Source organism: Impatiens glandulifera, chromosome 4 (genome assembly GCF_907164915.1).
Source record: "Impatiens glandulifera chromosome 4, dImpGla2.1, whole genome shotgun sequence".
Classification (NCBI taxonomy): Eukaryota; Viridiplantae; Streptophyta; class Magnoliopsida; order Ericales; family Balsaminaceae; genus Impatiens; species Impatiens glandulifera.
Genome location: NC_061865.1, coordinates 59,199,150 through 59,326,062, shown reverse-complemented (window position 1 = coordinate 59,326,062; position 126,913 = coordinate 59,199,150). Strand labels below are relative to the sequence as shown.

General features: G+C 30.1%; 18 protein-coding genes, 1 long non-coding RNA gene and 1 pseudogene across 24 annotated transcripts; 12 read left to right on the top strand and 8 right to left on the bottom strand.

The window, feature by feature from the left end:
* Positions 1-696: 696 nt before the first annotated feature.
* On the bottom strand, positions 697-5,876 carry LOC124936214 (plasma membrane ATPase 3-like). The gene is made up of 20 exons (XM_047476696.1): positions 5,617-5,876; positions 5,376-5,495; positions 5,197-5,295; positions 4,978-5,115; positions 4,754-4,888; positions 4,496-4,675; positions 4,160-4,366; positions 3,957-4,076; positions 3,746-3,865; positions 3,544-3,666; positions 3,343-3,447; positions 3,111-3,255; positions 2,872-3,036; positions 2,545-2,783; positions 2,256-2,288; positions 2,087-2,168; positions 1,712-1,872; positions 1,235-1,603; positions 992-1,170; positions 697-908 (listed from the first exon to the last, which is right to left on the bottom strand). Exons 1-20 carry the CDS (start codon positions 5,674-5,676, stop codon positions 812-814), a joined length of 2,877 nt encoding a protein of 958 aa, XP_047332652.1. The 5' UTR covers positions 5,677-5,876; the 3' UTR covers positions 697-811.
* An 11,739-nt stretch (positions 5,877-17,615) lies between these two features.
* LOC124936113 (THO complex subunit 4D-like) lies at positions 17,616-22,069 on the bottom strand. The gene is made up of 7 exons (XM_047476575.1): positions 21,909-22,069; positions 20,709-20,945; positions 19,742-19,885; positions 19,578-19,646; positions 18,629-18,807; positions 18,069-18,125; positions 17,616-17,906 (listed from the first exon to the last, which is right to left on the bottom strand). Exons 2-7 carry the CDS (start codon positions 20,904-20,906, stop codon positions 17,741-17,743), a joined length of 813 nt encoding a protein of 270 aa, XP_047332531.1. The 5' UTR covers positions 20,907-20,945; positions 21,909-22,069; the 3' UTR covers positions 17,616-17,740.
* A 7,149-nt stretch (positions 22,070-29,218) lies between these two features.
* LOC124936475 lies at positions 29,219-37,130 on the top strand. Of its 2 annotated transcripts, none has more exons than XM_047476977.1 (17): positions 29,219-29,386; positions 29,463-32,150; positions 32,223-32,351; positions 32,429-32,620; positions 32,748-32,791; positions 32,909-33,158; positions 33,322-33,430; positions 33,548-33,607; positions 33,682-33,885; positions 34,453-34,566; positions 34,869-35,029; positions 35,124-35,339; positions 35,604-35,885; positions 36,005-36,152; positions 36,424-36,557; positions 36,646-36,732; positions 36,823-37,130. In XM_047476977.1, the coding sequence occupies exons 2-17, from the start codon at positions 29,478-29,480 to the stop codon at positions 36,907-36,909; spliced, it is 4,890 nt and encodes a 1,629-aa protein (XP_047332933.1). In that variant the 5' UTR covers positions 29,219-29,386; positions 29,463-29,477; the 3' UTR covers positions 36,910-37,130. The 2 variants fall into 2 exon arrangements, with proteins under 2 accessions (XP_047332933.1, XP_047332932.1); XM_047476976.1 differs by having other exon boundaries at positions 34,833-35,029.
* A 3,214-nt stretch (positions 37,131-40,344) lies between these two features.
* LOC124935763 (protein NUCLEAR FUSION DEFECTIVE 4-like) lies at positions 40,345-42,186 on the top strand. Its single transcript, XM_047476187.1, has 2 exons — positions 40,345-40,890; positions 40,964-42,186. Exons 1-2 carry the CDS (start codon positions 40,435-40,437, stop codon positions 42,071-42,073), a joined length of 1,566 nt encoding a protein of 521 aa, XP_047332143.1. The 5' UTR covers positions 40,345-40,434; the 3' UTR covers positions 42,074-42,186.
* A 764-nt stretch (positions 42,187-42,950) lies between these two features.
* LOC124935762 (pentatricopeptide repeat-containing protein At1g63080, mitochondrial-like) lies at positions 42,951-46,505 on the bottom strand. Its single transcript, XM_047476186.1, has one exon. The coding sequence runs from the start codon at positions 46,255-46,257 to the stop codon at positions 43,012-43,014; it is 3,246 nt and encodes a 1,081-aa protein (XP_047332142.1). The 5' UTR covers positions 46,258-46,505; the 3' UTR covers positions 42,951-43,011.
* Positions 46,506-50,924: 4,419 nt separating this feature from the next.
* On the top strand, positions 50,925-53,665 carry LOC124935894 (protein NUCLEAR FUSION DEFECTIVE 4-like). Its single transcript, XM_047476328.1, has 2 exons — positions 50,925-51,413; positions 52,471-53,665. Exons 1-2 carry the CDS (start codon positions 50,949-50,951, stop codon positions 53,563-53,565), a joined length of 1,560 nt encoding a protein of 519 aa, XP_047332284.1. The 5' UTR covers positions 50,925-50,948; the 3' UTR covers positions 53,566-53,665.
* A 2,103-nt stretch (positions 53,666-55,768) lies between these two features.
* On the top strand, positions 55,769-61,323 carry LOC124934138 (DDT domain-containing protein DDR4-like). The gene is made up of 12 exons (XM_047474618.1): positions 55,769-56,449; positions 56,526-56,636; positions 56,729-56,815; positions 56,909-56,946; positions 57,159-57,240; positions 57,987-58,093; positions 58,227-58,383; positions 58,651-58,743; positions 59,185-59,311; positions 59,390-59,432; positions 59,526-59,717; positions 60,354-61,323. Exons 1-12 carry the CDS (start codon positions 55,997-55,999, stop codon positions 61,072-61,074), a joined length of 2,211 nt encoding a protein of 736 aa, XP_047330574.1. The 5' UTR covers positions 55,769-55,996; the 3' UTR covers positions 61,075-61,323.
* An 88-nt stretch (positions 61,324-61,411) lies between these two features.
* LOC124935569 (probable myosin-binding protein 5) lies at positions 61,412-63,566 on the bottom strand. The gene is made up of 2 exons (XM_047475995.1): positions 62,789-63,566; positions 61,412-62,724 (listed from the first exon to the last, which is right to left on the bottom strand). Exons 1-2 carry the CDS (start codon positions 63,519-63,521, stop codon positions 61,802-61,804), a joined length of 1,656 nt encoding a protein of 551 aa, XP_047331951.1. The 5' UTR covers positions 63,522-63,566; the 3' UTR covers positions 61,412-61,801.
* A 1,410-nt stretch (positions 63,567-64,976) lies between these two features.
* On the top strand, positions 64,977-68,403 carry LOC124936313. Its single transcript, XM_047476801.1, has 5 exons — positions 64,977-65,073; positions 65,263-65,439; positions 66,739-66,822; positions 66,935-67,885; positions 68,153-68,403. Exons 1-5 carry the CDS (start codon positions 65,053-65,055, stop codon positions 68,186-68,188), a joined length of 1,269 nt encoding a protein of 422 aa, XP_047332757.1. The 5' UTR covers positions 64,977-65,052; the 3' UTR covers positions 68,189-68,403.
* Positions 68,404-69,199: 796 nt separating this feature from the next.
* Positions 69,200-70,893, top strand: LOC124936079. Its single transcript, XM_047476535.1, has 3 exons — positions 69,200-69,391; positions 69,562-69,628; positions 69,781-70,893. Exons 1-3 carry the CDS (start codon positions 69,314-69,316, stop codon positions 70,614-70,616), a joined length of 981 nt encoding a protein of 326 aa, XP_047332491.1. The 5' UTR covers positions 69,200-69,313; the 3' UTR covers positions 70,617-70,893.
* A 1,308-nt stretch (positions 70,894-72,201) lies between these two features.
* Positions 72,202-73,222, bottom strand: LOC124935897 (two-component response regulator ARR5-like). The gene is made up of 3 exons (XM_047476331.1): positions 72,971-73,222; positions 72,721-72,875; positions 72,202-72,626 (listed from the first exon to the last, which is right to left on the bottom strand). The coding sequence occupies exons 1-3, from the start codon at positions 73,125-73,127 to the stop codon at positions 72,267-72,269; spliced, it is 672 nt and encodes a 223-aa protein (XP_047332287.1). The 5' UTR covers positions 73,128-73,222; the 3' UTR covers positions 72,202-72,266.
* A 3,278-nt stretch (positions 73,223-76,500) lies between these two features.
* Positions 76,501-80,371, bottom strand: LOC124934386 (mannose-1-phosphate guanyltransferase alpha-like). Of its 3 annotated transcripts, XM_047474910.1 has the most exons (16): positions 80,308-80,371; positions 80,052-80,094; positions 79,869-79,978; positions 79,641-79,738; positions 79,456-79,556; positions 79,304-79,382; positions 79,151-79,211; positions 78,963-79,009; positions 78,766-78,858; positions 78,566-78,656; positions 78,253-78,301; positions 77,697-77,813; positions 77,311-77,461; positions 77,067-77,159; positions 76,915-76,983; positions 76,501-76,843 (listed from the first exon to the last, which is right to left on the bottom strand). In XM_047474910.1, the coding sequence occupies exons 3-16, from the start codon at positions 79,924-79,926 to the stop codon at positions 76,700-76,702; spliced, it is 1,251 nt and encodes a 416-aa protein (XP_047330866.1). In that variant the 5' UTR covers positions 79,927-79,978; positions 80,052-80,094; positions 80,308-80,371; the 3' UTR covers positions 76,501-76,699. The 3 variants fall into 3 exon arrangements, with proteins under 3 accessions (XP_047330866.1, XP_047330868.1, XP_047330867.1); XM_047474912.1 differs by lacking the exon at positions 80,052-80,094 and having other exon boundaries at positions 80,308-80,326; XM_047474911.1 differs by lacking the exon at positions 80,308-80,371 and having other exon boundaries at positions 80,048-80,301.
* A 2,558-nt stretch (positions 80,372-82,929) lies between these two features.
* Positions 82,930-86,218, top strand: LOC124933512 (calmodulin-binding protein 60 A-like). Of its 2 annotated transcripts, none has more exons than XM_047473927.1 (8): positions 82,930-83,075; positions 83,249-83,354; positions 83,602-83,674; positions 83,814-83,872; positions 83,954-84,429; positions 84,502-84,662; positions 84,748-84,945; positions 85,126-86,218. In XM_047473927.1, exons 2-8 carry the CDS (start codon positions 83,293-83,295, stop codon positions 85,876-85,878), a joined length of 1,782 nt encoding a protein of 593 aa, XP_047329883.1. In that variant the 5' UTR covers positions 82,930-83,075; positions 83,249-83,292; the 3' UTR covers positions 85,879-86,218. The 2 variants fall into 2 exon arrangements, with proteins under 2 accessions (XP_047329883.1, XP_047329882.1); XM_047473926.1 differs by having other exon boundaries at positions 82,931-83,075; positions 83,160-83,354.
* Positions 86,219-89,870: 3,652 nt separating this feature from the next.
* LOC124935796 (calmodulin-binding protein 60 A-like) lies at positions 89,871-92,668 on the top strand. Of its 2 annotated transcripts, XM_047476221.1 has the most exons (7): positions 89,871-90,018; positions 90,099-90,177; positions 90,316-90,359; positions 90,746-91,215; positions 91,423-91,583; positions 91,674-91,859; positions 91,997-92,668. In XM_047476221.1, exons 1-7 carry the CDS (start codon positions 89,909-89,911, stop codon positions 92,300-92,302), a joined length of 1,356 nt encoding a protein of 451 aa, XP_047332177.1. In that variant the 5' UTR covers positions 89,871-89,908; the 3' UTR covers positions 92,303-92,668. The 2 variants fall into 2 exon arrangements, with proteins under 2 accessions (XP_047332177.1, XP_047332178.1); XM_047476222.1 differs by lacking the exons at positions 89,871-90,018; positions 90,316-90,359.
* A 1,161-nt stretch (positions 92,669-93,829) lies between these two features.
* LOC124935841 lies at positions 93,830-96,619 on the top strand. Its single transcript, XR_007099077.1, has 4 exons — positions 93,830-94,172; positions 94,270-94,392; positions 94,498-95,363; positions 96,456-96,619. It is a non-coding gene; the product is annotated as an uncharacterized LOC124935841 (long non-coding RNA).
* LOC124935840 lies at positions 94,129-94,996 on the bottom strand. The gene is made up of 3 exons (XM_047476274.1): positions 94,735-94,996; positions 94,531-94,634; positions 94,129-94,438 (listed from the first exon to the last, which is right to left on the bottom strand). Exons 1-3 carry the CDS (start codon positions 94,994-94,996, stop codon positions 94,307-94,309), a joined length of 498 nt encoding a protein of 165 aa, XP_047332230.1. The 3' UTR covers positions 94,129-94,306.
* Positions 96,620-107,840: 11,221 nt separating the features above from the next.
* On the top strand, positions 107,841-111,884 carry LOC124933999 (annotated as a pseudogene).
* A 3,029-nt stretch (positions 111,885-114,913) lies between these two features.
* LOC124935567 (agamous-like MADS-box protein AGL62) lies at positions 114,914-115,273 on the top strand. Its single transcript, XM_047475994.1, has one exon. It carries the CDS (start codon positions 114,914-114,916, stop codon positions 115,271-115,273), a length of 360 nt encoding a protein of 119 aa, XP_047331950.1.
* An 8,091-nt stretch (positions 115,274-123,364) lies between these two features.
* LOC124935566 (agamous-like MADS-box protein AGL62) lies at positions 123,365-124,047 on the top strand. Its single transcript, XM_047475993.1, has one exon. The coding sequence runs from the start codon at positions 123,412-123,414 to the stop codon at positions 124,045-124,047; it is 636 nt and encodes a 211-aa protein (XP_047331949.1). The 5' UTR covers positions 123,365-123,411.
* Positions 124,048-125,653: 1,606 nt separating this feature from the next.
* On the bottom strand, positions 125,654-126,140 carry LOC124935565 (RING-H2 finger protein ATL39-like). The gene has a single exon (XM_047475992.1). The coding sequence runs from the start codon at positions 126,125-126,127 to the stop codon at positions 125,654-125,656; it is 474 nt and encodes a 157-aa protein (XP_047331948.1). The 5' UTR covers positions 126,128-126,140.
* Positions 126,141-126,913: the final 773 nt, after the last annotated feature.

The window sequence follows — 126,913 nt, the reverse complement described above, 5'->3', positions numbered from 1 at the left end:
GAGATGATAACCGAAATATGTAGTTTCTGACATATTAGCCGTATCAATTCAAATTTTTCAGCAACTACTCAAAGACTCGAGTATCACTCAATGAATCACAATAATACAACACAAAATACTCTAGATATTTGTCGCCCCTTGATAAAGCAAAAGTAAGTAAGTTATCGGATTTAACATTCTCGTGACACAAACAACGACTTTCGCTCTAGTGACCACATTTGCAAGTTTAATTACTTTTGCATTTAGATTGAGTGAAATTAAACTTAAAATTTAATGTTCAGCATAATTTTACAGATTATATATCACAAATCTGAAATTGACAATTAATTTACTAAATGCTTTTAGGCAAGCAAGAGAAATCCCAAGTTTATAGAATTATATAGATTTATAGCAGTTTTTACTGAAAATAGTCTGGATTATTATGATGTGGTTGATTTTATCTCATTCTCACTCACATTTCTGAATCAATAACTGCCCTAATTTGTCTATTTCTTTTGCAGGGTTTGTATGGTTGAAATTGTGAAATTAGTTGAAATGTCTATTCATCATACAAAAAGTTTAGAATAATTCAAACACAAATGAGGCCTAGTTTGATTCTAAAACTATAAAATGTATTCTTTCTAACTCTTAATAATAGTAATTTAGGAAACTGTTTTATTGAGTGAGACGAAAATGATACAACCTGGAAAGGAAAACGATAAAAGAAAACAAGCAGATATTGACATTTTAACCGTTTAACAAGATCTTTAAGTCTAGACAAGTGTTATAATTCACGACAAACTTAACACAAAAAAAACGTTTTCATCGGCTCTCAAACTGTGTATGACTGTTGGATCGTCTCGATGTCGAGACCCTTCAATCTCACCACAGATTCCACATGACCCTTTAGAGTTTTTAGTTCCCTCAATCTGCAAATAAAAACACATATTAATCACCCTACTTTTTTTTATGGAAATGTTTGCGATTTTCGCAAAGAAAATATCAAACAAACCTCGCGATTTCAGCTCTCCTCCTAGCTTCTTCAGCCAAATGGTTAAGCTCGGAGAAAGTTCCTTGATCAGTGAAGATTTTAGGGTCGGGCACTTCGAGCCCATGAAGGGTTCGTTGGGCGTGAGCCCATTGAAGCTCTCGCTGTTCCTTTCCGAAATCCTTTTGTCTAGTGAATGCAATCTGCAAAAACTCACTTACAATTAATCATCGATTCAAATTCAAATTTAAGTTCAAATTTTCTTACCCTTCTTTCAATAACAAGATCCCAAGCCTTTCCACTAAGAGTGTAACGGATCAAGAACTTAAGAATATCAAGTGGAATATAGAAAATGATGTTATAAAGCCAAATAACACCAGCCCAACCCCATCCGATTCCTTCTATAGCAGTAAACTCCCAATTGGCATAAACCGCGATTAAAGTCGCCACCAATTGAGCGATCGCAAAAGCAACCACAAGTAATAAACCGGGTCGTTCAACAAACGACCAGCTTCTAGACCGTGTGACAAATATGAGCGCTTGACTAATCGTGCTCACTTGAAGATACACCGCCGAAGCTAACTTTCGGTAATCGTCGTGAGCAGTTTTTTCGAGCGTAGGCACCCCAAATATCCGCTGCAAATATATTTCGTCACATTATTAAATCAATTCATATTCTTTTTTTTCTTCCCACTTGAACTACATAGTTTTTTAGTAAAAAAACAGATTTCACATTCGATTTACCGGGAAAAAATCTGTTTTGTAAGCTGCCCAAAAGAAGATAACCGTCATCATTGCCAAATAGCTACCAAGAACAACGCCGGTAGTGAAGATCTCAGCCAATTTCCAACTATCGGGAAGTGGAGACGGTTTCACCCTATCCTTCGAGATTGTCATAATGGTACCTAATGCAAAACCAGTTAAGATTATTAATCAAAAAACATTTATAAACAAATTTTGTATAACATAATCTAAAATTTGTCAAAAAGTCATTTTACTTTAACAAATTTTAAAAGTAATTGTGATGACAAAATAAAATTTTCCAAAAAAGTTCAATCTATACTTGGAGGGAAGGTATCGACTGAAATATTATATCTTGCAAAAAAAGGAAGAGCTAACCGTCATTAAGGATCGCGATAATAAGAACCATAAAAGGCGGAAAGTCGAACTTCCATATCAGTGCCAGCAGCATGAAGCCAAGCTGTTGTCAACGCAAACAAAACACGATAATTAGGAATTTAATATATAATCTCAACTTACAATAGAATAAACGGAATTACAAGCTTACCACAATACGGATAGTGATCGAAACAGCATATATCTGCAAAAAAACACATATCAGTTAATTTGGAAAATAAAGTGCTTGACAAATGTTACTAAGCTAGAATAATAAAGTATGAGCATAAAAAAGGACAAATTAGCCCTTAAAAGTTAATTAAATTACATCATTACGGGATAAAATAGTCTTTAACTACTTTTCAAAATTTAACATTTTATCAAATCAACTTGATTATTAACTTAAGATTTTTGGCTGTCTGAAAATGGTTTCTTTTTTAAACGAAAAGAGAAACACATACGGTGTAGTTCTTCATCCTTTGAAAAATCGCTCGACTGGTGAGAACAGCACTAATGATGACACTAAGACCCGGTTCAGTTAGAACAATATCAGAAGCACTTCGAGCTGCATCTGTTGCATCATCAACCGCAATACCAATATCAGCCTTCTTAAGAGCAGGAGCATCATTTACACCATCACCCGTCATTCCACATATATGTTTACTCGCTTGCAATCGCTTCACTATCTCATATTTATGCTCTGAAGTATTATTTAAATCACCACAATTAGTACTAAATATCTCAAAACAACACAAAAGATAGTTTATTTGCATGTGTTTAAGACATACCAGGAAAGACACCAGCAAATCCATCCGCTTTTTCTATAAGTTCATCAACCGGTAAAGAAGCTATCGATTCATCCTTATTTTGGCCAAGCAAAGCAGATGAAGGATACATGTTGATTCCCATTCCCAAACGACGCCCTGTTTCCTTCGCAATGGCAAGTTGATCACCTTGAAACAATATTTTACGAGTCAGAATTCAAATAATTTCGCTTTTTGCGTAAAAAATAATAATAATAAGTCACCTGTTATCATTTTCACATTTACTCCAAGATTCAAAGCCCGTCTTATGGTTTCTGCACTGTCATGTCTAGGCGGGTCAAACAGTGGCATCAAACCAACAAACTGCCATGGCCCTCCTCCGCTATCTTTCCTTCCCTCTGGAACTTCCTGCAGAAAAATAAACCATTTTTTTTATCATTATTAAAGATTCTATGTTATAAGTTCTTTAATTTCTTCAGTTTACAATTTAATTACCTGATAAGCAACAGCAAGTGATCGCAAACCTCGTTCAGCAAATTTATCGATAATAGTATGGACTCTTCGCTCTATTTCCGACTTATTATGGGCAAGATTTAAAATCTAACCAAATATTTATAACCAAAAAAACAACCTTATTCAGAACTATACATATAAAAAAAAAGAACACATTAGTATGGCTCGGTTCTCATTAATTACCTGTTCGGGTGCACCTTTGCTGACCCTATGCATTTTACCTTCACCATCGATATAAGTCAGCGCAGTTCTCTTATCAGTAGGATTGAATGGAAGGAAATGAACCTCTTGAATACCAGCCCTGGCCTAAAAACAAACCAAAAATGAAACATTTCTTCAATTAAGTATAAAAGAAAAGGAGTCAATGAAAATTCTATAAATAAACCTCTTTGGGATCAGCCAGCATTCCAACAATGGCACCATCGATCGCATCCTGGTTCTCTGTACGTGAAGCTCGAGCAGCCATCAATACTACATTTTCAGTATCTACTCCCTTCACAAAAACCTGTATTTGTTTTTCAGTTTTGTGTTAAAAGATGTTACAGAAGTGATGAAAGCTAGACAAATGTTTTTTTTTGTTTTTTAAGATTAATAACCTCAATAAGATTCTTGTCGACGGTTAGCTTATTCAGTGTCAAAGTACCCGTCTTGTCGCTACAAAGCACATCCATTCCTGCCATTTCTTCTATTGCAGTCATCCTTTTCGTAATAGCTCCCTTGAAATCAAATCAAATAAAATTAGAAACAAGCAAACTTTGCAGCTACCATTTAATTTCTTTGCAAACTCAAATGAGCGAACCTGTTGAGCTAAACGATGAGCACCAATGGCCATTGTAACTGATAGAACAGTTGGCATAGCAATTGGGATTCCACCAATAAGCAAAACGAGAAGATTGTCAATTCCAGGCCGATAATCCCTGTCTTGAATTGGGTACATCACGATTATCTCTACTAACATCCCAACCGCGATAGAACAAATACAGAAGTTCCCAATTGCAGTTAAGACCTATTATCAACAACAAAATCAATCAATCAATCAAAAAAAGAGTAAAAACAGGGGAAAACCAGAGTTTATTCCCTTCAATTCAAAGTGTTCTTAGTGGGATTTAACTATTATAAGTTCATTATTAATTACCTTTTGAAAATGGCCAACTTGATTAGTAGAATCCACAAGATGAGCAGCCTTTCCAAAGAAAGTATGAACTCCGGTTGCAATTACAATAGCTTCGAGTTCTCCCTGTTTGCATGTCGAACCGGAGTAAACACCATCTCCGGGGCCTTTAGTTACAGGCAAAGACTCCCCAGTTAAAGCAGACTGCAAAGAATCCATCCATATGTATGAACAAACAAACAAACGCATGATTTAAGAATGAAACTAATCAAAATCCCAAACCTGATCAATTTTCAAGGGATCTCCTTCAAGAAGACGGGAATCAGCAGGAACTATATCACCTAGCTTTATACTGATTATGTCCCCTGGTACTAAAACTGCAGCATCTTCCTCGTTCCAACGATTATTTCGAAGAACCTGCAACAAAAACCATCTTTAGAACAAAGAAACAAACAAAAAAATGTCTGATTTCTCAAACAAGAAGGCGCATGCAGACATATATAGACCTTGGCTTTCGGTGCGAGACGAGCCATAAGAGCAGCAGCAGCATTTCCGGCATTGTTTTCCTCAATGAAACTGATTGTGGAGTTAATCAAAAGCAAGGTTATAATACCCACAAAATCTTGCCAATCAGGTGGCTTTCCCTGAAGAAAAAAAAGAAGAACATTTTTACATTTACTTAGGTTTTACTTTTCTTCAACAGTTCAAAACAAAAAGATACTCACTCCTCCATTCGCTAAAGCAATAGCCATAATAGCTGCAGCTTCCATAACCCATGACAAAGGATTCCACATAAAACCCAGAAACTTCAAGAACTTACTTTCCTGAAAATGAAAAACCCACGATGTAAGTAAAAAGGAAAATCCACCAAATCCATCAAATTTATGACAAACATGTTACCTACCCTCTTCTCCTCAAGTTTATTGTAGCCAAAGAGTTCAAGCCTCTGTAGAGCTGCTTCAGAAGTAAGACCATCTCTGCTACATCTCAGATTCTCAAAAACCTCTTCAATGGGTATATTTTCCTGCAATCAAAATAGGAAAACCCATATCTCCAATAATTAATCTTTCTCCCTAAAACAGGGAAATTAAAAAAAAAAAAAAAAAAAAAAAAAAAAAAAAAAAAAAACAGGTTAGATTCATTACCAAATCTACAGCTTCCTTCAACACAGCTTCAAGAACTTCAGGCTTCTCTTGTTCACCCATATCTTTTCTTCTTTAAAGATAAAATCAAACTAGTTTTGTCTCTCTAGAGATGATAGAGGCCAGACACAACAGGACCCAGAGAATCAACTTGTGTACAAGGAAGGAAGGAAGGAAGGAGAAAGCAAAAGGATTTGTAGTACAAAAACAAAATGATATCTGCAAGAAGAAGAGAAGAGAAGAGAGGAAAGAGAAATGGTACACACAGTCTACAGTCCCCCACTACCAAGAGAAGAGATCGATGTGCTTGTTTGGTTTTAAATCTTTTTATTTATTTAGATAAACGTTATCAACTTTTCATTGGTATAAGTCATGAAAAGCACACCTTTCATTCATAATTAAATCAAATCAAATTAAAGATTTGTTTGATAGTTGTCATCAATTTAATTAAAACACTACCAGCTTGTTTGATGTTGATTATTCGAAGGCCGGTTTTTTTAGTTTTTGTAAGAAAAAAATAATAATAATAATAATAATAATTTGGGTTTTTAATTAATTTAATTATTTAAAAAAATATATAAATATTTTAATTAATAAAATAAGTATATTAACTGTTAAAATGGTTAAAATGACAGTAATATAATATAATTATAAATAACCGTAACTTCAAAACAAAATCTTAAGAGACACATCAAACTAGGTTTAACTAAGAAGGTTAGTTTCTAACTTAATACTTGTTTGATATATGGTTTTTTTATGGATTTTACCCATTTATTTATAAATTGTTTTTTTTATCATATCAATATCATTCTAACTATTAAATTACTTTAATTTTATTTAAAAAAAAAAATTTAAATACAAAAATATATTATAGTAATTTAACAAATTAAAAATTTAAATAACCTACTTTTTTATCAAATAACTTTTTTTTAACAAAATCTTAAAACAAAAACAATATGGAATAAGTCATCTTTATGGATTTTGTCAAGCATTTTTTCTTTTACATTAATGCAATATAATGTAATTTGTAAATTGTATCCTTCAAGTAACTTATAAATAAAATGATAAATTATTTCTCACAAAAAATTAAGATATGTCATTACTCATAATATAAATCAGTTAACTATAGTATCACTAAACTCACTTAAAATAAGATATATAAAAAAGAATAAAAGAAGTGATAACCAATAAATAAAATAACCCAAAAAAATACTCACCATAATAAAAACAAAAAGTACATTATTACTATTATTTTAATCATAAAATTATTTAATTAGTCAATTAAAATACTCTTACATTTATTTTTATTAAATTTAATTTTGGATATAAAAAATATTAAAAATTCATTATATACAACTTTCAAATAATTTTTTTATTAAATAACATTTTCTTTCTAAAAAAACAACTATTCAAATCCGAAAACCTTCCAAAATAAAAATATATATATTTAAAAATTAAATAAAAGTTATGTTCTTTAATATATTTCTAATTTTATAATAGAGAATTTATATGTAATATTCAAAGAATGAAGTAGTTAGGGGTTGATAATAGGATCATGACCAAACAAGAAGTAATTAAGATGTCATTTCAAAAGATACTTTTTATCCCATGGTATTTTGGCTCTATTTGAAAATGGAGGGACCAATATGTCATTCGTTTTGGCCACACATAAAAAGATATTAAAACCACATATCCAAAGTGAAAATTGATACATTTGTTAAAAATATGATTAATGTAAGCACACGTGTTATTACTAATAACATGCATAAAAAAATTATTATGATTAATACCTCATAAATAATTTATATATAAACACAATTTTTTAAATCAACGTGTCATTGCATCACTACGTCCCATCTAATTAGATTCGTGTAGTTAATTGGCGCTCACTTATAAAATTTGAAATAGTTAAATTTATAGAATAAAATTAAAAATATGATCGAATTTTAAACTATATTTATTTATATAAATATTATTATACGGGATATTTTTAAAAATTAATTTTAAATAATTTTTTCATATTAATTTTGTGTTATAATGAAAAAAAAAAGAATATCTTGATTATGATGATTATTTGAAAAACATAACAAACAATTATATAATATATATAAGATTATTTTAAATATTGAAATCAAATAGATTTAATGTTTTATAATCTAATCAAATGTGTGCAATAATTTACTTTCTTTCCCACAACATGATAAATGATTGCATGAGATATGCATTACTTTCCTTCCCATAGAATCATACTTTACAATTATTGAACAGTTTTAGAAAAAAAATACATATATAGTTTTTCTTTTCAATATTTAATTTAATGTACTATTTGTATAAAATTAATTTTAGTTCAAATATTTTTTTTTTATATTTAAACTTATTGTTTGTAATAAGAACTAGTATAATTTGGAGATGATAGGAAGAAATATATTCTCCTTACTAATATATATTAACATTATAGTTTATTTTAGTTAATTAAATATCTCATTATTATATTAGACTGTCCTATTTTATCAAAAAAATTGTTATATATTTTTGCGTTTTGGGGAAATGGTGAATGTTTTATTAAATTAAAAATAATAAGATTTATAACTTCAACTTTAAATGAATAATAAACATGTTTTTTTTTGTTATATAATTAATACTCATTGTTTTTTATAGGCATTATTTATAAATATAGTTTTATCATAAAATTGTTGAGTATAATGAGTATTATATATAATAAGTTATAAACTTTAAATGAAAAATAAACATGTTTGCCTTTTTTTTTGTTATACTCATTGTTTTTGGAAGACACTATATAATATTTAAATATAGTTTTTATTATAAAAATTGTTGTAATGTCTAAAAAAAATAATGAGTACTAAATATTATATAATAAAGAAAATATTATAAGGTGAAGAAATGAGCTCATATATAACTGTGAAAATGTGTTAGTTTTTTTTTTATTAAAAACAATAATAAATAAGTACAAATTATCGAATATTTATTAATTTTCATATAAAAAAGGACTAGTAGCTAATTACTTTAATTTTACTTTTGAAATAATAATTATATAAAAGGAATCATTTACTTTAGTTTCCAAAGTGACTTTTAAAAGTTTTACTTTGTTACAAAAACTTTCACTTATCATAATAAAGCACTTTTTGAACTACCTTTAAATTAATTTTTTATTTTATCTCATAAACATTAATTTCCATTATATATAACTTTGTAACTCACTTTTCAGTACATAATTAATCTATTATAAATAATGTTAATCATAAAATATAAATGCAAACAACAAATCAAATACATTTGAGTTTGTAATTAGAGAGTTTAAACATTTCATGAATTTGTATTGTTTAAGTTGTGTTAGTTAAAATACTTAGTCATTTGTAATGGCTATTTAATTAGAAAGAAATAAAATATAGATAGAATTATTTTAGTCGTAAATAACTTTTGGCTGTTTTCCTTGATGAGTACATGAGGTTACAATATATGATTAAATACATAATATAATGATCAATAAATAAACATACATTAATCAATGCGACCTTTGATATACCCAAGTAAAGTAACTACAGATAAATTAACTCTTGTGGTTAATTTCTGTTGTTGATACCGATGAAGAGTTTTGTTGTTTAACATCCTCCCGCAAGCGAAACGGTGTGGCACAGACTGTGAGCTTGTCACGAAAAAGTGAAAAGCATTTAGATGAAAGACCTTTAGTAAGGATATCTGCAATCTGATCACGAGTTGATATGTATTGAATGATAAGTGTCTTACGAGCAACACGTTCACGAACAAAATGAAAATCAATCTCAATGTGTTTGGTACGAGCATGAAAGACAGGGTTTGCAGAGAGAAATGCAGCACCAATGTTGTCACACCATAGAATAGGAGGACGATTCAAAGTGACGTGAAGTTCTCCTAGAAGAGATTGGAGCCAACAAAGTTCAGCAGTAGCATGAGCCAAGGCACGATATTCAGACTCTGTACTAGAACGAGCAACAACCTGTTGCTTTTTGGAATTCCAGGAAATGAGATTGTCTCCAAGAAATACACAATAGCCAGTGGTGGATCGACGATCATCAGGACATCCGGCCCAATCAGCATCAGAATATGCTGTAAGAGAAAGTTGTGACGATGACCGAATTTGTAATCCATGATACGGTGTATGCCGAAGATAACGTAATATTCGTTTTACAGCTGCCCAATGAGTAGTGGTGGGAGAATGCATAAACTGACACGCTCGATTAACTGCAAAGGCGAGCTCAGGACGTGTGAGAGTAAGATATTGAAGAGCGCCAACAATGCTTCGATAGAGAAGTGGGTCACTCAAGGGTTCACCATCATGTTTGGAAAGAGAAGACCCAGTGACAACAGGAGTGTGAAGTGGCATCCACCATATTAGCTCTCTTAAGGATTGTGAAAATATAATTAACTTGACTAAGAAACAAACCTGTAGGAGTTTGAGTAGCTTCAACTCCAAGAAAATAATGAATATCACCCATGTCTTTAATAGGAAATAGTTTACACAATTTAGATATCGTAGACATAAGATGGGGTGAAGAGTTTCCCGTAAATATAATATCATCCACATAAACTAGTAGATAAGCCAAAATATCGCCTTTGTGATAAATAAAAAGCGATGTATCGGATTTGGATTCAATAAAGCCAATGGATAATAAAGCCCTACATAACGTGGAGTGCCAAGTACGCGGGGCTTGCTTTAGTCCATAAATGGCCTTTTGTAGACGACATACATGATGTGGAAAATCAGGATGTATAAATCCAGGCGGTTGAGCCATATAAACTTCTTCAAGTAATGTGCCATGAAGAAAAGCATTACTCACATCAAGTTGGTGGATAGGCCACTGTCGTGTAACAGCGAGTGAGAGAATGGTTCGGATAGTAGTTGGTTTGACAACCGGACTAAAGGTTTCCTCATAATCAATTCCAGATTGTTGATGAAAACCTTTTGCAACAAGTCGTGCTTTGTGTCGTTCAATTGACCCATCAATTTTTCGTTTAAGTTTAAAAACCCATTTGCATCCAACCACATTGTGAGCCTGAGTTCGCGGAACAAGAGTCCATGTGTTGTTCTGTAGTAGATAATTATACTCAGATGTCATGGCAGCCCTCCAAGCAGGGTCTTTATTAGCCGATGAAACACATGTAGGTTCAACACTAGAGGCAAAGTTGATATTTAAGGAATGAATCCGGTTTTTAGCTCGAGTGACCATGGGATGAATGGAGCATGTAGGGGCACGAACAGGTGAAGTACGAGGAAGAGGATTTCTAGGAATAGGTGTGGATTCAACCAATGTGGGAGTAGATGAGTTAGAAAAAGATTGAGGTGGGGTAGTGATTGGATTAATTGGATTATTATGAGGGATAGATGTGGTAGGTGTGGTAGGTGTGGTAGGTGTGGTTGGTTGTGCAGTAATAACGGTTGAGGTTGTAGATGGAACAGAATATGTGAGGATAGATAACGATGGTTGTTGGGTTGTGTGAGTAGGTGCCGAAGGTGATATTGTAGAAAAGGGAAACATTTGTTCATTGAAGGTAACATGTCGAGAGATGTATATACGACCGGTTGGTAGGTGGAGACATTTATAGCCTTTGTGAACCGAGCTATACCCAAGAAAAATATATCGGGTGGACCGAAAATCCATCTTGTGTTGGTTGTAGGGTCTTATGAGAGGGTAACAAGCACACCCAAAAGTCTTCAAAAAAATATAGTCAGGCACACACCGAAATAATATTTCATATGAAGAGCGATGATCTAGAGAAGGTGATGGTTGTCGGTTGATAAGATATATTGCAGTGAGATACGCATCATCCCAATATTAAGGAGGTACTGATGCATGTGCCCTTAAGGTGAGGCTAATCTCAGTGATATGCCTTAATTTTCGTTCAGCAACTCCATTTTGTTCGCTCGTATATGGGCATGAGAGTCGGTGCTGTATACCATGAAGTTCTGTCAATGAGCCAAGATTACGATATTCTCCACCCCAATCAGTCTGAAGCATTTTTATACTTCGGTTGAATTGGTTTTCAACAAGTGCCTTAAATTTCACAAATATAGATAACACATCCGATTTCTTTTGAAGTGGGTATAACCACGTATACCGACTATAATCATCAAAAAAAATAACCATATAACGAAAACCATTTGTAGAGAAAACGGGAGCCGGTCCCCAAACATCAGAATGAATTAAATCAAGTGGAGCAAAAGTTTTTGATATAGAAATTGGAAAAGGTAATTTGTGAGCTTTTCAAATCTGGCATGCTTCACAAACATTAAAGTTCTTGTTTCCTAACATAGGTAACTGAAAATTAGAAATAACATAAGATGTGGTGGCAGCACAAGGGTGTCCAAAACGATGATGCCAAGTAGACGCTGAAGCTCGAGAGGTTGTAAGAGCATGTTTAGGGATTGTTGATGGAGAAATATAGTATAACCCGTCTTTAAGTCTGCCTCGAAGAACTTCCATCTTTGTAGAGCGATCCTTTACCAAACAGTAAGAAGGATGAAATTCAAAGAATACATTATTATCAGCGGTAAATCGAGCAACACTCATCAAATTCTTGACAATTTGTGGAACATGCAAAATATTTCGTAGATGTAGAGTTTGATTTCCACTATTAATAATAGAATTGCCAATGTGAGATATGGATAGAGGATTACCGTTACCAACTGAAATCCGTTCAGTACCTTGATATGCCGAGTGAGTTTGGAGATTTTCTAAGTCAGCCGTAATATGATCAGTAGCACCCGAGTCTGGATACCAAGCAGGATCTGAGATCACTGATGGGCTGGCCATCATAGCTGCAGGCGGACCCGAAGGTTGAAAGTTATGATCAAACCTACGCCGACAAGTATTGACAAGATGTCCAATACCATTACAAAGTTGACATTGTTGGTGAGAGCGACAATTATCCGATGAATGTCCAATTCGATCACAATTGGTACATTTTGGACGTTGATTACCACCATTATTATTTCTACGACGGTTCCCATTACGAGAAAATAAATTGTTTCCAAATTGAAGATTATTGGGCCCATAATTCGATCCAACTCGACTCGAATTATTATTCATGTTATTGTTGGACTTATATAAAGGTGTCCCGCTCCAGCATCCACCGGACTCGGACTCAGGTCCATTGACATAAGAATTTTTAGCCATATAATATTCAGAGGGTCCTGAATTTGATCCCCTTCCTCGCGGCGATGGATTCCCGCGAGAGTTTCTTCCACCTCCTCTATGTCGTCCGAAAGCAATATTGGCTGAGGCATTGTTGGCAACAGAATGTGCCAGTTCTAGCCGTTGTTCGTGGTTGAGCAGAAGTCCAGTGAGTTCCTCGACACTCACCGGTTCGAAACGGGTGGTTACAGCAACCACTAAGGCCTCGTATTCTGGTCCAAGGCCACTCAAGGTATGAGTGAACAAATCGAGTTCAGAAACTCTCTCACCAATTGCTGCAAGCGAATCTGCTATAGATTTTATAGATTGAAGGTATTCATTCATTGATTTATTACCTTTCTTCTGAGTCTGGAGTTGTAGTCGCAACTGAACCAAACGAGCTCTAGATTGTGTTGCGAACATTCTTTCAAGTGTAGCCCAAAGACGCGAAGAGGTCTCACATGCGTCGCCAACAACTTGAGCAAGACTGGAATCTGATAAGGTAGAGAGGAGCCAACTTATGATTCGTTGATCTTTCTCCTCCCAAGCTTCAAACTCAGGATTTGCGACGACGGTGGGTTTCTCTTCGTCATCGTCAACAACAGCTTCATCGTCCTGTACAGAAGTAATCGTTGCACAGGGGGCTGGGTGGGATTCAATAACAAATCGGAAAAGACGGTTGCCTTTAAGAACCGGTATAACTTGACTTTTCCAGATTACAAAGTTGTGCTGATCAAGTTTAACAGAGATCGATTGAAGAAAGTTAGGAAACAACTGATTTTTGTTTGAATCAGCCATAGGATCGAAAAAAAGAAAGGAGTAGTCCAAGAGATGCTCTGATACCAAGAAAGATTTAAAATATAGATAGAATTATTTTAGCCGTAAATAACTTTTGGCTGTTTTCCTTGATGAGTACATGAGGTTACAATATATGATTAAATACATAATATAATGATCAATAAATATACATACATTAATCAATGCGACCTTTGATATACCCAAGTAAAGTAACTACAGATAAATTAACTCTTGTGGTTAATTTCTGTTGTTGATACCGATGAAGAGTTTTGTTGTTTAACATAATTCATCTTAATTTTAAGATGCAAAATAAATTGAATTAAACTTATTAAATTATTTTCTTATTTTCTATATCTCAGATGATATATGAATAAAAAGTAAGTTGTATAGAATCAATTGTGAACAAGTTTTATAATATCATTATTAATAAATAATTATAATCTCATAACGCATAGTTTAAATGTTTAAGGGTGGTTTGCCTAGATTTTAAAGGTCATAAACCCGTTCGGCTTTTTAGAATTCCTGACGCGAGATAAAATTTTATTTCATATTTTCTAAAAAAATAATTTTATAAAATTATATAAATAATTTTTTTAATATTATATGTTGTGAAAATTTATACTATTATAAAGAAATAAATTTAAAAATCTTTAAAAAATATAAAAGTTAAATATATCAATTTTATTATATATTTAATTGTGTTTATTAGTGTTCGGTGTATAATAGGTATGAGATCGGGTCGGAGGACACAAATAACATTTTTGTCTATCCTTGATCAACTACCAGTCAAACTGGAAAAAATCGTCCATAATAATAATTATGGATTGAAAACCGCAAGACGAATTATAATTGTAATCCCTATTCATTGCCTAGGGGAGGGAGTTAACTTTCTATGGGCGACTCGGAGCGAATGTTTAAATGAATTGAATTTGGGAAGCCGACACTCGATGATCTAGCCATGCAGATGGGATATCCGTGATAGCATGTTCAGTGAGAGGTCTTTGGTCCTCGTGTCCCGGCCTTTTCTCAGATAAAGTTTCCCGCTCGAAGCCCGTCTTATTACCCACTTGTTAGATTCTCATTGTGAGTCATGCTAATTTTCAAAATTCAATTTTTTTAATAAATAAGCATAAAATGATAAGTTGAAACAAACTAAACCTAAGATTTAATTTATGAGAATTAGTGCCACAATTACTTTTATTATTATTCTAAAGGATTTGCTACTCATAAGGTGGCAATATGATTTTGTGAGCTGTCAATCCATGTTCTTTGTTGCCTGCCATGTGGCAATTTTGTATCTTAAAAATATTGTTGTTTGATTTCAATCAAACTTTTTATATTTTATTTGTTTAAATATGTAATACTTTTGTATTTTTATACTTCTATCTAAGTAATTAAAATAAATCATTGTTCTTTGTTGCCTGCCATGGGGCAATTTTGTATCTTAAAAATATTGTTGTTTAATTTCATCAATCAAACTTTATATTTTATTTTTAAAAATATGCAATACTGGTGTGTTTTTATAATATTACATAATTAAAATAACCATTGTTCTTTGTTTCCTGCCATCTGACAATTTTGTATCTTAATGTTGTTTGATTTTATCAATCAAACTTTATATATATATATATATATATATATATATATATATATATATATATATATATATATATATATATATACTTTTTAATATGTTATAATTTTGTCTCTTTATAATTTTATCTAAATAATTAAAATAAATACTTTTTATTATTTAAAAAAATTAGAACAACTCTGTAATATTTGAATTAGGGGATCTGAATTTGAATTTGTTAAATTATTATAATATTTTTTATATTTAAAAATTAAATTTTATAAAAATAAATAAGTATATTTTAGTTATTAAATTCCACTCTTTTAAAAAACATTAACCGATAAATCAAGTAATTAAATCATTAGAAAAATTAACCATATATGACTATATATATCAAAACAAGCTGTTTATTTTATAACTTAAAAATAAACTTGGTAACAAAAAATTATTTTATCAATTATAAAATGGGTTAACAATTAAATTTTAACTCAAGTTTTGTTCTTTTTACCTCTTAAACTTGGATTCTGTTAAACACTTAAATCCTTTTCATGTATATAATATTAACTTATGTTTTTTAATTAAAACAATAAAATGAAAACAAAATATTAAGTTTGACATTTATTTATAAATTAATATGCTAATGAGATGGCATGAACATCAATAATATATAATAATAATAATAAATAGTCCAAGTGTTTAATTTGTTATATACAAGCAATTACATTTTCTACTTCATTAGGTAATTGTTAGTTTCATTTGGTTTCTTCTCTAATTATGGGTGAGTAGGTGAAATTATTGTTAACCTAAGAACTTTAATTGCTTGAATTAAATTAAATTAAACAAATCAAATATAATATAGAATTAATTAGGCTAATTATTTTGTTTTTATTAATCATTTTTTATATATATTTATCTTAATAAAAATAGTTCAATTGTCAAAAAAAAATAAAAATTCAAGAAATCAAACATCTTATAGTTGAAATAAGAGTTATGCCAACTTTATAAATAAATAAAACATTTTTTTATATGTTTCTTTTACTATTTTTCATTATAATTGTTCAGTATAGTAATATTTTGGAATTTAATGATGATTATTATAAATGTTTTCATTTTAGAGAAACTAGTGATTATAGGTTAGGTTAACATCACATTTTCATGCCATTATCACCAACTATCCAACCATAAGTCATACTTTGTGCACTCTTACTTTAAAAATGGTTTAGGGTTTAGGAGTCCTACAACATTAATTACACTCAAATTCTACATATAAATTAAATTATAAAGTTTATATTCGAACCCATAATACTAAAAAAAATATGAATTTTTGCACTATATTATTACTTTTAAGTCTTTTACATATTTTGTTATCTTCGTAAAAGAGAAAAGATCCTTCACATGAGACATTTTAGAAATCAAATCATATATCAATATTTTTTATATATAAAACACATTCATTCAATGTGAAATTTGGAAATCAATAATAATTTTGTCTTTGAAATTAAAAATTGAATGAGAATCTTCCACGGTTGCTTATGGACAAGTTGGTTCACCCACGGGTAGCCAAAAAAAAACAAAGTTTAATCATCTCTTTTTCCGTGTTTGACTGCAAAAGAGTATCTTATATAAGATTACATTATTGACTATTGTCTATTCATATATATAAATAAATATATATTTATATAATTTATTTTTATTTTTTTAATTTTATTTTAGATAGTTAAACTATTTCTAACTCAAAAACTCGTCCCAAACTCAAATGCAGATTACAACAAACATTAAATTATCACTAACCAAAAGAATATTTTTGAAATCTTTTTTATACTAAGTTTTTAATTTTCTCAATACAAAATATATATTTATTAACTTTATACACTATTCATATATATATATATATATATTTATAATTTTTTTTAGATAGCCAAATTATTTTTAATTCAAAAACTCGTCTCAAACGCAGAAATCAAACATTAAATTATCTATAATCCACAATATATTTTCGAACTCAAACAAATATTCTCGGAATATTTTTTGTTTATTAAGTACTGATTTATTAATTTGAATGGTAAATTATTATTTTTTATTTAATTTGTGTTTTATGTTAATAAAATTATTTTTGTTATTTTTTTATTTTATTTTATCAATGTTAATTATTATAAATTTATGATAGATAAAAGAATATTAATAAAAAAGTATAGAATAAAAACAAGTTTTTAAATAAAAAACTAAATATATAAAATTAACATATAATATTAATAGTTACAACCAATTTATATATATATAATTTTTTTAAGTATTTTACCACAACTTATTTGATTAATGCTGAGATATATTTGATTGCTTATAAGCTGAATCAAACTAACCCCTATGTTTTCAATGACACAGTGACACACCAAACAATCAAAGTACAAATTTCAGTAAGAACATACCAACTAAAAAAAACGTGAATCATCAAAAGACAATAATAATCCCAAACTCCTTTGTTGATGTTTTTGTCTAAAGGAAGAACCCTAATAATAATAATAATAATAGTACCCCATTAGAAATTTCACAGCTAAGAAGGCTCCGGTAAATTTAAACTATCAATCTTTCATGTCTCCATTGCGCCCGAATGATAATTCTCCAGTTCCTTATCAAGTTCGGCCGCTGACTTCTTAATCGGTTTCTTCCTTCCACGACCTCGACTCCGACTGCCACCTCGGCTTCCGCCACTTAAACCACCACGGCCATTAGTCAAACCTCCTTGACTCCTCGGACTGTCAAAGAAAACAGCATCATGCAAAATTATTGACTGAGAATTCAAGGTTTTAAACTTTCAAGCAATGAGAAATTACTATTCAATATAATATTTCATTCCCATTGATTGGTAATAAAAAGAAAACCAAGACAACCGTGATGAACTGAAAAGCGAGACTAACCCAGATGCACGATTAACTGGTCCAGATCCTTTTCCTCTTCCACGTCCAGATCCTGGCCTGAAAAAAGGTATTTTGTTTAAAAAACAAGAGATGACGAAAGGGTACATACAAAAACATTTGCAAATTAAATTTATTTATGTTTCTGTATCAAGATCCAAACGGGAGCATATGTTTAAACATGATAGCAGCTTACAAATAAGAACAATAACAGTAGTTTAGTCTGTAGAAGAAAAGACAATGAAAAAGTTAAACATTTATAAAAAATCTAAACCAAATGATGCAAAAAATTACCCAATAATTTTGAAGATCAACAAGAAAACAATTTGTATATTATAAATCAACAAAAGTTGCCCTATAATCATGTGCCAATTGAAAATAGTCACTAAATTTGGCAATTTTCAAATAAGACAGTGATTGTGAACAAATCACTAGTTTTCAAATAGGGCTCATTATATGTCCAGGAATATCATGTGTCTGAGCAATACAATCTGGCAGTTAAGTATATGAAGAAGATGTAGGTAATGACGTAAAAACAAAGGGAGTTAAGAAGTGTTACATACATGGCAACAGTCCTCCTTCCATTAACTCTTTCAACATTAACACGAGCAGAAACAGGAATTTCAGAACTAAGTCCTATTATTTCAATCTTCATTGGCTTTCCATCCAGTTGAACATTGTTATAACGTTTAAGTGCTTGAATCGCATCGCTCCTACGAGCAAATACAACTTCAGATGATCCCTGTTCAAAAGAAAATTGTCAATATTTTCAACCTTTAACAATCGAAAAGTTAGATAAAGAGATCATTCAACCAGTTGCATTTAAATTGAAGTTTCATAGCACAACAAACTTTCAATACTGTTGAACCTCATCTATGATTAACTTATCAGAAAGCAGCTAATATTTAGAGCATTTAACACCTATCAGATTTGAAAATGCTTACAATTTTTTTTTACAGATAGAGCAATGAACTTGCCTTCCTTTTAGCCTATCAATTTCAAATAACCGATTATCCAGAATTAAATGAAGCCAATAAGCATACCACAAATACATGGGTATTTGAACCGGAGTATCGAGGCAAAAGCAGAATATTTGATGGAAGACCAGAAGAAGATGCCATTCATTTGATGAGAAATAAAAAGAAATATCGAAAATTTGAGTGGCTGAAACTGAAGCAGCTACATTCAAAGTAACAAGATGAAAAACAACGACTGGAATGGGAGAGTAAGAGAATCAAGAATCTATTCATCAATCACATAGTCATTCAAATCATCAGCCAAAATATTAAATACAATATATTTCTTTTTAAAATATAATTTTCAATTATATATTTATACTTCTAATGTCACTTTACACAAATAACCTCATTTTCAATAACACACATCAAAAATGGTTATTCTGAAATAACCCAAGATCACGCAAAACAAGACCTAACAGATTCAGTGATAAGTGAAATGTCTAATATATATATAATCATAAAATTTATTAGGATGAAAATCAAAAAGACTTACGCTGGAGCGGCCATTATTGTCATAATGAACTGCATATCTTGTAACTTCACCCATATCAGAGAAGAGCTCCTGAGTTTGAAACAAATATCCACTCAGCAAGATTGCACAAGAATAAGATGGTCATTAGTTTCTAGTGCAAACTAAGTTTAAAACTGATGTTGTACCTTTATGTCTTCATTGGTCACTCCAAAATCCAAGTTGGAAATGTATAACTTTGTTCCACTTTGAGAACTGGACATCCCTACAGCCCTAAGGCTATCTTCAACCAAATCACGATGCCATGGGAAAGTCCTTGGCCTGCGAAGAGACTGATAAAAGCATAATCTAATAAGTATTTCAGATTTTGGGAAAAAGGTAATTCAGGACAAGACCAAGAGGTGTACAACAAATTCACCGTTCTTCAAGGGTAAATCAGATCAGATATCATCAAGAAGTAATAATCCAAATGAAAACTGAATCGATTTCGCTTGGAATCAGAGAATATGAACCACAGGCAGAATAGAATGGCACTGATGAGAGCTCCAGATGTGAAGTTCAGCAGTGAAGCCCCATTGCAAATGCATGAATAATGGTTGAAAAATCACTCCACAAAAATGTCACTAAGAGCAGGAGGATCCCATCACAAACTCCCAGGTTTTATAAGCAGCAATCAAGGACTAAAATAATAGCTATTTAGTTCTTACAAATAAGAGAGAGGTGTTCGCTTTCAATCAGGAATATATTTTAGCAGGGTGTTGTACTGGTTCAAATCTCAATTCCATGACCTTGACTACAAAAGCCCCTTTTCAAAAGAAATATTATAATGCTAAAAACCACATCCGCAAAGGCTTGAATCGCAGCACAAACAACACTGTAAGTTGGCATGGATTTTATATCTGATCAAAACAATCTTCTCCTTTAACATGATAGATAATCACGTGCCCTCTATAATCGATCTAAACCATACAGAGACCCATGAATCTGTCCTACTCTTGCGGATGATCAATAGTGAGCTTCAGCAATAAGGTAATATCACAAAGCCTTATATGGACAAGATTCTAAATCAGAATAAGTGATCCACTTATTTTTCAATTTTAAATGAAATTGACATTCTCTAGCAAATGAACAAGAACACCCATGTTTTTAGCTTGCCTTGGCAATGGTAAAAGATGAAGGACGAGCATTCAGCCCAGGAGAGCCTCTGCTTCGTGGTGCATTGGTCATTCTTCCACTGCCAAATGACCGATTTTGTCCTCCTCTTGTGCCTCGACCACGCATCGGCCTCCCTTGTCCTCTACCTCTCTCATTATTACGCCTGTTCTTTATCATGTCATCAAGTGGGATGTCCATTGAAACCAACAACTACAGAAATCCTCTACAGAACACAACCTACAGAAGATGAAAAAACACATGAACATTAAGACAAGTGTATAATGTTTTGTATGTTCACAGCAGGAAATAGATCTAATCACTTCACTAAGTTGACTGAAAATCATAGCGTTGACAACTAAGTAAAAGAATTTGACATTAGCCATCAAAGAAGTTGTTACAGGTTAGGGTTTGATAAAGTACTGATTTATATGGTTTTATGGATTTAGGGCAGCGGAAGAAGGGTTTTCAAGAAGAAGAAGAGATCTGCCAATTGATTAACAGACAAGAATTCAAGGAAGAAGGGGGTAAAGGTACATATCAACCTTAAGTTTCTTCATGTCCATTGATCAAGAGGTTTGGGGATTTTATCTTACCCAAACCCTAACGGTTACATAACTTCCATAACTATCAACTACCCCACTACACATAACTGTCCATACAACATTACTAAGCCTATCATAAACACAACACACATAACTGTCCATACAACTATACTGAGATTGCTGAAATTACTAGCTGTAATTTTAGCTACTGTAACAGAAGTCAAATACCTTATTTCTTAATTCTTCACGTGTAGAGAAAGATAAGAATCTATCACCTAAAATCAATCAATCGCAGATAGAAGAATATAACAAGTTGAACAAAGCATTATGCAACACGTGGACATTAAGAACAACGACTTTATGTGATTAATGAGAATTAGGTCAAACAGATTGGAATTTCTAAACATGTAAACAAACTGCAAGTCAGGCTACAAGGCGAAGCAAGTACAGCGGTAACCAATTGCAGGAAAACACGAGGATACGAAAGAAGTAGGAATTATTTCTAGAGATCCGTACACCAAAGTAATTTCAGAAAGTTTCGGAAACTAATAGAATCATCAGATTGAATTTATCATTCTGAAATTTGTCTATAATTTGTCTATACAGCAGATGAAACATGAAACCCTAGGTATGAATCAATACTAGACTAGGAACTCACTTTGATCTGATAAAGAACGATTGTCGGCAACCAGATCTTCAAGATATCTATCTACTTGCTGCTGCTGCGACGATCGGAAGTTTTGAGCACGGCCGCCAGGAACTCGGACGGACGGAGATTGGCGGTTTAAACTCAAAATCGTGCTTACTGATTTCTCTCAAATTTTGTGGCCCTTTTCCTTGTCCAACCTTATCTTTTTATATACCCATGGCGCGGGCGGCCGGGTGGGCACGGCAATTTTTTTTTACCACTTTGTCCGTTTACACTTTACAATATATCTAATATATTCAAAATTTAGGCAAAATAAATTATATAAAATATTAAGGTCTATTTTTGTTAAAAAATAATAGTAAAAATATGGAAAATAATAGTTTTATTAAAAAAATTAAGTATAATGCAAAATTTTATAAAATATTGTTAATTTGTTATAATATAAAATATTTATAATGATAATAAAAATAAGTTAAGTTCTTAAAAAAAATCAAAAAAAATTATATAAAGTTATATAAATTCAAACTCTTATATATATAATATATAACCCATAGAACCCTTTTTTTCAAATTATGGGTTAGAAAAATGTATTTTTGGTATTTCAAAATTAAAATATAAAATTAATTATTTGTTGTGATCAAACTTAAATAATTTTAAATTTAAAATAATTTAATTATAATTTGATTAAGAAAAATATTTACTTTAAATTAATTAATTAAAAAAAATTATTTGTTTAATTATAATGTCGTTAATTAATTTTATTATTAAAATTAATAAAAATATTTGTATATGTATATAAGCATATTTTAACAAAGTTCAATGTTTGGTGATACTCGATAAATGACTTTACACTATATATTTTGTCCGTTAAAAACGGTTTCTATTTCATAAAATTTTGAATATTTATTTTAAAAATTTATTATTATTACGTTTTATTTAACTAATTATTTTTTAAATTCTAGACATGTGTTGATTTTTCTTACATTTAAATTTATAAAATAATATTTAATTGCTAATACCTTCGATCAATCGAGAATGGTAGAGGAAAGTATTTAAAAATATCTGTTTAGGGCGTTAAAATTTAAAAATAAATTCAAACATGCATTTGTTAAAATATTTTTTTATGAATTATTTAAAAAAAATATTTTTATATCCTTTTCTATTTTTTGAATTTTTAAAAAACAGTTAAAGACTTCTAATTGTTAAAAAAATAAAAATTGAAAGCCCTAAATAAACGGGCCCTTACGCATAAGGATGACAATGCAGCGGTTCGGGCCGGAGAATATTTATCATCCCCGTCCCGTTCGGTTTCGTTCGGATTCAAGAAATTCCCGCGGGGCATCATTAATAAAACATTTTAAAATAAAATGAAAAAATATATAATAAAATTATATAAGCAAACTTTTTAATATAATATATATTGTAATATATTAAAATTTTATATTATTATAAATAAATAAATTTACGACTCTTATAAAATATCATGAATAAATAAATATATTGGTGATTTAATATATTTAATTATGTTTATATTGTTCGGGACAGAATTAGGGTGAGATTGAGGCGAGTCGGGGCGGAGGACACAAATACCATCCCTGCCCCATCCCCGTTTGGCTTTGGGGGGAAATCGTCCCAAATTGGGCAATTTAGTTAGGTTTTCGCGGGGCGGTTTCAAATTGTCATTCTTACTTAGACAGGTGTCTAAGTCGCGAACTGGGTTGGATACGCGAGTTTAGGCTGAATTCAGACTTAGGTCAACGGACATGGGCACACGCGAAGGTCGATTCTCGGTCGCTCACAAGAATCCTCGGTCGGGAAGGGTGTTTGGCTAGTTTTCTCAATAAAAAACCAAGCTATGGCAAAATACTTGGTCAGAAGACAAACCTGGTTAGTTTTCTCGGTCGAAAATCAAGTAAGGCAAATTCATCGGTCGCGCGTGCAGATTCTCGATCGAACGTGGAGTGCCTCGGTCGGGATGGATATCTGGATGGTTTTTTCGGTCGAAAACCAAGGCAAGGCAGAAAATTATCGATCGTCCTCAACCTATAGTATTAGGGTCTTTGCAAGTTTTGGGGAATTTACTATAAGCCTTCATTCTTTGATACGAAGACATGAGAATCATTTTTAACATAATCCCGAAGCATCATTCAACCGGGAAGAGGTTCAACACAGTTTTAAACGTTTTTGTGTAAAAATGAGATTATGATTTTTGAGATATAATACACTATTATGAGATTACCAATAGCTTCCTTGTACTCATTACAACCATTATATGAATATTGACTATCGATTTTAACCAATTCAAGAATTAAATTTTCCATATTTTTGAGATTTTTGGTTTTTGAGTAACATACTTCAAACCGATTAGAAATTATTCAAAATTACTCCTAATATCTTTTAAAAGATGTTAGGAAGTTTTCTAATCGATGTTCTTGAGCGCTCAAGAATATAAACCCTGTTGAAAATTTTCAAAATTGAATTTGGGTGTTCTTGATTTACCTTGATTCGTTTGAATTAACTTCAACATAAAGCTTTAAATGATCTTATAATCGAATTCAGATCAAGAATTTGAGTAATTAAGTAGTATCAAATACTAGTCGAACTAGAATGTAAATTTTTTAAATTGAATTCATAAGTCAAATTGCAACATTATTGGAAGCTTATAGTGAGTTGGAGAACATTCCTAAACTCTTTGTAAAACTTCTTGATGATTCAGAACCGAGCGTTAGAGCTTTATACAAGATCTCCACATTTTCAAAAGATTAGAAAAAATTCTTTGATGAATTTTGTAAAAGTTGGATTTGAAGCTTGGATATGATCCTTGGATTTGTCTTGGGCAAGGAATCCTATTTATAGTCAGCCAAGGTCAGTTGGAGAAACAAGTGGATCGAATTTGAGACAAAATGTCGTTAATGGCTTTTGTTCTCATTTGATCGTTCTTATTCTTCCAGACCATGATTGAGCCTATGATCCTAGGTGAAATGATCACTAAGGTCATTTCAGTCTTTGAATTAAGTCATTTGGTGGAGTATCGACCGAGTTCCACACTTGAAAAATAAAAATCGACTGATGTTCATCCAGTTTATCACGAGGAAGAAGATAACTCGGGGTTGAAACAATGTCGTTTTAGGTCATAGCGCAAACACACGTCTGGGCATTGCGTTCTATCAGCGTTTGACGTTCCATTCGCGTTTGGGCTAACGGCGTTGGCCCAAGTGTTAGCTGAATAGATGCTACGCAGAAGTGACTAGCTTTCGTTGATGATGCTTGGACGCTCATCCGATGATCGCGTGGTTTGTTGCAACTATTCTTTTTAATTTCGGTTGCACTAGATCACGACCCCTTTACAGTCTTGAAGCTGGTTTGAAATTAATTTTTCTCTTCACTCTTTTACCTTTATTTTATCCTACAAAATATAAGTATTTATTTTGTTTATTTTATTTTATTTTATTTTTGTGCATTCGGGGACTTTTTAAAATACTTAATTTGGGATTAAAATCGATACATCATTTATTCCAAATTATTTATTTGAGCCCTCTAAAAATTAATTTTGGATAAAATGAGTACAACAAATCATAAATTATTTATTTTGGACATATCTTAGTTTAATTAATCGAGATTAATTTTCATAATAATTATCCTAATTAATTATTTTGCTCTTTGCCTTAATTTTAATTATTTTGATTTTTTTATTCAAAATTGATCAATTGGGGAGGTAGAATTTTAGTGCTTACAGTATACTTTCTTGAATTGAGTTTGAATAAAATAAACTGATTTTTGATAATGTGAGTTCGAGTCTGACATGATTTTTTAAAATATGGACACTATATTTTCCTATCCAAATTATAATTTTATTATGAGAATGATAGAACTTGAAAGTAGTGGATGTTGGTGTTGCCTTCGTATTGTTGGGTGTAATATTTTTAGAAGTCTTTCAAACATTTATTTTTGGTTATCAATCCTTTATGTTTTTGTGATTATCCTAACAAAGATTATTTTTTATCTAGAGTTGTTTGACTTTGTTTTTCTTATGGATCTTAACAAAGTATCCGTATATGTCAAAATGATTGTGCATGAATGATTACAGATATTGTCAAGAGCTTGACTTTTATCTTAATTTAATTTAACGTGAATAACAACATATTATTTACATTAAATATTTTTTAGATCTATCGACTCATAGTTTTTGGTTGATTGATCATATGCAGATGACCGTAATGAATACATAATATCATGTATAAGTGATTGAAACACTATCAAAATATATATATATATATTTAATTTTGTCACAAATGTTAACAAACTATTTATGCGAGTTACTAACAAGTAACGTAGGCTGATCATGTATGATCGATGTATTATCAACAAATAGGTTTGACTTGACGTAAATGTAAGTAACAAACTGTTCACGTGAGTTACTAATAAATAACGTTTATGACGATAATGTATAAAGGATTGAAATACTATCAACATATATGTTTAGTTTTGACGTGAATGTTAACAAATTATTCATGTGAGTTACTAACTAGTAACGTTTAAGGCGGACATAAAAATGGTACTCTATCAACAAATATATTTGATTTTTCCGTGTATGTTAATAAACTATTCACTTTAAGTTACTAGTAAATAAAGTTTAAGGGATATTATATAAATGATCGAAGTACTGTTAACATGTATTGTTAAATTTGACGTGCATTTATAATTTTATAGCTACACTTTTTAGCACGCGTTTTATATACATATGACTAATATGTTTCCATATTCATTTATATTCATATGAAAATCCAAAGAAAATGTATATTTATTATTTAACTATATCATTAAAAAAAAAAAACACATTAATTAAAATGAAATGTTATGTTAGGTATGGGCGGAGTCAGTAAGAACTGCTGAGTCCGGAGGGACTTATGTCCTTATTACTATTATATTATATAATATATAATTATATAAGTACTTACTTTATTAATTTTTATTAATTTCTACACAATAGCCCACCATACTTAATAAATATATTATAATTTATATATACTCTATCTATATATATATTTAGCTAAATATGTCTATAGATATATTTAGCTAAATATGTCCCAAATCTAGCTAATATATATTCTATAATATATTTATTATATTTAAACAATCTAAATCTAATTTATTAATTTTTAAATAAATAAATAAACAATTATACTAATATATTATATAATATATTTATTCATAATTAAAAAAAAATAATTTATAAATTTATAAATAAATAACCCACTGAATAATATATAATTTATCACTTCCAAATTAAAAAATATCTAACTTATTCCTTCCTAATTAAATTTAAACTATATATAATTTTTTCAGCTTAACTAAAAAAAATATATCCCTAACAATAATAGATACTTTAAAAATTTGAATTTTTTTCTCACTAGTTATTAAATCTCTATAATTTGCAAGCTATATTTCTTAAAGATTGCCCTTATGCGTATTAGTTGTATTGTTTTGCTCATCGACGTTGAAAAGGAGATCTTTATATGCCTTTTCTTTCGAATATGACGACTATTATCAATATTATTACATTTTCTTCAAAACGTAATACCGAGTTACATTCAACTCAAACTAATGAAATTACTCGTTCTATTGTTGATGGTGAACGTGAGGACGATAAACTAATGTCATGCTTTGTTTCGTTGTGTGCTTAACGATTCATATTTTTTAATATATCATGGACTATTAAAAAAAATTGTTATATATATCGGTTTTTGTAAAAATATTTTTAGCTCGGGTAGACTTAAAATCCTAGCTCCGCCCCTGATATTAGGTGTGCTAATTCAATATATTATTTGATCAATAAAACATGTTATAAAAATATTCATTCTCTAAAATTAAAAAGACTTGTAAAAAATTATATAAACGGTTTATTGCTGTAAATTTCTATAATTTTTTTTTTTGTTCAATTCGAAATATATATTTTTTTAAACTAAAGTGTAGTATTTATAATAAATAAGTAAAGAATTAATATATATATATATATATATATCATTTTATAATTTAATCAATTCAATAGTCTTTATAATCTTGTACATAATTTGGGATGTCTTAATAGATTGTCATACTCTATAGAAGTTTATTCATACATGATTCCATGTAATACCTTTAGCTTGTCAAGTAAAGAATTCACTTAAATAAATGGTCATGCAAGTGAGTCTATGCTTAATTCCCATGCCATGTTTGCTAAAAATCAAATAAATTTGACATATAATTTTGAAATATACTTCTTGAATGGGAGTGATGATTATGAGATAACTAGAATCTTTTTTTTATGCTCTTTAACCGTTTCAAGATATAAATCTAATCTAAAAAGTTATTTGATAGGCTCTTTAACGGTTTCAAGATATATATCTAATTTAAAAAGTTTTTTATATCGTCTTTAACGGTTTCAAGATATATATCTAATTTAAAAAGTTTTTTATATCGTCTTTAACGGTTTTAAGATATATATCTATTCTAAAAAGTTACATTGAAAAATCATATTTGCGAGATTACAAAATATTTAAAATTATTTTAATTTTTATATAATTAAATATTTGACAAAAATGCTAAATACATATTTTTGTAAGTATGAATCATAAACTAATTTTATTTTTTAAAAGATTATTTTTTATTCCACTAGTGTTATATTAATTTTTTTAATATATTATTTTGTCACAATTTTTCATCATAATCATAAAAAATTCTTAAAATAAAAGTAATTAACATTTTAACATTTAAAATGAAAATATGATTAAAAAAATAAGTTGTTTACCCAAATATTTTCCCTAATCTTTTGCAATGTGAAAAAATGACATGGCAAGAAGTTGTACTTTATGTCATTTTTCATAGAATATTGGATCATTTTGGTATATTCTTAGTTATTTTAACAGCAATTTAAGACTTGTTTGATTTTAGATAGATTTTCTTAATGTCATTGATAGTTTATATTTAGTTGATTTAATAATTTCCAATCAAATTCATTTTCCATATACTATTGTATAATTTCTTAAAAATACAAATATGTTTTGAAATAAATAATTAGGTTAATGAATTTCTTAATAAATTGTACAAACAATTTTGTTAATCCAATAATTAGCCACTATAATTAGAGATATCAATTTAATTTATATTTATATCATATATATTTAGACAATATATATTATAGATTATTTTTATTATATAAATAAAAATATTATTTTTGATGTTAATTAGAAAGGGGTAAATGGTAAATACACAACATTGTCATACCTAATTATAATATATATATTATTATTTTTATTTACTCTCTCTCTTTTGTGACAGTGAGTACATCCCAATCTCATACCTTACCTCTCTCCCGACTCAAGTTCGTACGTCGCCGGCGATCCATCATCTCCGGCAGCTACTCTTAATCGGCGGCGATCCATCATCTCCGGCAGCTACTCTTAATCGGATTCAAACTCTGCATTTCCCTATCGTATGCTTGAATCGAAGTAAGTTCTCTACTACATTCTTATATATATATATATACATGTATCAGATATGCATGCTGAAATTGTATAGCTGTAGAAATTAAATGCGCTGATGAGGAACAAGAAGCGAAACGTCGCTCCTCGTTGTAAAGCGACACCGTTGCTGGTGGTTCCGGGGAGTGGCGGTTCAGCCGATGATGGAGTTGTCAGTTCAACAGACGCGGAGCAGAATCTAAATCCGAATTCGTCAATTGAGCTCCGGAAGCCGCGGAACTGTAAGATCGAATCATCGTTGGCTGAATCGGAGGCTTCTTCTTACTCTGTAGCTAAGTTGGAATGTGAGAAAGCATTGACGGCACTCCGGCGTGGAAACTATACAAAAGCCCTAAGGATTTTGAAGGAATTGTGTCCTCGATATGAAAATACTTCTCATTCTGCTCTGATTTATCGTGTTCAAGGGACTGTTTGCGTTAAGGTAGCTTCGATTATTAATGATATAAACACAAAACAACGTCATTTGAAAAATGCAACAGAGTCTGCAAGGAAAGCAGTTGCATTATCGCCAAACTCTATTGAGTTTTCTCATTTTTACGCAAACTTGTTGTATGAGATTGCTAATGATGGGAAGGAGTACGAGGAAGTTGTGCAGGAGTGTGAAAGGGGATTGGCACTTGAGAATCCAATTGATCCAGCTAAAGAAAGTTTGCAGGATGAGAGCCAGCAGAAACAATCCACTTCTGATGCACGTATTACTCATGTGCAGAGTGAGCTTAGGTCACTTATTCAGAAATCTAACATAGCTTCGATATCGACTTGGATGAAGAACCTTGGGACTGGGGAAGATAAGTTCAGGTTGATTCCGATAAGAAGAGTATCAGAAGATCCAATGGAGGTGAGACTGGTGTCAGCCAGGCGACCCAATGAAATTAAGAAAGCGACAAAGACACCTGAAGAAAGAAGGAAGGAGATTGAAGTCCGCGTGGCAGCTGCAAGACTTCTTCAACAAAAGTCAGAGTCTCCTCAGTTGCAAAGTGATGATAGCAAGGGTATTGTTTCATCCTCCGTGTCCACTCAAAGGACAGGGGAGCGTCGCAGGTCTTCGATGGTAAGGAAAAATGCTTCTTCTGCTGAGAGAAAAGATTCGGTAAAGTCATACTGGAATTCCATGGGACTAGATTTAAAAAAAGATCTACTCGTAGTTAGGATCTCGGGTTTGAAGGCTTACTTCAGTGCATTTAAGGATACTTATGGGATTGATATCATATCTGAAGCTATTGCTTTTGCTGAAGCAAATAGGACATGGAAGTTTTGGATGTGCAGCCGTTGCAATGAAAAGTTCTCAGACCCCGAATCACATGCACAACATGTTGTGCAGGAACACTTGGGGAACCTTATGCCCAAGATGCAGTCAGTTATACCTGCTAATGTTGATAGTGAGTGGATTGAGATGCTCCTGAATTGTTCTTGGAAGCCATTAGACATTAATGCTGCAGCCAAGATGGTTGATAACTGTTCTACTGAGCTTGTAGATGAATCATTGCCGAAAATTGAGAATCTAGGGCATAAGGATAGCATGATCAGTAATGACTATGGATTAGACGATGCTTTAATATCGTCCCCTAGAATAGAAAAAAGTGGAGATAGTTGCAATGGTAAAATTGATGCTGACGATAAAATACATGGTAAGTTTCCAGGTCTTGTCTGGAGGGGAAGTCCTGGTAATAAGACTTTCAAAGCTTTCCCCCTTTCCCACAACTGGACATTATCTGATGATTCTGAAAGGGGAAAACTTCTTGAGAAAATTTTCTCTCTATTCCAGGTTCTTATTAAGCATAAATGCCTTGCTGGAAGTCATTTGACCAAGATAATACAATTTGCAGTAGATGAACTGCAGACTCTTGCATCAGGTTCTCTGCTCCTTGACTATGGCATTGATCAGACACCTAATTGCATGTGCTTTCTGGGAGCTTCTGAGCTTAAGAAAGTCTGTAAGTTCTTGCAAGATTTGTCTAATTCTTGTGGAGTAGGTAGGTATCCTGAAAATAATAACAATGTTGATGATTCAAGCAGCCACAATCAGGCTGCTGAAATCTTGGAAAAGGTGACTCTTAGTGAAGATGCGTCTTGTCTACATTTGAATGAGTACTTCTTGCCATGCAAACAGGCATCAGTTTCCAGCATTGATGATGCAGCTTCTCATGATAATAACTGGGACAATCTGGTCTTACTTGATGACGATGCTCTGCTATCATGGATATTCACAGGTCCTACAAGTAGTGAACAATTGGCTTCATGGACGCACATGAAGAAAGATAAAGTGCATCAAGGAATGGACATTCTCCAAACACTTGAAAAGGAATTTTACAACTTGCAAAGAATGTGTGAGACTAAGATTGAGCATTTGAGCTATGAAGAAGCATTGCAGGCTGTGGAGGATCATTGTCTTGAAGAAGGAAAGAGAAGGGAGCGTGTTAAAGAATTTGTGCAACAAAGCTATGAATATATCTTAAGGAAGCGTCGGGAGGAGCTTATGGAGTTTGACAATGATATGTATATGAGCACCACTAGATTTGAGGTAGAAGCTATATCAAACATTGTAAAAGAAGCAGAGACTCTAAATGGCAATCAGTTTGGATTTGAGGAGCCATATACTAGTGCAACTTCTCATCTATGTGATTTGGAATCTGGTGAAGATGATAATTGGAGAACAAAGGACTATTACCATCAAACAGACTCATGCATAGAAGTTGCAATCCAAAGGCAGAAAGATCAGGTGTCCACAGAGGTTGGTATATCTACTCTTAAATAATTATTTGATTAATTTATTCTGCAGTATCTAACTCATTGAGCCCTGCAGATTAACAAACTCGATTCCAGAATCTTGCGTTCTGTTAATGGGATGCAGCAGTTTGAGGTCAAGCTTGAGCCTGTATCTTCCCATGACTACCGATCAGTTCTAGTTCCTCTTGTGAAGTCATATCTAAGGGTATGTATAATAAAATAACATTCTTTTCATGTTGATACAAAATTTCCATATGCAATTTTTATTAAGTTTTTCTTCAGGCTTACTTGGAAGATATGGCCGAAAAATATGCTACTGAGAAGTCTGATGCTGCCAGAGAAGCATTTTTGGCAGAACTCGCGGAGGACTCAAAAAAGGGTTCTGAAGGAGGGGGTGACAATTCAAAGCACATACATGAAAAGATAAAGGATAAAAAGAGAAACAAGGAACATAGAAAAACCAAGGACATGAAGGTTGGAACTTTTGGTTTTAAGAGCAAGGACTTGTTGGCTTTTTCCTTTAATCTGTTTGGGTGTGTGTTGCTCTTTTCTGGTTTGCATGCAAATATGTTCACTGTCCAATGCTGTTTTTACTTTGCAGGTTGCAATTGTTAATGGGCCTATATTACTCCCTGATGATGAGATGTACGTCTTTCGCAACATGTTCAATTCACATGAAATTTCCCCTGGAGTTCTTTCTACCATAGTTGTGTAAATTTTGGCAGTTAGTTTCTAATGTGCTGAAAATGTATTTTGATACAGTGTTGAAGACAATGGTTTTGAACTGGAGATTAATAATGATCTTCTTAAAAAGGAAGAGGAGGACTTTAAGCGAAAAATCGAGCTTGAAGCTGAGGAACGGAAACTTGAGGAAACTCTGGAATATCAAAGAAGAATAGAAGACGAGGCTAAGCAAAAACACCTTGCTAAACAGCATATGAAATTAAAAACTGTTGTATCAGGACCACTCACTGGTGATGATCAATCCATGATTGATCCATTAAGTAAGCAGGTGAGTACATCAGACAATTTTTATGACCCTCTTGAATGATTTAAAAACATTAATTTGTGTTGCTATAGCGAGTCATGTGGATAAGCTTAGGAAAAACTAGATACTTGACACTTTGTCCATCACAATTCTTTTGGATGTTAAGAGAAACTCACGTGTGATCCAGGAAAATGGATTTCCAGATGATTTTGTTCATACCACTATCAATTCTGTTGATAAGACCATGCCAAGGATAGGTAATTCCCAAAGCAGCCTTCATATGAAGGACAATCAAGGTTAGCAACTAAGCTCTCCGGTTCTGAGATTTGATCAGGTTTTCCTACATTGCCCGGGAACTTTTGGCATTGTTCTCTTATTGCATTTGCTTTATGAAAGTCATGTGAACATTGCAGATAGGGCGGTGGAAGTGATTGATAACAATGGCAGTTTGCTTCATACAAATGCTAAGCAAGGTTAGAAATTATGAACTGAGGCCCATGTACTTGAATGATCTTTATTGTGTAACACTATTCCTCTTCTACTGCAGGCTTGCCTAATGGTGATGTTTTAGAAGCTGGTCTTTCACATTCTGATCATCCTATGAAAAGTGATCAGAGGATAGGAAGGAGAGGTAGGCGGCACAAGAGTTCTGCAAAGTTGGCAGACACAAAGTTCCAAGAATTGTCTTCTGACAAGGAAAACATTGAAGTTGGACTTGTTCGAACCATGGATAGTCAGCGTAGTGATGGAGGTAAGCTTTAGAGTCAATATGTTCCACTCATTTACATTCCCTTTGTGATTGTTAGGTGGTGTAGGTTTGAGATTGAGCTCAAAATTCAACACAAGATGCTTTCAATATTTAGATTCTTTTGGTGCAATAATTGTTTTCTAGCTTTTGAATTCTGTATGTTTGTGGACGAGAATTTAAATTGAATTCCTACAAGTTTATTTTGGATTATAGTTTTCTGTTTTTACTGTTTTTTGTCTGACTCTTAAAATGTGAGGTTCAATACAGAAGGTGGACATATTGTAGTATCATGGTTGGTGTGGAACAAATTAAAAAATAATTGTGGGAGAAGAGGGTTAGATGGTCTAATACTATCAGTGTGCTTTTGCAAGGAAAACTTTTATTTGAAGTGGATAATTGTTTGGCCGAGGATAATTAGTGATGTGTGCATGGGGTAAATAGCTAAAAAGGATTCATGTTGCCAAGTTCCAGTACCTGATTCTCATTTATATTATGTTTTGATCATAAGCTCAAATGGAACTGGTCTATGTACCCAGGAACTAATACTTCAGGACTACATTCTTAAAACAGATCTTCCTTCCATGGGAGACAATGCAAGAAAGACTTTGCGAGAGCTAAAAGCTGAGGAAGATGATGAAGAACGGTTCCAAGCTGACCTTAAAAGGGCTGTACGCCAAAGCCTTGGTAATTACCATGTTCTGTTTTTATTTCTAGTATTTACTTATTAGGTATCTGTAAGCAATTAATTCTGCACGCTTTTGTGCTTAAATCTTCTAAGTCGATGAAAATAACTTCTTGATTGCCAAAAGAACCGTGAAACAAATATTGTTGTACTGCTTGCTAAATTATTAGAAATTCATTTTCAAGATGTTTCCCATATATTTGGAAGTGAATTTCTTTTTTTTTTGCTAAATTACTTGGATCATTCATGTTTTCTCAATATCTCCTAGATGCATTTCATGCCAACCAGAAGTTTCCCTTGGCAGACAGTTCAAGAATGTTCCAGGACACACTGTCATCTAAGGTGGAGGTCACAGATGATTCATCTAAGAATGCCACAACTGGAGATGGTGAGATTGATGTTTTTGGTACAGGTCTGAAGAATGAAGTTGGGGAATATAACTGTTTCCTAAATGTCATCATACAGGTCTCCCCATTTAACAAACTTCCATTTTTTGTTTATCTGGACATGCTTTAAATCTCATTCTTAGCTAAGATCTTCATAACTTGTGCTATTTCAGTCGATGTGGCATCTAAGACTGTTTCGAGATGAATTTTTGAGGCGGTCTACATCAGGGCATATACATGTGGGAGATCCTTGTGTTACCTGTGCACTGTATGATATCTTCCTTGCTTTGAGTAGGGCATCCACAGAAATGAAAAGAGAAGCGATTGCCCCTACTTCTCTGAGGACTGCTCTGAGCAACCTTTATCCAGATAGTAATTTCTTTCAGGAGGTAAATTTCCTGATGTCTCATCTCTATTGTCATAATTATTGCGAAAACTTAGAGCCTATTTGGAAACTATTAATTTGTTTAACAATCACGATGTAACATTCTTTTGGATCACAATGAAATATTTTGTTGGTATACAATTTTTTTTTCTACATCACGATCAATCCTTTTTTAGATCATTGTTGTGATTTTTGGCAAACATAACAAATGTAAATTTTTACGAATCATGATCAACATACATACAAACATGTGCTTTCATCGTTACAGGCTCAGATGAACGATGCTTCTGAAGTCCTGGGAGTGATTTTTAATTGCCTTCATCAATCATTTAAGCCTGCTAATTCTCAAGGCAATTCCAATATGGAGTCAATGGAAAGAGATTGCAAAGGATCTTGGGATTGCACAAACTCTGGCTGTATGGCACATTCTCTTTTTGGGATGGACATCTTCGAAAGGATGAATTGCTACAATTGTGGTTTGGAGTCTCGACACATGAAGTATACATCTTTCTTCCATAATATAAATGCCAGTGCCCTTCGAACAATGAAGGCATGTATATACATATATATTAAGATGCAGTTTTGATTATTATATGCAATGCATCTTCTTATTTATCTTGCTCCAATTGGTAAAAGAAGTTTTAATAGTAGTTTCGAATTCTTCTTCAGGTGATGTCTGCTGAAAGCTCTTTCGATGAGCTTCTGAACTTGGTTGAGATGAATCACCAACTAGCTTGTGATCCAGATGTTGGTGGCTGTGGAAAGCTTAACCATATCCATCATATCCTCTCTTCTTCACCACATATTTTTATAACAGGTATCTCCTAATTTGCAACTTAATGATGTTTACTACTATTTGAAAAAAAAAATCCACTTGGAAACACCAGGATACAAAATTTCTGGATCTGGACAAGAAACTGTCTGGTTAAGTTTTTTGTTTACAATCTTTTTTGCCAATCCACGATTAAGTTCAGTTTCTAAATGTGATTCCATCTGAATCCACAATTAAGTTAAGTTTTCTAATGTGATTCCATCGGAATCCAAGATTAAGTTCAGTTTTTAAACGTGATCATTATTTTTCTCTACAGTTTTAGGATGGCAGAATACATGTGAGAGCATTGAGGACATTACAGCAACTTTGTCTTCCCTAGCAACCGAAATTGACATAGGTATTCCTTACCGTGGTCTTGATCCAAAGAACAAGCATCGATTGGTCTCAGTGGTAAGTAAAATCAAACCCCACTGTAAACTATGTTAATTTGTTACTACAACATTCTTATTTATTACTCACACTATAAAATCATTCTTAGGTTTGCTATTATGGGCAACATTACCATTGCTTTGCGTACAGTCATGATCATGAACAATGGGTGATGTATGATGATAAAACTGTCAAGGTAAACAAATGAAATTCCCGTTTTTTCTTTTTTAGTCATTCCTTTGATGGGTAGAGTCGAATAATCATTTTTATTAATGTATGGTTACAGGTAATTGGCGGTTGGGGTGATGTTTTGATTATGTGTGAGAGAGGACATTTGCAACCGCAGGTTCTTTTCTTTGAAGCTGTAAACTAGTTCTTTCAATCGGTAATTACATTGTTTGTTGGTTCCAAAAACCTCTGGAGATCACATACATATTTTATACCTAGCCAGCCCACATCTGTCTCATATATAAATGGGGGTATTTTTTTTCGTTTTTTTTTTTGTTAAAAGGAAGTTTTGGTAGAGGAACAGAATATGAACAAAGACTACAGAGAAAGAAGTTGTTTAATGGAGCAACTGAACTCATAATTTCAGTTGGAACTTTTTTTAATCTCTTTTTTTTTTTGTATGTTTTGTTTTGTGTTTTTAATACCCACCTTTGATTGCTCACTTGCAAAGTGTGTTTGCATTAAAGGGCTTATTACCATATGAGCTTATGAGGTATCATCCTATCATGATCTAGTTTCATTGAAAACACCCGATTTGAAGTGGGTTATTGTCTTAGCCTCTTCTAGGAGAATCGAAGATCAAAATTAGGGTAATGTTTGCATTAAATGCTCATTTGTCGCACTTGATTGAATTGCATTTTAAATTACAATATATGAATTGTCAAAATGAAGGCAAGAGATAGAAATTCATGGTTATGAACAAACTAGGGGATTGTTTTGATGTGTCTTTCTATTTGTGATAAATGGTTAAATTTTCATTACTTTGGCAACCTAATTTATATTACATTATTTGATTTTTTAGATAAACTTTTTCATTATTTAATAATACAATGAGCTTATACAATACACTCAAGCGAACGTGACATTGAAGTTTTATATTTATAATGTCACCAATAATATATCTTTTATTATTTCTAATACATTGAAACAAAGATATTAGGGATAAAAATAAATATTTAATTTATTATATTATTTATATTTTAAATTAGAGAATTTTATAATATAAAAGTATTATTTTTGTTCTATATCTATGGAGATTTCTCTCATTAGTTTCAGCACATTCTTAGTATTTCTATTATCCTTTTAATTTTCATTAACTCGTTCAATATATAATTTTCTCTTTTTATTTTTATTTTTTAGTTAACTCTAATTTTTGTAAGCACACTTAAACTCTATTTTAATCGTTTTCAATTCTTAATTTAACCTACAATAATCTTTATTTTGAAAAATCTTAAAAAATACTAAAAAATCAAGACTACAATAATATTTATTATATGTTTTTTTTTTCTAATTGGTAATGTGCACTATTTTTTATTTGTTGATTGTATGTAAAATTTATATTTCTTTATTTTTAAGTATCTCTTATTTTAATTTTAAGTCTAAGTTCATAAATATTTGTAATATATTATTTAATGTAATTGATGACTTGTTTAATTTAATATTTTTTTTATTAAAATATAATTATACATAATTAAAAAAAATTAACACAAAATTTAACTAAATCAAGTTGTAAAAAAACATTATTTTATATTTATTTTAATTAAGATATATATATATATATATTAAAATAAATAAATAAAATTAACACAAATTTAATTAAATGAAGTTAAAAAAAAATAATAAAATTTATATTTTCGTAATTATTTCATATTAATTATAATATATATATATATATTATAAAGATAATCTCTACACAAAATAAGTCCGGTAAGTATAAATAACTCTTATGTTATTGTCGAAGTTTAAAACATCTAAATAATTAATTTAAATAGAACTTATTTCGACTAACAAACTTGTCTCGTCATCAAATTAAATTATATTTATTCTCACTAAAAAGTTAATAGTCATTTTAGTGTAAGTCATATTTGATCGACTGATTCAAAACATATTTTGAATGTTGTATTACGATGAACCAATTCCCAAACTAACCTGGTTTGACGTTGAAATTCTCAAACTAACTTACTTTGTTCATTCATTCACAAACTAACCTACTTTACTATTCAAACTCATTTTTTTTATTTGTTTATATTTAAACATATTATTATTATATATATTTAAATTAATCTTTTTTATTAAAATATTTATTTTTTTTATAAATTAGATTATTTATATTTTGATGTATATATTTACATTATTATTTATATTTTGAATTATTATTTTTATAAATATTATAATTATAATTTTAATATATATATTTATATTTCAATTATTAATAATTATAATAAATATTCCCCCTACAATCCTCATAAATAATTAATAAATCCTAATATATTTTAACCATAACCATATATAATAATTTATAAAAATAACTACAATCATTCTTCTCTAAATTATTGACAATTTTACTCAAAATAATTTTTGACTAGTTTCGTATAACCTTCTTAGCCACACCTCTCACAAATTATAATGTGATTATTCATGTATAACCTTCTTGGCCACACCTCCCACAAATTATAAGTTTTTGTGAGTTATCCATCTCAATTCGAATACACTGACTTTGACTTCGTTAGTTTTTCTCTTTCTCAAAATTTTACTAGGAATAAAATTATCATATTTCTTTCAATTGAGAACGTCTAATATTGATTTTATTGAACATATCTGAAATCGTTAACACTATATTTTATATTAGGTTTGTTCGTTGATAAATATTTTTTACTTATGTTTTTATTATTGTTTCTCAGATGCTTAATCTTATTATTTTTCAATTTATTTGGTGACACTTTGAAATATCTTGTTTTTTATATTGTTTTTGTCATTATATTTAAACCATTCTTGTTTATATAATATTTTTTTAAATAAAAATAAAAAGTTATATAAAATAATAATTAAAATTAAATATATATTAAAATATAAATAATCAAATTTATAAAAAATATTAATTTAAATATAAATAATCAAATTTATAAAAATAATAATTTATATATATAATAATAATAAGTTTAAGTATAAAAAAATAAAAATAAGAGACTGGTTTGAATAATAAAAATAATAAAGTAGACTAGTTTGTGAATGAATGAACAAAGTATTTGGGAAGTTGAACGTGAAAGTTATTTTAGGAATTGGTTCGTATTACGATATATATATGTGATAATCTTTATCATTTATCATATTTATTATATTTTAACGATGATTGTATCACCTCTTTCTCTTCATCGACCTCAATATATTTTTATTATTCAAAAGAATGATTTTGAAAATACAAACACACGTGGCAGTCTTAGTCTCTAACATTGTTGTCTAAAATCAAAATTAAATATATGTAAAATTGGTTTGAGAATGAAGTTGAAAAAATAACATAAACACAAAAGAATGACTTAAAAAAACAAAAAATTAATATATCACGTATAATAATTTATACCATTTTCAATTATATAAGTTTACCATATAAATTTTTTAAACTTAATTAAATGTACAATAATTATTATACATTTTACCTCTGATTTTATATTTTAATATTATCTAAATACTAATTTATAAATAATTTATTTTCTCATAAATAAGATATTTCAAATTGATATGATCAAATTAATAACTTTATAAAACTACAATAACTCCACAGCTGTCGATGACCAGAGTCATTTTGTTCAGTTCATCTTCATCAAATCCAAAATTCCAGATCCTCTTTACATGAACAAAATCAAAAGCTGAAGAATCTCACCGGCCACCGCTAATGGAGATCATCAACAACCGATGGACATCAACCGCAGCAAGTATATGGATTCAAACAACCTCCGGTTTATCCTACACATTCGGAATCTATTCATCCGTCCTCAAATCCAGTCAAAACTACGATCAATCCACACTCGACACTGTTTCCGTCTTCAAAGACATCGGCGCCAACTTCGGCATTCTCTCCGGCCTAATCTACGCCTCCGTCGCAGCTCGAGGTCGCAGCGGTATCGCCGGTCCTTGGTCTGTCCACCTCGCAGGCGCAATCCAATGTTTCATCGGTTACTTCCTCATCTGGTTATCGGTAATCGGCGTTATTGATAAACCGCCATTGTTTGCGATGTGTTTGTTCATGCTTATCGCCGCTCATTCTCAAACGTTCTTCAATACTGCTAATGTTGTAACTGCCGTCAGTAATTTCCCTGAATACAGTGGAACTATCGTTGGAATCATGAAGGTATGTGTAAATTGTAATTGACCTAATTTTGTTTCCATTTCGTTAATATAATGAACATTATATTACCGGACAGGGATTTCTAGGTTTGAGTGGAGCAGTGTTGATACAGGCTTATAGAACGTTTTTACCTGGAAATCCAAGTGGATTCATACTAATGTTAGCCTTGTTGCCAACGATTATCTCGATTTCGTTGATGTTTTTGATTAGAATTCATCCAACAACTAGTGCAGGAATCGATAAGAAATACTTGAATTGGTTCTCATACATTGCTCTTGCCGTGGTTACATATCTTCTGATATTGATAATCCTGGAAAATTTCACCACTCTTTCAACATTAGCACATCTAATTACATTCACAGTACTTCTTCTTATGCTGGCTTCACTCTTCCTACTCGCAAACAGAGCTCACCGAGGCGAATCATCTCGGTTACTAGAATCCACGACAAACCAACTCATCGAAGAAAACTTAGATGATAAAGAGAATTCTATATCGAAAGATATAAACCTCGTGCAAGCAATGCGCACGATGAATTTCTGGTTTCTTTTTGTTGCCATGTTGTGTGGAATGGGATCGGGGTTAGCCACGATCAATAACATAAGTCAAATTGGAGAATCCCTAAATTATAGAACAGTGGAGATTAACACTTTAGTTTCATTATGGAGTATTTGGAATTTTCTAGGTCGTTTCGGAGCTGGTTACATATCTGATATGTTTCTTCATTCTCGAGGATGGGCGAGGCCAATTTTCATGGCGGGTACTCTCGCAACCATGTCGGTTGGCCATCTGATTATTGCGTCTGGTTTTCGGGGGAATTTGTATGTTGGTTCTGTTTTGGTTGGGATTTGTTATGGTTCGCAATGGTCGCTTATGCCTACTATTACTTCGGAGTTGTTTGGGGTTTTAAATATGGGCACTATTTTTAATACGATTTCGATTGCTAGCCCTGTTGGTTCTTCTATACTGTCTGTGCTTGTTATTGGTAAGATTTACGATAGGGAAGCTTCTTCTTCGGGTGATGGAAACTCGTGTTTTGGCACAAAATGTTTCATGTTTTCGTTCTTCGTCTTGGCGACGGTTAGCTTTTTAGGGTTCTTGGTTGCTTTAGTGTTGTTTTTTAGGACTAAGAGGTTTTATGGAGAGTTATGGTTGATACGGTTGAGGCATTCGGGAAGGGAGAGTTAAGATTATTGTTGTTTGTAAAATTAAGGTTGGTGTTTTTATTTTTGCTCATGTGTAATAATAATTTAATGTATTACTTACTTTTATATATTACATTTGTTAATTTATTTTTTTCATACTTACAATGTAAAATGTAAAACAATATTTTGTAGAAAAGTATGTATAAGACCATTTTTTTTATATGATACTAATTTAAACAAATAAATGGTTGAATTTGGCATCTTTAATTAATATTGGCTTTGTCTAGTCCTTTTTTTAATTTATTTAAAAATTATATTTGTTTATAATATTTTATTGATGTGTTGATTTAAGTGAATTAATATTTTAAAATATTTTTTAATTATATATATATATATTATTAAATTTAATAATACTTGTTTGTGTAACTCTAATTTCAAAGATTTTCAAAAAAAGTCATTAAAACTATTTTGTTTATTTGATAATCATACTTATTAAATTCAAAAATTATTTATGAATTTGTCAACTTATTTTGAATCTCGTTCATAATTGTTGATTCAAATTTAAATCAATAAATTAACTTAAGCTTAGAGTTCAAATATTAGTGGTAAGATAGTAAGCATTTTAAAAGAGTCACCCAAATAATATGATCATTATCATTTTTAACTCAAGAGAACGAAATCTTTCATATTATAGCACATTAAGTTAAAATAGAGATAATATTAACGTCTTATGTTAAAATATATATATATATATATATAAAAAATTAAACAAAAAAAAAATTTAATTGTTGTTATCAACCAAAATATAAAATATCATTAACTAACTAATGATTTTATTTTGTTTTAACCTTGGGTGTTAAAAAATTGTCACATATGTCTACATTTCAATTTCAAATATTAAAGTGCCCATATAAAGCTACTTGACAATTTCAATTCTAAAAGTATTGGCACTTCATTCAATACAATTCTTCTATTTTCTTCTCAAACTACCTTAGAAACCTCCTGTTGAAAACTAGGCAAGATCTCTTCAATATTATCATGTTCAGAAAAAAGACACAAACATTTCACAATTGTATAAGTAATTTCTTCGTCAAGACGAAACCCCTCAGCTGCCATCCGTCTAAGTAAACAAATTATTTCTTCCTTTTCACCCATCGCAAGAAAACCGTTTAGCAAAGAATCGTATACAGCAGCAGTAGGACCAAAACCGCAAGCCACCATCTTCTCGAAGGTGGCTTTTCCCGCCTGCCAGTGTCCTAATTTCATAAAGCCATTTACAAGTGTTGAAAAGATCACAACATCAGGTTCCACGCCCATTTGAAGCATTTCCTCGAATAATTGTTTCGCCGATTGTAGATCATTCGCTCTTAGAGTTGCATGAATTATGGTATTAAAGGATACAACATTCGGTTTACTGTCTGTTTTGCTCATCGCTAAAAAGAAACCCTTTGCCTCCTCCAAACTACCTTCTTTGCAGAGAATTTCTAGTAACTTGTTGTAATGATGAGCTGTAAGCAGAATTCCACGAACAGTCATGTGAATCAAAAGACCTTTCGCAATGTTCATCATTCTCAATCGGCAGAATCCATTTATCAAAGCTGAATAAGTGTATGAATCCAGAACTAATCCCATTTCAAGGCCGTTCTTCAATAACTTCATTCCTTCACCGACATCTCCTTTCTTCAAATGAGCATGTATTAGTATATTAAAAGGAAATATTTCTCTCATGTTCATTTCACGATGAATCTCCATCGCTTTCTTTAGATGACCTTCTTTACATAGCCCGTGAATTAAAGCTGTTAACAATTGATGATTTGGCTCTACACGATTCTCGTCTTTCAACATCAAAGATACTAACCTCACCGCCTCATCAACCTTCCCAATCTTGCAAAGCCCCCGAGCTAATAAATTGTAAGAAACAATGTCGAGTTTATTATTATTCCCTTTAGTCATTCTTTCAAAGACTCTTAAAGCTTCGGTAACCATTCCAGATTTACAAAATCCATTGATTAGTGAAGTATATGTTATTTTGTCTAACTCTTCACCATTCTCCTCCATTAAGTCTACTAACAGCATGGCATCCATAGGCCTTCCATCTCTACACAGCCCATCGATTAAAACGTTATAGATTACCAGATCCGGTTTTATTCCTCGGTGTGACATAACATTGAATAACTCGCTAGCTTCCTCCCATCGCCTCATTTTGCAAAGATACTGTAATAAACTTGAATAAATGAATGTGTTCGGTTCAACTCCTTTTTCCAACATCATATCGTAAAGTTTCTTTCCCTCGTCGAAATTCCCAGCTTTGCAAAATCCATCGACAAGTGCATTGTAAGTAACACCATCCGGATCGAGGCCCTTCAGCTTCATGTCATCAAACAAATCCATTGCTTCTCCCATTTGACCTTTTTTACAACCCATGTTCATAAGAGTGTTGTAAGTAAAAACATCCGAATTGAGTCCCTTCAGCTTCATGTCATCAAACAAATCCATTGCTTCTTCCATTCGATCCTTTTTACAAAGCCCGTTAATAAGAGTGTTGAAAGTAATTACATTGGGATTGAGGCCCTTCAGCTTCATGTCATCAAACAAATCCATTGCTTCTTCCATTTGACCATTTTCACAAAGCCCGTTCATAAGAGTGTTGTAAGTAACACCATCCGGATCGAGGCCCTTCAGTTTCATGTCATCAAACAAATCCATTGCTTCTTCCATTTGACCTTTTTTACAACACATGTTCATAAGAGTGTTGTAAGTAAAAACATCCGGATTAAGTCCCTTCAGCTTCATGTCATCAAACAAATCCATTGCTTCTTCCATTCGATCCTTTTTACAAAGCCCGTTAATAAGAGTGTTGAAAGTAATCACATTGGGATCGAGGCCCTTCAGCTTCATGTCATCAAACAAATCCATTGCTTCTCCCATTTGACCATTTTCACAAAGCCCGTTCATAAGAGTGTTGTAAGTAACACCATCCGGATCGAGGCCCTTCAGCTTCATGTCATCAAACAAATCCATTGCTTCTCCCATTCGATCATTTATACAAAGCCCGTTCATAAGAGTGCTGTAAGTAAAAACATCCGGATTGAGTCCCTTCAGCTTCATGTCATCAAGCAAATCCATTGCTTCTCCCATTCGATCCTTTTTACAAAGCCCGTTAATAAGAGTGTTGAAAGTAATCACATTGGGATTGAGGCCCTTCAGCTTCATGTCATCAAACAAATCCATTGCTTTTCCCATTCGACCCTCCTTACAAAGCCCGTTCATAAGAGTGCTGTAAGTAAAAACATCCGGATTGAGGCCCTCCAGCTTCATGTCATCAAACAAATCAATTGCTTCTCCCATTCGATCATTTATACAAAGCCCGTTCATAAGAGTGTTGAAAGTAAAAACATCCGGATTGAGGCCCTTCAGCTTCATGTCATCAAACAAATCCATTGCTTCTCCCATTCGATCATTTATACAAAGCCCGTTCATAAGAGTGTTGTAAGTAAAAACATCCGGATTGAAGCCCTTCAGCTTCATGTCATCAAACAAATCCATTGCTTTTCCCATTCGACCCTCCTTACAAAGCCCGTTCATAAGAGTGTTGTAAGTAAAAACATTCGGATTGAGGCCCCTCAGCTTCATGTCATCAAATAAATCCATTGCTTCTCCCATTCGACCCTTTTTACAAAACCCGTTCATAAGAGTGCTGAAAGTAATCACATCAGGCAATACAGACCCTCTGCACCATTCATTGAAAACCTTTACAGCTCTTGAAGTATCACCATTTCGACAAAGTCCATTTAAAACAACATTTATACAAAATGTGTTAACTTGAAAACCACACTTCACCATCGTGCCCAACACTCCAAAAGAAAAACCGGGCTTATTTGAATGCAGGAAAAACTCGATCAGAACTTGCAATGATATGAAACTGCGAAAAACTTGAATACCCTTCATCTTATTGTAGACATTGATAACCATGTTATATTTCTTTGACTGTGAAAATGTTTGTAAAAGAAAATCGCATGTTGATTGAGAAGGCAGGCCGTGAATTTCAACAGCTTGATTAAAGAGGAGCAAAGCATCTTCGAGTCGGGGACTGGATTTATCACATAATGATCTAATTTGGGTTTCTATGTCATTGAAACTTGATTCTACGGTTGCTGAAGATAAGCATTTGGTGTGAGGACGAAACAAGAGATAGCAATTGCTGCAAAGTTGCTTTCTAATAACCATTTCACTAATTTCTCAAAATGATTTACCCAGAGAGTGAAAAAAACAGTGAACGGAGACGTTTACCGGGTAGAGGCCATTCTTTCCCGTCGCCGCCGCCGTCCAAACTCGGGAACGGAACTGAGTCTCCGACCGAATTACTGCAGATAACTCGTTGGTGGATCGAGATCGTTGTTCAATTCCTCCAAAACCAAACCCTAGCCAGGCATTTCTCCAGTCTTTGTTAACTTGCTCCTCTCTCTCTCTTTCCTTCGAGCTAAAATTTTCATTTTCTTTTCAAAGTGTTTTTTTTTATATATATATAATGTCTAGTTAAATATAAGGGACAAAATAAATGATTTTTTTTTTTATATTATTTGATCTTATTCTAAACTCAATTTTTATTTATTCTTAAATCAAATTATATGATCATCTTTATTTTGGTAATACAATTATTTTTTTTATCTCTTCCTAGTTCTTAGATTTAAGAATTTTCACCATAGAAAAAATACATTCTATATGTATTTGGTTTGAATGTTTGGTTAAATAGTTATCTCAGTTTATAAAAACAATTATGTAATCTATTATAAGTGATATAATGGATGGTTTAAGTGACATAAGAGTCCCGTTAGAATAACGATAAAATTTGTGTGTCTTTGTATCATGTTAAATGATTAGTTGATTGAACATTGATAAATTTATTAATGTGACACTAAATAGAAATAATCATTTATGCATTACTATTTATGTGATTTTTTTTTATCAACAAGTGAATTTAGAATAGATTGTATTTGTTTGTTTATACTAATGGAGAGGGTAATATCAGTATAATGATTATTTTTTAATAACTATTATTATGTGCAGTTAATAAAATTAAGAAGATAAAACTGATGAGAAATAAACTTTTTATTATGCAATAGGATAATAATGTTTTTATTCATGTCAGTGAAAAGATGAATATGAATGGTCTATAGAACAAATTTAAAAAGTTATATACTTGTTAGAATTGCAAGTATAAATTATTTCTAATTAAATAGATGATGAGTATGATGTAACAAGATAAAAAAAATATATATCAAATCACTTTAATACGATTAAAAAATCATATAAAATTTGATGATAAAATATAAGGATTACGACTTTTTGGACATTTTCAGACTTAAGATGGGAGTAATTAATTTCTTATTTATATTTTATTTATATTTATATTTATATTTAAATTAAAGTTATAAGTAATTAAACATTACTAAATACAAGTCAAATTACAAGACAATAACAAGTAAACATTCTAATTCTAATTCTAATTCTAATTCTAATTCTAATTCTAATTCTAACTTACCTTGTTAAATATAGAGATATTTATCTATCTTTCACCGAATGAACCTATTATGGCAAACAAGTTACTTCAAATAAATTAATTGGAAAATTTGATAAAATAACCCAATTCACTTCTTTGCCTTTTTTACCGCGCTTAAAAAAACCTGCTGGTGATACTTTTTTTTTTTTTTTTGACGATTTTGCTTATGTCGTGGGATGTATTCAATCGAGACGCAACCCGCATTCGCGAGACTATTTTTTTCAATTTTTTTTTCGTCTCGCGATTGTCGACTTTTCACAAGGCATTGTCGACTTTTCACATGGCATCAACCGACAGTTGCGTCTCGCGACAGGGACAATTTCGTCAAAAAAATATGAAAGTGTCAACACTTTTTATTCTAGGTCGTTTCGGAGCTGGTTACATATCTGATATGTTTCTTCATTCTCGAGGATGGGCGAGGCCAATTTTCATGGCGGGTACTCTCGCAAGCATGTCGGTTGGCCATCTGATTATTGCATCTGATTTTCGTGGGAATTTGCATGTTGGTTCTGTTTTGGTTCGCAATGGTCGGTTATGTCTACTATTACTTCGGAGCAGGGGCGGAGCCACACATGGGCTAGGGTGGGCTCCAGCCCCACATAAATTAAAATCTTAAAACAAAACATATAAAATGTGTTTGACAAATGACTCCTAGTCCAGTTGGTTATATAAAGAACTTTAATTTATTATATTTTAAAATATAATTTTTATTTATAAATTAATTCATAATTATTTTATTTTATACTAACAATATTTTCTAATATACAAATATTTATAATAATCCATAAATTTTAATTAATATATAAATAAGATTTATTTATATAAATAAAGTAAAAAAAATTATATATAAAATAATGTAAATCATATAATAATATTATTTATTTTAAAATAATATATATATAATAGTTATACATTATTTTTTATTTATTTTAATATAATTAATAATACAAATTATTTATAAGGGTAAAATATAAAAATTAAAATAATAATAGTGTTTTATTTTTCTTAATTTTAAACTATTTCAAAATTTTATAAGAAAATATAAATTAATATTAATAAACAAGTTAAAATAGTTACATTGGTTTGATTCGGTATTTAAATAAATAATTTGATATCTCTACTCAAAAACCTAATAAATCTCTTAGAATTGATGTTGATGTAAGTTCTCTTAAACTTGATCCAGCATTACGTATTCCGATATGGAAATATCCTTTTAATAAAATGGATGAAATTAGACGAGCTTATATAAGATGGGGTCATATCAACCTATTAAGGATGAGTACCCGCCGACCAAATTTGGAAATCAAAATCGACGGTTCCAAAGTCATTGATTTAAGAAATTTAATTGGTTAGATTACTCTCCTTTGAAAGATGTTGTTTTTTGTTTTCCATGTTTCTTGTTTGAACATAAGCAACCCAAAAACCTAAATTTACAATAGATAAATTCAAATATTGAAAGCGAGTTAATGATGGGGATATATGCTCTTTTGTTATGCATATAGGATGTAATATTTCACCACATAATATGGCAGTTGAATATCTTGATAATCTAATGAATATCCTTGTCATATTGACAAAGTACTTAATGCATAATATTCAAATGAAAAACAAAATAACAGATTACGGCTTACAACAACTATTGAAAGCACTCGTTGGCTCACTTTGCAAGCGTGTGCATTGAGAGGGCATGACGAGTCTCCGTCTTTGAATAATCGTGGAAATTTTATTGAAAAAAAGCGGAGTGTAGAAAGTTAAATCTGAGATGCAAGTTGGAGTCAGCCCCAGGTAATTTTTTATCCTGGCTCCGCCCCTACTTCGGAGTTGTTGGGGGTTTTAAATATGGGCACTATTTTTAATGTGATTTCGATTGCTAGCCCTGTTGGTTCTTCTATACTGTCTGTGCTTGTTATTGGTAAGATTTACGATAGGGAAGCTTCTTCTTCGGGTGACGGGAACTCGTGTTTTGGCAGAAAATGTTTCATGTTTTCGTTCTTCGTCTTGGCGACAGTTAGCTTTTTAGGGTTCTTGGTTGCTTTAGTGTTGTTTTTTTAGAACTAAGAGGTTTTATAGAGAGTTATGGTTGATACGGTTGAGGCATTCGGGAAGGGAGAGTTAAGATTATTATTGTTTATAAAATTAAGATTGGTGTTTTTATTTTTCTCATGTGTAATAATAATTTAAAGTATAACTTACTTTTATATAATACATTTGTTAATTTACTTTTTTTCATACTTAAAATGTAAAACAATATTGTTGAGAAAAGTATGTATAAGACCATTTTTTTATATTTAAACAAATAAATTGTTGAATTTGGCATGTTTAATTAATTGGCTTTGTTTGGTCAGTTGTTTTTAATTTATTTGTTTATAATATTTTATTTATGTGTTTAAGTGAATTAATGGTTTGAAATATTTTTTAATTATATATATTATCAAATTTAGTAATAATGGTTTGGTTCGTTTAACTATAATTTCAGATGTTTTAAACAAAGTCACCCATATCATTTTGTTTATTTGATTATCAAACTTATTAAATTAAAAAATTATTTATGAATTTGTCAACTTGTTTATGAATTTGTCAACTTGTTTTGGATCTTGATCATAAATGATGATTCAGATTTAAATCAATAAATGAATTGAAGCCAGAGTTCAAATATTATTGGTAAGATAGTGAGCATTTTAAAATAATAAATGATATAGATATTTTTTTAATTATTTTTGAATAAATGGTTGATATTTAATAAAAAAAATTAAAGTAATTTATTTTTGTTTAAATTTAGAAAGTTATCACTATTTTATAATTGAAAAAAACATATTTTTAAGACACAATTCTTATCCCAAAATGAAATTTAAGCACAAATAAATTAATTAAGCAGTATCACAATTCACACCTAATATTTATAAAAATCGTTCTATCAAGAAACAAATTCGTTTCGAAAAATTACGAGCTCCATAATCGGTTGGATAACATGTTTGTTTTTTCTTTTTCTTATTTTCATGTTTTTGTGATTATTTTTATTTTTATGTTATACTCATTTATGATTTATAAATGAAACCATATATATATTGGTTTTAAAAAAAAATTATCTATCCACATCATTCCTCCTCAATTTATAATTATTGATAAATTTATATTCTTTCTATATTTAATATTTAACAGAAATTATGATTATGCCACTTTTTCAAAAAGTATTATTTAGTAATTATGAAAATAATTAATAAATTTAATACAAATCATTAATTAGGATTCAGATTCAAATGAATAAAATGAACATATATACATGTAGGTATGAGAATCCAAAATTATTTTCTTCATTTCCAGATCTGATCAATATTTCTCATCATAATCAACAAGAACAATGGAGATGACGATGATGAACAACAGATGGATAACAACAGCAGCAAGTATATGGATTCAAACAAGTTGCGGTCCATCATACGCATTCGGAATCTATTCATCTATCCTTAAATCCAGCCAAGGTTACGATCAATCTACTCTCGATACCGTTTCCGTCTTCAAAGACATCGGCGCAAACTGCGGCGTAATCTCCGGTCTGATTTATGCCGCCATCGTTGCACGAGGTCGTCGCGGCGGTATTGTCGGTCCTTGGTCTGTACATCTGGCAGGTGCGGCGCAGATCTTGATCGGATACTTGTTAATTTGGATGACGGTGGTCGGAATCATTGACAGACCGCCGGTGATGATGATGTGTTTGTTTATGCTTGTCGCTGCTCATGCTCAGACGTTCTTTAGTACTGCTAATGTTGTAACTGCTGTCGCTAACTTTCCTCAATATAGTGGAACTATTGTTGGAATTATGAAGGTAACTCTTTTTCTATATTCTATTTCACCTAAATCTTCTAATTCTTAGATTCTCATTTATAATTTCAGGGACTTTGTCTTAACGATTTCAATCGTGGTTATTCTCGACTGAAAAATATATAACGAATTTAAGTAATTTTGATTGAATTTGAGTTTGAAAAAAATAATTATAATCTTTTGTGTATGAACTATCTTATTTCAATATTGATTTTTTAAAGATAATTTTCTATATATAATTAAAATATTTATGGTTCAAAATCGGTTTTATCATAAATTCATAATTTTAGGTATTTTTATAATTATCAAAATTAAAAAGAAATGGATGCCCTTAATTTTTTTTGCTTTTAACTTCTTAGCTTTTTTTTTAAAGAAAATTGGAGATTATCTCTTATTATTTTCAAAAGTCATTTTTAATTTTCAAAACCTTCCAATCAATTAAAATTCAACTTTTATCTTCGAATCAATTTATTATCTAAAAATTCAAGATTGATGTATATAAATAATTTTGGACTATTTTCTATTGTAAATTGGCCTCTATTTGTCATGATTCCGACCTTTAATATTTTAATAACTAAATTAATTACACTGAATATTATTTTTTTTCAAACTAACTATGAATGAAGGCGAAACAAAGTTTAATATAGTTGGTTATTCCATTTTTTTTTATAAAATGTGATCTTTTTAAATTTTCTGACAAAAATATTTTTATTACACATAAGTACATCAATTTTACTAAGTAAATAGGATTTTTTTAATATAGGAAAATAGCATTAAGGAATCAAAAAATATTATTATTATTATTATTGTTTGTTACATATAGTTAGATGAAAATATTAAACAAGTCTCTGAAATTTATTAGTTTTAATTTATTTTACCCTAAGTTGAGTCAAATGCAGCATGATTCCATTCTTAGGTCAAATTTGACATTAAGAATTATTGTTATAGGTTACAATTTATAACTCAATATTAGAGCACACAATATAATAGTTTGCGTGTTCAAACTCAAAACATTTTGTTGTTTTCTAATGTCGATTATTTCATTTCTTTATGTACTATAGGGATTTGTAGGTCTAAGTGGAGCAGTCCTCATACAAGCATATCAAGCATTTTTGCCAGGAAATCCAAGTGGTTTCATATTAATGCTAGCTATATTGCCAACCATTGTCTCAATCTCTTTAATGTTCTTGGTGAAAATACATCCAACAAGTAATGGAATTGATAAGAAGTACTTGAATTGGTTCTCATACATAGCTCTTCTTGTAGCTATGTACCTTCTTGTACTAATAATCTTCCAAAACATCTCGACTATGTCAAAATGGGCACACCTTCTTACATTTTCACTTCTTCTTCTTATGCTCACTTCACTCTTTCGAGTTGCAAACAAAGCCCAAATCGCCGAGTCAACTATGTTTCAAGAAGCTAAATTGAACATGACGAGTCAACTTATAGATGGGAACTCATATGAGAATGAGAATTTGTTGGTATCTAAAGACATAAACCTTGTACAAGCAATGTGTACATTGAATTTTTGGTCTCTTTGTGTTGCCATGTTGTGTGGAATGGGTTCGGGGATGGCTACAATCAACAACATAAGCCAAATAGGAGAATCACTCAATTACAAAACAGAGGAGATTAATACATTAGTTTCATTATGGAGCATTTGGAACTTTTTGGGTCGATTTGGAGCTGGGTATATATCGGATTTGTTTCTTCATTCTCGAGGATGGGCGAGGCCAATGTTCATGGCGGTTACTCTTGCAACAATGTCGGTTGGCCATTTGATCATTGCGTCGGGTTTTTCTGGAAATTTGTATGTTGGTTCGATTTTGGTGGGTATTTGTTATGGTTCGCAATGGTCACTTATGCCTACAATAACTTCAGAGTTGTTTGGGGTTTTAAATATGGGCACGATTTTCAATACTATTTCGACGGCTAGTCCTGTTGGTTCTTCAATTCTATCGGTTCTAGTTGTTGGTAAGATTTATGATAGGGAAGCGTCGGGTGATGGGACTTGTTTTGGTACAAGATGTTTCATGTTGTCTTTTTTGGTGTTGGCATTTGTTAGCTTTTTGGGATTCTTAGTTGCTTTAACGTTGTTTTTTAGGACAAGAAGATTTTATGGAGAGTTATGGTTGCGACATTCTTCTAGATGATGTAGGGAAATGAGAGTTTTATTGTTGGTTGTGAAATCTAAGTGTTTGAGTAAGACACCTTATCAATAAAAGAATAAAGTATTTGATGATTTTGGGTTCATGTTCTTAGGCAAAACATTAACGAGACATTGGTAAATGGGAGATGGCAATGACTTAGAATATCGATTTGAAAAATATTAATCACCTATAAAAATTGAACCTTACCAAATATTATACTTCTAGACCTTCATTAAAACGATTCATCATTTCACGTAACAAGGACAACATCAAGCAAGTATAGTAAAATTCAGATTTGATTTCCTCAAATTTGTCCTACCGAAACCAAAACATGTCGTCTTTATTTCAAATTCAACAAGCTACATCAAATTCATAAATGAAAATTCTCATCTAAGGAGATTTAGGGTAGGAAAAAATTGATGAAGAAATTAGAATTTTAAACTATTTTTTATCAAGTTCTCATGTTCTTATTGGGATTATAATCCTTTAATTTTATCATATTTTTGTTGTTTCATGTTCTTCATTGTTTTAAATTCAATAAATTATAAAATATACATGAAATCCCTTGACAAAATAAATAAATAAATAAACAAAAAGATACATTCAATTTATGTTACATGTATACATTTTTTTTGCTTTTTGTCACCTTTCTTTTTAATTATATTTTGCCTTTTCATAAATTGGAGTAAAATCATTTTAGAATCATATTATAAACACATGGTAGACTATTTGTCTTAGGAAAATTGAAGATTTAGAAAATAATGTAAGGGATTTTATTTTATTTTGAACTGTAATTTAGGATTCTTAAATGAATTTACTTATAGTTCATAATGTTAGTTTAGCTTATTTTAGTAGATGTAAATTCCTTTTATGATCCATTTGTGGCTATATATTTTCAATTAATAAAGTGAAAACTATTTAAAAAAAATAAAAATAAAATGAGGGATTTCAAGGTCATAACAAACAAAAAATATTTCAGGCCTAAATTGAAAAGATTGTATTGTAATTTTAGTGAAACTAATGAATGATTTGACATACACAATCAACTCAAATCAATACCATCACACTAGTATATATATATATATATATATATATATATATATATATATATATATATATATATATATATATATATATATATATATATATATATATATATATATATATATATATATAACATTTGTTCTTATTTGTCAATATATAAATATCATCCATTTGCTTTAAAAAATGAATTTATTTATTATGTTGTTGAAAAATTATAATAATTAAAAAATAATTTATATATCAAATAAAATACTTTATAATAATAGAAAACACCCTGAATAAATAATTATTTAATAAGATAATTCATATGGTAATCAAATTTAAAATATATTGACTAATTGACTATACCATAAATTGAAGTATCCATAAGAATTATATTAATTTATTAAAATTAAATATAAATAAATTCATTTAATAAAACCTACTCCAATAAATCAAATAACTAAATTTGTATTTAAAATTTTATTTTTTTATTAAAAACAACTTAAAATACTAAAATACTATTATATTTTATTTTATCATTATATATTAATATATTTTAAATTTTGTTATCACAAAAATTTTATGAATTCTCAAAATCACCACTTTTTAACTTTTTAAATAATAAAATTTTTCAAAAAACCCACTCCAAACAAAATCTAAAATTTTAAAATTATTTTATAATCCACTATCTTTTAATTAATTTAGAGTACATACTAAATTATTATACCATACAAAAGTTAAATAAAAACAGAATAATTAATTTTTTGCACAGCACATCAAACCTTGGATTGAACAGTTCAAATCACAGGTTTTCATATAATATTTCAATAATATAATAAAACATCAATATTATAATAATAATTTAACTTTCTATAATTCATCTTTTATTTAAAAACAACTTAAACATTGATAACTATATGTTTTCATTTTTATTTTTTTATTAAAATGTAAAAACATTATGAATAAAGTTTAAAAAATTGTGTTTAATTGAAAAAGTATTATATTTAAAATATTTCAAGACTATATTAGTGTGAATATATAATTTAATTGAGAATTAATTAAAATCAAAATTGACATTAATTTTATAAATAAATAAAATAAAAAAATAATTATCTTTACCTAAATGATAAAATCAATTTCACATAAATTTGCGATCTTTGTCTGTCATTGCAAGTCGTCTTTCTCCCCCCTTTCTTCTTCCCTCGATTCTCTCTATCATCATCATCAAGTTCAACCAGAGAAAGCGATATAGATAGATACAGATATATACAACAAGAAGCACTCACAATTCCTTCTCATTCGAAACCCCATTTTCTTCGTCTAAAATCCTACAAAAAACCTCCTTTGATCGAGACTCTAATGTAACCCATTGATACCCACTATTCACACTACCGATCAAGACTCAGCTATGTCTTCTGGAGAGCCATCAACGTCGATCCACGCAGGTGGCTCTTCACCAAATGAAGTAACAGTTGAAGAAGAAGAAGAACAAGAACACTCTAATCACATCAACAATGGCGAACCCACAATCAATAACAACCCAGAGAAAACGACTAACAATACTAGCATCATCAATAATAGTTTTTTAGTTAGAAAGGAACGACCTTCTCGTGCTTGTACGGCTAGGGCACAAGCAAGGGTTCAAGCTGTTGTGGCGGCAGATGCAGCTGAAAGAAAGAAGAAATCTGTGAAGAAGGAACGATTTCGTGGGAGAGAAGAATCGTCTTCACCTCCACCGCCTCCTCAAACACCTCAATGCAAGATAATTACGCCTCTCCTTGCTGAGCCTCCTCCGTCGCAGCAGGCGCGGTGGGATCTTCGGTCTATGTGGGAACTTGCTTCAATTCTTAATTTTATGAATGTGAGCTTGTTAAAGTTTTGTTTTTGACTGGTGTCTTATTTAGGGTTCTTGCTAAACTGGTTCATGTATTTGTCAGGTTTTTAGGCCTCTTTTAAACATTAAAGTGGAATTCTCTGCTGAGGAACTTGAAACAGCTTTGATTATGCCAAACAGTACTTTGGGTGCTATACATATACCTTTGTTGAAGGTATATGCTTTTATGGAATTAGGGTTTTTCCATGTTTGTTAAGAGAAGCTTAATGATATGATTGATCTTGGTTTTTTCTTCCTCTTGTGAAGGCAATTCCTCCTATTACTCGAATGGCACTTGGTCATAATACATGGGTTACTGTACTATGCAGAAAGTTGAGAGATTGGTGGCAATGGGTAGGGGTTTTTTGTCGTATTCTGATTCGTATCTCTTCTTAACCTTATTGCGTTTTATTTGATAATAGCTTATTGTAAGTTTGCTCTTTATAGGTGGCAGAAGGGGACATTCCAATTGTTGCATCTCATGGGTGAGTATTCTTGATACACAATTGTGCCTATTTGGAAACATTTACTGTTTTTGGATCTGAATCCGGATATAGATGAGAAACCACCGATAAGTTTATGAATTTGAAATCTCATATGGATCCACGTCCATATGAGATATTTGACAGAAAAATGTTTTCAAATGGTGATGCAAAATGGAGCTAACATCTGCATTGATTTATCTTGTTATTTGCAGGGCTGAGATTGACACGTACAGTGCTCTTGATCCTAGCATTAGGGTTTTGATCTTGAAAGCCTTGTGTGATATTCGTGTTGAGGTATGTGCTTTAGGGGTTTACATTTTTGCTCTATTCTTAGTCTCTTCATTTTCTTTGAACCTTGTATCTAACTTTGATTACTTTTCAGACTCCAATCCTTTTCCTCTAGATTAGCCAGCATTAGTATGCATCTCTTTTAGTGTTTATTATGTAGTTTAGATGATTCGTTGATGTTTTTTGCCTACGTATGCTTTTACTGCTTTATCCTTGACTAGAAGACTTCGGGTACATTTGATAAAACTGAAATTAAGGTTATTGACTGAATTTTAAGTGCCTGAAAAATAAATGCTGAATAAACCAAATGAAAATATTCAAATTTGAAGTACTTTTTATGCAAGTTGCTTTGATAACACGTCGAGTTAATATCAGGAAACTAGGAAAGTCATTAAAGAATACCCTTATATTGATGTTATTTGATTAATTTTGAGGGGTTAAAGTTGTCTGTTAGACACATAACGAGTTAAGGCATGCATAGCTTACCAAATCAAGCCATATCTCTGAATTAATTTGAGTTTAATCCAAATGTTCTTTTATTTAACAGTTGTCAAATAAATTAATTCAAATAAGCACTTAGTTATTTAGATAAACTGATAAATTATGTTAGGAACTCTGCCTTCATTTATCATTGTGTTACGAAAAATAATCTTGAAGACCTTATTAGTAACTTTCAAAATCCGCACACATATTGATCCTTTTTATTATTTTGTTAGGTCAAAGTATTAACTATTTTTCCTCTTATGTTGCAGCAAGAAGATATTCGGAACTACATAGAGGATTCAATTAAACATGGTGCTCAACTTTCATCGTTTCGTAAGGAACGAGTTGGCGGTGATTCGTATGGAATCTCCTATTGGTAAGGTGGTTCTGCATTTCAATTTTTCCTATTTTTGTTAAAATTGTATTTATCACCGAAGATATTCACGTTCTTAGTCTTTTCATTCTATAACGAGTATAATTGATACCTGATAGATGTATCTGATATGCAGGTATGAAGGCGATGACATTATTGGTCATCGATTATATCGTGAAATACGAAAAGTGGAGGTGAAGAAAGGGAAAGGAAAGAGTGTGCCTCCTATAGCTAATTCTTGTTACAACTGGGAAACAGTTGCAACTAATTTTGATGAATTTCAGGATGTTTCTGTAAGTAAACACTGTCTGTCCTGAAACAAAAAAACTTTCCGAGTTAAACTAATTAAAGGGAAAATGATGATCAACCAACATCAGTGTTCATGATTCTTTTGTTTTCTTGTATATAACTGTCTAGGGTTAACACGTGAAAAGTATAGAGAGAATTCCAAATACAGTGTGCTTTGTATATTAATTTTTTCTCCTTTTGTTAATTTCCTGAAATGTATAGATTCTGGGTTTTTGTTCTTGTTCTCTTATGCGTTTGTACATTTTTTATAGGATAAACTTTTTGAAAGTAAAAACAGAACAGAAGCATCGCTTGGAAAGAAACTGAAGATTGACATGCTTCCTGAGATTGAGAAGGTTCATAAGGTATCTGACTGTATATTATTGTTGAATGCTAATTTTGGTGCGACAAGTCTTCTCCCATACTTATTATGTCTGAAAAGAAATAAAATTGTTCTTCCTGGCATGCGATTTTTTATGTCTAAATTCTTAAATGATTAAGTGCTTATTGAATTAAGTTCATTTGATAGTTTTTATTAAAAAACACTCAACTGTTTAGATTTAGATTTAGATTCAGTTCAAATTAAGCTGAAAATTCTGACTAATTTGGTATGTTAAAAATCAATTTACATACCAAGTATTGAAAAAGAAAATTTAGATATTTTTATCTAGTTTATTCAGAATTTATTTTTAGTGACTTAACTCATTCATCAATAAACACTTGATTTTCACTTTGATCAAACGCACCGTTAGTTTAGGTTTTGACTTTTGAGGCTTATTTGTGCATGTGTACCATAATTTGTACAGAGGAAAGAAAAGCTGTTGAAGAAGCAACAGAGACAAGCTCTTCTCCTTGATAATATGATGACTACTATGGATGGGTTTGCTGCGGGACGCTCTCTTCGTGATAGAAAACCTGTTACATACACATTCGGTGAGCATAAGAATCATGTTGAATTTTTTGATCTTGTAATATTCGTGTATAATTTGTGTCGACTTTCTTATATTGCAGATGACTATGACAGATCAATCAATGAGGCTATCAAAATAACCAAGTAAGTCTTTCATCCTTACATATCTGATACACTCATTGTATACCATTTTATGTAACACACTCTCATTGTGTCTCAATGTTTATCATGAATCAGAAGGAAACAACCTTCGCCAGAACCTACTGACAGAAAAGAAGTCGGTTTGAAACTCGATGATTCTGCAAATGGAAAGTGGAACAACGGGCCTTCACAACATCCTCAACTAGATTCTTTTGAGGTGCCATCTCCAATGTCACTCGATCAAGATGAAGTTGATGAAGACATAGCAACCGAGACGACTGATCTCAGGTATCTTGGCCTTCGTTCAGTTTGGAACCTTAGTGTGTGTTGATAAAACTGAAAACATAATTTTTTGAAGTTCCGAGTTAATTAAGAGCTTGTTTGATGTAGGTTTTTTCCCAAAATAATTAAGATTTTTGGAAGAATCTTGTTCGATGAAAAAGGAGATTATTTGGGTTAAATGACTAAATTATCCTTTGTATTAAATATTTTGAAGTGTTAAAAATACAGTAAGGGTATTTAATATTTTAGATGATGATTTGAATTAAGTGACTGATAATCTCGGATACAGTTTTATTTTATTAAAACTAAATAACCCTTCATCAAATAAATGTTGAATAAACCAAATAAAAGTATCTGAATTTTAGGTAGGTAAGTTGATTTGATATATGATGATTTGAATGAAGAGATTGATAATGCGATACAAATTAAAACCAAATAACTCTTCACCATGCAAGGCTACTTGAATAAACCAAATAAAAATATCTGAACTGTATGTAGGTAGGTAAGTTGATTTGATAAAATGTAGAATTATCGTTTCAGTAATTTTACAGGGGTTAAAGTTGTCTTTTGTACCCTCTTATCGTATTACTTAGTTAAGTGATTCATAGCTTACTTACATGAACTGATTATTCCCTGATGCAGCAATCAGAGAAGAAGACAGAGGCCTCAACGCTATTCAGTAAAGGATTACGTCGATGCGATTTCCGAAAACGAAGCAGACTTCGATAGCGACGATGACATAGTTGGAGAGGCTGTGTACGACGAAGAATACTTGAGGCAACGCAAACAGAAGAAGAAAATATCGAGCAGTTCTGAAGGCGACGAAGAGTATCACGATGAAGAAAACGCAGATGAAGAAGATGATGACGAAGAAGAAGAACCCGATAATTCCTTAAGTATCAGCGAGGACAGTGATGAGCCTCGTAGATACAGAAAACATTTGCCAGTCCGAAGTACTAGGAGGGAAATGAAGTTAAAATCGTTTGGGGGCTTTCAAAAAACAGGGTTAAGACGTAGTAGAAGGTCCACGAGGAATCGTATCGACTATAAACAGTATGAGCTGTCTGATTCTGAAGCTGAATCAACAAAACCGCAGAAACAGAACGTTTCTGACGAAGAGTTCTCTGAAGGTAACAATGAAATGGAAGTTGACGAGCCTCTTCCTGACCAACAAACGGTTATAACTGCTGGGGAAGAAGAGGAAGAAGGCGAAAACAAACCATTGGCTAAATCGAGCAGCAGCCCAGATGGCGATGGGAGCAATCGACGATTTCTTGACCTGAACGAGCTGGCTCCAGGTTTTGGATTCGATGATGTGGGTCCCAGCTTAACGAAAGATGAAGATAAGGATAATAACCTCTAGAACACACTACTATCCAGGTCAGGTTTGTCATTTCTTATGTAGATTTTTTAAGAACCCTAGAATTAAAAAAAAAAACAGCAAAACACAGTGAATTGGGGTAAGAATTATGGAGTTCTTTTGGTGTTCCCTTTTTGTTCTTTGTACTATAATCCTTCTTTTAACTAGCAACACATTTTGTAAGTGAAAGATATATAACCTTCTCTTCTTTTTTTTAAAACCCGCGCCCATCTATGTTCGATTCGATGATCACGATTATGAGTTAAACTGCGGGTTTTCTGTCTATTGTAATCAAATTCTGTTTCCTTTTAATTTACAGGGGTTTTAAACAATGAATTGGGGAAGGAACTATGGAGTTTCTTTGTACTATAATCCTTCTTTTAACTAGCAACATATTGTAAGTGAAAGATTGTGTTATTTTCGAATTTCGAATTAGGTTTCCTTTTGAGTCGTTCTAATGATGTTTTCATTTCTTATTTTGCATCATATAATCATAGAAAGGAGATAAATAAGATACCTTTGATCAATAAATAAGAGAGTATATCCAAAAATACCATAGTTTCTAATGATTGGAAGGAGACAAAAGCCTCTTCTTTACAAGAATGGCTTAACCTAGAAGAGCAATCAGAACAAAAAGGACAAAACTACCCTTTTTGCAGTGTCCCTTGTATTATTATTACCTAATACTTGTCGAGATGACGACGAGGACAAAGACGACAAAAATGTAGGCCTAAACGAGAAGATGATTACCCATTTCCGAGTTGGGTTGAGAAGAAACCAACTCCAACTCTTCTTCGTTAGCAGTTAGGTACATTTTCTTTTCAAGAACCGTCAACAGTCCTAGAAGTTGAGACCTTTGATCGGCTTCTAAACCAGAAGGCGACGATTCCTCGTCGGTTACTCCCCTTTCTTCTTCTTCCAAACCGGTTACTCCCCTTTCTTCTTCTTCCAAACCGGTTACTCCCCTTTCTTCTTCTTCTTCCAAATCATCATCGCATCTCGGAGAATATTCTTCATCTCCGACATGGTTGGATCTCTCAATCGGGGTTTCGCACTCGTACCTTTCGCTAACGAACGAATAGGTACGAGAGTTAAATTCTTGGTAATCATCGATAGCGTCGAATTCGTCATCTTTTTCAATAATCCCGAATTTGTACCTATAATTTTCGAGTTCAGCCTCCACGTTCTTCATCTCATCGCCTCTCTTCATCAATATATCCCTCAACATTTGAATCGCTTCTTGATCGTATTGAGCTTGTTCCTCCATCATTCTCTGGTACTGCGAAGCTTCCATCTGAACCGAAGCTTTCTCGGCTTGTAGCCTCGTGATCATGGCCATGGCATTGTTCGTCGCGATATCGGACGCGCTTCTTTCCTCTTCGAGTTCCGAGGTTAGATCCGATATGTTCTTTTGATCCAAACGTACTTGTTTTCTCAGACGGCTCAAAATGGAATCGTTTTCCTCGTTGTTTCCCGGATTTAGGTCGTTGGATTCTAATAAGAAATCCGTTTTCTCTAAGGGCGATTTCCTTATAGACCGACTGCTCAGTCTCGGAGTCGACGAATCCAACGGGACTCCGAAGAATTTGTTCCCTCTCGAGTAACCCGGGGTTTTCATTTCTTCGTTAACGTCATATTGATTGATTTCTCTACCTGAAACATGAGTTACGATAAGACAATCGAAAGATGAAACAATGTTGTAAACACATATATATACCTGGTTTGTCTGTGCCCAAAACGATGTATTCCTCGTCGAGAATGCCCGAATCATTACCCGACATGAACTTCAATTGAAGTTGAAGAGGTCGTCCATCTTCGTTTCTCGGTCCAAACACCTGCGACCGAGGAGATCGAGGAGACAACGGCATCTGCATCTGATGAACCGAGCTTCCTATTCGAGTCATCCCCTTAGACACAGTTCTCAATTTCATCAACTCTCCACAGCAAGAACACCTAACATCCCCATCAACCGAATTATCCGCAACAACCGTTCGAATAAACTTCGATTCGGTATCAGGTTCTTTCTCCCTCGCGAAAGAAAGCAGACATCCCTCGCACATAGTGCGAATATCAGACAGATTCCGATGAACATGACAATAAGCAAGAGAAGACACATCCTTCTTATGATGTTCACATATGATACTATTATAATACGAATTCATACCCTGATGAACCAAGACATGTTCAACACGAGAACAGAGGACACAGGGGATGTGCAATTCGAAGAACTTCGCGAATTCGTTAGAGAAAAACGCGAGGAACCCGTCAAGGAAAAGGATGACAATTAAAAACCACTCGAGAATAGCGTAGATTACGAAATGAGGGAAAGCGCCTAGCTCCCGTTGGATGAAAAGCTTGAGAGAATTACTACTGGTCATGTTCTTATTTGAATGGGAATTGAAAGTGTTTATGAATGAAGATAGATGAGTGAAGAGACAGATCATGACCATGTGGGGATTGTAAGGTCCCGGCAGATCACGATCCGTCTCGTTTTCACTATGAAGAGGAAATATGTCTTTTTTTTTATTATTATTATTGTTACCTTATTTTTGTCGAAGGAGGAGGAACAAGAGAGAGAAAGTCTTTATGGGTTGAAATTTACTGATTCTTCTTCTAATAATGGTTTAGAAGGAACCAACTTCTTTTTACCTGAATTAACGGTCGATAACAACGTATCTCCTCTTGTTTTTGTTTTTTCTCTCTCCTTTGACCGAATAGACACGACTTTTTATTTATTAACTGAATTTTAAATTCTCTTGTTAATTAATTATTTATATTATATAATCAAACCTTTTCATTTATCTTAAACATATATATTTTAAATTAAATTATTGATTTTGGGTTATGAATTATTGAATTGCTAGTTAATTCAAGGCTTAAATTAATAAAAAAATATATAGTTTGTGATTTTTTAAAAATAATTCTAACATAATTTTATATAATTTCACTCTATTTTCAATAATTACATTAATTAAAATAATTTTATTATTAATATTACTAGTTTTAATTCTTTATATAAAAATATATTTTTTTCAAAATTTAAATCAAACAATGTCAATGTCTTGATGTTTTTTTATCAAGGCTACTAAAGAAAACCAACCAAATTATACTAGCAAAGTTATAGATTATTAAAATTTGCATTATTTGAGAGTTATTTATTAAATTTATATTTAATATTTTAATTAATAATTTAAATGAAGGATGATGAGAATAATATTGACCAATTGAAGTAGAGGTTAATTTGACCTGAATTATCTAAACCCTATATCAAATTGAAAAATATTTGATTGATTGAATATATGGTATGAATATAATAAAACCAATATATTATAATCTTATATATTGTATATTTAAAATAACTTAACCCAAAAACATCCTAAAAAGATATGTTATGTCAGTTATAATGTTTTATTATAATTCAATCCATTGGATTTATATAGTATGTCTTCCTAGAGTAAAACTCGAGTCAATTCGATAAAGTTTTATGTTGTACATTTTGATAGGTAAAACCGAGTAAGTTCGATAGAGTTTTATGTTGTAGATTTTGATAGAGTATAACCAATAGAGTCATTTCGACATAGTGTTATGTTGTACATTTTGATAGGTAAAACCGAGTAAGTTCGATAGTCTTACGTTGTAGGTTTTGATAGAGTACAACCGAGTCAATTCGATAGTCTTATATCGTACGTGTTGATAGAATATAACCGATCGAGTCAATCTACTTACAATCAAACAAGACACAAAACATCTGGGCTAGGTTAAACAACGTGGTCGTCTTGTGACATGCCACGTCATATTAAGTGGGAGCCACTTGAAGGCGCGCGCCCATAGGGGGGTTAGACAATAGCAATCCTGTAATTAAAGCTTCTGATAAAGGGCAATAAAGTAATATAATCAACAGAACATTCAGTTCATAACAGACTACAAAGAAAGAGAATAAACCAACTCTCTCTTCTTCGATGCATTAGCGAACCAACTCAAATGGACGCCTCCGATGATGAGGTAAACCGTCGCCGTCGCCGGAGATATCCGCCGGCCGGCAACAACTAACTCATCTTGAACTTCGTTGATTGATTCTGTATAGACCGTTATTTATCACTCGAATAAGGATCGCCTTTGTTAATCTGTTAATACTTTACTTTTGATTTTGATTTTGATTCTGAGTTGAAATTGTTGATTCTGATTGTTTAGGGATTGATTGCTTTGAAGAAAGCTTATGCTGATATAATCCTAAATACAGCTAAAGAGGCGGCGGCTAGAATTATGGTTTCTGAGCGGAAAGCTTCAAGGTATTTGTATGACCTTAATGCTGTTAAAGAACAAGGAGTTCGGATGCTTCTTTTGGTTAAACAGATGTCGGATTCTAAGGTTAGAACTGTTGGTTTAGTAATCGTGTTTATTTGGGGTTTTGGTTGATTGATTTGCTGTTTTGATTAAAGTTTGTTCTTTTTTGTTGAATTTTGACTTGCTGCTTATGTTTTGTATTGAATTTTATGTGGAAATGTTTAAACTTTGAAGTTTCGTGTTTTCTGTATACTGTATTTCAGTTTCTTGCTTTCTCGTTTTGGCAGAAGAACTAGGTTATAATGAGATTCCTAGGTTCTTTTTGGAGGTCATGCATATGTTCTTTCGATTTTGTTCTTAATCACGGCTTGAAAAGAAAATGGGATCAATAAAGTTCATTTTTTTGCGGGACTTCTGTTGTTGTCTAATAGAACTGAAGTAATAAAGTTGATCTTAGGACAAGCACAGTTCCTTCAGTTGGTGAATTTGACTAGTCATTATCTAACACAATTTGTGCTTAGTTTTTTCGACGTTTTCTCTTCAAGCAAACTCCGTTTTCCACTGGTTTGATCAGCTAGATGTTTTGTAGATTGTTCTTTCAAGAAGCATGTAGAAATGAAAATCGTTAGTAAAAGTCCTCGAGAACTATTTCTTGATGGGAATTGACATAGCTGATAGAGGTTTTCAAATTACATTTACCATTCCATAGTGTAGTAGCATTGAATTTGTAAGGAACACTTTTATTTACTAATTCAATAACAGGAAGTGTTATAGATAGGAGAAATAAATAGTATTAACATCACAAGATAACACATTCTGCAGAAGTTCCTCTTCCTTATTGTTGTTTTTTTGTTTGCTGTAAAAGGAAATCTACTTATGCTATAAGTTACTAATGTACTCCATCAATATACAGAAATGAATCTGAGAAAGTTGACCTAGGAATTATTAGATTGATTATGGTCTGAAACCTCAACTTGAACAGATGGTTCATACTAGCCCTACTATATATATTTATCAAGGATTTACATATAGTGAGCTGGCTGGATTCGTTCTTAATTGTCAATGTTTTATACTATCTTATATGCTCCCACAAACATCTTGCATCAGCTTAGAGAATTTTTTATTTCTTTCTGAGGACTACAGTTGTCTAATTCACAGATTCAATTTTATTGCATCAATATTTAGACTGTTTAGATGTTATGTCACAAAAAATTTCCTAAACCATTATCATTTGCATGCGCAATCAAGATCTCCAACCACTACTTGGTGTACTATGTATCCAAATTAACTTTATTTGCGAAGGAAGCTTTTTGATCGGTTTTTATTTTCTTCAAAAGTCAGTTGAGTAATGGACTGATGAACTGAAAGAAAAATCTTTTTCAGGTCAATGAAGCAGAGGTTATATCAATGAATCAGCAGAGTAAAATAAAACAACTTCAAACAGAGCTCCAGAATGCTGAAGATATGGTAAGAAAAAACTTATCTTCTTGTTTTCATCAACAAAACAATTTTGTTAAGCCTCTTCATCAATGAAGTTTTAGAATGCTCTTGAAAGTAAACTGTTGTTTTTAATTTACAGATCAATGAAGGAGAGAGTGTATCACTGAATCAACACAGAAAGGTGGATGAACTCGAAGCACAACTTCACGAAGCGGAGGATATAGTAAAAGATTTAAGAGAAGATCTCAGAAACGTACGTGCTGAATTGGATCAGTTTAATGATGGAAAGTCGAATTCAGAAACTTCACACTGGCCTACGATAACTGCTTCTCAATCAGCTGATGGTTTTGGTAGTGATCTCTCGTATTCATATCCCAATCAACACTATCTTTCTTCTCAGCCTATGCTCCTTCCTCAAACACAAAAATCCGAAATATCAATAACTGCTTCCGACTTCATCCTTAAGGTATGCAAGACAAACATGAGTAATCTTCCCTCGATAATACTAAGAAGGAAGGATGGTGAGTCTTACAGAATTCGACGAACTCAGCGTATACGTGCATTTGAGGAGAAACTGACTACCGAAGAATCTATTATTAACAAGGGAAACGTGGAAAAGGAGTGTGAGTCGTCGTCGCCCATTAAGCCTTCATACAGGAAAAGGAAACGTGCTAATAAATACAAGAGAAACTTAACTTCTACTGAAACTGAAACTGAAAGAGAAGCAGTAGTTGCTAGTATTCCTGATAAAGAGGAAAACTGTAGTAATGATAATAACAATGATCTTCAGTCTGAAAAATACTCTCCGGTTGCTGAAAGTAATGCAGAAATCGTCAAAACCAGTGGTGAGAAACTTTCGGTTTCACCTTCTAAAAAGGAACCAGAAGAAACAGACCAACCTGTATCTAACAGGCTGATCAGGTTTACATTTCAAAGGAAGCGAAAGAAAGAGACTAACACGGTTATTAGCAGTTCAGATGGAGCTGTTGAGAAGCAAATTGAACCAGTTGAGATGATGAAAATGGATCCTGGCTTATCAGTAACAGAGTCTTCTCATGACATTCGACGTGCTGCACAGGTTGCTCGTCAGGTTGGTAAATTTTTTTTTTTCAAATTGCGGTTTTGGCTCTAAAGTATTCTGTTTGAAACACTTTTTTCCAAATGGGCTTGTCAAACTATTAACCTAAAATTCATGAAGAAACCTTAAGGCTATGTTTTGTTATAGTTTTTATTATACTGGTTCTGTTTTTTCCCATGGTACAACAACCTATGAAAATGGTTTTAGAAGTTTTGTTTTCAGCTGTGTTCTAATTTTTTCTCTTTTGGTTGTTGTTGTTCATTTCTTATATCACAACAGCTCATATCACTTTCAGAACAAAAATGGTGGCAATGATTACAATCTGGTAAGCTATTGAACCTGAAGAAGAAGATGAAGATGATGAAGAACAGAGCCAGAATGATGGAATTTGATCACACTTCAGTCGAGATAAATTGTATATGTACACATTAAATTATGTCAGTCTTTGTTTTTTTCGTTTTCCGATAATATTATATTATTGGTCTTGATTGTTTAAGTTATTTGAATAACTAAAATCAAAAATATTATTTCACTCTCCTTTATTATATTACTTAATTTATTAATCAAAATATTAAAATCTTATAGATTAAATTATTATTTTTATTATTTATTTTAAAAAACATGAACTTTCAAAAGAAAAAAAAAATTACTATTATATATTAGAAAAATGATAAAGAGCGGGAATTTAGTGTCGGGAAATGATGTGACAACACATAATAGGAGGAGAAAATTTTCATTTTTTTAAATTCACGTTGTCACATTACTCCCGACATGACACCAAATAATTTTCGCTCTCTATGAGTAAGTACTCTATATATTAATATATTTTAAAGTTTTTTTAATAAAAAATATTATCTTCTCTTCAAAATTATCACCCATCATTACTTTTTTATATAACCAAGTGTTTTATCTGAACAAGATCATAATCGATTCGGTTTGTTCTATCTAGTCTCTTTTCATTTGATAATAGGGAAGTTTCTAAATAAAACCGTGCAATTTCTTATATTCAAAAATATAAACAAACATACCCTACCCTATGAGAAATTAAGTTTAATGTAATCTCAATATTAATTAATTAATAGTTGACTATAAATCTACATTAATAACTGTATATTCAATGTAAATAGATAAATTTATAGCTTATCCTTTTCTTTAATAAAAATGAAAAAAATAAGGCAATTTTCAGCTTTAGTAATGGTCAAGCTATAAATAAGGTTGAAGTCGTGAGGGTAAAATTGGAACTTAGATAAGATATAGGGTTAGTTCTGTCAATAAGAAAATATATGAGCGGAAGGTTAGCTGTTTCCGTTATCGCCATATACAGTCTTTCTCTCTCTTTCTCTATTTTTCTTACCGGCTCTCTTTTTCTCTGTATTGTATTACCTGATCATCATCAATCAAGCTAGGGTTTCTCCGATTTGATCTCTGTAGATCGACGTTATGAATTCCGATAAGATCTGCAGCGTTTCGATTCCCATGGCGGCATCCAGTTCTAAGGATTTGTCCAAGAAGAAGAGAGTAAACATCTTCATTTGTTCTTTCGCGATTCGGATATTGCATTTCTGATTTGATCGTTGTTTTTTTTGCATAATCTCATCTCGTATTGCATTGGAATCATTTGAAATGGATTGTTAATGAGAAACTGATGCGGTTTTCTTCTTCGTCTTCGTTTGTTTGTTTGTTTACAGGTTAACAGGTCTGCAAGATTAAAGCAATGCAAGCTTGATGCTCGTCGTGAACAATGGCTATCTAGAGGTATGTGAATGATCTATAGATTAATATAGAAATTTTATGTGATGATTTGAAAAAAAATGAAAAATAACCGTAAATGGAAAAATAGATCTAGATCTTTGATGATTCCGATTAGTTTAGGACATGCATTGATGATTGATAGACGTTTTCTTCAGGCAAGAACATTTCATGCAAGGATGTAACAGAAATCGAAACAGAAACAGATAGTGGATTAAGAAAACCGATCATGGATATAGATCATACAGTGAAGGATAATGAATTATCCACGAGGAAGTTAGATATAAGGTCTATTCATCATTACAGTGATTCAGATTCGCCTTCGAATAGCCCTGTTAGCCGTGCGAGTAGTATGTCTGGAACGAATTTCACGAGTAGTAGCAGGGGAAGTGGAAGCAGTAGCAGTGGAGGGAGTTGTAATGGGAGTATGATTGGAGAAGATGAAGAAGAAGGAAACGATAACGATGGTTGTCTTGATGATTGGGAGGCAGTTGCAGATGCCTTAGCTTCTTCATCACCAGTTCCTCTACCCGGAATTGAAATTCAAAACAACAATTCAAACCCTAGGTTGGAAACTGTTATTCCTGTAGTAGTTCAGCAAAACAATAACCGAGCATGGAAGGCTGATGATGTTTTCCGTCCTCACAGTCTACCTTCTTTCTCGAAACAACTTAGTTTTCCCATGAATTCCAAACGCCATCATCATCACCACCACAACCATCACAACCACAATCATAATAATAACAACATTGCATCATCATCATCTGCACCATCTTCTTGTCCTATTTGCTGTGAAGATCTTGATTTAACAGATTCAAGCTTTCATCCTTGTTCATGTGGTTTTCGACTGTGTCTTTTCTGCCATAAGAGGATTGTCGAAGATGATGGTCGTTGTCCAGGCTGCAGAAAGGAATATTCCTATTCCCATGGCGGAGGAATCGGCAGCCTGAATATCCAGTTGGGTCGTTCTTGTAGCATGGTATCAAGGTTTTAATCATCCCTTTTGAATGTGAGTACTGAAAATATATATAAGTTATAACTAAGTCTCTTATTTTGAAAGGTTTGTTCTACAGTTCTTACTGTAATGATGATCTTCATAAGCTTAGCTTCTCATCTGTTTTGTGTTTTTTGGAGAAAACTGGGAATAATCTGATTCTCTTATGTTTGATCAACAGATGTATAAATTTGTTGTGTTGATGTAGAAACTTTGTCTATGTGAATATTATCTATAATATAATAATATAAATATATTGAAATTTGTTTATTTTGCATCTATATTGTGTTTTTAGTTATTTCTATATTTTGAAAATAATAATTTATACCATTTCTCAATGTGTATAACATCTTAGTATGTAAACATATTGAATTATGAAATTGGAGATTAGGGATGGTATTCTAAAACAGTCTTGATGGTATTTGAACCGATTGTATTTTTCTCACTTCGAAAAAAATTAAAAGATCAATTTTTTCCCGCTTTGACTTGGGATCGGTTTTGGGGATATTTTCCCGCTACAGGGCGGGATGTTGACGGTTTGATATTTTTTCCGTTTTAATAGAGAATCGGGATTAATAGGGGATATCGATAGATGGAGATCGGGGTGGAGATTTATGAATCTACCCCGCCTGGAATGCATACAAATTAGAATATTGTCATTCTCTATATACAATATTTTTCAAATATATTACTAATATTTTTGTTAATAAGAAAAAGTTAGCTAAATTAAAATATATAAGGGAATCATATTTGTTGAATGATATGAAATATATCACTAATATTTTTGTTAATAGGAAAAAGTTAGCTAAATCAAAATATATAATCATATTTGGTGAATGATATGAAATTATTATTTAAAAAATAATATTTGACATGCTTATACAATTTAAAAAATATTTTATATTTTTTTAGCCTCAGGTCAATCCCTTCTTCAAGGATGATATATAAAAAATATTTCTGTCGAAAATTGGGAATGATTGGTATTGGAGAAATCAGGACAAAAAATTACTAGAACAATTTTAAAGTTTCAAAAACCTATTAATTATTAGAACTATTCCAACAAAAATAAAAAATAAAAACTAAATATTCCCATTCATAATAACATTAGGCTAAAAATTCCTTGTTTTTTTCCATATTGAGATGTAAAGAAAGATATGGTGGACCATATAAGAATCTGATTTGAAAAAAATGTATTGAAAAGAAAACAATAATAATGTAAAAGATATGAATGGATCTTGTTATTTGAATTTTCTTAATTGCATGTTCTATTCCTACATTTATGGCCAAAGCAAATCTCTTTATTAAGATACTCACTATTATTATTTTCTTTCATGTGATCCCCCCTCCTCAATAGTCAAATATAATACCTATAGCTGTATCCTTCAAGATTTATCATCTATCTGTTTTTTAACCTAATATTCAATAGTGCTCATTTTTTATTATTAATCAAATCCTAGTCAGTGGAGAAAATATAAAAATAAATTAATAATTTGAAATAATATAATTAAACTTTTCCATTAATATTGTTTGAGTTGATAAAGATAAAAACATGTATTTACATGTGTAAGCAAAAATATTGCAATAAAAAATAAAAATAAAAACCTCTTTTCTCACTAACCAAAAAAAAACTAGGGATAAATTGAATTTGAATCAGACTAATTTACTTCTTTTCAAAAGAGGTTGAATCAACAATGGCGCCAATGGCGCCAATGGAGAAGTTTGCAGATCCGGCGACGATGATGGCGATGGTATGATAACTTCGTCTTGTTGTTCTTGTTGTTTACGTTTATTACATGTTTCCTTTTCTCCATCGCCATCGCCATCGCCATTGTCATCTTCTTCTTCGTCTTGTCCTTGAATGATTGTATCCTTCAATCGCTTAACATCAGCTAATTTCACAGGTTTGAGAAGAAAATCCTTCGCTCCTTCTTCTAAACATCGATCGATTCGAGTTAAGATGTTCTCAGATGACATGATCACAACAGGTATTTCTCTCAATACTTTCGATTCCTGTTTAGGTTAAATTCAATTTAGATCTCAATCATTCAATCAATCAATGGCAATTTAGGTTAAAATTTCAAGTTCATCGAAGAAATTAACGAACCTTGATTCGCTTAAGTAATTCATATCCAGTCATTCCAGGCATTGAATAATCAGTCATTATCAAGTTAACTTTCAATCCTTCAAATCCACCTGAGTTATTTCCTCCTTCTAAACCTAGATATTGCAATGCTCTTCTTCCGCTATCAACTGCCGTAACTGCGATAAGATTAAGAACAGAATTCAATCAAACATCAATAATCTGTAAATTTAGATGAAGTTTTACATGGATGAAGTTTTATTTATAAATTTACCTCTGCAGGAAGAGACCTTGAGCAAACGCTCGATGACTTTCCGATCAACGTAACTGTCATCGACGGCGAGTACATGTAACTCCTCGCCGGTATTCAACGGAGATAGATCGGAAACGTGAATCGGATATTCAACTGCGGCCATGGTTGTTGCAGGCATAACAGATTACTGGTACGACGGTTATAGTGATTCAACTGCCTTAAAAGAGGTTAGTAAAACTAAAACTTCTTTCTCTTTCTATCAATATTTCTTCTATTGCTATGGAGTATGAAGATGTGTATATATATATATATAAATATAAATAGAGATATAGGGTTGGAGAAAATCTGGAGAAATCTGCTTTATTAATAGGAAAAAGACTAAACCGAGAGATTCTGAGATCTTTGAAAATCTTGTTTCATCGACTTGTCTCTTTGTCCCACCACCATTCATTTCTCTCTCCTCTCTCCTCTCTCTTGCTTGTATGATCATCATTTGTAGGTGCTTTCTTCGAAAGGTCAGGGCTTGAAAAACAAAATCTATATTATTTTATTTTTTTAAAATATAATTTTAGGATTTAGTTGTATCTGATTGTATAATAATCTGTTATTTTAACAAATAAAATCAAGTAATAAGCTATCAGATCAAATCAAACTAGCCGTTAAACTTGATCAGACAGATTATAAATACCATAATAATAATGATAATATAGGTAGATAGATAGATCATTATGTATCTGTATTAACTTATTTTGTTTTTTATTATATTCTTTTTACATAAGTAAATAAAGATTATAGGTATTGTTAGGTAGAAGGGTTTTTTTAATAATTTTGATTGGTATTGATTTTGAATTGTTTGAAAAAAAAAATAGATTTTTCCTTAAAAAAATCTAGTTTGATAAAAATAGTTTTTTTTTTAGGTTATTTTTTCTCTCTTTCTTTTTTAGTTAATAAAGGTTAATAAGGTAATAGTTAGGTTTTAGGTAAAAAAAATTCAAAAAACAAACAAGCTCAAAAGTGGTTTTTTATTTTATTTTTTTGTTAAAATGATTTATAAAATATGTATATTTTATAAAATAAATAAAAAATATTTTAATAGTTTAATTAATTAATTTAATAAAAAAAATTATAAGAGGAGAAGTGAAATAATATTTTATTACATATAATTGCTTAACAAAATTGAATTAATATAAGTTAAAATAAAAGTAATGGGTTATTCTAGACATTGTTATATATTGTTTTATTGAGATTTTAATTTTGATTTGAAGTATAAAATAAGTAAAATATGGGTGATTTCCCAAATAATAGAAAGGAAAGTATCTTATAACATGGGATTATTTGAAAATATATTTTTAATTATTTAATCATTTAATTTATTGATTTAAAAACTTGTATAATATTGTTTTTTTATTTTTATTTTGATTTGAAGTATAAAATAGGTAAAATATTGGTGATTTCCCAAATAATAATAGTAAGGAAAGTATCTTATAATATAAGATTATTTGAAAATATATTTTGTAATTATTTAATCACTTAATTTATTGATTTAAAAACTTGAATAATATTGTTTTTTTATTTTGATTTTGATTTTGATTTGAAGTATAAAATAAGTAAAATATTGGTGATTTCCCAAATAATAATAATAAAAAGGAAAGTATCTTATAATATGGGATTATTTGAAAATATATTTAGGATTTGTTAAAATAAAATAATATATTTGGGGAAGTGGTAGGAATTGACTGACCAGCGGTCAATGCAGTGTAAAGTCAAAATCACAATTTACAGAGAGAGAGAGAGGGGAGATTGGCCGGGAATTGAATTGACCGGCGTCGTCGTCGAGTCGCCCAAACGGGGTTTTCTTTTTCAAACTCTGACACTGTAGTTGTGGCCCCGCACGGCGGCGTCAAAATTAGGGAGGAAACCTAGAACCCACATTCATACCTGTTTGGTTTTCTTTGATCTTCTAGATTATTTGAAATTATATTTTCTTATATTTATCTGATTTGATTATATACTATTTAAAAATAGATATTAGAAAAACAAGATCAAATAATTACTTGTTTGATAAAATATATAGGGATATGATATATCTTTTTTTTATAATTATTGGTTAAAAAATAAAATTGGGAATCCAAACAAGACCCCATATGGGGGTTGGTTCCTCCAAGAAGGATTCACATTTTACGATCCATTTGTGATCTTCGACTGTCGTGAACTTTACTGCTGTATTGTATGGTCTACTTTTGCTTATTTTATTATTTTTATTATATAATTTAATTAAAAAAATTAAAAAAAAAGGAAGTACGGATTATATATATATTGGCTCTTGGGTGGATGGTGGGGACGAGAAATATATACTATGATGATTATATATATAATATATAAAGCTTGCATTTGCATGCACATTGATTCATTATTAATTAATTTAATTCTGAATAGCCAACCCAAAAAAAAGGTCGGATCCGATCCGATCAAGATCATCAAAATAAGATCAAGATCAAATCCTTTCTTTAGCGGGTCGGAATAAATTATTTTCTCTCTAGCATGTTTGTGGGTGGTACCACTGGTACTGGTGGGCCATACAAAATCTTGCTAATTTCTTCTCTAAACTTCCCTCTTTATTTAATTAACTATTATTATTTAAAAATTAACCCAACAAATAAACAATTAATCAAGGTAAAAAGGCTATTACCCTAGAATTGTCAAAAAAAAAATATATATATATATATATATTATATATATTATATATATTTGGACCACCAAATTTCTATTAGATGGATGATCATGGACGGTGAAGTCTGAACCGCACCTTTGTCAAAAACAACATCATATTGAAAAAGAAATCATGAAAAAAATAAAATAAATTATCACAGTTAATTAATGTATTCTAGCTTAAAAGTTTTTAAGAAGGTTTATTATGTAAGTAAAACTTTAAGTTATTTAAATTTTTAATAAGTTGAATTATTAGAATATTTTTTATATTTAAATTTTAAAATTAAGTACTTTTTTTAAATAAATGAATAATTTGATGTTTAAAAAATATTACTATGTGAATTTTTTATAAAAAAAATAAATCAGTTGATTATTTTTCAAAAACAATTTATGTATTAAGGTTTTTTATTTAATTTATACAAAATTAATTTCTTAATCAATTATCACTCATTTAATTGACCAAAATTTTAAAATACTTTTTTATTTTAAATTATTATTTTATATTTATTTTATCATCCCTAATTATCTTTTAATATAAAAAACATTATTAAAAAAATATATAATCATACTCAATATGGTACTCAATATGGTGTTCGATAAGACCTAGTTTGATTTTAAATAAGTTTAATAGTATTCAACTTATTCAAATAGTTAATGTTGAGTATTATATTAAATATAGTTAATTGTTTTATCATTTGTCCGAGATTACCCAACTTATTTGTTAAAACATTCAGCTATTTTTTATTTTATTTTATTTATACGGTGGGTGCGTGGCTTGAATCAAACTAGGATTAGGTAAAAGAATTGAAATGATGGCATATACACACATCATTTGTAACCTTAAATATCTAACTCAATCTATTATTACTTCAATTCACATACCAATTATCAAATGATAAACCATTTTAAATGTGACAGGAACATCATCATTTGTAAAACAAATGAAAACTTAGTACAACACAAGACATTAAATTACATTATTTTTGTTTTGGTTATAATTCTATTAGTCTTTTGTCAATATAACCATGTCAATTTGCACGATCATAGTATGATCTCTTCTTGAACGCTGACATTAAGAGTTTTGTTAGGAAGAACAATACAATTCACCACCACAACCTCGTCTTCTACTGTAACCGCTTCACCGAGAATTGTAACCCCTAGCTTTGCATTAGAGTCACCTACAGCCTGAAATCGATATAGAAAAACATTCAAAATCGTAACCCGATTGGAAACCAATCGAAAGATTCTGAAGTTACCTGGACTCTTGACCATCTACCAACAGAAGATTTCCATCCAACAATTGCATTAATAACAACAGCATTCTCCTATAAAATATAAAATTAGGAAAAAAAAGGTGAAGCTTTTGATATTTCAACATAAATATTAATTCGATGACTGTCTTGGCTACCTTGATTTCAACATCGTCAAGGATAATACAGCCGATGAGCCTTACACCAGGCCCTATTCTTGCATTTGCAGATATGGAGACATTTGTACCAATCTGTTGTAAAAGAGAAAAAACCCATCAACTAAACATAGTGTACCGAATTAAGTGATAAGTTTTGTTAGAAACACAACCTAAGTGTTCTAATGTCGATACCACAATTGTAAGAACAAATGTGTATTTTGAGAAAGGTTAGCCGATTCTTTACCTTAGCAGTAGGATGCACCTTTGCTGATGGATGGATGTAAACATCACCAACAATATGGGGACTCTTTGTGTCATCCCCTCCTTTTGTCAATAGATGAGGAGAAGTGAACCGATATTGGTGGAGATACAATTCTGAACATTTCAAGGATATTCTGCATATTTCCGAAATCAAAACAAAAAATAATCAATCAAACAGCCACTGATATATATAACTAGTGATTAATCCAACATTTATGAATATAATACATAAAGTTGATGAAACTTATGATGTATATTTTTGTGTTTGAAAATGAGATCTGGACAAATGTTCATCATCTTATTAAAGAATTGTTGTAAATCCTTTTCGAAAAAAGAAAGAAAAAAAAAAGTGGATGAAATGGACCTTACCCTGGAGTTTTTATTTGTTGCCAAAAGTCCTTGGTTTCATATGTGTACAGCTGTTTTTTCCCAGCAAGAGGTGATAAAATGTCTTGATCCAATCTCACAAATTCGGAAGGAAAACTCCTGGGGAAAAAACGCAAAAAGGACTTCAATCAGCAAGATAAATGACAGAAATTGGCTAGTTTATCAAGTTAGGGAGTACAGGTTGACAATAATTTTAAAATAAAATGTGATTTTAAACCTGCAATCATCAATTCATGCCTTCATGGATCATTTCAAGAACCAAAACTAAAGATAACACTTCTGTTGGAATGATCCATTAAACAATATAACAAACATTGATCATGGCTTAAAAAACGTCACACCTGTTCAAGACATTCAACCAATAACTAGAGCACGTTTAAGTTACTAAATTTCTCAGAATCAATTTTATTCCCATCCCATTGTATACGTGTTTGATTCTGCATACTTATTTGTTAAATTTTATATTAACAAAGTTCTCAATGCAAAGATATTTGCACCTTAAACTGCAATGTAGATGAAACATAAAATCCAACAATACCTTGTGGCTGATTGAAGGGCTTCAAAGCTGGAAAGACGTCTTAAGTTAGCTGCAAAGAGAGAAACCAAAATTGAGAAATTAAATGCCAATCTCCTCTCGAAAGGATACACTAATTCTCAGGCTAAACAGATTGCAAATACTTGTGTCTATTTTATTGGATCAGTATGGGTCAATTAATCACTTATACAGATCATTTCAATCAAACCCTACCTTAAAGTATATAAAAAACACAAACTGATCTTATAGAAATAGAAGAAATTAGTAAGATCCAGAATATTATCAATTTTAATCAAATAAAATAACTGATACAAACCTTTATTTGCACGTTGACTAGAAACACCCTCAATTGCTGTAAAAATTTCTGGCGTAAAGATGTAAACGCCGCAATTTATTAGATCACTCACCTGCAAACCAAAACAAAACAAAAAAACATTAGCAAACAAAGTGAAGCATCATTATGTAATTATGTCGGGAAAAAATCTAATTTAGTTGGAAATCACATCTTAAACATACAAAAGTTTCAGGCTTCTCTGTATAATGCAGCAACTCTTTGGTAACAGGATCAGCAACCAGCTCCCCAAACTGGTTGGCAGTCTCTGCAGAGACCTAAAAAGGAAAATTGAAAACCGTGATTTTAAGCGAGAAAGATAACCAACCGCGCCTAAAAATAATTATTGGGCACAAATAAAACCTCATAAAGCATTACCAACCTTGATTACTAGGATTGTTCCTATCCCACCATATTGTTTATGAGCATCTATGAACATATAGAGATTAGAGTATTATAGCAATCAGAATTCTAAAACTAATTAAACGATAGGAAATCAGAATCTAAGAATCGATTATAATTCCAGATATAAATGGTGGATTGTGCAAGTCAAAGCATAGATATCCATACAAAGCATCTCAGGCAGTGGGAAGCTGCAGCAAACATCGCAATTGAGCACGAAAATATGTGACTGCCACAGAAAAAACAGCAGATTGAAGTTAGTCCTTATTTGGTATAACATTCAAGTTAAAATTCGCCAGTTTGGTAAACAGAGATAACTACCGGATTATCTTCCATAATCCAATCTCTAAAGTTGTAGAGTCCACCAGCCGAACCATGTGGTTTATCCTCTCTCAAATATCTGATGAAAGCACCATTAAACATGATGCAAATAATTCCACAAAATGAACATCAACCTATGCTCAAAAAGTTACCTGACGGGAACTCTAAGTTCATTTGAAATTGAGGAAACATATAGTGCAAATTCACGCTCCTCGTAGAAACCAATTAGATAGATATGCGCCAAATTTGGTATCTAGAAAATGTTGCGAAACAGATTATGTATAAAAGTTCAACAGATCCCGACAATTTGGATAAAAGTTCAGAATCTTGAGATTACCCTTTTACAAGCATTGATGGGATGATGAACCATTGGTTGGCCAGCTAATGGAAATAATGGCTTTGGAATATTTAACGACAATGGACGAAAACGAGTACCTAGAACAGTATATTGAAAATCAAGTTCATCATTACTTAAAACAAACATTACCGAATGAATCTAGATTAGTCATGATTGTTCATTTCAATTTCTAAAGCTGGAGAAATCAAAAGGAAATGATTCGCATACCTTTCGTTGGACCGCCAACCATGATCACGGCCACAACTCTCTCATCCGATGTCCCCATTGTTCTTCACTGGCGCAAAATCTAGATCTCTCTCAAAACAACAATCCACGACCTGCATTAACGAGATCAGACTTCAGTTATTGTAAAGGAAACTGGAGAAAGAGGCGTCCAGGATTCTTACTGACCTAATGCCGATTCGCGAGGTAATGACGATGTTGATTCCACAACCTAGCGAAAAGGTGGAGGTGAAGTATTCCGATTAAGGAAGATGTGGACAGAAGAAAGAGAAGATTCAAGGAAACAGGTTGTGATGTGACGATCGAGTGAAAGTGAAGTTGAGAAGAGTGATCGGAAAGTGCAGAAAGTATAGATTGAGAAGGAATATACGATGAATGTAGAAAGAGATTCGAAAATATGAATTTGGATGAGATAGAGACTTACAGATTTCTGAAGCTTCCACCTTTTGGATATGGCTTCTTTCTCTCTCTTCTCTCTTCAGTCTATTTCTTGATAACGGTTTTTTCAAAGTTCTAACAAATTTGTATGATGGGCTTGAGTTTATAAAATTGGCCCAAATTGTTTCTTTTAAGGGTTGGATAAATTAAAAGATTTTGGCCAATGGGCTATGGATCTTTGTAGCCCTTTCAGATAACAATTATTATTACTTTTTAAATTAGTCATCATTTCTAGAAGTTTCAAGTAATTCCAAAAACTATTCTAGATAGAGTTATATATATATATATATATATATATATATATATATATATATATATATATATATATATATATATATATATATATATATATTTTTGTTATTTCATATTAAGATAATCTATTTTTGAGTTATTTTTGAGTTCGGGTCGAAGTTATGTTGACTTGTTTAACCTAATTAATAAACATGTCAGAATCGGGTTATTCCTGTCATTTATTTTATTTTATTATTTTTTTTGGTAAGGTTTTATGTTTATTATTTTATACCCATTTACTCATTTTTATAATTAGATTTGTGATTTGAAATTTTATTTTATGTTATATCATTTTAATCTAAAATAGAGATGTAATACATCCGATTAAATCGGATTAGACACAAGTAAATTGAGTTGGATCAATCTTTCGGGTTAATTATACCTAAACATGTTAAGTTGAAATCAAATTATAAATTTGGACTGAAATTAATAAATATATCAAAGGTAGTCGCTTTGAATTGGACCTACATTGTGACTCCTAATTCTATGGATGGTTGGATGATATTTATTGAGATAAAATACAAATATAAATCATTATTCTATTAGTCAACATGACCATTTAAAAATAATAATAATTCTATCATAAATTAATTTTTTCTTTAAATTCTTAACTAAAATATCATTAATTTACTCTTTATCTTTAAAAATATATTTTTTACATTAAAAAATTATTTTTTTTCTTCAAACAAACACACTATCCGACAAGCTTTACTTAGTACCTTTTTAATTATTATATGAACATAGTTCTAATCATTAAATTACTTAAATTGATAATTAATTATAACAAAAAGCCATACAAATATGACAAAATTCAAGAGCAAAACAAAAAGTATATTCTCACTATTTTTAGTTTGTTTGTTAATACAATTAATTAGAAGTTTATTGTCACATCCAACCACATGTATGTATGGTACATAATGTACCATGTGTATGGTTGCATTAAACCACCATATTATTAATTATATTATATATATCAACATATAATTAGAGTCTCACACACCCACACTGTCACTGCCTTCTACAATTTTGATTTTGATTTTTACTATAATTTACAAGTAACTTAAAAAATAGCAATTTTCTACTACCATAATTATTGTTTAAAATCGATAAAGTAAAAAATAAAAGTAACTTCATTTGATATAAAAGGTGCAATTGAAGTTATAAAAATAAATTTGATTTAATTTTTTATCAACAAAAATTTGATTTTTATTACATATTAGTTTAATATCATGACTTGTTGCAATTATTTCTGAAGTTGTTAATTTAAGCTGAATAGGTAGCTGAAAAAAGTTTTTATAAAGTCCTTTATTTGTATATAATACTTCTAAAAGTTAAAAATATGATTATGATAGATTATTCCTTCAAATAAGATTTTTTTATCACAGTTGGTAAAATTTCCAAAAAGTTTATTTATAATTAATTAATTTAGTGGACGTAGGTTTCGTCCTAACATGGTTGAGATAGGCAAAATTTTGGTTTTTTGAAAAAATAAAAAATAATAAAAAAAATGTTTGGGGAGGGAAAATATTACTTTAGAGAAAATTATAAGTTGCATAATTTAATTCGTTAAAAAAAATTAATAATTTTTTTCTCCTTTTTCTTTCTTCCATTTTTATCATTTTCCCGCAAATAATGCGGTAACACATTATTCTCTCAAAATTTCGATTATTTCGATGATACCCTTAACAGGGTTAATTCACATGAGATCTGTTGGTCTAAATGATATGTTCTATTTTGTACCACCTTCATAAAATATGTAAGTTTTTTATCTCTCTTCATTTCTTTTGACTTATTCTTTAAAATAATTAATTTTTGTAAAAGTTGTACATAATGGAACATATCATTTGCAACAACAAATTTGAGCTTGGGTTGATTTGATGATACCTGTATAACATACTTATATCTCACTCATGAAGTGACACTTGTACATAAAAGTGAAGCATTATTTCTCTAATTTGTTGATTTATTTCTCTTTATACATATAGCGTTTTTTTAATGGATATATGTAGCAATATCTCTATCTCTGTATTTCACTTATAAAATGACACATATACACAAAAGTGAAACATTACCCTTCTCATTTATTATTTTTTTTTTCTTTATACATGTAGTGGTACATTAATGGATATATGTACTTTCTATATCGATAGATAACCAAATTTCCTCGCATTATCCCTTATTGTAATAATAAAAAGAAAAAGAATAATAATTTTATAATTAATTAGTTGTTTTAATTACATTTATTTATTTGTTTGTTTTATCGGTAAACTATTTAGTCAAATAGTCATGTCTGCCAGCTAACGGTTGACGTCTTCTCTCTCTGGTGTGAACGGAGAGTTTAAGAGAGAGAAAAGCAAAGAAAGAGAAAAGGGCCAAAAGAATGGACAGTTAGAAACGTTGATTGCAGTTCTGCGCGCCGGAGGAGGAAGATGATGATGAGATGATGACGATGATGATGCTATGGTGAGAGTGTGGGGGTGCCTTCAGTCATTGGTCCATCCGTCCTTTTCCTCTTTTACTTTATTCATCTTTTCTTACCTTTGGTAGCGCACGTTATAAATGAGAGAGTATCATACTGCTTGCTTCTCTCATATCGATTTATCTCTACTCAATTGGAATTGCATATCCACAGTCAGTGAGTGAATAAGAGAAAGAGACTTCGATCAGACTTCGGAGAGAGATGCCGCAGAGCACAGACGATGCAGAAGTTGGAGGAAGAACTCCTTTGAGAAAATTGCCAAGGTATGCGATCGATCGATCATCGATCAATCTTCTTCTTCTTTCATATCTGAACTGGATTGATCGATACTTTCATAGATTTGCTTGCTTGCTTGCTTGCTTTCAAGGTATGGATATGAGTATTTCGTTGACAATTCAGTTCAATTAAGGATATACATCAAAATAACCTGCAGTATTTGTCTTATAAATGGATGATGATGATGGATTGTAAGTTGTAACTAACTGTTCTGTTCATACTGATGATTCTCAGTGTGGTAACGGAGATAATGAAGATGACAGTTGACGCGGAATCTACCGAAGCAGAACATCTGATGTCAGGAATGGTAAAATCACTAATTATGTCAATTTCCTTTCAATCTTGGCTAAGTTTCTATCCTCCTGTTTAATTACTCAGACATGATCTTCAAGGTAGCAAGAAATGTTTAGATTGTATTTTTATGTTATCATTACTTGTATTATTAGGTTGATGAGGAAGTGGAATTAGCAATGGCAAATCAACTGCATTTAGGTAGCAGGAAATGGTGAGATCACAATTCACAAGTTTAGATCTATTTTAGATTGTAAGAAACTTTCGAAAAGCTTACTATTTCTCATATTCACAGTGATTTAGGGAATAAGACAGCAAATTTAGAATCAAGAAGCTTACATCTTGAATTCTCTGTGAAACTCCACTCACCAGCCTTAACAGGAAGACAACTTAGAGGAGAAGGTTCAACCTCTCTTCAGGTAGTTTTAGTCAATTCTCATACTGGACAGATTGTTAGATCGGGTCCTGAATCCTCTGCACAAGTGGAAATAGTACTGCTTTCCCCGGACTTTTCTGTCTCCAACTGGACTGCTGAAGATTTTAACGATAAGATTGTTAGAGGAAATGGTGGGAAGAGACTTCTTACTGGAGATGTTCAAATAAATCTTAAAGATGGTGTTGGCATTCTTAGTAATGTTTCTTTCACCCACACTAAATGCTGGAGGTCAAAGTGTGAGTTCAGGTTAGGTGCTAGGGTCTTAAAACCTACTGCAAATAGAGTAAGGGAGGCTAAGACAGAGCCCTTTGGAGTTGAGGATCGTCGTGGGCAATGTAAGAATCTCTGAATTATCAATATCATGTTCTTTCTTTGTTTATTCTCCCTTTGATTTTGTTTATTTGCAGTGTATGGGAAGCATTACCCGCCTCTTCTATCTGATCAAGTTTGGCGATTGAAATGTATTATGAAAGACGGGGCTTACCATAAACGATTAGAGAAAGAAGGTGTCAACACTGTGAAGGATCTTTGGACTCTACTCAATACAAATCAACAGAGGCTGCACAATGTAATTTTATTTTTTTGGTTTCTCTCATTTTATATGAAATTATTTGAAGTTGGAAAATCATTGTTTGCTTGGATATCTTGTGTAGATCCTCACTGGCATGGCAGCTAAATTGTGGGAAGAACTCGTGGACCATTTGCGCACGTGCATACTTGATACTAAGTTAAACTTCTACTGGTGTTCGCTTAATCAAAACGGAGTGGTTTTCAATGTCGTAGGTCAAATCGTCGGAATATTCGAAAAACACCAGTACACTGCCATTCAGAATCTGTCTGGAACTCAAAAGGTTGCACTACACCCAAAAATATGTCATTTAGCCACTTTTTTTTCAACCTTTTGATGATGTTTTCTCGTCCAAAAAGTGTTTCCAAATGGACCAGACAAAAGTTGTTTGCTTTATTAGTTACAAATTCATCTATATTCAGTTAGATTTGCTTACTAATAGTTGGTTGATCTTCTGTACCAGGATCTTGCTGTCAATCTGGTGGCATCTGCATTAACCAATTTCGCGGAAGTTACCACTTTTGACGATGAGGCATCTCTATTCGATAGCTTTTCACGCTTATCTATAGCAGATCAACCTTTAGAGTCACCCCAAGTGAGCGAATCTAATCAAATGCAGTTATCTAGCTTGGATGAATTTTATATCCCGGATATTCTTATTACTGATGACCAAATTCTGAATCAACCGAGCCCTATTTCTGACCATATTGTTACATTCGATGATTATCAGCCACTACCACCCGTTTGTTCCGAGTCTGATACAATTGGCATCAATGATTTTAGTTTCTGGGACAGGGACAATAATGTCAATGAGATGTATAATCGACATTTGGATTTCCCTAGTCCCAAAACATACTCGATTATATGTGAAGCCAACGACATAATGCAGGCCTATAATAACAACCATGATTTTGAAGACAACAATATTAGAGACACGGTAATGACAACCACGAGTCAGAAAAAGTGTTTTTCGAAGAGAAGAGCTCAGATAAGATGGAGAAAGCTATCGAATGTGCTGAAGTTTGTCTCGGTTAGGCAGGACGTGGCTAAAAAAGGAAAGGTTGAGAATAATGGTGCCATCAGTTTCCATGAAAGGGTTGCTCTGAACGATATTGTAAGGGCTCGGTCTGCTGTGGCTGGTTTAGGGGACAGTGGAAACAATCGTCGTCGAAAAGAGATACAGCAAAGAGTCGATGGAGAGTTTTGTCTAGCGTAATGAGGCTTTGTTCCAATAGGTTTGGACAAAGGGCTCTTAACCTGCCAGAACCCGATCCTATACTGAAGGACAATTGTTCGGTTAAGAATTGTCCTCATGTTGGCTCGTCGCAGGAATTGGACGATTATGATGAACAGATTTGTTTGAATGAGGCTGGTTGGCCATAAATAAAACTGAAAAATGCATAGTATTTATAGTGCTATTGGAAATTGGGAATATAAAACAGTTAGAAATATTTGATGTTTATTGTTATTAGCCAACCATCCTGCCCATTTATGGATTATGTACTGGAGTTAATGTTACTATAGTATATAGTATATTGAATAAGTTGATTATGTGTTATTCTTCTATCTTATATTTAAGATTTATTTATTTATTTTTAATTTAAGAACACAACAAGACTCTTCAATAAACGTACAGATTTCAACTTAAAACGTTCAAACATTTAACTTTACATTTGTTTCGTTAATATTATGACGATTACAATTCTTATAGAAAAGTTGTAGATTTGATACTCATCTATACTAAATTAAGTTGAATTGTGATTCTTATCATTTATATTTAAATTTTTTATTATTTTATTTTATAAATTTAGGAAGTTATTTGTCGGTTGAAAGTTGAATTATTTCTATTTCTTGTTTTGTTCCTTTCTTTTTTGGAAAATATTATTTTATACATTATTGATCCACATGCTATTTAATAAACTCTTTAAATAACATAAGATAATTTACAGAAAACTGAAAATAGAAGATAAATAATTGAGAAAAAATTAAATTTTTATCGAATTGGAAAACACGAAGGTCCAATTCAATTTCTAGTTAAGAAGTGGAATTAATGTTGATTTTTATGTAACTAGAAAAGTTCAATCAATTTTATCAATAAACAAATTGAAAGTAATAAATTGTATTATAATTATTATATATTATATACATATTTAAGATATAAAAATAAAAATGAAATAACTTTTGAGGGTAGACAGGAAGGAGGAAGACTTGAAAATTTTCTTGGTCTTCTTCAAAGTATTAAAACAGCCAGCCGCAATTTGATATATAAAAAAAATATATTTGATCTATTTGAAATCAACTTTATATGAATAATGATATGATCTATTATAATAATAAACAAATAAAGGTTAAATATATGATAAAAAACTTCAAAATTTAATGGGCATAAAAGTCTTAAAACACGGCTTATACTTTACTATTTTTAGCTCAATTTATATATATATATCTTAGTAAGGGTTCCTTGATTTATATACAGAAATGTTGATCAAACAGCGATTTTTAATTTATTTATTTGTTTTAATTTAACAATATATATATATATATATATATATATATATATATATATATATATAGACTAAACATACAAAAAAAAAAAAAAAAAAAAGGACTTTCTAATATTATTATTTATTAAAAAAACATTTTGTATTAATTATTGGTTATAATAATATTAAGCATTTTTCAAATTCAGCAAAACCCATCAATAGAAACCATTGAGTTCTTGGTTTAACAATCTCACAATTTATTAATATTTTATTTTACTATGTTTATTCATTTTACTTTTAAATACCATTTAAATATATGGTAAACAATTAAAGGACAAATTTAATCACAAAACGGTATTGTATAAGAAAATAATTCCAATACCCCCACCTACTTGGAAGTACTTGAGTTCGAATTCAATAGTCAGCAAGTTTCGTTCATCTGGTTTATTGATTGAATGGTTTATTGATTGAGTAAGTTTGCGGGCTATATGTTTAAATGCGGAGATTAATTCGAAAAGAGAAGTTGAATCTAGCCTTTTAATATATATATCCTTGTTTATTTTGTTGTTTAATTGTCTCTTCATTTAATTCTATAATTTTTAAAATGTGTGCATTTGTGTGGGGATAGGAAGACAAGAAACCAAGTCGTATTTTGGGTCTGGACGGTCCCCACTAATTTTAGTCACATACAAAATAATCAAATTAGGATCTTAAGATAAGATTTAAGATTCGGAGATAGAAAATTATGTAAGCATGAGGTATTATATTTTTTTAAATATAATAATTTAATAGTTTTGATACTCATATGATTCCTAATACATATAAAGAATTCACGCCCTCACCTTCAGGATTATGTGTTCGAGTCTTCGTACTCGTACTATTTACAAGAAAAAACGAGTAATTTAATACTTTTAAGCAACAAACTATGGTGGTATCGAGATTCTGAATACTTTAAGCGGAAATATTGGATGTTATTATTAAAAAAATATTATGTTAATGTATTTTATATATTTTTTTTAAGTTTAAACTTTATTAATTTTCAAGGGCCCGAGAGGAAGAATGGTCCTATAGGGTCTCACCGCATAACTGGTCCTGCTCATAACGGTTAATCGATAAGAATGAATGAGAACAAATAAAACTTTGTTGATCGAAGAGAAGAGAAAGTAATATACAAGAGTGGTTGCAAATTGAAGGCAAATTACATGTTTTTTTCCCACATTTACTCTCTTTTAAACTAATAAAAATGAAAAATAGGATTAATAAACGTTACAGAAAAGTTCCCGTATAATTTGACTCGAACAATTAAAAAAAATTGGTACTTCAAAAGTGACATTTGATTGCATAACTTTATTATCAAACTAGATAAAACATAAAAATATGGTCACAATTTATGAGGATAACTCATTTTAATTCACATCTTTCATTTTTACTATGGTTTAAAATTTTCTTTTTACAAAATAAAATAGAACCACAAATTGATCATTTCCTTTTAGTAACAAACACGGTTTCAAAGTAGTTTATACTAAACTTATTTTATATTATAGATAATATATATATAATACAATAAATTTAAACATAAAAATAATCTTTTGAAAGCATTCAAGAAGGAAGACTTGAACTTTTTCTTGGTCGCAATTATATATCAATATTTGTTTTATGTGTGGAATAATAAACTTTAAATAAACAAGATTTCAAAACTTACAGGATAATGAAAAGAGGTTTAAAAGTCTCAAAACCAGGTTTAAACTTTATTATCTTTACAATTTCCCTTCATGTATATCTTTTTACTCTTACTTTTCAATACCATTTAAATATAGGATAAACAGTTACAAGATGACATAATTTAATCACTACATTATAAGATTAAAATATCTTATTTGATAGCCTAAGTAAAAGAAATAGATTTTAATTAATTATCTTTTAACTTCACCTTAATTAGGAAGATTAGTTGGATGATTCGAGAAACGAAGGCACACATTCAAGAATTAAAGTTGGAGTGAATTTAAAAAAAATAAAAAATAAAAATTATGTATAAAAAAAAATAGTGAATTAAATAAATAAATAATATAAAATTATGGGACATGTTTAGTAAAATTTGTTTATGAAAAAATTATTTAGAAAATTATTTTTATATATTATATTGAAAAATTATATTATAATAAAGAAATAAATTTAAAATTTATATAAAATATGAAAAATAAATAAATAGAAAAAAAAATGGCCCTGCTTTTTTATTATTTCGGGTATTTATTAAGGTTGTTGGCGTCAAACGGTCGAGAAAAATCGGCCTGTTTTGTGTTTTTACCAAAACCTGGTTTGATTAAAACTAAAAGAAAATTGATTTTTTTTTTTTATCAAATTATCCGTGTTCTCTGAATTTTTATTTAATAATTAATTTATTTAAAAATAAATAATTTTAATATTTAAATTAATAAAATAATTAATTAAATAGTTGATATAATAATACTTCAAATTTTGAAATAAAAATTGATTTTATCCTAATAACTAAAGATCAAACAAGCTTTAAGTGTGGATTATAATTGTTATATATATTTTTAAATATTTAATATTACGAGTTGTGTATTTGTGTGGGAAAAAAGAAAAGGGCCGTCAGAAGACGTGTTTTGACGGGGCCCACTAATAATTTAATATTTATTATTTCAGTAAATTATACTCTTTTATAAATCAGCCCAGCCCAGTCCAGTTCGACTGGTAAGACAAAAGAATCTAAAAAAGGCCCTTAAAACTAGGAGAGAAAGAATTATGTCGAATATTCGCCGGTTAGGGCTAGAAGACGACAACGGTGGATTCTCTCCAAACAATGATCGTTCTTTGGAAGAACAGTTATCTACAATACTCTCTCCATCGCAAAAGTAAATCTAACCTTTTCAACTTCTTCATTGAGATTACCTGAAATCTTATCGAATTTTCTTTCAATCTGATACTGTTTCAGGGCGGCGTTGGAATTGCTAGTGATCCGTACTTATAGGAATCAGATTGAACCGGAGATTGAAGCTTTGATCCGAAGAATTGTAAGAATCTCCGTTTGAATTTTCTATTTTATTAAATGAATTTGGATTTACCCTAATTCCCTCATCAAACCCTAGACACACATAAAAAATGATATATTCATAAGTGGATGATCATTTTCTAGTGGAATTTTTGTTTAGGTGAGAGATTATGTCAGCTCTTTCCTTGTGGACATACAAACGAGGTAAGGTTATTTATTATACTCTTGGACTTGGTTGTCTTCCAATCAATTGGAAGTTTGAAAGTTAATCCGTTTTAGTAAATCATAGGGTTTTTCTATATCACGACCATGTGGAAAGTGATATTGAGAAGTAAAAAAGAAAGTGTTTTAGTATGTTATTCCACAATAGAGAGTTGTTTAAGGGTGAGGATGAGGATGAGGATGAGGATGAACACGATTGGCTAGAGTTATCATCTGCAATAATTGTCATGAAATTCCCACTAAGAATGTCTTTGATTGAAGTGGGGGATATGGGTGTTGGGGTTTGGGGGTCCAGCTAGATTACTCTATAGAATAAACCCTGGTTTTCAAAATATAGGGTATGAAATATCTTGGAATGTTTATTGTAGGATTCCTGCCAATGTAATGAATCCCTCCCATTGTCGAACCTTGCTACTTCGTTTCATGAACAAACTTCCTAAACAAGTATGGACGGGGTCAAAAGTCGAGGGAGAAGATGGAAATTGCATTAAAGTCGCATTGGTTGATGAAGTGACAGGGGAAATTGTCAAGTCTGGTCCTGGGGCTTCAGCACGCACACGAATAATGATGATTGATGGCAATTATACGGGTGAGAATGATTTGAATGAAAAGATCAATGAGGCAAACAAAAGAACAGAGCTACGTCTTAAAGGAGATGCATTCTTATCTCTCAAGGAAGGGATTGGCTGCATCGATAATCTCCATTTTGTGCATGAGAGAACATGGTTTAACAAAGGCACGTTTGTTTTTGTGGCTACACTAGTGGATAATATTGATGCGATTAAGGTGAAAGCAGCTGTAATGGAACCGTTCACCATCAAGGATCATCGCAACTCATGTAAGTAGCATTAGCAGTTCAGTTTTTCATTAATAACTGCAAGAACTAGCCTAAGAGACCAGGTCTCAGGTTTGATTTCCACTAAAACGCTTTTTTGAAAGTGGAAAGTGGGGGGTTGTGCTAGTTTTCTTCAGGGAATATACCCTGGTTATCAAAACTGAAAAAAATGTAAAGATCTCCTTTTTGTCTTCTTATTTGTCTTTGTAGTGTATAAGAAGAAAGAAATACCATCTTTAGATGACTTTATTTGGAGGCTAAAAAAAATTAGTAGAGGAAGCCCTGTTTACAAGTTCTTGGAGAAAAGTAATATAACAACACTTCTCACTTTTCTGAGAGAATTGAACTTGAACCCTGAAAGGCTTCAACAAGTAAGATTTTCCAACTGACGGATATGAATTGTTGGCACTGGTTAGGTAGTTTCAATTATCATTCTTTGTCTGGTTTTGACTTATATGCAGATCGTTGGCGCTCACATGACTGATAAAGCGTTTAAAGCAACAGTAAGCCATGCTGAGAAGTGTGAGTTCGATAGGGAAAAGTTTTACAAATGCAATGATGTAGTCTTCAATATTGTTGGAGAAATCGTGGGTGGTTATTTCAAAGGTGACTTTCTTCGTTTTGATGAATTTAATGACCATAACAAGGTAAGATTTAAATTTCCGGCTAAATGATATGTTGTCATAATTAGTTATCATTCTTCCTAGTTAGCTCCAGTCTTATGTTCTCTTCTCACTGAAAACACCTTGATAGTAAATTCATTCTTATTATTTTTCTTTATCAGGTTATTGCTCGAAATACTGTGTTGTATGCGTTTGAACATGGGAATTATTTTCGTCATACAATTAATAGCAACACTGTTTCCAATCAGATGATCTCATCTGTTAATCCCCAGATTGGAGATATACCGGGTCCATCCTCTGTTACAGATTTTGATTTAGAGAGTATCTTTTTCCATATTGATACGATTTCAAGAATTGCTCAGGAAAGATGGAAAAATTTGTATAGACTGTTCAGGAGGAGAAATGTTGTTGTTTCAGAGTTCGGTAATGATAATAATAATGCGCAGAAAAGGCAAAGGATCTGCTAATGATTTGGTCTGGCTCATTTTCAGGCCTTGTTTAGAGCTGATTATGACCAAAACCCTCAATAAAGAGTGTAAAGATTAGAGACAGAAGAGTGTTCTTCGGCTAACGACTTTACGACTCTTTAAGTAGGATTTTGATTAGACTGGATTCGAAACAAGACCCCTTAGTGTATTATAAGATTCTTGTATGCTCGTAGCCTCCTCAATGGCTATATATGTTAGTGCTAATCGACGCCAGATGGCTATATTAGTGCTAATCTATGTTAGCTAAATAGGCTAATTGTTTCTTTCCCATTCATTGCAAATATTTGATAGTGTGGTTTGTTGTTGTATAATAGTTAATATAAATTTGGCCATTTTTGTTTTTGAGTCATTTATAGTTAAAAATACATTTGTTTGTGATGTAATATTAGAATAAGTTTATTTATCTTATTCTTTTATAATATGGAATAATATGATTTAGATTAGGTTAACTAGTCAAATTTTTGATAATATTTTAAATTAAGTAATTTTGTATGATTTTACATTAAAATTTTAAGTTTTTACATTTTACAAGAATAAAAAAAGTAAATTTATATTTTTAAATTAAAAAAGTTGTTATTTATTAATATAATTAATTCTGTAATTTTTTTTATGTGTTATTTATTTATTATTATTTAATTAATTTATTCATAATTATATATATATATTTTAAAAATGGTATAAGTATTTAATTTACAAATAATACAAATTTATGGGTTTATAAGCAATGTCAAAAATGTTTTTTTTATGTTATAACTAATCATTTACCTTGTTGTAAAAGGATTTCTAAATGAAAAATTAGTTTTAAAATTTCTTTATTAAACAAAATAGAAACAACTTCACATGTATTATTTTTTTTTCTTTTTAACAAGTGTATGTACACATACTTGAGAGAAAAAATCACCAAGATGCTCACCGAATATACGACAACTCAAATTTTAGTATCCAATAATATTAAACAAGATGCTGGAACAAATAAAATAAAACTGGATAAAAAGACTTGCAAAAAAATGCTATTGAAAAAGTCAATAACAAAATAACTTTTAACCTTCTTGTACATGTACTTAGAACCGGTTTCCGAATTTTGGGCTGTCCTACCCGATAAAAGTAAAAGTTTATTTTTTTATTGTCCTAGGTTTAATATTAAAAATTGATAAAAAAATTATTTTAATAAAGTTTAAACTCATAACCAAATGAAAAATTTAAATTTCTATGTTGAGTGCTATAACATATTATATTCAAATATTCATATATTTATTTAAATATTTAAATATTTTATTAAATGGGCTGCCCAAGGGAGTAGACTACCCTAGTCCGAGGGTTTATCGGTCTTATCCCAGGCCGCCCAGCATATACTAGTTCGTAAACTCATGTATTACTGATGGATTCGTTTTTTATGCTTCTAGTTTCCTGTAATTTGGATTGAATATTTGAATGTTTTTGGTGATGGAAGTTATTTGATTACAGTTACTCTCCAATCTATACAATGACACTTCATCTATGTTTATTAGTTTTGCTAAATCATGTTCTTCTTCGATTAGGATACAGAAAAATGAAGAAGATACGTTCTCTAATTCTTTTTCTTTGTTTACTTATTGAATTGCTTTACAATTGATCCAATTCTCTCTTCACAGATGCTTATGCTATTTTAATTCATATTTGATACTCTAATTTCAATTATTCGAGCTTATTTCTATGATAGATATCATGATAAGTTGAAATCCAATTATTATCATCATTATTCTAGCTGAGGATCCAGTTTTAAACAGGTTCATAAGACAGGTGGTTGCAAAATTACATAAGCAGGATTGTTAATGGAGGATGCACATGAAGTGTTCGATCAAATGACTGAGTAAGATATTTGTAGATCTACACAACAGGCTCAATAACATCTAACTAACAATTGGTGTATTTGAAGTTGCCTTGGGTTTTATTTTATGTTGAATCAGGCAAAATCAAACCAATCTAAGTAGTGGAATTACAGAGTCAGCTTTTTCCTGATGCTTCAGAGATACTCCTTAAAGAAGGCTGCCATGATTGTCTTGATCTTGTAGTTATTGGTAGAGAGTTTGGTAATGTTGCTGTCTTTGAATGTCTCCTTGTTACATTTTCTAATCCCTGGATGTTAAATAACATTGGTTTTAATCAAATGATTGCTGTTTTACTTGATCTTGCAGCCATATCTTGTTGAATGAAAGAAATTTACATACCTGTGTGGGTTTTGTATCAGGTATCTTCTTGTGATTTACTGTGTTTGATTCCAATTGTTTATTCTTCAGCTTGGCATGTTTCTTGGCCAATTCTTTCATTACCTCTGTTGAAAGGAGGAGGAGTAAGGTAAGAACTAAGAGTCATATATGTATGTATATTACTGAACTAGTATGAAATGAACAATTGGAGATAGAAGATTGAACCTTGAGTGGTGATGAGCCTGTAAGTATGGCCAAGGATAAGGGTATCAGTTGGCCGGAGTAGTTTAATTCGAGTAATTCGAACAGTAGAAGTGGTGGTGGTGGTGGTGGAAGGAGGTGGAGATAGGAGGAGAAGAGCAACACAGTGGCCGGAGTTCATTTTCATGACTTCACTAGCAGCAATAGGCCAATACATCTTCTCCACTTTACCACCTGGGTGTTGTATCACTAGGGTTGCTTCATCAATGGTCTGACAATTACCCATTCTCTATCTCTCTAAGATGAAGAAGATGAACAGGTTGCAGGGTGGTGTTGTGGTGGGATGGATGGATGGATGGGGAAGAAGGGATGAAATAAGGTTGAGTTGAGTGTGGGGGACCAATGGAGACGACAAGGTTTGCAGACTTAATAATATATATAGCAAAATGATGATTTTCCTTAATTTTCTATTCTTTAATCTCTGAAATCACCATTTTAGACTCCATGTTTTTATGTATGGCAGGCGGCTTTTCTTGCATAGAAGCGGCCGGGGTTAAGAGGCCTGCAAGGCTTTGTCAGAGAAAATACAAATAATTTTATTGGAGTTGTCAGTCCCTGACGTGGACACACGTGCTTTGCCCCCCATATACCAGGTTTCTTTCTTTCTTTTTAAAAAAAATTGTTTTGAGAAATCACACCATTATTGATCTTTTGAGTATTGAAAAGATTGTTACATGTAAGTAAAAAAGAAGAAGATTGAATCTAGATGCAGAAAGAGTTGTCTAAAGATCAAATGTTTTGATCTTCTTTGAAGCTAGAATGCTAGCATAATTCTTCATGACATAACATTCACTTCAACTTAACGTTTTATAATTAGGAATCGAATTATTTTTGATCTCTTAAGAATCCCTTTTACCGATTTGAGCTACTTTAGTGGGTTAAGGTAAATGGTTATACATATTCAAGAATATTATCTTAGATTAAAGTGAATCTTAATTCTTTTTGACAAATATGATGATCTAAATCTATAACATATGGATGGATAACTTTGAAGCTAGAATGCTAGCATGACCCTCGGAGTCATTACACTCAGCTTTAGCTTAAAGCGTTCTAACTATGAATTGAATGATTTTTTTTTGTCTCTTAAGAATTATTTTACCTTAGTGAGTTATTGTAAAGGGTGATAAACATTTAAGAATATTATCTTAGAATTAAAGTGAATTTTGATTCCTTTGACAAATATGATGATCTAAATCTAGAACATAGGGATTGATAACTTTGATTCTAATCAAATTAATGCATTGTTGGCATCCTAATGTGGAATTAATAAAGAATAATTAATGTAAGATTAGTTTAAGATTATTCAGATATTTTTCTTTGATTCTCAGTATTTGAACATGTTCACTGTATATGGACTTTAAATATTATTATGCAGCACTAGGGTGGTTGTAGTTGTGGTTGTGGGTGTGAAGTTGTTCTCCTTAGTCTTTTTTTATAACATTTAGGCAGTATAATTGTCGTCCTGTCCTTTACAAATCCAGAATTTAATAATTGAGAACGCTATTTGTGTTTTGTCTGATGTGTGATGGATGGGTAGATAGAAAATTCAGTATTCATATTTGGTCGTTAGATATAGAAACAATCTGCTGCAGCTACTATTAAATATCACTCTCTATTTCTCTCACACATACATATAATATTAGAGCTGGTGGCCAAATGATTCTCTCTGGTTTTCTTGTCCTCAGATCAGACGACGAACATCGATCTTCTACTCCTACCTTCACGCCACCTTTTAATAGAAAGTAAATTTAACTTGGTTGTCATACCTATTTTCATATTAAATAATAAAGCTAGTTGCTATCACTTGTGTAGTTTTTTTTTGGCTAGAGGAGGTTATCCCACAACTATGACATCCACTTAAACCCGTGATCTTTGGTCTCTTAAGAACAACTCTTGTCACTTGAGTTATCTTAGATGATTATCGCTTGAGTAGTTGTGTTGTTTCTTAATCTTAAGTTTAGATGCAACCCCCATTTCTCCATTCATTAGATGAATTGCCCTAAAGATAAAATATCTCTCATTTGATTGTCCTATAGATATGATTCCCATTGGAAAAACTTTATGTTTCTGGGTTGGGTCTTAATTCGGTTTCAAAAAAGACATTCAGGAGAATATATGTTCTATTCCTCAAAGTTGATGAATGATCATAGACTAACTTGACATGCTTTTTACTGGATACTAACTTGACATTCGGTTATTAGTACAATGTCAAAATTGGGCTTTTTTAAAGTTCTTGTGAAGTTGTTAGTGATTCTAGGAATTGGATAAAACTGTAAGATTTCACAACCTAAGTATTGTCTGGTTGAATTGAACACTTGTTATTATTATTAAGGTGAGTGCATAGCCTTAGTGGGAATTGGCTAAATGTTACTAGATTTGATAGTTTACAAGCTTAGCAGAGTTGATTAGTCCAAAGTATGAGTGTAAAAGAACAGAATGTTACAAAAAAAAAATATATAAAACAATTGATGTTCAAGTATGAAATTGAAAAATATGAACGGTATTCGAATTGATTCAAAATTCAAAATTTCATAAAGTTTGATTCGAGCTCGTTTTGTAGTATTGTTTGAACTTTGATTCTAATAATATCGAATCATAGCTTGAAATAATTCAAATTCGAGTTCATTTATCACCGATTACATGGATATTAAATTTCATTTCTTTCAATTATCGTCTATGATCAATAAGATATGAGGAATGAGAGTGAATATGAAGTGAAGATGAGACATGAAATGGGAACCCATGAAATAAGGTCAAGTAAACTATTCAAAAATTTAGGTATAGAAAAGAAAGTGATATTTAAAAAAATATATAATTAGTTAAAAAAAAGTTGAACAAATTATTTTTATGTTGAGTTCGGCTCAAAATATCATTGAACATATTTAATTTCGACTCGAATTCAATAATTTATATTCGGTTTCGAAAAACTTGCGAGTTTGTTCGGTTTGTACAAAGACTGGAACTAATGATTTTTGAATTTGATTGTAAACTTGAATTGTGGATTATGTTTATGAAATTTATTCCTTGTTTAAGAGTATAATAATTTATAAGTCTGTTGTTGTGTTAGGTGATGGTGATTCAATTTCTGTACTTTGAATTTGAATCTTGTATATACTGGGTATTGCAAGACAGAACTATTGGACAAGAAATGGTGTTTCATTTTCTGATACTAGAAAGAAATAAGATTTTTTTTGAGAATAAGATTTGCTTAAAATATGAAAATAAAGACTGCCTTGTTTGAATTAGGGGGCAAGTAATATGATTGGGTTGTTTTTCACCGAAAAATTCAATTCAATTCAACTAACTGTTAGCCGATTTTTTAAAATCTTTATCCGTCGGTTGGCTGGTTGGGTAGTTATAAGATTAGTTTGGTCGGTTTAATTGAAAATTTAATATTCTTATAAAAAATTTTTAATAAATGATGTAAGTTAATTTTTAAACTATTATTACTTACAACAAGTATTTAACTTAAAAGAAAATTTTAAAATATTAATTAAATTAAAATGAGTTTAATAAAAAAAAAAATATCAAATATAAGTGAAAGAATATAACATGTTTTTATAATTGTTTTTAATTTTTTTCCTTATCCCTAATTTAATTGATTGGGAGCAACTTGTTTGCTTAAATGACTTTTATTTACATCTTGTATGAAATTTTTTAAATTAAAATAATTTGTGTCTATCTTATCAAAAACATATATTTATTATGTTACATTTGTTACAAGAATAATTAAATTTATAATTTTAGTAAAATAAAATAATTATACTAAGACAATAAAATAATTTTAAAAAGTATCAATATATTTGTAACATTGTACAAATAATTGTCTTATTTCTAAATATATATATATATATATATATATATATCTATATATATATATATATATATATATATATATATAAATAAAGATAATTAGTTTTCAATATTAACTAATTCAAAAGAATATAATGTTTTACAGTCTGTTTAGAAAATATCTAGTACTGAAATTTACTTACAATAAGAGTATAAAAGAATAAGGTTAAAATTTGATTTTAAGAATGTTAAAAATTGAGATTTTAATTAAGTGTTTTAAATTGAAAGTAAAGGGTTGACATTTTTTATTTTTTCATATAACATGTGAAATTAGTAAAGAATAATTATGTAAGATTAATTTAAGATATTTATATATTTTTTTAATTCTAAAGTGAGTGGTGGTAAGACAATGTTTAGAAATCATGTTTAGAATTATTATTATTATTATTATTTTCAGAATTATTATTATTATTATTTTCATAATGTCTCGCATTTTAGTTGTCTCAATCTATGCCTCCCAATAGCTACTAACAGTTTCGACATAACTCATTGTATTCAATTCAAATTTCACAAAAGACTCTATATACTTGCACCAACGTGACAATGTAAAAGTAGATGAGAAGTTGTCTCAACCTTTTTATAACACATACGACAACGACCCACAATAATCATGCATTTTTTAATACATTTACCGTCAGTGAGAATTCTGTCGTGAATAACACTTCAACCAAAATAGGAGATCTTAGTAGGCATCTTAGATTCTCATAAATTTTTCCAACAAAGATCAAGCGGGCTAACCTTATTGAACAAAGTGTAACAAAATCCCACATGAAAGTTATTTAATCATGCCAACGCATAGAATCCCGAGAAGACGGGTTTAACCCTTATTTCTAACCATTAACAAAAGTCTATAATTGGATATGCTTTCATCACTGTTCAATCTTCTTCTATATCTGATACGATTAACAAAACCACTAGACCGAATTGTCAAACATATCTTTGACCGATGAATCTTTACAATAGAAATAGAAACAAGCTCGGGGAAAATTTTCACCAAACATATACCACCACACTAAGTGTCGTCCCAAAAACTAATCGAACTTCCATCACCCATAATAAAAATCGAATGCTCTCGATACTACTTCCACATGACATAAATATCACCACAAATGTTGCAAGCCCACGGATCTATAAGAATTTTTGGTGAACCAACCAGACTTATCCTGACCATATTTACATTTAATCAATTTAACTCAAATACTATCTGCTCAGTTGCAAATCTACTAGATAATAAAGCTTTATTAAGAAAACAAGATCGCGGTATTACCAGTCCCCCTGCTCTTTTATTAATTTAACCTTATCCTAACTTACTAAATTAGAAAACGAAGAATCAGACGATCCCCATAAGATTTTACACATAATTCTCTCAATCTTCACGACCACAGACTTATGGATGACAAATATAGACATCATATAAGTGACATTGAAGAAAGAACGCTCTTGATAAGAACTAATCGACCTCTCTTAGAAATCATCTTACTTTTCCATATGAGAAACTTCATTTCCATCTTATTTATGATTGGGTCCCAAGAAGCCTTGGAGCTAGCTTTAGCCCTAGAGGGAGCCCGAGATACATAAATGGAAAAGTTCCAATTTTAAATCCCAGAATACAAGCCAATATAGTTTTTCTCATAGACGAAATTGAATTAGAGAATAAAATATCAGACTTACCCAAATTAACACGCAGTCCTGAACACGCTCCAAATAACCAAAGAATATCACGAAGGTGCTTGACATTTCTCTCAATAGCCTGAATCATACAAAGAGTGTCATTTGCAAATACTAAATGAGACACAAAGAACGGAGATCGCCTCACACCGCACTCCACCCCACGAAACAAACCCGCATCCTCAACAAGCGACATAATTATAGAAAGGTCTTCCATGACAATAACAAATAAGAAAGGGGATAGAGGGTCCCCTTATCTTAAACCCCTTGAACTCTTCAAAGAAACCATGAGAACTCTCATTCACGATAATAGAGCATTTCGTCGTCGATATGCAAAATCAATCCATCCGATCCATTTCTCCCCAAACCCATTTTACCCATAATATCAAACAAGAACTTCCAATTAACATGATCACATGCTTTCTCGATATCGAGTTTGACCAAAACTACATTTATCGCCTCTAGAGTTAGCCGAATCAATACACTCATTGGTGTCACATCGAAAATTGACGGCTTTGATGAAAGTATCTAATAGCATTATTTTTTTTTCAGATTTTTTTTTTATTTTCAAATTATTATTATGCAGAATTAGAATTATAAAAATAATAATAATAATAATAATATTATTATTATTATTATTATTAGAGGAGTGATAAGGGGAATTTGGAGAGAGAATGATGAAAGAATGATAGTATCACCACATAAATATAAAAATGATAAAGTGTGAGGAATGAGAAAATTTGTTAACTATATGTTATTCCCTTCAAATTTTTTCTACCAATTATTTCTTTATTATAATATTTTCAGAATTATTATTATTATTATTACTTTTATTATTATTTTTTTTATAATAATAATTATTATTATTATAAGAATTATTATGATAATTAATATTATTATTATCAAAATTATATTATTATTATTATTATTAGAATTGTTATTAGTAATAAATTATTATAATAATTAATATTTATTATGATTATTATCATAATAATTATTATTATTATTATAAACCTTTATTAAAATTAATTTTTTTATAAAATGTGTAATTAATAAATAATAATGATGTAAATAGATGTTTCAGAATTATTATTATTATGTTACAGAATTATTATTATTATTATATTTTCGAATTATTATTATTATTTGTCAAAATTATTATAATTTTAAGATTATTCCTATATGTTTCTTTAATTATTCGGGTGGTGTGGATGTTTACACGATTTATGTTTCAGTATTATTATTATTATTATTATTATTATTATTATTATTATTATTATTATTATTATTATTATTATTATTATTATTTTATAATTATTATTGTTATTATTATTTTCAAAATTAATATTATTATTATTACTTTCAAAATTATTATTATTATTATCAGAATAATAATTATTATTATTAGAATTATTATTTGTATTTCTATTATTATAAAAATTATTATTATTATTAAAATTATTATTATTATTAGAATTATTGTTTGTATTTCTATTATTATAAAAATTATTATTATTATTAAAATTATTATTATTATCAAAATTATTATTATTATCAGAATTATTATTATTATTATTATTATCAAAATTGTTTTTATTATCAGAATTATTTAAAATTATTATTATTATTATTATTAGAATTATTATTATTATCAGAATTATTAATAGTATTATTATAATAATAATAATTATCAGAATTATTATTTTCAGAATTATTATTATTATTATTATAAAAAAATTATTAAAATTGTGTTTTTTTTTATAAAATGTGTAATTAATAAAGAATAATTATGTAAATAGATGTTTCAGAATTATTATTAGTATTATTATAATAATTATTATTATTAGAATTATTATTATTAGAATTATTATTATTATTATTATTATTATTATTAAAACTTCATTATAATTATTTTTTTATAGAATGTGTAATTAATAAAGAATAATTATGTAAATAGATGTTTCAGAATTATTATTGTTGTTATTATTATTATTATTTTGAGAATTATTATTATTTTTTTGGAGTATTAAAATTCAATGTAACCTAATTTTTAATAATATTTATAATTTTTAAATAAAGTTTTAAAATTTTTAATTCAACATAAAATAAAGGAGGAATTAAAATCAAATTATATAAGATTAGTTTAAGATTATTCTATCTTTTTTTTTAATTCTTGGGTGGTCATTATCTCTGTAAGCCTCTGTAAGCCTACTTACTCTCTATGTTTCAGAATTATTATTTTTTTATATAAATATTATTGTTATTATTATTTTCAGAATTATTATTATTATTTTTAGAATTTTTTTTATATAAATATTATTGTTATTATTATTTTCAGAATTATTATTATTATTTTTAGAATTATTATTATTATTAGTTTCAGAATTATTGTTATTACTTTTAAAATTATTATTAGAATTATTATTTTTATTACTATTATTATCAAAATTATTATTATCAAAATTATTATTACTATTATTATTATTAGAATTATTATTATTATTATTAATAATAATATTATCAAAATTATTATTATTATTACTATTATCAGAGTTTTTATTATTATCAGAATTATTATTATTATTATTATTATTATTATTAAAATTATTAATAGTAACATTATTATAATTATTATTATTATTATCAGAATTATTATTATTATAAAAACTTTACTAAAATTGATTTTTTATAAAATGTGTAATTAATAAAGAATAATTATGTAAACAGATGTTTCAAAATTATTAATATTATTATTATTATTATGTTTCAAGTTTATTATTATTATTATTATTAAGTTTATGATGTAAAATTATTATTATTATTGTTATTATTATTATTATTATTTTGAGAATAATAATAATTATTATTAATTTTAGAATTATTATTATTATTTTTTTAGAATATTAAAATTCAATCTACCCTAATTGATAATAATATTTTAAAGTAATTAAAATCAAAATTATGTAAGATTAGTTTAAAATTATTCATATTTTTGGGTGGTGGTAAGGTAATTAGTTACACAATTTATGTTTTAGAATTATTATTATTATTATATTCATAATTATTATTGTTATTATTATTTTAGAGAATTATTATTTTTAGAATTATTTTCAGAATTATTATTATTATTATTATTATTTTCAAAATTATTATTATTATTTTTATTATTATTATTTTTAAAATTGTTATTATTATTATTTACTTTCTAAATAATAATAATAATTATTATTATTATCAAAATTATTATTATTATTATTATTAAAATTATGAGTATTATTATTATTATTATAATTAGTATCAAAATTATTATTATTATTATAAAATATTATTAAATTGATTTTTTTTTTATAGAATATGTAATTAATAAAGAATAATTATGTAAATAAATATTTTAAAATTATGTTCTGACTTATTATTATTATGTTTCAGAATTATATATTATATTCAGAATTATTATTATTATTTTCAAAATTATTATTATTATTTTTTTTTTAGAACATTAATATTAAGGTGGAATTAAATTAAATTATGTAAGATTACAAGGGTGTTTAACCGGCCGGTTAACCAGTTAAACGGTTCCGGTTAATATCGGTTTTGACTTTTATTTTACAAACGGTTAACCGGCCGTTGATGGTATAGGTTTTATCGGTTCTAGTTCTACCGATTTTGGTCGGTTCTGGCCGGTTAACCGGGTTAACCAGAAATCGATAATTCAATTTTTTTAAATTAAGTAATAAATTTATAAAATATATTTTTTAAAATTATTGTTTGTACTTTCCTATTATACTATTCTTCATATTTTTTTTTTTGTCTCTATTATAATATATTATATTATTATTATAATATAATATAAATCTATTATATTATATAATATATTTTATTAATATATTTAGGAATATGTTATAATATATAATTTTATTGTAACAATATAATATATTTTATAGCTATTCTGTTATGTTTTATATGTTTATTGAGAAAATTCAAATTAATTATGTCGATTAGTCTTTGACCAACCAAGTATAAGCGAATATGATAGAATCACCTTCTCAACCAATAAAATAGGAAATAAAATCGGTAAATTATAATTTATAACTTTGATTTTAGGTGTTTCCGTATTGGACGTGTTGGAGAGAAAGTTAAAATATAAAGTGAAGGTTGAAATTTGAAGATATCAAATTTTAATTTGTTTAACTATTTTGATTTTGTTAATTTATAATTCCTAAAAACAATTTTACATATTTTAATGAAATTATTTCAATTTGTTTTTAATTTATTTTATAAATTTTTATATAAATTATAATATTTTAAAAAAATTATTTTATAAAAATTATTTATAAAATAACTAATACAAATTATAAAATATAAAAATTATAATTAAATTATTACAAGGAAACCAAAACAAACCGTTTAATCGGTAAAAAAACCGATTAACCGGAACCATTAGAACCGGTTAACCAATAAACCGTTAAAATGAAACCGGTTAACTATCGTTTCGGTTGGGTTACCGGTTTTCCGTTTTTTTGCACAGCTCTAAAGATTACACCTTGTATTAAACTTAGGGATCGTTAAGAGTAATCTTACCGTCAAACAAGTGGGGCGTGTTTTGTTAGGAGTGGAGATTACACATTGTATTAAACTTAGGGATTGCTAAAGGAGATCGTGTATTATATATACTATTAAGTCTTCACCTCGTTATACTATGTGTTCTCATGTTTGGATGATGGTGTATTATAAAGGATATTAACTTTTCACATTTTAAATCTAATTTTTCTTAAATTATATAGTTTTAAATTTATAAATTTATTTTTTAAATCGAGTATTCTTATCTTTATTAGATCTCGTATATTTATTTTATTTTAATAAGGATATTCGTGGAAGAATTTGATTAATATTTTCACTCATTACCCGTATTAACTATTAGTATAATACCTATAATATTTTCATTTCAGGAAAAAAAATTCTGTATTCGTCCTTAGTTAGTGCATCAATGAATATTTGAGTTTTAGTTTAAACGATTGGGTTACATTCGATACATGTGTTTGTGTTGGATCTATGCTGAGGAAATAGTAAGTCTTAATTATATGTTTCCAACCCACTAAGGTAGTCAATGGTAATAGTCGGCTGAAGAGACTAAAATGTAACGGGTTCGAATTACATTTGAAAACTCTTTGAGTTTAAGTAGGGGTCATTACTGTAGTCACGGATTCAATTACAAATGAAAACATTTTGAGTTTAAGTGGGAGTCATTCTATTTCTCCTTTATTAAAAAAATAAATAAATAATTATATATTTTTTTCTCAAATAAATAAATAATTATATATTTTTTTCTCAAAATAATAACAAACCTTCCCAAGTTAAATAATAGTCATTCCCAAGTGAATGAACACTTGACCTTCCATTTTCCAGTTGAACCTTTAACCTCTTCCCTGTCCTTCTACTATCACCTAGCTTATACTTAATCTAGTTGACTCAGTCAACATAGCTTAAACTCTGTTTGGTTGCACGTTTATTTCATTTATTTATATTATTTACATGTGAGGTTTGTTATTAGCTAAAATTATATATATATATATATATATAATAGCTAAATAAACACTTTTCAGCAAAATAAAAAAAAAAAGGTAATTACCTTGTCTTGTTTGAAATTTATTTATTTTCTCTAACTCTCTTTTATCTCGTGTTTTCAAGAAGATATTATTGAGATCTTGTATACACTTACATGTATTTATCTCAATTTTATATATTTATTTTCTCGTTACCTTGTCGACAACCTAAACGCTATGCCTTAGGGACGAATTGTTACAAGTCTTTAGTCGCATAATTAAGTTTGAATTTATCCTTAGACTAGACGCACATACTAGAGTGAATTAAATAAACAAAGGGTAAAAGAAATATTTTATACAACATGCAGGGACAGATCCAAGTACAAGGCTGCCCCGGGTGGTAGCCGCCGGGTAGTTCCAAAAATATTTTGTATATATTCTGACAATAACGACGGTAAATTACTTAGTGACAATAAACTTTGTTTATTTTGTTTGTTTACTTGATATTATTATCAAACTAGTCCAAAATAGATTTTTTTGATAAAAAATTAACTCGGGTAGATTTCAAATCCTGGTTCCACCCTTGACAACATGACTACTAGTTATCATAGAGACTATCAATTTGATGGACACAAAAGACATAGTGTTGCTGCCACTCTCTTGCGTGTAACCAAGCTCTGAACTTTGATAAGATATTTTTTTTATTTGCGTTCAAGAACGCAAACTACTTTATTTTCCCGATTTCGTAAAAGAAAAATGTGTGAAACTCTAAAAGTCAAAACTGTCTAATCGATATCATTAAATCTTATTTCGGTTTCTCACCTCATTTTATACGAGACGACTTCTGAGGAAATCATACTCTTGTTTCGTTTTACGAGGTTCGAGAGGAAGGTAAATCATGAGATCCAATGAAAATGACATTAAGTTAGACTTTAGTTTAAAATATCATTTTGGTTCCTCATCCCACTCGGGATGAGAGAAATTGAAGTTATGAGGTGACAACTATCGAGTCGAATAAAAGCTTTAAGATGCCGATCGTTTTTAGACGTTACATATATATATATATATATATATTAATATCCTATGTAGTGTGGGTTGGTACGATATACTGTAATTTTTTTATCCATAACTTATACCGTAGGTTTCAATATAGAAAAAATATATTGTATTGTTATTTCGTATACCGAAATCTCGGGTATGATATAAAAACAAATCGATTATACCTAATATTGACGATATATCAGAATTTCGGTACGATATCAGTATTATACCGTTTATACAAAATAATATTAAAATTTAATTATATTTTGATTTTCATTTTTAAAAATTAAGTTTCTGTATATTAAATTAACACCAAATGTTTGGAAAATGAATTAATGTATTAAAATTAGAGAAAAAAATAAATATTTTTAATATTGAGTTCAGAAAAGAAATAAATTTATTAGATTAATTGATTTAATTGTTTGATTTTACGAGCTATTATAATCTAATGTTTGAAATCGAAAATAAAATTTAATTATTTATAAGTATTAGGTATAATATTTATAATTTATAAATATTATTTCGATATTTTTGTATATACTAAAATACAGAGATTTTAAAAATCTATACTTTTACTATATCAATAATTTCAATATCATTATTATACCTTGTAACTTTTTGTTTTTATATCAAAATAATTGATATTTTCTATATTTTTGATAATTTTCTTATAAAAATGAAGGGATGCAATGTTTTCATAAGGAAAGATGAGCTCATAATTTTCTACTCATGTTTTCATAATAGAAAAAATGAGCTCATTTTTGTTTTTATTTATTTTTTCTAAAAAAGATGTGCTCATAATTTCTAGTGATGTTGTTCCAATTTCTTTTGATATTTTTTGTAGATTTAATTGTAATCAACATAATTCTTCAGGGACGTAAATATATAATTTAACATTTTTGAAAAGGCCCAAAAAAACATGGTTGTCTTTACCTTCGACCTACACACACGTCTATAGTCCACCTTCATTTGATACTTTCTCTTTCATTTGCAGCCTCTTTCTCTCTCTATATAACTCTATTTCTCTCTCTATATATCTATCGGAAGAAGAAGAAGACCTAATACAACAATTGCAAATGGGAGACAAGAGAAAGCGTGGACAAAAGTCCAAAAATCGATCGACTGAAACCCTAGAAGACGCCGTTACAGCTACAGCAAACCGCTTCATCTTCCAACGCCATAGACGACGTCGTTCCATCTCCTCAAGTCGGACGTCGTGGCCGTCCACGGAACACAAGCTCCAAAAAACGAAAAAACCAGATAAAACCCTAGTTGCATCTCCGACTAGGAGAGCGGAAAGAATGGTAAAGCATCTCATTAATTCGATTTCAATTGACCACCGTTGTCAACAGGTGATGGATGGGAAAATGTGGGGATAGCTAGGGCAATGCCTTCAATGGATGCTGTTGTCAAGGTTTTTTGTACTCATACAGAGCCTAATTTTTCATTGCCATGGCAAAGGAAACGTCAGTATAGTTCTAGTAGCAGTGGTTTGTTATTAGCGGAAGAGAGTGTTGACTAATGCCTCATTCTGTTGAGCAATTATACTCAGGTGAAGCTGAAAAAGCGTGGTTCAGATACTAAGTATGTGGCAACTGTGTTAGCTATTGGGACTGAATGTGATATTGGTGAGATAAAACAAACAAACTTTTAGTTCTTTTCAAATGATTTGATTGCCTTTTATCTTATGTGTTTACATTACTTGTTGATACAGCAATGCTTACAGTTGATAGTGAAGAATTTTGGGAAGGTTTAAGTCCTGTACAATTTGGGGAATTGCCTGCACTTCAGGATGCAGTTACAGTTGTGGGTTATCCTATTGGAGGTGATACCATTTCTGTTACTAGTGGTGTTGTTTCTCGAATAGAGATACTGTCTTACAATTCATGGATCAACTGAACTTCTCGGCTTACAGGTACATTATTTGTGATAAACTTATGCTTCATTATTGGATGTCATGTAACTTGATATGTTTTGAATAATTGTTAACAAGATAGATGCTGCAATAAACTCAGGAAATTCGGGAGGACCAGCTTTCAATGATAAGGGAACTTGTGTTGGTATGCATTTCAATCACTTAAACATGAAGATGCTGAGAATATTGGTTATGTTATTCCAACACCAGTTATTATGCATTTCATTCAAGATTACGAGAAGAATGGAGCATATACAGGTACTTACTGAAAATTCTCTCGAATTTATTGCCCCTAAAATGACATGTATAACTATTCAATAGGTAAAATCCTGTCTATTACCTGAAATGAAATGTCATTCATTGCAATATTTGGTATAAGTCAAACTATCTTTAAACTAGTAAATAAATAGAAAAGTGCTTATATTACATGGTTTAATGCTGGGTATTTGTTTGTGCTTTAGAGCTTGTTTGATGTGGTTATTTGAAGGTTATGAAATCAAAATCTTGTTTGATGAATAAAAGTTACTAGGTTAAATTGCTAAAATGTACTATATTTAAATACAAGTTTTATCAAGAGTAAAGTAAGAGTATTTTGGTATTTTTGTTGACAAATTAAGTCATTTGATTGTTGAAAATTGATAGAGTTTAAAAAAACTCATATAATCCAAGATCAAAAGTTCTAAGTATCTTATCCTCGTTATTATCTTTACAAAGCTGACAAAATTTTGTTTGGTAGGGTTCCCTATCCTTGGAGTTGAGTGGCAAAAGATGGAAAACCCAGATATGCGCTTATCAATGGGAATGAAGCCCGATCAGAAGGTTGTGCGCATAAGAAGAGTTGATCCCACTGCCCCAGAATCGGACGCCCTAAAATCATCAGACATTATTCTCAGTTTTGATGGTGTTAATATTGCAAATGATGGGACAGGTAATGTTTATTTGTTTTTTATTACCTTTTATTGAGGAGTATTTGAAGGATGAGAAAATATTTGTTTCCTATGCTTTCGCTTAAAATATATGTATAAAATTGTGCGATCTCATATATTAATTATGGTGTTGGACAACAGCAATTAATAGCTTACATTGTCTGAAATGCATGTTGAGTTGTAGATATGTATAAAATGTTATGTGTTCCGATTAAAGAAATTATGTAATTCCAACAATGAAATACTATTGGTTTGGTACATAATTCCTGGGTCAGGTCAATCTCCTTTACATAAAACCTTTCTAAGAATATCGAAGCTTTGACAATATAGTTCTTATTGGTCCATTTGTCCTTTATCAATGCAAAATCTTCAGGTTAGTAATATAACCATTAAACAGGTTGATATTCAATTAATCCATTCTCACAATGTATTGAGTAACAATTTTTTTATTTTTAAATGGTGTTTTTCAAAATTCCACTCAATGTGTCATTTGGTTCTTTGAGATAACATTTTTCTGAAGCTTGCTTTGAAGTTGTCATGACTTTGTTATGTTCATGGAACCTAGAATAGGGATTTGAGATAGAAACATGTAGATTAGGAATGATATTATGCTAGATTATCATTATTTTGTTTTGAAAAACCAATTCTAGTTTTTAGCTTAAGGTTTTTTAATCAAATACTCAATTATGTTGTGGGTTTCAGTTCCTTTCAGGCATGGCGAACGAATTGGTTTCGTTATTTGATTTCCAAAAATTACTGGAGATGTAGCAGAATTAAAGTCCTTCGTAACTCTGAAACAATGAATTTAATGTGTGAAACTTATGAGGTCAGAGAAGACTAATTCCAGCACACATTAAAGGAAAACCTCCATCTTATTACATAGTTGCGGGTCTTGTTTTCACCACTGTATCGTTCCTTATCTTCGCTCCGAGGTGAGTGCTATTTGAATTAAGTTATTTTGATAACTTTTATTTAAAAACCAATTAATTATTTAGATTTAGTTTAAACTAATCTAATAAAAATTGAAGTAAGAAATTGACTAAGCACATAACTCACTTACCATAAGAGCTTACAAAAGACAACTTTTACTCCTGAAAATTAATCATTTATTATTGTGTTTAAGGACTTTTCTGTTCCACATTTATCAAATCATATAACTAATTCATATATTCTCATTTGGTTTATTCAAACATTTATGAAATGAACAACCCTCATTTAACATCTGATCCACTCTTTTGATGATTTATTTATTTATTTTGCTGTTTCTCAGTATGGAAAGGAATATGAATATGAAGCTCCTGTGAAGCTGCTGGACAAACTCATGCATGAAATGCCACAATCACCAGATGAACAGCTAGTTGTGATCTCTCAGGTTCTCGAATTACCCCATCTTCTTTTCATAACCGATGAATCACATTTCATTTAGTATTTTTATTAACTGTTACCCTTAAACATTACAGGTTCTTGTAGCCGACATTAACATTGGATACGAGGAGATAGTCAATACCCAGGTCATAATTCTTTTAATCAAATTTCTTTTAAAAGATAGCGTTAGGATTCTACTAAATAAGCTGAATTTTTTTATTATTTTTTCTAGGTTCTTGCTTTTAATGGTAAGCCTGTAAAGAACTTAAAAGCTTGGCCACCATGGTAGAGAGCTGTAACGATGAGTTTCTTAAGCTCGATTTGGAATATCAACAGGTATGGTAACTTTTTTTCTCTTATGATTCAGAAACGAAAAGGAAAATAAGAAAAAAATCATTTAATGTTTTTGCAGATGGTTGTGCTTAGAACAAATCCGCTAAAGAAGCTACATCAGACATCCTTGCAACTCATCGTATACCTTCTGCCATTTCCGAGACCTTAAGTCTTGATTGATGAGATCGGTTGTTTCAATTAACTACATATGATAACTACATATGATGGTCGGTATTTATTATTCTATTACTATTCTAAGATTACAAGTGAAAACCCGAAAAAAATATGATGAGTTATTGGGGGAAAAGGATGGATGGATTTTACAACAGGGGAATACTTTTGGTTTACATTTTGGATGTAGTATTATTATTGTTTTGTTGACAAAAAGTACTTTTAGCAATTAGAATACTAAATGCTATTTTATTTATATGAGAAAGATACTAGCTTAAGTATTTCTTTGTGATTTTTTTTTATCAATTCCTTTTGTTGATACAATCATCTCTATCTTATTTTTGTTTATTGGAAAACTAAGTATTTTATGTAATACAATTTAAGATTTTTTTACATTTTTTACACATTTTATACTTTTACTAATGAAAATATAAGTGAGTGATTGTAATAATTTGTGTCACGTAATACAACACAAAAAAATATTATATGGATTATAATTTAAATAATAGTTTGGTTGCATTGCATTTTATAAGTTTTTGATAAAGATTATTTTATGGATTATAATTTAGATTAGTGTGTGATTTCTTAATTTTCTAAGTATAAAGATTATTTTCAAACATGATTATTTATTTTATAAATTGAGAAATGATAGTTCAGAAAGAAAGATGGGAACGAAAATTTATAAATTCTTTTTTTTCATGTTAGTTTTTCAATTAACTTAGTAGTATAACACATTACTTTCTTGTCATTATTATTCTACGTATATTTTATTATTCACAAAAATATATTTATTTGAATTTTATCTCAAATTAAAAGTGTTTCTTATAATTTGGATAATTTTTCAAAATTTGGTTGAATGAAATTGTTCATTATTTTAAATATTATTCCAATAATATTGTCCTCTTCAACTTTATAATCTTTATCATTCTATCTTAGACAAAAATTTATTTTGATTTAGTAAAAAATAATTTAAATTATTTATTCCATTAAGACGGAATTTGACGATCTTGAACCTTATAGAGCGCCTCAATGTTCGAACCCCAACAAGTTCTCTATCTCCCTTTGCATACTCCATCTCATACTTGAAAGACAAGTAAAGGCGTCAAAAAATCTCATGACTGACCTTCTACAAGAGAAGAACTAGACCTGAATTATTCAAAAAATTTCAATGAACTCACGACACTTTGTGGGGTCGAGAGGTGTACTCATGGTCTCTTCTCTCCGGCCCTCCAAGTAGAAAGTATTCTCGTTTGGTCACTCGAGTTTGGATGAGTTGGCTTATCGAGAAGAGAATAACATAATACAAAGAAACCATTCTTTGGTATTACGTCTTCTCTTTCTCGATGGGGATTTTCAATGAGACCACACGTTTGGCGGAGGCTCACTGGTTGCTAACCATCAAGGATCTGAATGTTTCGATTCCATGGAGGTTCAAGAGTTCACTTTAGGCGGAAAAACCAATAACGTGGCTTGTGGATCAAGGCTTACAAGCTGGACGGGATACACAGACTGGTGGATCAACAACTTCAACATGTCAAAAAAAGATCAAACTTCAATTGTGAAAACTAGATTGACTATTAAGATGTTTTTACCATTTGTACTTGATGTATAATAATAAATAAAATTATAACTTAAAAAACATATATCAACTCTTATTTTAAATTGATGTAACATTAACTAAATAATTAAATTTTTGTTAAATATATTATAGACATCTAACGTTAACAAGATATAACTTTTATTTATTATTATAAACATTATCAATAAATAAGAACTAGTGAATATTATAAATCTAGCTCAAATTGTAAAATTAAGTCTATGAACACCTTCTAGAGACGAAACAAAATCGAACTCTATGAACGCGATATAATAATGAAAAATTGAAACAATAAAGTGAAAAATAAAGCATAGGCATACTAGTAAACATGAATACACAATCAATGAGGCAACTTTGGTGCAAGAGTCACAACTTTTGTTACGGTAAAAATGTGACATATATTCCCTAATTTTCTTCAATTTTTTTTAATAAAATTCACCAATTTGTTTATCAGTACTATTTTATTGGCCTTCAAATATTGTCCGTTCTTGTGAGTGATTGCAAGGTCGCACCTATCATACTTTCCTCGGCTTTTAATAAAGAAAAATATAAAATACATTGTCACATGAGAAAATAATTAGACATCGAGAATGCAAGACTATTCTTCATGAAGTGGGGTATGAACATGAATGAGACTAAACTCAGTCTATTTAAGAAATCACGAATTAAAGATCTGAGAAAAAATACAGAAATAATGAGTAGCTCAACTTGAGAGATGAGCAAACTCATGATCTTGTTAGAATCGAGGTTATTGAGAAATAGGTTATTTAAAAAAGTATGATTAACGGTGATTAATATTTTATAAAATAATTTAAAATTTATTAATATGCAGTGATAAAATAAAAAATAAAAATAAATAATATTTTAGTATTTTGATTAATAAATTATATGATATAAAAAAATATATAATGTTTTTTAATTTTGATTATTTAAATAACCAGAATTAAACTAGTCACAAGAGACATAACAACAAATAAAGTCTAGGAGTTTGATAATAATATATGTTTTTTTAAATACATTTTGAAAATTTGAATATAAGGCAGAGTATATTTATATATCTTACTACCCAATAAACAACTAATATATTTATGTTACTATTTTTTAAAATAGGTAAATACAATTTTTTTTTTGATAAATAATACATTTTTTTAGTTAGACAAAGCGAGCTACAATTTGTTTTGATTATGTCTAACTGTCCATAATATTTCTAGCAAGACAATTTTGAACTATATTTTAAAAAATGTTTCTTTATCATTTTGACATCTTTTCAAAATTTGATTTAATGAAATTGTACAATTCTTTTATAATATTATTACAACATTACCCTATTATTTTTATCGTTCAATATTTGACGTGGCATCGTAAGATTATAGATACACAAAATCTACGTAATATTATTATTATATATAGATAGATTTTCATCAGATTTATAACCAAAATAGGCGTGATTTTTGTAGTATATAGTAAAAATATAGTTAATGGATTTAGTAAAAAATCAATCAAAGTTGGCAAAAATTTATGTTATTTCCATAAGCCGGAATTTGACAATCTTTGACTCTAGGAGAGTGCGTCAATGTTCTATTCTTAATCTATAAATAGACTCTCTCCCATCTATATCTACAAAACAAACTCTTTGTCTCCCCTTTGCATACTTCATCTCATATACTTCATCTCATCTTTAGAATCTCTAATGAGGACAAGTAAAGGGCGAAAAAAAACCTCCATGACCAAAATGGAAAACAAGAGCAACCTTGAGGTGACCTTCTCCAAAAGAAGAACCGGATTGTTCAATAAATCCAATGAACTTACGACACTTTGTGGGGCGGAGATGTTGGTGATCGTCTTCTCACCGGCGGAGAAGGTGTTCTCATTCGGTCACCCGAGTGTGGATGAGTTGGCTGATCGATTCATGGGGATTCGTGGCTCCTCTTCGTCCATGGGACATTCCCATGAGACCCAACGTTTGTTGGGGATTGAATCATTGTCCAACATTAATGAAATGAATGCTCGGTTCATCGAGGTTCAAGAGTTGTTGAAGGCTGAGAAAACGACGCAAAAAGGCGATGGATCAAGTCATGCAAGCTGGACGTGAACAAAGATGGTGGGAGAGATCCATCGAGGAGATGAACTATGCACAACTTGAACTTGTCAAAAGATCCCTAGAGAATGTGAAGGCAATTGCGGCTGAAAAGATGGCTAAGGTTTCCAATTTCGATCAACAAGTTCATGGTTCGTGCTCTTCCAGTCGGCCCACCTAATTTTGATGGTTCATACCCAATGGGACCTCATCATGTTATTAGGCCGAGCCATTAGTTTTGTGATGGGTATTATTGATGTTGCTTTGTTAGATACCATCATTCTATATTGGTTGCCAATTTAGGGTTCTTGGTAGCTTTTATTTTATATTTTTTTTTTTGTTTTTTTTTGCTTTTGATTGTATTGCCTAAACTCTTTAATGAATAATTTTAATAGATATATTGTTTTATCTATATCTAAGTTAGAGATAGTTAGTAGGGATGGCTAAAAAATCCGATTTGTTGATTCGATCTATCCGATTCGAAAATATTCGATTCGATATTTTTATCGGATTTCCGGATCGGGCCAAAAAAAATTCAAATACCCGAAGCAGATCCAATGATTTTTAAAATTTATTAAATAAACAACAAATTCAAACAAAAATATTATTAAATAAATCTATCTCTTCCTTTTCTTTTTATTCTCGTTTCTCCTCCTTACAAACCCAAACCCAAACAAAAATCAAAGATCTATTTCTTCCATGTGTCTTTTCCCATTTTTCAGATTTGTTTTTGAATTTCTCAAATCGTCATTAGTCATTGCCACAATGGAGGCTTGGAGGCTAGAACTGTTGCCACAAAAATGTTGGATCACTTCGGTGGACTAATGTCTTTTTCTTTTAAAAAAAATATTGATTTCATTTTGGCATTTGAATTATATTTTTGATATGTATTGCACTCAGCCCCGAGTTTTGGACTGCCATAGCCTAAAAAAACGTCAATTTTGACGGTTAAAAAAATGATATAAAAAAAGGTTTTGGTGAGGTTAGAATTAATGACCAACTATAAATATTTTGTTTACATTCTAAACCACTAAGCTATATCTATTTATGTTTAAAAAATACTAAAACTTTTTCTTTATTTTAATAAATGGGCTGCCCTGGATAATGGGCTGCTCTAGCCCGAGAGTTTGTTGGGCTTGCCCCAGGGCCGACCCTGATTGCACTTATGAGTTGAATTCTGAGATCCTTAATTAAAAATTTCAATTTTATAGCACATGAAAAAAATCGGATCAGCGGGTATCCGACTAGCCGATCTGATCCGGTATTTTCAAATCGAATAGTGGTCGGATACGGATCGCAATTTTTGAAAAAAATAATGTCGGATATCCGATCCGAAATACCGGATCAGATCGGCGTGTTTGTTCACCCCTGATAGTTAGCGTGTATAATGCTCTTTAACTTGTTAATTTTTAATTTTGTAAAATCTTAACCAGATAAATATTTTTAATTAACTATTAAAAATAAATTTAATAAAATTAACTACAAAATATTTCTTTTGACAAAATAAATACATTTTAACTAGGATATGTTTCTTTAAAATTGTATTAGAATTTATTTTAACTAATAAACTTATTTTGTCTTCAAATTAAATTATATATATTCTCATTAAAAAAATAATCGTAATTTTGGTATAAATTTTGTCTCGTCGTCGATTCAAATATATTATATTACAATATTATAATTTATATTTCGTAATCTCTATCATATTGATTACATTTTAATTATATGACTATTATATATCTTTCTCTCATTCATTATAAATATTATTTGTTGTTAAAGATGATTTTTGAGCACAACACAAACACGCCATATTTAAATATAAATATTTAAATATAAAAGAGGTAACAACATAGTTGTTTAAAAATAGAACATAGGAGATATGTCATTGTTTAAAAATAAAGTTACAAAAACAATCTCAAGATAAAGATAAAAACTTACCCGTAATAAGACTTAAAAAAAATATATATAATACGTATAAGAGAAATTTGTGCATATTTTAACATAAATTAACGATTTTATAATAATTGAAATAATTTTTAATATTTAGAATGTTAATTCAAACAAAACATAAATGTATAAACAGCCCTTTCAAACAAAAAAAAATGTAAAAGGAGAAATTTAAAATAAAATAATTTATAGAGAAATATTTTAAATTTAGTTAGATGTAAAGGGATCTTAATTATATATATTACTCATAAATAAAATATTATAATTTTGAAATATATATATATATATTATATATATATATTTATATATATATTTATAATAACATTTCACTCTATATCAACATATTTGTCTTAAATTATAAATAAACAATAACTCATTTTTTTCTTCCAAATAACTCTCTCTCCATATATCATTCTCTCAAATTCTTTCATATTTGAAAATAGCCTCACATACAACTCTAATTAAATTCAGACTCACATATATATATATATATATATATATATATATATATATATATATACTATTGTGATACATCATCTAAATATTTATAATTGTATGATGACTATATATTTGAAGTAAACTTTTGACCTAAATTCGAATACTGACCACTATAAATTTATACTCATATAAAAATCAAATAAATGAGGGTGTGTAATTTTATTTATCATCTCATACAAATTTCTTTATATTCTAATTATGTGTATGAAAATTAGCATCTAACTACAAATGACAAATCATTATAAAAATCCTGTAAAAAAAAACACACATATATATATATATATATATATATATATATATATATATATATATATATATATATATATATATATATATATATATATATATATATATATATATTTATGTAAATATGTTTTATTACACCATGAACCATGCAAAACCGTGAAAAACATATATATTGATTATTGTTTATCTACAAAAGACTTTGCAACTGAAAACTAGATTGATTGTCTAAGATCTTTTTAAAATTTGTAATTGATGTATAATTATAAAATAAATTATAACTTTAAAAACATATATAACTATTATATATTTTAAATTGATTAACATTAACTAAATATTTAAACTTTGTTAAATATATTATAGACATATAACATTAACAATATATAACTAAATTTAACTAATTTATTATTATAATAACTAGTGAATGATTTATAATCTAGCTCAAAATGAAAAATCAAGTCCACTATACCTATTGTGACGAGACCACACTTATTTGAACAAACATATGAAATGGATCAACCCCACGAGGAAAGACTCTCGCAAAATGGGATTAATCATGAATAAAATTGAACTTGGTCAATCCGATATAATAATGAAAAATTGAACCAATCAAGTGAAAAATAAAATAAAAAAGTGTTAAATCTCAGATTAAGTAGTGACATACATGGTCAACATGATTATAAGGGAGGCAACTTTGGCCATGAGTCACAACCCGCAGCGATTCGGTTTGATCTTGGCTCAGCCAATAACGATCAACAATTTTCCTTTCTTCGTGAAGATATTTTGTTGTTGTTATCTATCTACATATAATAATGCTTATTTTTTAAGTGTTCAGATTGTCGGGTCGAGAACAATGGTTAATTTGGATATATGTGAGACTAAATAGATACTTGAATCGAATTGTGGGTTGACTCGTCCATAAACTTAAAACGATTAAAAATAAAATTAAAAATGTTATATGTATGATTCGAACTTGCAATCTAACAAAACAAGTACAACACTTTAACCAAGTGTGATTGGGATATGGTTTGCCGAGGGATAATAGGCCGGTATCAATTGAAAGTGGTTTAAAAAGTATGAATCAAATATTTATTGGTCAAAGTGTGAGGTCACGATGTTAAATATTAAAAAATATGAATCAAATATTTGATTGATCAAAATGAAAGTGCAATCTAACAAAAACAAGTACAATACTTTAACCAAGTGTGATTGGAATATGATTTGTCGAGGAATAATAGGCCTGTATCAATTGAAAGTGATTTAAAAAGTATGAATCAAATATTTATTGGTCAAAGTGTGAGGTCACGATGTTAAATATTAAAAAATATGAATCAAATATTTGATTGATCAAAATGAAAGTGTAAGGTCACGAGTTGGGATGTTCATTCGGAAAAAATATGTGAGAAGATAAGTTATTTTAGCGAAGTGAATAAAATGTGAAATGAGAGCGTTCTATTTTTTATTTTAATATATTATTCGTGATTTATTAAAAAAATTAAACATTGAATATATATTATTATTATTATTTTATTAAATTTATTTTATTTATATTTTTATCCGTATGTATCGCACGGGAATCTGTCTGGTTTACTTAATGTCATAACTTAAATTTTTATTTTGTTACCTACGATTTTTATAATTCTAAGATAAATTTAAAATGTTGTTTAGTAAATTGTCCTATTATTTAAAAAAACATTATTACAAATATTTTTCTTTTCCCATTTCTACTCTTGACAATTATAATGTTGTAAATAGAAAAAAATTTACAATTTTTTTATTATTGTATATAATATATATAACTTCGTAACGCTTAATAAAAATAGGTAACATTAAAAAGAATTTTGTAATATATATAGTAAAATATCTAATCATGAATTTAGTACAAAATAAAAATTAGCTTGCTCAAGTTTATTTCCCATATTGTATTAGAGGGCGCGTGAATCTTGACGTAGATATACAAAATATTATTATACATATAGATTTTTATCGAATTTTATAACAAAAATAGACATGTTAGTAAATATTTTGTAGTATATAGTAAAAAATCAAGTTCATGAATTTAGTAAAATATCAATCAAAGTTGGATGTTTTTTTTCCATCGAGACACGGAATTTAACCATCTTCGACGAGAGTCGTCAATGTTCTATACTTAGATCTATAAATAGACTATCTCCGATCTATACGTGCACAACAAACTCTCTATATCCCGGCCTTTACATACTCTAACTCATGTGTTGAATCTCTCGTGAGGAGAACAAGTAATGGGCATCAAAGAATCACAATAACCAAAATGGAAAACAAGAGCAATCTTAAAGTGACCTTCTTCGAGAGAAGAATCGGATTGTTCAATGAATCTAATGAACTTACGACACTTTGTGGGATCGAGAGGTTACTACTTATTTTCTCTCCATGGAGAAAATGTTACTACTTGTTTTCTCTCCGGGGAGAAAGTGTTCTCCTTTGGTCACCCAAGCGTGAATAAGTTGGCTGATCGGTTCTTGGGTATTCATGGCTCTCCTTCCTCGACAGGACTTTCCCATGAGACCCATGCTCACCAGTTCTCCAACATGAATGATCGGTTCATGGAGGTTCAAAAGTCGTCGGAGGCTGAGAAATGACACAAAGAGGCGATGGATCAAGAAGTAGGCCAATTTAGGGTTCTTGGTAGCTTTTATTTATTTATTTATTTTTTGCTTTTGATTGTATTGCCTAAAGTCTTTAATTAGTAATTTTAATAGATATATTGTTTGAACTATATTTAAGTTAGTGTGGACAGTGCTCTTAATAATTTAATATTTTTTAAAAAATCTTAACTAGATAAATACTTTTAAAAATATATATTATAAGTATATTTAATTCATTATTAAAAATAATTAAATAAAATTAGTATCAAACTATAAATATTACTTTGACAAAATAAAATTTAAAATTTAAAATGTAATTGAAATTGAAAGTTCCTTGTTTAATTTGGAAATTGGAAAAATCGAAAAATCCGGAATTTTGATTGCGTTGAATTTAGGTTTGAACAATATTTTGATTTTTGATCGTGTTCTTGAAATTATTTTGTAAATAATTGAACTGAAATTTGAATTGGTATTGATTGAGTTCTTTAGATATTGATCAAGTTTTTAAAGTATTATCTCAAGTTGATTTGCTAATTTAGTGTTGATGTTTAGATTAAAAGTGGCAAAATGAATCAATACTGAATTTCAGAAACTTTTATTGGAAATTTGCTGAAAACCTTGTTCTTATTATTGAAGCTAGTTCAAATAAATTGAGAGCCATTTTTTATAAGCTTAGAGTAATTACATTATATAGTTTATTTAATATGCATTTGCTTTTAAAAATAAATTTTGATAAAGTTATATTTATTGATGTAAATCAAAATAAAATTACAGAATATAATAATAATTTTTATTTGTTTGATAATATATTAATGAATACTAATTAAAAAAATTATATATAATATTAAAATTAATATATAACTATATTTATATATTTATACATAAATAAATAAATAAGATTAATTGATGTACAAATTGTCATGTGTTCAGGGCTCATTATGGGATAAGCCCAGGAAATTTATGGGCTAGGGCTCAGGCAGCTTAATTTTTTTTTTTAAATTCACTAACCTTTAATAATATTTATTTTTAGGCCCAAACAAAGGATTTTTATTTTTTTATAAATTCAAAAAACAAAATTATTATTTATATATATATATATATATATATATATAGCAAATGTACCATACTTGTTTAATTATTTTTTTACTAGGGCAGTGTGTTGTGTTGTGTTGCAATATATATATACCAATTTTATTTTAATTTTTCAAATAAAACCTACTAAATTATTTTATGAATAAAGTTTTAAAAATAAATAATAAAAAATTTCATAATAACTTTCACTCTATATCAATATCTTTATAAAATAATAACTCAAATATTAAAAGTTTTCTAATATTTCAAATAACTCTATAAATATCATTTTCTCAAATTCTTACTTTTGAGATTCAAAACATGATCTTTCATGTATAATTATGTCAAATTTGCATTCATACATATTATTAATAGAATGCTCAATCTTTATAATTAAATTTATAATTTTGTAATGAATATATATCTTAAGTAATTTTTATTCGAGATATTAATCATATCAGATTCACTAATTATTTATACTAATGTGAAAATTCAAATAAACAATAGTGTGACCGATTAACACTATTATAGTTATTTTATTAGAGAATTGTATATTTAAATTGATAAAGTAAACTTTTATAAGCAATTGTTTTATTGGCAAATGGTCAATCATAATGTGTATGAAAATTACCATCTTACTAAAATGACAAATCATGATATTAGTAAAAATTATGACAAAAAGTTATAATTAGATGACAAATTAATTATTTCTTTTATCTACAAAAGACTTTGCAATGGAAAACTAAATTGATTGTCTAAGAGCTTTTTAAAATTTGTGATTGATGTATAGTATAATAAATTCTAAAATCTAAACAACATATATAACTATTATTTTAAATTGATTAACATTAACTAAATAATTAAATTTGGTTGAATATATTATAAACATTTAACATTAACAATACATATAATTACATTTATTATTATAAACATGATCAAATAAATAATAAAGAGTGAATTATTTATAATTTAGCTCAAATTGTAAAATCAAGCTCATTACTTATTGCGAGGAGTTCACACTTAACAACGCTAAATTTATTTGAAAGAACATATGATAAAAAAGAAAGGAAACCTCGAGAATGAGATCACTCTTCTCGAGACGGGGTGATCAGAAATAAGATTGAAGTCAATCAACACGATCAAATAATAATGAAAAGCTGAACAAATGAAGGGAAAAACAATAAAAACACATTTAACTATTTTGATCAAAATAGAGGCATTTTTTTTCCCTTGAGCCACAATCACAAAAATTTGTTTTGATTTTTGATTATTCAACAACAAATTTAACAATTTTCTTTCCAAGGCAATCGTGAAGATATTTTTGTTGTTGTTTACTTTATGTATTTTATTGTTTTTATAAGAATATTTTTTTTATAATTTTAAGATATTTTGAAATTACAATTTAGTAAAATTGTTCTATTTAAAAAAAAAACATTTCAAATATTATAATGTTGTAAATAAAACAAATCTGCAAAATAATAGTGTTGTTTATATCTAAATATATAAATATAATTTCGTAACGCTTAATAAAAATAGGCAATATTAAAAAGAATGGTGTAATATATAGTAAAAAATCTAATCATGAATTTAGTAAAAAAAATAAAAAATTACCTAGATCAAGTTTGTCACACAAATCACACGAAATGGGCGCGTCAAACATCAATACTTAAGATATATAAATAGACCCTCTCCAATCTATACATTACACAAACTCTCTAATCTCCCCTTTGCTTATTCTATCACTAACGAGTGTTGAATCTTTCACTAGCCATGACGAAGAGGACTAGTAAAGGGCGTCAAAAGATTACCATGGCCAAAATGCAGAACGAGAGCAACCTTCAAGTAACCTTCTCCAAGAGAAGAATCGGGTTATTCAAGAAATCAAGTGAACTTACCACACTCTGTGGGGCTGAGATGTTGCTCATTGTCTTCTCTCCGGCTGAGAAGGTGTTCTCTTTTGGTCACCCCAATGTGGATGAGATAGCTAATAGGTTCTTAAATATTCATGACTCCTCATCTTCAACGAAGCTTTCCAATGAAACACAAGTCACACAACTGAAAGTGGCTCAACCGGTGTCTCATATCAGCGAACTGAATGCTCGAATCATGGAGGTTCAAGAGTTGCTGAAGATTGAGAAGCAACGTGGAGAAGTGGTGGCTCAAGCCTTGAAAGCAGGGAGAGAACAAAATTGGTGGCAGAGATCAATTGAAGAGATGAATTATCAACAACTCGAACTTTTCAAAGGATCTTTGACGAATGTGAAGAACATTGTGGATCAAAAGATGTATGAGGCTTCCAAATCGTTGCATTTGGGTGCGACTACTAGCTTAAACAATGGTGGTGAAAGTAGTTCAAATGGGAGCAATGCTAGTGCTAAGGCCACAGGTTTCAATTTCAAGCTATAATGGGTGGGGGTCCTCTTCCAATTCGGTCACAAAATTTTGGTGTTCTTTTTATTTTTGAATTTTGGTGTTCTTGTCTTATCTTTCTTTTGAAATTTTGATTCTTGGGTATTTTTTATTTTATGATTATTTGTTCTTCTTTTTCTTTTTTTAAGTTGTAATGCTTGAACGTTTGAATTAATATTATTATTTTACCCATTTCTAAGTTTAAAATAGTCAATTCAATTTGTTATTTTAACCTTCGTTATATAGTATTGACAATATTAGTTAATTTGTTATTCATATTGTTAAATATTGAATTAATTATTAAAAATATCATATAAATAAATAACAACTAAACTCTAAAAATGCGTTATTTTTTGAAAAATAAATTTATCCTGTTTGATTAGAGAAAAAATAAAATATAAAATAATGTTTTGCATTAAAATTTCAAACGCAATTAACTTATTATTTATTTAACATTTATAAATAAATAAAATACTCAGGTCAATAATTTGAATACCGAATTCAGCGAATTAATGGTTTTGAGTTTTAACTACCGATTTTCTGAAGTTCAGTAATCAAAATCCTACGTTCGCCGAAATTCGATAGTCAAAATAGTGACATTATCTTTTTATTTATTTATAATTTTAACAATAAAGATCCTCAAATTTCACAATTTGAAAGAAGATGTCTGAAATTTCAATTATCCCATAAGTAGTCTCAATTTGACAATTCAGCCAATAAAAATGAAATTAAAAGTTTAGAGTTTAATTTGGATATCAAAAGAATCAGGGGACTATTTATGAATGCTGGTAAAGTTCAGGTGAAAAATTAATGTTCAATTAAAAAATAAGTTAGCCTAATATAGTTTTCTTTTGTAAAAGGTTAGTTCAATTAGAATTGCATAAGCATAGGATTGTTGATGAAATTCCTGTTATGCTTGAATGTTTTCATTAGTTAGTTGAAATTAGGTTTGAATGATGTTAGATAGAATCAAATATGATGATTGAAATTCACTTTCTTTTTCATGAAATGAGCTCAAATTTATTCAATTTTTTTTTTTTAATTAGATGAGAACTAACCTTAACACCCCTACAGCTATATGACAATCTTTTTAAAACTCAAAGCGTTTTCAGATAAAATCGAATCCGTGACATTTTGGTATCTTAAACCGACTTTTACCGCTAAGCTACCGGCTACCTTAGGGATAAATTTAACCAAACTTAGGTCTAACTGAACAAAACCTAATAAGTCCAATTTGATGGTTCTCTCTCAAATGAACTGAAAATATGAGTTTGTCTTAAAAGGGTTTTCAAGTAAAAACTATTCTGATGCATTTGAAATCATTAAAGACACAAAACCCCTGATTTCTAAACTGAAAAATCAAATGTTTCACTGTTTTGAAATTCAGAGTATGATGTTTAACTGATTTCCAAATTGGTGAAGGTTTGGTTTGCATTTAAAAAGAAGAACACATTCAAATGAGCCAAAACTGAAAATTGAACAAAATATTTGTATTAATGTAAAAATTACAACTTTTCTCTACCAATATTAATCAAATCAATCTTACCTGCTTCTGTACATATATATATAATATTGATTGACTTTTTCAGATTACATCTGTTTTTCAGACCAACCCATCTCCAACTTCAGTTAGATCGCCTCCGGCGCCGGCGCCGCTCCCTTCACCCCCGGTCTTTCCCAACCGGACATCAGTTCTACAAATGGGACAAGCAGCAGTCTTTGCAAGCCATAAGTCAATGCAAAGGACATGAAAGCTGTGTTTACAATCAGGTAACAATCTACACAAATCAAGTAACTTGAAATTCTCCAAACAAACAGCACAATCCATGATCAATCCATTGGTTTTGTCTAATTCCATCTTGTATTCAAATGTGGGAAGCTTGTCGATGTCGTCTATAGCCATGCTTGGTCGTCGACTTGAATTGATGCTATTGTGATTATTAAGATTAGCTTCTTCATCTTCTTCATCTTCTCCGGTGGAATTTGAATTCCGGTTAGATACCCAGGCGTGTATTATAACAAGAATACAAATACCAAGAATTAACATAATCCCAGATATGAATATCTCTATGTCCATTATTGATCGGAATTTCAAGACCCACGATCAAAAATTTGCCATGAAACCTCAGACTCTCTCTCTGGTTTTATCTATGTTTAGAGAGAATATGATATCAGACAGGTTAATGCCAATATGAGTGTTATGTCAGCAGACATTTAGAAAGCAGAGACTTCTGGGTATAAGACAATATCAAAGCATAGACTTTCCATTAAATATAATATAAAAAAAATTAAGTATATTTATTATATTTTAATTTAATTTAAGACGTTTTAAATAAAATTAATCTAATAAATTTATGTTATTAGAGGGTTCATAAAATTTTTTTGTTAGGGATTGGATTATTTGAATAATTATGTGATTATAAAGAGATTATTTGAAAATTAATATTTTTATTATCATTATAATCACTTTTAAAAATTATTTATAAAAAATGAAAATAATTTTATTTATATTTAATATAAAAATGTGATTAAATTAGATTAAGAAAATGGTAGGTGAGAAGAATATGAAAAAGTATTATTTTTAGAAGAAAAAAATTGATATAACTTTTTATCAAATATATTTGGTTTTGACTAAAGAAAAATTGTAAAAATTAAGTTAAAAATATTATTTTCTTTAATAAAAATATTTTTTTATTTATATATTTTCATGTTTTTTACAACAAATAATTCAGTTTTTCAAAATCTTATAAGATTATATAAATAACTCAATAAATTATTTAAATAACTTAATCTGAAAAAAAAAAATTACATTAAACATAAGTGAAGAATTAAAAAAAGATAGGTAAGTTGAAAATGATTGATC

What these genes read in the sequence shown, in the direction of transcription:
- LOC124935565 (XM_047475992.1), bottom strand. Translation starts at nt 126,127, where the DNA reads ATGGACATAGAGATATTCATATCTGGGATTATGTTAATTCTTGGTATT.
- LOC124935569 (XM_047475995.1), bottom strand. Translation starts at nt 63,521, where the DNA reads ATGGTCATGATCTGTCTCTTCACTCATCTATCTTCATTCATAAACACT. An exon ending in TTTGGGCACAGACAAACCAG is followed by an intron (nt 62,725 to 62,788) that starts GTATATATATGT and finishes CTCATGTTTCAG; the next exon opens with GTAGAGAAATCAATCAATAT.
- LOC124936079 (XM_047476535.1), top strand. Translation starts at nt 69,314, where the DNA reads ATGAATTCCGATAAGATCTGCAGCGTTTCGATTCCCATGGCGGCATCC. An exon ending in ATTTGTCCAAGAAGAAGAGA is followed by an intron (nt 69,392 to 69,561) that starts GTAAACATCTTC and finishes GTTTGTTTACAG; the next exon opens with GTTAACAGGTCTGCAAGATT. An exon ending in TGAACAATGGCTATCTAGAG is followed by an intron (nt 69,629 to 69,780) that starts GTATGTGAATGA and finishes CGTTTTCTTCAG; the next exon opens with GCAAGAACATTTCATGCAAG.
- LOC124935566 (XM_047475993.1), top strand. Translation starts at nt 123,412, where the DNA reads ATGACGAAGAGGACTAGTAAAGGGCGTCAAAAGATTACCATGGCCAAA.
- LOC124935894 (XM_047476328.1), top strand. Translation starts at nt 50,949, where the DNA reads ATGGAGATGACGATGATGAACAACAGATGGATAACAACAGCAGCAAGT. An exon ending in CTATTGTTGGAATTATGAAG is followed by an intron (nt 51,414 to 52,470) that starts GTAACTCTTTTT and finishes TATGTACTATAG; the next exon opens with GGATTTGTAGGTCTAAGTGG.
- LOC124933512 (XM_047473927.1), top strand. Translation starts at nt 83,293, where the DNA reads ATGCCGCAGAGCACAGACGATGCAGAAGTTGGAGGAAGAACTCCTTTG. An exon ending in TGAGGATCGTCGTGGGCAAT is followed by an intron (nt 84,430 to 84,501) that starts GTAAGAATCTCT and finishes GTTTATTTGCAG; the next exon opens with TGTATGGGAAGCATTACCCG. An exon ending in ATCAACAGAGGCTGCACAAT is followed by an intron (nt 84,663 to 84,747) that starts GTAATTTTATTT and finishes TATCTTGTGTAG; the next exon opens with ATCCTCACTGGCATGGCAGC.
- LOC124936475 (XM_047476976.1), top strand. Translation starts at nt 29,478, where the DNA reads ATGAGGAACAAGAAGCGAAACGTCGCTCCTCGTTGTAAAGCGACACCG. An exon ending in AAGATCAGGTGTCCACAGAG is followed by an intron (nt 32,151 to 32,222) that starts GTTGGTATATCT and finishes TGAGCCCTGCAG; the next exon opens with ATTAACAAACTCGATTCCAG. An exon ending in GAAAAACCAAGGACATGAAG is followed by an intron (nt 32,621 to 32,747) that starts GTTGGAACTTTT and finishes TTTACTTTGCAG; the next exon opens with GTTGCAATTGTTAATGGGCC.
- LOC124936113 (XM_047476575.1), bottom strand. Translation starts at nt 20,906, where the DNA reads ATGGACATCCCACTTGATGACATGATAAAGAACAGGCGTAATAATGAG. An exon ending in CATCTTTTACCATTGCCAAG is followed by an intron (nt 19,886 to 20,708) that starts GCAAGCTAAAAA and finishes TGCTTTTATCAG; the next exon opens with TCTCTTCGCAGGCCAAGGAC. An exon ending in CCAGTTAATCGTGCATCTGG is followed by an intron (nt 17,907 to 18,068) that starts GTTAGTCTCGCT and finishes TTTCTTTGACAG; the next exon opens with TCCGAGGAGTCAAGGAGGTT.
- LOC124934386 (XM_047474910.1), bottom strand. Translation starts at nt 79,926, where the DNA reads ATGGGGACATCGGATGAGAGAGTTGTGGCCGTGATCATGGTTGGCGGT. An exon ending in GAACTTAGAGTTCCCGTCAG is followed by an intron (nt 79,383 to 79,455) that starts GTAACTTTTTGA and finishes TGCTTTCATCAG; the next exon opens with ATATTTGAGAGAGGATAAAC. An exon ending in AGGTGCATCCTACTGCTAAG is followed by an intron (nt 77,160 to 77,310) that starts GTAAAGAATCGG and finishes CTTTTACAACAG; the next exon opens with ATTGGTACAAATGTCTCCAT.
- LOC124935796 (XM_047476221.1), top strand. Translation starts at nt 89,909, where the DNA reads ATGTCGAATATTCGCCGGTTAGGGCTAGAAGACGACAACGGTGGATTC. An exon ending in CTTGTGGACATACAAACGAG is followed by an intron (nt 90,360 to 90,745) that starts GTAAGGTTATTT and finishes TGTTTATTGTAG; the next exon opens with GATTCCTGCCAATGTAATGA. An exon ending in CAAGGATCATCGCAACTCAT is followed by an intron (nt 91,216 to 91,422) that starts GTAAGTAGCATT and finishes TTGTCTTTGTAG; the next exon opens with TGTATAAGAAGAAAGAAATA.
- LOC124934138 (XM_047474618.1), top strand. Translation starts at nt 55,997, where the DNA reads ATGTCTTCTGGAGAGCCATCAACGTCGATCCACGCAGGTGGCTCTTCA. An exon ending in TGTGTGATATTCGTGTTGAG is followed by an intron (nt 57,241 to 57,986) that starts GTATGTGCTTTA and finishes CTTATGTTGCAG; the next exon opens with CAAGAAGATATTCGGAACTA. An exon ending in ACCTGTTACATACACATTCG is followed by an intron (nt 59,312 to 59,389) that starts GTGAGCATAAGA and finishes CTTATATTGCAG; the next exon opens with ATGACTATGACAGATCAATC.
- LOC124936214 (XM_047476696.1), bottom strand. Translation starts at nt 5,676, where the DNA reads ATGGGTGAACAAGAGAAGCCTGAAGTTCTTGAAGCTGTGTTGAAGGAA. An exon ending in CGATCACTATCCGTATTGTG is followed by an intron (nt 2,169 to 2,255) that starts GTAAGCTTGTAA and finishes CGTTGACAACAG; the next exon opens with CTTGGCTTCATGCTGCTGGC. An exon ending in TATCGCGATCCTTAATGACG is followed by an intron (nt 1,873 to 2,086) that starts GTTAGCTCTTCC and finishes GTTTTGCATTAG; the next exon opens with GTACCATTATGACAATCTCG.
- LOC124935762 (XM_047476186.1), bottom strand. Translation starts at nt 46,257, where the DNA reads ATGGTTATTAGAAAGCAACTTTGCAGCAATTGCTATCTCTTGTTTCGT.
- LOC124935567 (XM_047475994.1), top strand. Translation starts at nt 114,914, where the DNA reads ATGGAAAACAAGAGCAACCTTGAGGTGACCTTCTCCAAAAGAAGAACC.
- LOC124935763 (XM_047476187.1), top strand. Translation starts at nt 40,435, where the DNA reads ATGGAGATCATCAACAACCGATGGACATCAACCGCAGCAAGTATATGG. An exon ending in CTATCGTTGGAATCATGAAG is followed by an intron (nt 40,891 to 40,963) that starts GTATGTGTAAAT and finishes ATTACCGGACAG; the next exon opens with GGATTTCTAGGTTTGAGTGG.
- LOC124935897 (XM_047476331.1), bottom strand. Translation starts at nt 73,127, where the DNA reads ATGCCTGCAACAACCATGGCCGCAGTTGAATATCCGATTCACGTTTCC. An exon ending in CAAGGTCTCTTCCTGCAGAG is followed by an intron (nt 72,876 to 72,970) that starts GTAAATTTATAA and finishes ATCTTATCGCAG; the next exon opens with TTACGGCAGTTGATAGCGGA. An exon ending in AATTACTTAAGCGAATCAAG is followed by an intron (nt 72,627 to 72,720) that starts GTTCGTTAATTT and finishes TAACCTAAACAG; the next exon opens with GAATCGAAAGTATTGAGAGA.
- LOC124935840 (XM_047476274.1), bottom strand. Translation starts at nt 94,996, where the DNA reads ATGGGTAATTGTCAGACCATTGATGAAGCAACCCTAGTGATACAACAC. An exon ending in CAGGCTCATCACCACTCAAG is followed by an intron (nt 94,635 to 94,734) that starts GTTCAATCTTCT and finishes TCCTTTCAACAG; the next exon opens with AGGTAATGAAAGAATTGGCC. An exon ending in CTGATACAAAACCCACACAG is followed by an intron (nt 94,439 to 94,530) that starts GTATGTAAATTT and finishes TTTAACATCCAG; the next exon opens with GGATTAGAAAATGTAACAAG.
- LOC124936313 (XM_047476801.1), top strand. Translation starts at nt 65,053, where the DNA reads ATGGACGCCTCCGATGATGAG. An exon ending in TGGACGCCTCCGATGATGAG is followed by an intron (nt 65,074 to 65,262) that starts GTAAACCGTCGC and finishes CTGATTGTTTAG; the next exon opens with GGATTGATTGCTTTGAAGAA. An exon ending in CTGCACAGGTTGCTCGTCAG is followed by an intron (nt 67,886 to 68,152) that starts GTTGGTAAATTT and finishes ATATCACAACAG; the next exon opens with CTCATATCACTTTCAGAACA.